Source organism: Giraffa tippelskirchi, chromosome 3 (assembly GCF_054371585.1).
Source record: "Giraffa tippelskirchi isolate mGirTip1 chromosome 3, T2T-mGirTip1v1.2.pri, whole genome shotgun sequence".
Classification (NCBI taxonomy): domain Eukaryota; kingdom Metazoa; phylum Chordata; class Mammalia; order Artiodactyla; family Giraffidae; genus Giraffa; species Giraffa tippelskirchi.
Window position 1 is genome coordinate 147,709,353 of NC_137277.1, and position 117,949 is coordinate 147,827,301.

General features: G+C 41.9%; 1 protein-coding gene and 2 pseudogenes across 2 annotated transcripts; 1 reads left to right on the top strand and 2 right to left on the bottom strand.

Moving 5' to 3' along the window:
- Positions 1 to 12,033: 12,033 nt before the first annotated feature.
- LOC145542513 (inositol polyphosphate 5-phosphatase K pseudogene) lies at positions 12,034 to 12,877 on the bottom strand (annotated as a pseudogene).
- A 20,440-nt stretch (positions 12,878 to 33,317) lies between these two features.
- On the top strand, positions 33,318 to 116,851 carry LOC145542617 (aldehyde oxidase 4-like). Of its 2 annotated transcripts, XM_081581800.1 has the most exons (39): positions 33,318 to 34,111; positions 41,505 to 41,835; positions 43,884 to 44,652; positions 47,013 to 47,560; positions 47,907 to 48,067; positions 50,218 to 50,275; positions 54,256 to 54,352; positions 56,809 to 56,917; positions 61,772 to 61,898; positions 65,063 to 65,124; positions 67,989 to 68,072; positions 68,881 to 68,961; positions 70,503 to 70,647; positions 70,895 to 70,987; positions 75,504 to 75,655; positions 76,090 to 76,183; positions 77,268 to 77,377; positions 79,953 to 80,137; positions 82,262 to 82,424; positions 83,034 to 83,126; positions 84,165 to 84,334; positions 84,661 to 84,775; positions 85,209 to 85,331; positions 87,338 to 87,434; positions 91,651 to 91,775; positions 94,225 to 94,358; positions 95,579 to 95,666; positions 95,983 to 96,069; positions 96,244 to 96,435; positions 97,442 to 97,669; positions 99,602 to 99,697; positions 100,074 to 100,202; positions 104,508 to 104,582; positions 105,754 to 105,806; positions 106,285 to 106,399; positions 106,561 to 106,626; positions 112,767 to 112,952; positions 115,225 to 115,392; positions 116,578 to 116,851. In XM_081581800.1, exons 5-39 carry the CDS (start codon positions 48,014 to 48,016, stop codon positions 116,629 to 116,631), a joined length of 4,008 nt encoding a protein of 1,335 aa, XP_081437926.1. In that variant the 5' UTR covers positions 33,318 to 34,111; positions 41,505 to 41,835; positions 43,884 to 44,652; positions 47,013 to 47,560; positions 47,907 to 48,013; the 3' UTR covers positions 116,632 to 116,851. The 2 variants fall into 2 exon arrangements, 1 of the variants encoding a protein (XP_081437926.1); XR_014079976.1 differs by lacking the exons at positions 33,318 to 34,111; positions 43,884 to 44,652; positions 47,013 to 47,560; ... (33 more) ...; positions 115,225 to 115,392; positions 116,578 to 116,851 and adding an exon at positions 41,281 to 41,383 and having other exon boundaries at positions 41,505 to 43,661.
- LOC145542621 (biogenesis of lysosome-related organelles complex 1 subunit 1 pseudogene) lies at positions 48,525 to 48,898 on the bottom strand (annotated as a pseudogene).
- Positions 116,852 to 117,949: the final 1,098 nt, after the last annotated feature.

A 117,949-nucleotide genomic window follows, 5' to 3' on the forward strand; every position in this document is an offset into this window, starting at 1 on the left:
ATAATTAAGACATATTGAAGAATCTTATTCCCCTTGGGACTCTCCTATTTTTGTTATAAAAAAGAAATCTGGCAAATGGCGTCTCTTGACAGACCTTAGAAAAATTAATGTATCTATGAAACCTATGGGTACATTACAACCAGGAATCCCAACACCTACTATTATTCCTCAGAACTGGTATATTATCATTATCAATTTACAAGATTGCTTTTTGAGTATACCTTTACATCCTCTAGACCAAGAGAGATTTGCTTTCTCTCTTCCTTATCCCAATCACACCGGGCCTCATAAATGATACCAATGGACTGTATTACCTCAAGATATGATGAATTCTCCCACCATGTGTCAATATTATGTAGCCAAAGCCCTAGAACCTATAAGAAAACAATTTCCTAATTTTCTTATTATTCATTATATGGATGATACATTATTCTCAGCTCCATCTATTTTAGAAACTCGACACATGTTCAATATAGCCCAACAATACTTAAAAGACTCTGGATTACTTGTTGCCCCTGAAAAAATTCAAACTTCAACACCTTATCATTATTTAGGATTTATTATCAAGAGACAATGTATTATTCCCCAACTAACACAGATTCGTATTGATAAATTACCAACTTTAAATGATTTTCAAAAACTTTTAGGAGATATTAATTGGATTAGATCTTCCTTAGACATTTGTAATTATCAACTGACTAATTTATTTAATACTTTGAAAGGAGATCCCAATTTAAATAGCCCCTGCTTATTATCCCAAGAAGCACAAGAAGAACTTTATTTAATACAAAATAAATTACAACAGCAATTTCTTACACGAATTAGACTTGATTTACTTCTAGGATTATTTGTACTCTCCTCTTTCCATCCCCCCACAGGCGTTCTTGCTCAAATAGAACACTCAATAGAATGGATTTATACCCATTTTAGAGGGACAAAATCACTTACACCCTGTCTTGATTTAATCGTTCTAATTGTTATCAATGGAAGAAATAGAACTAAAACATTAACTGGCTCCGATCCTCACAAAATTATTCTATTAATAAATCTCAATTCGAGAATGCATTATAAACTTCTACTGATTTCCAAATAGCCTTTTTAGAATATTTTAGAGAAATTTCATTTCATTATCCTTCTAATAAACTTTGGAATTTCTTCAAAAATACTGAATTTATTATTTCCCACGTCATCAACTCACAACCCATACCTCATGCTGATGTTTTCTATATAGATAGGACCAAAAACGCTAAAGCCTCATTCTGGTCTCTCAAAGAATATAAAATTTTTTATACTAAATTTCATTCTGCCCAACAAAACAAATTATATGCTCTCATTCAAGTTATTTACTTACATCCTTACCCCATTAATATAGTCTCTGATTCCTTATATTCAGTTTTTGCATTAAAAAATACAGAGACCTCCATTATAAACTCCAATCACCCTATAATTCAACAACTTTTTTTCGAATTACAATCTATTGTTAGAAAACGCACTTCAACAGAGTGAAGTAAGCCAGAAAGAAAAACAACAATACAGTATACTAATGCATATATATGGAATTTGAAAGATGGTAACGATAACCCTATATGCGAGACAGAATAAGAGACACAGATGCATGGAACAATTTTATGGACTCTGAGGGAGAAGGTGAGGGTGGGACGTTCTGGGAGAATAGCATTGAAACATGTATATTATCGTATGTGAAACAGAACACCATTCCATGTTCGATGCATGAGACAAGGGCTCAGGGCCGGGGCAATGGGATGACCCAGAGGGATGGGATGGGGAGGGAGGTGGGTGGGGGGTCCAGGAAGGGGAACACATGTAAACCCATGGCTGATTCATGTCAATGTATGGCAAAAACTATTACAATATTGTAAAGTAATTAGCCCCCAACTAAAATAAATAAATTTATAAAATTAAAAAAAAAAAAAAAAAACGCACTTCTCCTATCTATATTACTCATATTCAAACACATTCCTACCTTCCCAGCCCTATGGCTTACGGTAATGAAGAAACTGATAAAATCATTTCTTTTGCTACTCCTGAAGAACAACATGCCTTATTACATAATAATGCTGGCTCCTTACACCAAATATAGAAGTTTCCATACCACCAAGCTAAAGAAATCATTAATAAATGCTCTACTTGTAAACTCTTACACCTTCAACTCATTGCACAAAATACCAATCCTTGAGGATTACAACCTAACAAATTATAGCAAATGGATGTAACTCATTGCCCTGAACTTCCTCCATCTTCTTTTTTACATGTCTGCATTGATACAAACTCTTCTTTCATCTGGGCCACACCTCTTCGAGGTGAAACTACACATCACGTTATAACTCATCTATTAACTTGTTTTGCTATCATGGGTACTCCTAGTTCTATAAAAACAGATAATGGCCCTGCCTATATTTCTAAACACTTCAAACAATTTTTACAATCATTTTCTATCACACATATTACAAATATTCCTTATAATCCACAAACACAAGATAGAGTCAAATGAGCACATCACACACTAAAACTACAAATTAAAAAATTTAAAAAGGGGGAATATACAGGAATACTACTATCTTCCTTATCTAAAACAGACTTTACTAGAGTTGAACACAAGCCATTCTCTAAACCCGTAATTATTGTTAATACAGCTTTATTTGTTTTAAATTTTTTAAACTTACCACAGGAGATATCTTAACAAAAGCAGAAAAACATTTTGAGGAGTCACAGGATGCCTCCCTTCCTTTGCCTATTTGGTATCAAAACGGGCGAACCAAACAATGGAAGTCTGGGAAATTAATCTGACAGGGAAAAGGGTATGCTTGTATTTCTCCAGATGAATCCAATGAACTCATTTGGCTTCCCCTTCGGAGGATCCACCCCAGGGGAGCCACCGGCATTCAAGACAGAAAAGAAACTGCAAAATCCTCAGGAGGAGGAGATTTCTGTACAAGCCATGGTGGCATTAAAAATTTCCAAGAAATGCCACACTCAACGTCATTGACCTCATGATCTCCCTACCTGGGGACAAATTAAAGTCCTTACTAATCGAAAACCTAGTTTCTCAACAGGGAATGCCTCGGAATCCAGAAAATATTTTTGTCGCTATGCTTGCTTTGCTTGCTTCTGCTTCCCCTGCTCAAGCTGAATTAATGAATCATACTTACTGGGCTTATATACCCAATCCACCTTGACTACAGGTTGTAGAATGGACAGAAAGAGGACTAATCATATCTACCCATGACTCAATACATATGCCTCCTCCTTGGAGCCTGGAGGGGCCCTCACACCCTGAGGAAGAAGGGAAACTAATTTACATTTCTATAGGTTATGAAATCTTTCCTTTATGCATGGGCCCAGCAGAATTATGCATACACATTAGCCAACAAACCTGGGCTTTCGTTCTGGCTCCAAAAAAGGACTTTGGGGCATTGCTTGGATTATTTACTGCTCTTTTTTTTTCTGAGAACCATGTCAACACTACTGAAATTCTAGAGAAAAGACAAAAAACATTATGCTAAGGGTTTACTGATAAGAACTTTGAATATACTCCTGTTCATTGGGACAGTTCAGTTCAGCTCAGTCGTGTCCGACTCTTTGTGACCCCATGAATTGCAGTACGCTAGGCCTCTCTGTCCATCACCAACTCCCGGAGTCTACCCAAACCCATGTCCATCAAGTCAGTGATGCCATCCCACCATCTCATTCTCTGTCGTCCCCTTCTCCTCCTGCCCCCAATCCTACCCAGAATTAGGGTCTTTTCCAATGAGTCAACTCTTTGCATGAGGTGGCCAAAGTATTGGAGTTTCAGCTTCAACACGTCAAGCCAAATCAGGAAAATTAATATTTGTGGCCAATTACACCATTGTCGATTGCTGACCTCATGGCATGTGGTTATCTGACTGTTCAGATGGTATTAATAGCACTAAATGTGATTACGCTACTCAAGTAACATGGAAGATTCCCAATATTACAATGGAACATTACCATAACAAAGGACTTCTTGGCTGGCATGATGGTGGAATGCCACCCCCTCGCCCTCAAATCATCCTCAATAAACTGATTGGGCCTGAACAATGGGACATTTGGAAGCTTGCTGAAAGCACCAAAGAACTTGTAACTTGGACAGGATATTTCACAGGGACTAGTTGCAGTTCTAGTCATTATTTCTTTGATTATAATCAATCATATTTTATACAAGTTTGTGTTCCCCTTCCTGTTGTTGTAGCTATAGGAAACTTGCAATTTAATAAGACTTTACGTTCTATAACTTGTATTAACTGCAAACTATATACCTGTCTTAACTCCTCCATGTCTATAAAAAATGAACCCCTTCTGATTCTTTGATCTCGACGTAACCTATGGTTGCCAACACATCTCCAACTACCCTGGGAAGAAGGTCCCATGGCCAGACTAGCTTCCCAGTTACTTACCAAGTTACTCTGATAATCTAAACGATTCATTGGATGGCTAATTTTTAGCATTTTGGGATTAATAGCCATTTGCACTACTGCTGCTATTGCCAGCGTTGCCTTACAAACTTCAATTGAAACACACAATTTTATCCAAAATTGGACTAAAGATGCTCATACTATGTGGACCACTCAGGCTCAGATAAATGAAGAAGTTCAAGATGAAATACAGGAAATGAAAATAGCCCTCCAATGGTTCAGAGATCAATTAATAGATCTACAAAAACAGACTTTGCTAAAATGTGATTGGAATTCTACTCAGTTTTGTATTAACCCTGTTTGGTTCAACTATACTACCTACAATTGGGAACAAATCAAATTTCATTTGCAAGACTTACATGATAATGCTTCCTTAAATGTACAATTATTACAAAAAGAAATCTTTGAAGCCTTCTCTAAAGATCTACCTTCTTCCAATAACCTAGAAAATTCCGTTGAACAACTAGCTGGACAACGGTCCAGGCTGGACCCTCAAGGATGGCTGCAAAGTATTATACATAGTATTAGATCTGGAATTCGGAGAAGGCAATGGCACCCCACTCCAGTACTCTTGCCTGGAAAATCCCATGGACGGAGGAGCCTGGTAGGCTACAGTCCATGGGGTCGCTAAGAGTCAGACACGACTGAGCGACTTCACTTTCACTTTTCCCTTTCATGCACTGGAGAAGGAAATGGCAACCCACTCCAGTATTCTTGCCTGGAGAATGCCAGGGACGGCAGAGCCTGGTGGGCTGCCGTCTATGGGGTTGCACAGAGTCGGACACGACTGAAGCAACTTAGCAGCAGCAGCAGATCTGGAATTATAACGCTAATAATAGTCCTAATGATTATATATGTACTACCGATGCCATTCTACTAAGATTAATCAAACTAAACAAACTCATTCAGTCAGAGCCTTTTTCACTAAGGTATCTACAGTCACTGCCAATTATAAAAAATAATAAAAAAGGGAGAATTGTCAGGGAACGTTTAACTTTAAGGAATCCAATATGTTGCACTGTTCTTCCCTTGTGTGCCATTTCTCAACGATTCTCTGTTCCTTACCAGTTCCTATACCAGAACGAGTAGAGCTGAACGCAGTTCTCAGGACTGAGATCATGGGAAGGGGTAACCACTTGGATTCCTTTCAGTTACTCCCTTCCATGACTTCTTTCAGCATCAGCGACCTTGCATGTATTAGACTATCCACTTTGTTGCAATTCAATAGCATCCTATCCTCTGTAATAGCCGAATAATCCTTTTACCAAGGATATATAAGCCTGCATTCCTGCTAATAAAACACCCCTGTTGCACTAGAGACTTGGGTCCCCTGCGTCCTTCTTTCTGTTTCTTTTTGTCGACTCCGGTCCACCAGGTCCTGGTCTATAAAGAAGACCACAGAGTAACACGGTCCCATCTCCTGATCCATGAGAAACCCTCAGGGAAGGCCCTTGGCCTGAGTCACATTCACCAAACAGTTGTGGGTGAGTCAACAGGAGCAGTTCAGATTCAAAATGCTGTCATACGTGAGACATCTTCTATGACTAGAGCTTTCAGCAAAGTCCTTGCAGGTCCCCAGGCTCAGGGGGATTCCTATAAGCAAATAATGACTACCATGATATAAGAACTCAAGCAAAAAGGCAGAGAATAGTGCTGGTGAGGATATCGCTGAATGTATACCTTTCAAATAATGAAAATAATTACAAACATGTTTTGCACATACCTTCAGACCTACCACTTTCCTTGCTGTCACGGGATGTTTAACTTTAAGGTATCCAATATGCTGCACTTTTCTTCCCTTGTGTGCCATTTCTCAAGGATTCTCTGTTCCTTATCAGTTCCTATTCCAGGAACAAGTAGAGCTGCATGCAGTTCTCAGGACTGAGATCATGGGAAAGGGTACCTGCTTGGATTCCTTTCAGTCACTCCCTTCAGTGACTCTTTTCAGCATCAGCAACCTTGTATGTATTATACTATCCATTTTGTTGCTATTGATGGAATTTCATCCTGTGTAATAGCTGAGCAATCATTCTACTAAAGATATGTAAGCCTGCATTTCTGCTAATAAAATACCCTTGTTCCACTAGAGACTTGGGTGCCCGTGTCCTTCTTTTTCTCTCTCTCTCTCTCTCTTTAAGTTCTTTGGAGTGTGGAAACCTGCTGAGCTCACTTTCCTACCCGGGCTTTCAAGACCTCCTCGAGAGGACACCCTGTGCCTTTGTGAGCGGTACAAGCCCTGTTCTAGGGCTTTACTGATTTTCCGCATAACCCAGGGAATATTAGTTTCTTTCCCTCTTTCACTTTCTTATTGTCGACTCCAGACTCCCAGGTTCCGGTCCATTAAAGGACCGCAACACCTTGCTAGGAATTTTTTAATGCCTTATTGAAATATAATTCATATACATAGTGTCCACCCATTTAAAGTATACAATTCAATGGTTTGCAGTGTACTTGTACAGATATGCCACCATCACCATAATCTAATTTTAGAATATTTTAATCATCCCCTAAAAAGAAACCCTGAATCCACCGTTACTCATAGAAATTTAACTGAGAGGTACTCACAAAATTTTTTTGCCAAGCCTTTGACAAAATTCAACATCCATTTATGATAAAAACCCTCCAGAAAGCAGGAATAGAAGGAACATACCTCAACATAATAAAAGCTATACATGACAAACCTACAGCAAACATTATCCTCAATGGTGAAAAATTGAAAGCATTTCCCCTAATGTCAGGAACAAGGCAAGGGTGCCCACTCTCACCACTACTATTCAACATAGTTTTGGAAGTTTTGGCCACAGCAATCAGAGCAGAAAAAGAAATAAACGGAATCCAGATAGGAAAAGAAGAAGTAAAGCTCTCACTGTTTGCAGATGACATGATCCTCCACATAGAAAACCCTAAAGATTCTAGTAGAAAATTACTAGAGCTAATCAATGAATGTAGTAAAGTTGCAGGATATAAAATTAACGCACAGAAATCCCTTGCATTCCTATACATTAACAATGAGAAAACAGAAAGAGAAATTAAGGAAAAATACCATTCATCATTGCAATGAAAAGAATAAAATACTTAGAAATATATCTACCTAAAGAAACAAAAGATTTATATATAGAAAACTATAAAACACTGATGAAAGAAATCAAAGAGGACACAAACAGATGGAGAAATATACCGTGTTCATGGATTGGAAGAATTAATATAGTGAAAATGAGTATACTACCCAAAGCAATCTATAGATTCAATGCAATGCCTATCAAGCTACCAACAGTATTTTTCACAGAACTAGAACAAATAATTTCACAATTTGTATGGAAATATAAAAAACCTTGAATAGCCAAAGCAATCTTGAGAAAGAAGAATGGCACTGGAGGAATCAACCTGCCTGACTTCAGGCTCTACTACAAAGCCACAGTCATCAATACAGTATGGTACTGGCACAAAGACAGAAATATAGATCAATGGAACAAAATACAAAGCCCAGAAATAAATCCACACACCTATGGACACCTTATTTTTGACAAAGGAGGCAAGAATATACAATGGAAAAAAGACAATCTCTTTAACAAGTGGTGCTGGGAAAACTGGTCAACCACTTGTAAAAGAATGAAACTAGAACACTTCCTAACACCATACACAAAAATAAACTCAAAATGGATTAAACATATAAACATAAGACCAGAAACTATAAAACTCCCATAGGAAAACATAGGCAAAACACTTTCCGACATAAATCACAGCAGGATCCTCTATGACCCACCTCCCAGAATATTGGAAATAAAAGCAAAAATAAACAAATGGGACCCAATTAAACTTAAAAGCTTTTTCACAACAAAGGAAACTATAAGCAAGGTGAAAAGACAGCCTTCAGAATGGGAGAAAATAATAGTAAATGAAGCAACGGACAAACAATTAATCTCAGAAATATACAAGCAACTCCTACAGCTCAATTTCAGAAAAATAAACAACCCAATCAAAAAATGGGCCAAAGAACTGAACAGACATTTCTCCAAAGAAAACATACAGATGGCTAACAAACACAGGAAAAGATGCTCAACATCACTCATTATCAGAGATATGCAAATCAAAACCACAATGAGGTACCATTTCACGCCTGTTAGAATGGCTGCTATCGAAAAGTCTACAAGCAATAAATGCTGGAGAGGGTGTGAAGAAAAGGGAACCCTCTTACACTGTTGGTGGGAATGCAAACTAGTACAGCCACCATGGAGAACAGTGTGGAGATTCCTTAAAAAACTGGGAATAGAACTGCCATATGACCCAGCAATCCCACTGCTGGGCATACACACCGAGGAAACCAGAATTGAAAGAGACACGTGTACCCCAATATTCATCGCAGCACTATTTACAATAGCCAGGACATGGAAGCAACTGAGATGTCCATTAGCAGACGAATGGATAAGGAAGCTGTGGTACATATACACCATGGAATATTACTCAGCCATTAAAAAGAATATATTTGAATCAGTTCTATTGAGATGGATCAAACTGGAGCCTATTATACAGAGTGAAGTAAGCCAGAAAGAAAAACACCAATACAGTATATTAATGCATACATATGGAATTTGAAAGATAGTAATGATAACCCTATATGCAGACAGAATAAGAAACACAGAAGCACAGAACAGTCTTATGGACTCTGAGGGAGAAGATGAGGATGGGACGTTCTGAGAGAATAGCATTGAAACATGTATATTATCATATGTGAAACAGAACACTATTCCAGGTTCAATGCATGAGACAAATGCTCAGGGCTGGGGCAATGGGATGACCCAGAGGGATCGGATGGGGAGGGAGGTGGGAGTGGGGTTCAGGATGGGGAACACATGTAAACCCATGGCTGATTCATGTCAATGTATGGCAAAAACCACTACAATATTGTAAAGTAATTAGCCCCCAACTAAAATAAATAAATTAATTAAAACAAAAAAGATGTTCATTGTGGGAAGATATTCATCCAAAGTGCCCCTCCCCAAAACCCCTACATAAAGTGTTCCATATTTAATAAATTGTGTTGCATCCATATGATGGACTACTAGGCAGATACTAAAATAAATGGGGTAGAGCTTCATAGGCTGATACGGGAAAATAACCAAGAATGGTGTTTATAATGTTATACCTTTGGTAAAAATTATTCATAGAATTGTAGCATATCCATAAAAATAAATTCTAGAAGGAATTTCATGAAAATAATGAGAGTGGTTACTATTAGAAAGAGGGACAGGGCTGATGAATGGGCAGGGGAGATTTCATTCTTCATCTTGTACCTCCCTTCATTCCCTGATTTTTCTAACTGGGTAAATGAGCATGTTCATAACCCCTTCTATAAAACGCTTGAGGCCATATATATTTTGGGATTCCGAGCCCATATGTGGCACATGGGCTCAGTAGTTGCAGCTTATGGGCTCTAGAGCACAGGCTCAACGTTTGTGGTACACGGGCTTAACTGCTCTGTGGCATGAGGGATCTTCCTAGATCAGGGTTCAAACCCATGTCTCCTGCATTGGCAGGTGGACTCTTTACTACTGAGCCACCAGGGAAGCCCCCAAGAACTTTTTCTGGAGATTACAGGCACACCTCGGTTTATTGTGCTTTTCTTATACTAATACTTGACTGAGATTGTGATTTTTACAAATTGAACATTTGTGGCAAACCTGCATTGAGCAAGAGTACTTGGCACCAGTTTTCAAGTAGCATTTGTTCCCTTTGTGTCTCTGAGTCACATTTTATAGTTCAAGTTCTCTTATTATTACAACTGTGAGGTGATCTGTGATCTTTGATGTTACTATCACAAAAAAAGGATGACTTGCCAAAGGCTCCGAGACTGGTTAGCATTTTTTACCAATAAAGTATTTTAAAACTAAGGTCAGTACATTTTTTTAGACATAATGCTATTGTACACTCAATAGACTACAGAGCACTGTAAACATTACTTCTCTGTGCACCAGGAAACCAAAAAATTTGAGTGACTATTGTGATAGTTGCTTCACTGTGGTGGTCTGGAACCAATTCCACAGTATCTCTCAGGCATGCCTCTGATATGTCTTTGCTTTCTAAAAACTAAGACCAAGTAGCTCTGCAAGACTCTCCTGGCTTAAAAGCCTAGAAAGCTTGAGCCAATTACTGACCCTGAAGAAGTGATGTGTTCCATTTTTGGGTCTGAGAGCGTTTTCCTTTCGGCTCCCTATAGATGGCTTTTAAGTGTTCCACTGAACTCTGGACTTGAGTCTTGACTAGATTGATCATAACATCCTCTGCTCACTGCTGAGCAGGGAGGTGGACTAGGTTCCTGTCAACTGTAACAAAACCATATAGTAATCCTGACTTCAGTAGGATTTCCTGTCCTCAGCCCTTTCACCCTCCCCTGTAACGGAGCCAACATCATTTCTCATTACCTCTTGGCTCAGGGAGGTTGCCAAGCTGGGCAAAGCTGAGAACCATGCCCTGCACACAGCTCAGTCCCTCTGTAGAGTGGGGCAGCCCCACTCAAAGTGCCTCTCATCAGTGCTGCTGCTGACTGATCAGAATGCCCATCCTTCTTTCTCCCAAATCTGCTGCCTCTCTGACAGCAGTTCTCACTGACACCTCCTGGCTTCAGCTGCCCATCTCCTTACCATTCACTTTGCTCTCTTTCGCCACTTCCACACAGAGTTCTGGAACCTTCTATCGGCCAACTCCTGGACTTGAGAGTGTTTATCTGGCTCTCTCACTCTGGGTGGGTCGCTCTACTAGACTGGCTGCTCCTTAAATACTTTATCTTTTCCTTTTCTCCTCTCAGTCTCCCAGTTCAAACACATGCCAAGCACACTGTGCTCTATAACCAGGGACGGTCATAAATCAGATCCAGTCTCTGTGCTCCGGGCATTCATAGCACAGTAAGAAAGGCACGCGCTGTGTCTTAAAAGACACACTGAATGTGCGGTGTGCAAGGCTTGCAGGCTGCATAAGGGCAGGACTGAACTCTCAGCAAAACCAGCAAAGGTCAGGGAAGGTTTTCTAGTAGAGATGATGCCTCAATCAGGTCTTCAAGGATGAATAACAGAATGATCAGACAGGAATGTTTCTGTTCCCTATGTGAGGCTCCTGCCCACTGCAGGTGCTCCCAGCTGGGAATATTTCAGTTGTGATGCCCCCCATGATGCCCTTGTTCCTGTCCAGACATTCCTTCATTTTCCGGGCTCCAGGCAACGGGAAGCATGAGTCTAGATTCACACAGACTCCAGTTCAAATTCTTGCTCCATTACTAACTCTGTTACTACCTTACTTAGACCTTCTGAGATACAGTTTCCTTATTTGTAAAAAGTCAATATCAACACTGTCTACCTAATGAAGACAGAGTAGGAACTAAGTGAAGTGATGTGGGCAAAGCCCTCCACACAATGCCTGGCCCATGGTCAGCACTCAGTGATATCAGTCACAGTGTGGATTGTATCTATCATGTAGAAATAACATCTGCCTTCTCCTTAGCAAATGTTTTGCTATCCCAATCCTGACCTCCTTTTTGCTGCTAGCTGGCTAGACTGGCTGTGTGGGGACTTCCTTGATGGTCCAATGGTTAGGACTCCACACTTCCAATGCAAGGGGAGTGGGTTGGATCCCTGGTTGGGGAATTAAGATCCCACATGTGGGTGTCATAGTTGTTAGAGTTCTTACCAAACTTGTAGGTGGGAGGAAAGAGCAAAGGGCCCTCCTGGAACTCCCAGAGCCGCGGGTCATGTCTCTTGGCGATGCTGAGATGATCCTTCTCCCACAGGTTACTGTAGCACTGATATTTTTATGGATTCTGGAACAAAGTGCAACGTGAAGTCCTCGATCTGAAAGTTCATTAATCCAAATCAGAGAATGAGGTTTTGGTCCAGGATGTTGGGGATATCCTGTGCCTCAAAATTCTGCATCCCCAGGGTCCAGTCAAAGTGCTCCAGCCACTAGTCATTGTTGGCCATGTGGTGGGGCAGGTGGCAGTTGACGATATTGACATAGTAGCTGTAAAGCTTCAGGAAGATGTTGACACCCCGTTTGTTCCCCCAGTACCGGAAGAGGCCAGTGGGGGTGGATTTAGGAGAGAATCTAGATAAAGGGCAAATGCTGATACTTGGCAAAGATCAGGAAAAGGAGCCCCAGCATGCAGACACTGGAGACCTTGATGAAGCTCAGAGAACACACATCCATGAAGAAACTGCTTCATGGTCTTCAAAGGCAGTGTCAGAAAGGAGGCTCACGATCCCACAGTTCAGTTCCTACAAATCAATGATATGTATGCCCAGATTCAGTTTCAGGTTGTTCAGCTGAAGCAGATCACTGAAGTCTGGAGGAGGTGTCACAGAGGCCACGTTCCATGTCACAACATGTGTGCTAAGCATCCTGCTTCTCACCTTGGTCCGTGGATTCACGGCTGCCATCATCCCCATGCAGTGGCCCAGTTAGCTTGCGCCTCCTGGCCACAGTTGGTCCTGGCCTGAATGGCACTCTCTGGGGAGCAGTGCCAGCCAGTTCACACTCCCCCAAAACAACTTTTTTTCTTTCTATTTTGCTATATTTTATTCCTTGCTTCTCTGCATGCTTTTTACTCCCCAGAAGCTGTTGAGAGTAATATACTCAGAGGAACAAAAACACACTCACTAGGACAGAATGGCAATCCCTACCTGACAGCCAAGGGAAAACAGAGCCTGTAATTCAACATTTCATGCAAAGATGGGCTCAATAAAGAACAGAAATGGTATGGACCTAACAGAAGCAGAAGATATTAAGAAGAGGTGGCAAGAATACACAGAAGAACTGTACAAAAAAGATCTTCACAACCCAGATAATCATGATGGTGTGATAACTCACCTAGAGCCAGACATCCTGGAATGTGAAGTCAAGTGCATCTTAGAAAGCATGACTACAAACAAAACTAGTGGAGGTGATGGAATTCCACTTGAGTTATTACAAATCCTGAAAGACGATGCTCTGGAAGTGCTGCACTGAATATGCCAGCAAATTTGGAAAACTCAGCAGTGGCCACAGGACTGGAAAAGGTCAGTTTTCATTGCAATCCCAAAGAAAGGCAATGCCAAAGAATGCTCAAACTACTACACAATTGCACTCATCTAACATGCTAGTAAAGTGAAGTCGCTCAGTCGTGTCCGACTCTTAGCGACCCCATGGACTATAGCCTACCAGGCTCCTCCGTCCATGAGGTTTTCCAGGCAAGAGTACTGGAGTGGGGTGCCATTGCCTTCTCCAACACATGCTAGTAAAGTAATGCTCAAAATTCTCCAAGCCAGGCTTCAGCAATACGTGAACCGTGAACTTCCAGATGTTCAAGCTGGTTTTAGAAAAGGCAGAGGAACCAGACATTAAATTGCCAACATCTGCCGGATCATTGAGAAAGCAAGAGAGTTCCAGAAAAACATATATTTCTCCTTTATTGACTTTGCCAAAGCCTTTGACTGTGTGGATCACAATAAACTGTGGAAAATTCTGAAAGAGATGGGAATACCAGACCACCTGACCTGCATCTTGAGAAACCTGTATGCAGGTCAGGAAGCAACAGTTAGAACTGGACATGGAGCAACAGACTGGTTCCAAATAGGAAAAGGAGTATGTCAAGGCTGTATATTCTCACCCTGCTTATTTAACTTATATACAGAGTACATCATGAGAAACGCTGGCTGGATGAAGCACAAGCTGGAATCAAGATTGCCGGGAGAAATATCAATAACCTCAGATACGCAGATGACACCACCCTTATGGCAGAAAGTGAAGAAAAACTAAAAAGCCTCTTGATGAAAGTGAAAGAGGAAAGTTAAAAAGTTGGCTTAAGGCTCAACATTCAGAAAACTAAGATCGTGGCATATGGTCTCATCACTTCATGGGCAATAGATGGGGCAACAGAGGAAACAGTGTCAGACTTTATTTTGGGGGGCTCCAAAATCACTGCAGATGGTGATTGCAGCCATGAAATTAAAGGATGCTTCCTCTTTGGAAGGAAAGTTATGACCAACCTAGATAGTATATTAAAAAGCAGAGACATTACTTTGTCAACAAAGGTCCATCTAGTCAAGGCTATGGTTTTTCCAGTAGTCATGTATCGATGTGAGAGTTGGACGGTGAAGAAAGCTGAGCACCAAATAATTGATGCTGTTGAACTGTGGTGTTGGAGAAGACTCTTGAGAGTCCCTTGGACCACAAGGAGATCCAACCAGTCCATCCTAAAGGAGATCAGTCCTGGGTGTTCATTGGAGGGACTGATGTTGAAGCTGAAACTCCAATACTTTGGCCACCTCATTCGAAGAGTTGACTTATTGGAAAAGACCCTAATGCTGGGAAAGATTGGGGGCAGGAGGAGAAGGGGATGACAGAGGTTGAGATGGCTGGATGGCATCACCGACTCAATGTACATGAGTTTGGGTAAACTCCGGGCGTTGGTGATGGACAGGGAGTCCTGTTGTGCTGCGATTCATGGGGTCGCAAAGAGTCAGACATGACTGAGCGACTGAACTGAACTGAATCCAACATAGGACACAGAGCTCTAAATTCTGCTGGGTGTTAACAGTTGGGTCAGTTTGTTACTGCTTTGCAGAGTAGGGTGAGAGCATTCCCTGCTGAATTCAACCTCACACCAGGAGAGAGACAGATAGGAGAACAGCGCCCACCAGGCATTCAAACTATAACTATCAGAGTAGCTGAAAATGGCAAAGAAGACCAAGAGACGGCTCATGACAAAATTCTAACAATTAAGTGTACATGTAGGCTTTTCTTTACTTCGCAGTTTGCATGGAATGGCACCTTTGCTGTTCACAGGTGGCATACACTTTCTGATGAACCCACTGATCCTGTACATACATGAATGAACCTGACTTTATTTTAGGGTCTCTTGGTAACTTCATTTGTGACTGTCTCACTGTCAAAGATTCGTGTAGAGATGGCAGGAAGAACAAATTTCTAATTTTATTTCCAGGCTGCTATTTGGCTCATGTCTACACAGATGAGACCAGACTGAAGCTCATGATAGAGTTGAACTGGGACAAGGTATTAACATCAAAATGACACGTGTGAGAGAGATTGTTTCAGTTTTGCCATCAGCCAAGGTTAGACTTTATAAAATGTTCCCAGATGCTATTATATCACCTGTGGGGTTTGTGATGCAAGGACAAGAACTGTCCTCAAGTGTCACCAGGAGTTCATTCAAGATTATTTGCAAATGAGCAGTTGGGGTTTGGGAAGAGGCCTTCACCTCCCTTCTCTATGAGAGAAGCTGCACCAAAACTCAGTTTCCCAGGGATCGCTGGCTCTTTCCCTGTAGAGACTCTTATCATTTCTCAGGGGCTCCTAGGTCAAGGTTCTGGGCTTCCAGCATTCCTAGGCAGCTCTTATACATAATTAGCAACCCAAACTCAGACTTCCTGGTACCAGAAAACCTGGTCATTGCCTTACCAATGAGTTCACTTTCTCATGCTCATCCTATAAATGGGGGACCCATAGTAGAGTCATGGCCTTTCCTCCAGAATATGGACCCAAGCTGCATGTCCAGCAGGCATCTCCATGGGTCATGAAAGGATGGGGAATCTGTGATTTCTCTTGGCAAGCATCCCCTTTCCCCATGCCATGTGGCATTGTGGGATCTGTTTGACCTCTGGCACTTGACAGGTTTGGGGTATAGTGAAGCACTTCTCATTTAAAAGATTTAAAACTCTTAAAAATATTCAGTTGGTATGAATCTCTTTATCACTTTTCAAAAGATTAAAAAAAAAAACACTTTTCTATAGGTTTAAATTCAGCAGTAAAGAATCCACCTGCCACGCAGGAGATGCAGGTTCAATTCCTGGGTTGGGAAGATCCCCTGAAGAAGGAAATGAAACACACTCCCGTATTTTTGCCTGGAGAATCCCATGGACAGAGGAGCCTGGCGGGCTACAGTCGATGGGGTTGCAAAGAGTCAGATATGATTTAGCAACTAAACCACAGAGCACATTCTGTCTGCATGCTTTCCTGTGCAGGTGGCCAGCCATGAATTAAGGATACTGATGTCTTACATACATCTTGGCAAGATGAAGATCACGAGTATGCCCAACCTCAGTCTCCACTGAGGATATCCATTGAGGATATAAATGGAAAAGGTATGTGGATGATGATTTTACCAACACCCAATCTCCTCTTAAATCTCAAGCCCTTTTTCCAGGAACCCCTCTGCTCTAGTACAGAAAATTTCTCCTGATGCTTTCCTGGTGAGCACTGGACAGAAGTGGGTAAAACACCCTCTCATAGTATTTCTCCATACCACCTGAGATAGTGGGCACAGGATTGCAGTTTAGCAGCGTAAGTTCTATTTTTCCTTAATACATTTTACGAACACCACCCCAAGACCCTAACTTCACAAAGGCAGGACACATTGCCTTTCTTCCTGAAGTATTATTTGAAGTATAGAACATAATATGACCTAATCATGCCAGCCTGCCCATAGGAACCCACAGAAGGAAAGGGGCTCAAGGAGAACTCTCAGGTGGAGATGACTGGGTCTTGAGCCAGGAGATCATTTCTTTGAAGACTTGAAATGTAAATGGGTACCACTCCTGTACCCTTGTCATTTCACTCTCTATACCCAAGCAAAGCATAGTTATAACAAGTCCCTACACAAAATACCTCCTTTCGTGAGAACAAAGACCACCCCACATACTTCCCTCGTGGTACAGTGGAAAAATCTGCCTGACAATTCAGGGGAAACAGATTTGATCCCTGGTCTGGGGAGATTCCACATGCTGCAGAGCAAAGAAGCCTGTGTGACACACCTACTGAGCCCGCATGCTGCAACTACTGAAGCCCGTTTGCCTACAGCCTGTGCTCGCAACAAGAGAAGCTACCGCATTAAGTCCCATGCACTGCAACTAGAGAGTACACCCCACTCTCCACGAAGAGAGAAAGCCTGTGCAGCAACAAAGACCCAATGCAACCAGAAATAAATAAATAATTTTTAAAAAAGAAAGAAAAACAAAGACTAACCCAGACTGCCCTTCCAAAGGTTCAGAGAGCCAAAGGCCCTGGTAGCTAAGAAAGGGCCAATGCAACTCTCCACTTTGAAAGGGTATGGCCAGAGATCTCCTGGTTTGGTCAGCTGACCTTGAATACCAAGGTCAGGAGTAACCTGTTAGGGAGTTTGGGTTAGACATGTACACACTGCTGTATTTAAAATGGATAAACAAAAAGAACCTACTGTATAGCACATGGAACTCTGCTCAATATTATGGGGCAGCCGGGATGGGTGGGGAGTTTGGGGGAGAATGGATATATGTGTAGGTATGACTGAGTCCCCTCACTGTTCACCTGAAATTATCACATTGTTAATCGGCTATACCCCAATACAAAATTAAAAGTTTGATTTTTTTTTTTTAATAAGAGTAACCTACTCAATACTGGTAACTCTGTAACCATTCAAGTTATAAGAATATCTTCTTTAATAAGTGCACCTAGAGTAAAATCACTGAGATGACATCAAGCACTGTTATTACCTAATCTTATTCATGTCCACGGGGTCACAAAGAGTCAGACACAACTGAGCGACTGAACTGAACTGAATGCCTATGCCACTGGACTGCATTCTAAGTTGCAAGAGTGGAGGCAGCACACCTACAACCATATCAGATACGGATCAGCAACACACCTTGCAATCAGCTTTTACAGAACAGAAATATCTGGTTCATCTGATACCTTTTCATACCAGTTCAGAGGTGTCAAATGCTGTTCTCACTTAAATGTACTTTACTAGGTATAAGAGGAGTTCAGAGAAAAAGAGAGCGATCTGGGCAGTCAGGCAAAAGGGAAATTTAATAGATGGAAATGAGAGGGTAACTGGCCCTTAAGGAGAACCAGTGTCCTCCCTTTCTGATAGGGTCTTTCTTATATCCCGCCAATGAAAAATTCTCTGAAGGGACAGTTAATTTTTACCCTGTAGTTGAGTCCTGTGATATGTAGCCAGAGATCTGGAATCTGGTGGTCTCATAGCTTTGAGAAGGTAGGCACCAGTGAGAAAACAGAATGTTGTTTGGGCAATTTGGTCAGTCTCAAGGGTCACTGTGATTTTATTCTTTTTTTGCGGGGTCAACATAATGAGCCATGTCAACCATAAGCCCCCATGTAGGCCCTATCAGTGGATGTCTGATTAGTCGCAAAAGAAATTAGAGCTTATACCATCCAGTTCACTTCTGGAAATTTACAGGGAAAAGCAATACTTTTCCCTGTAGATTCTTTTTTTTAATTTATTCTTTAATTGGAGGATACAGGAAATTCTTGCATGAGAAGCTACTAAGCTGGATCATGTTTTGAAAACCATCCTCGACTAATTAACAAATATGTGTTGTTAGAGAGCATTTAACAGGAGGCTTCCTGTGTGCTGTTTTCGGTCTTGCATAAATCCTCTGTTTCTTATTAGCTCCTGAATGCAGGTGTGAGAGGAGCTGCAAGTGGCTCCTGGGAATAAGGAATTTATGCATCTCCTTCGTTAGCTTTTCCATATGGTGAAAAGTAACTATTTACAACGCTCTTCCTTTCTGATATGGAAAGTAACTATTTACAACCTCTTCTCTTTGAAATGGATTCTAGCCTCATGTTTCCTGGATGAATTTTGATCCCTATCTCTGCTGAAAAAGCTATCTTGTAAAACAGTATATATATGCCCACAATATGTTGAATAAATGCCCTTGTGCCATCAGAACATTGGTCCCCGTGTCTTTCTTCATTTCTCTCTCTCTCTCTCCTTCAGGCTGCTTCTATGGAGCACAGGGGTCTGCTGTGTCTACTTACTTGCCCGGGCTTTCAAGACCTCCTTGAGAGGGCACCCTGAGCCTACGTAGACGGTGCTAACTCTTTGTCTTAGAGTTATACTGACACTCTGTGTAAACCAGACAATATCAGCCTCTTTCCTTCTTTCCTTCCTTTACTTTCTTATCATCGATTCCATACCACCAGGTTCCGGTCCATTAAAGGACCCCAGCAATGTGTTACTTTCCACACACACACTTTACACTTTCATGGCAAAACGGGATAGGTATTCCCTGGGTGGTGGTTCTTGCTCTTCTTCCAGGAATAAAATTTTCAAATTCCAACATGATCCAGATTTGAAACTTGAGGGAGGCAGAGGTTCTACAAAGCCACATGAGTGCTTAATTAGTGCTGTTTCAAAGTGACTTTGATGCTTCATGTGAGGCCCTCAGGGAGCAGGGATGGATGGACACACTGGCAACAACACAAGTGATGTACCGAAGTTACCCCTTTTCATCACTTCGCTCCTTTGAATTTAGAATTATACTATGCACTTTCTAACTACAGCCCAGAATTATAGCTCCACCCTAGGCACAGGAATGGGGACAGGACAATTTTGCTTGGGGTTCCTGCATTTAAACATCCACTGGAGACTTTTACCTTCAGCACTTTAACAATTGTTTTCCGTCAGTTCACTGAAAAAGTGACTTTGTCTCCTCACTCACTGACTCACTGTCTCCTCGCTCTATTTTCTGTTGACTCAGCAAAATGATATTCCCATTAAGAAGGAAAAGGCTGTGAGCCAGCATGACTTTTCTAGCAGAGGAAGCGGAAGGTAAAGGTAGTGAGCTGGGCCATGCGCTGAGCTGGAGGGACCAGATGCTCTCTCTCAGGAGACACCACAGTGACCAAGGAGAAGAAAAGGAAAGGAAAGTGGGCAAAGAGAACCCAAGAAAAATGTCTTCTGCTCACTGCCCCAGGAGGCAAGAGGATTCTGTCCAAGGACCTCTGGGATTCGTCTACTGGAGGACCTGCCTATTGGGCATGGGGACACCCAAAGCCCCACATGCTAGGCTCTGCCATCACCTTTTGCTTTTTTTTTTAAATATACTTTTGTATCTCAGCAGTTAATTAGTTCTGGTAAGAGAAACCAAAAACTTGTGCTATACCACCACCTTCTGGAAAACAAAAGGAAGGTTCTTAACTATCAGTCTGTCATATGGTTGAAGTCAAAATAATCAAATCTCTGCCTAAATGAGAAATTTACTACTTCAAATGAAGCAACAGAGGCACATTTCATCAAACAGCATAAAAAATCAGGGTAATATGGCATCACAAAAAGGAAAAGGCAATTTTCTAGCAACTGAACCAAAGACATGGAATACTGTGATCCAACTGATAAAGAATTTTAACTAGCTGTTACGAAGAAATTCAATGAGCTACAAGAAAATTCAGGAAGACAATATGATGATCTCAGGAGTAATATTAGTGAACAGAAGAACTACTTTACCAAAGAAGTTGCAAATCTGAAAAAGAACCAAACAAAAATTTGGGAACCAATAAATAAGATGAAGAATGCATTATAATACGCTGGAGATAGAGCAGATCATATGGAAAAAAGGATTAGTGATCCTAAGACAGAAATATAGAAATGACTCAAGTGGAAGAGGAGAGAGAACTAAGATTTTTAAAAAGTGGAGAAACCTTATGAGAACAATCTGACTACATTAGAAAAGCCAACATAAGAATAACTGGCCGCCAAGAAAAAGAAAGACGAAGGAGCAAAAAACATATTTAAAGAAATAATAGCTGACAGCTTCTCAAACCTGGGGAAGGAATCAAATATACAAATCTACAAAGCTAACAGAACACCTTATTATTGCAACACAAAAAGACTTTCCCCAAGAGACATTATATTAAAATTGTCAAAAGTCAATGACTTTCAAAGGCAGACAGGGGAAAAATGCATTAACCTATAAATGTATCTTGATTAAGCTATCAGCAGATTTCTCAGTAGAAATTCTATAGGCCAGAGAGAATGGAATTAAATATTTTGAACAATGAAATACAGGGACACCTCTGGTGGTCCAGTGATTAACAATCTGCCTTCCAATGCAGGGGATGTGAGTTCAATCCCTGGTCAGGGAACTAAGATCATATGTGCTGCAGGGCAACTAAGGCCCAGGGTCACAATAATTGAGCCCATGCACTCTAGAGTCCATGCTCCACAAGAGAAGCCTGTGTGCCACAAGTAGAGAAGCCCCTGTGTGCTGCAACTAGAATGCCTGCCTGCTGCAACAAGGAACCTAAGTGCCACAACAAAGACCCAGAGCAGCCAAAAAAAATCCTAGTGAAAGACAAAAATTATCAGCCAAGAATACTCTTTGGCAGTTATTCTTCAGATATGAAGGAAAAGTAAAATCATTCCCAGACAAACAAAAGCTAAGAGAGGTCACCACCGCTGAACCTGCCAAGAAATGTTGAAAGGAGCTAATCAAGCTGAAACAAGAAGTACACAGAACTCTGATTAAGGTGATAAATAGAGCAGTGTAACCCAGTTTTAGAATACTATATTAGACTCTTACCTATAGCACAAAAATTAAAAATCACTAAAGATAACTTATAGCTACTACATTTTGGTAGTGAAATTACAGCCTAAACAGAGACAATTTGTGATATCAAGAATATAAAAAGGGAAAAGTTAAAGGATGAAGCTTTAATAGGAGCATGAAAGTAAAATTCTATTAGAAGAAAAAGGACTACTATGAGATGTTTTCTGTAAACCTCATGATAACTACAATACAAAAATCTAGAGTAGAGACATGAAATATTTTTTAAAAAGGAGACTGAGCAAATCATCATGGAAAACCACCAACTTCAAAGGGAAACAGAAACAGAAGGACAAAGAAACAGTGGAGAGACAGACTAATCATTCCTTGCCCATTCTGTCAATGCTGATGTTCCACAGGGGGGTGGCTGACAAATACTTATAAATAGTGATGACACGGAATCCTAAACTCCCTGACCCCTGCGTTTAAAGTCCGAGACACTGATGTACATATAAGTTCATTTTCCTTTCAATCTTTATTCCCAAGCCCTGAGGTAGAATGCTGAGAGCTACGTTGGCATACACAAGGAAATTCCTTTGCACTAACTGGAGGTAAAGTTTCTCCATTAAATCTAGAGTTTAATCCCCCACCCCAGGCCTTCTGGCATTTGGAGAGCTCCCTCAAGGGCAATGCCCCCAGTTCTCGTTCCTTAACCTAATAAGAGGAAAAGTCATGGTTGCAAAGAAGAACCAGAGAGGGAAAGAGAGCACACCCTTCCAGGAAAGGAGGGGATTAAGACCTGGGGCCCCTTTTTAATATGCAAGGATCTTAGGGACTTCCAGCCCCTGGAGAATGTAATCTTCACTTGATTTTTTATTTTTTTCTAAGTTTTAAAGACTGACATGGCAAGATCAACATCCTTACTTTGATCTCAGTTATAGCCCTGGATATAATTAGCCCAAAGAGGCTGAGTTTATCACCCTTTTAATAACACCTTTCAATCAAAGAATTGATCATTGTTTGTGATGTGACATCAGCCCATACATGGGCTGTTGGAATAGAAAATGTTGATAGAGCCAACATGATGTTTCTCAGAGCTTATCATTTCAACAGTCATCACCTCTGAATAGCATTTCACTGAAACTGATTTATGGGCTTCCCTTGTGGCTCAACTGGTAAAGAATCCACCTGTAGTACGGGAGACCTGGGCTTGATCCCTGGGTTGGGAAGATTCCCTGGAGAAGAGAAAGGCTACCCATACCAGTATTCTGGCCTGGAGAATTCCATGGACTGTACAGTCCATGGGTTCACAAAGAGTTGGACACGACTGAGAGACTTTCACATCACTTCAAAACTGATTTATACCCACTTTTCAACTCTATAATTTGGCCTCCACTCTCACCACGTTACTAAAATAGCTGTCCCCAAATTCCCCAATAACCTCTGTGCTACTTTAGCCCTTAACCTTGACCTCTTAGCAAATTCATCATGGTTGGACACTCCCACTCTTTCCTTCTTAAAACATTCTCCTGCCTTGGTTCCTGTGATGCCTCACCCTCCTGGTGTTCCTGTTCCTTCTCAGGCTCTTCCTTCTCTGTTCACTTTTTGTCTGTTTTTGCACATTCCCATTTCTCTGTGCATCCTGGTCAATGCTGATGTTCCTCAGGACTCCATCCTGGGCCTCTTCAGTTTCACTCTATGGGTGTTCCCTAGACAGCCTTATCCACTAGTCAGCAGCTATGGCATCTTAAGGCCAAGATCTATGTCATTCATTTATATCCTCAGTCCCAGACACTCTTCAGGCCTGTGAATATGACCCATGATTCTCAACTTCTACCTCCTCCAGAGGGCTTATGAGAGGAAAAATGAAGAACATATTCCAGGTCCTAAAAATAAAAGTGGAGAAGAATCTCCTTTCCAACGGTGGTGATCATTTGAAGTCCTGGAAGAGATATATCTGGTACATTGGGAGAGTGTCACTTGGTGCAGTTTCAGAACCACGAATGGAAAAGGCCATAATGAGGCATCACAATTCTCTTTCAGTGTTTTCCTTTAGTGTGCTTTTTCAACCATGACCTAAAGGTTATGAGAAGCCTCCTGACCCAACACAACAAACCCTGTTGTCTCCCAGTTTCCCCCTCCGCTCAACATCATACCCGTCTGGCCATATGTCAAACAGTAGGGAACCTCACTGGAGAGCTGGGACTCTCAACCTGATGTGAAGACCTTGCCTCCTGCCCTGGGGAACATGTGTATCTCTTCCCTGAGAGATCTTGACTCCTTGTGACTTTTCATTCAGGGATGAAGGTAGACTAGGCTTCATTATGTGTGTTAGGTGTTGAGTTTCTCCCCTAGTCCAGAACCCAGAGGGATAAACAACTAAATTATATAGCTGCCACATGACAATCAGGAGAAATGGGAAAGCCCTCTAAGGAAATAAGGAAAGCTCTGTGCAATAAGGGCAGTGGGCATCTGTAATATCGTTCAATGCAGAGTGCCAGAAAATGAGACGGGGGAATTCCCCACGTAACCTGGAAAACTCAGGCCTATCAGCAAACGTGACCCCCCTGCAGATGAAACAGTATTCCCATATCAAAGAAGAGTGTGTCCATAGAAGAGGAAAGGCATGATCAACTAGAGCAAAAGGGTTTCTAGAAGGAAAGACTGTAGATGCAGCCTTGTTGAGGGGAGAGTAAGGCCAGCTCACAGCTGCTGCTGCTGCTGCTGCTGCTGCTGCTGCTGCTGCTGCTGCTAAGTCGCTTCAGTCGTGTCCGACTCTGTGCGACCCCACAGACGGCAGCCCACCAGGCTCCTCCATCCCTGGGATTCTCCAGGCAAGAACACTGGAGTGGGTTGCCATTTCCTTCTCCAATGCATGAAAGTGAAAAGTGAAAGTGAAGTCACTCAATCGTGTCCAACTCTTAGCGACCCCATGGATTATAGCCTACCAGGCTCCTCTGTCCACGGGATTTTCCAGGCAAGAGTACTGGAGTAGGTTGCCATTTCCTTCTCCGTAGATCACAGCACTACACAACAAAGGTTCTGAAGTGCGACTGAACTGAGTCCACTCCTGGCTCCCTCACTTCCTAGCTCTGGGGCCTTGGGCAGTTAGTTACCTAACTGCTCTGAGTCCCAGTTTCCTCATTTAAAATGGGGACGATGGCAGTGCCTGCCCCACAGAACTATTGTGAGCATGAAGGTATGCAACCCACGCAAAGTGCTGGGCAGGTGCCTGCAAAAGGTCAACTGACAATAAGAGTTAGCTGCTGGTGTTATTTATATTATTGTTAATGCTAATAAGCCACTTGTCCTAGACAGGTGTTTAATAATATTTATTCATTCAATAAATATTTATATCAAGCATCTGTTATATGGGAGTTCAGGTCACAAACATGACCTGCATGGTCCCTATTTTTGACTGAGATGGTGCATTGTTCATCAAGCTTTTCAATGGCTAGAGTGAAATATCACTCAAATATTTCTGCCCCATGTTAAGTCCACCCAAAACTGTTTTGATCCAAGTTTGACTTCCCCTGTACATTTGTCTGCAGGAAGAGTGCCCTGGTCCAACACTGTCTGCACAGAATGGTTTCTCCTTAAAATTAGTGTAATGAGTCTGCATTCTAAAGCAATCCCTGGGGAGTCTGAGCAGACTTCTAGGGGCCAATCAACACTCTGGAGCTCTGATTCAGTTAGGTGTCTGGTGGGTTAAGCAACAGACCCCACGTTATAACGAATGCCACCCTCCAGGGTCCTTTTCCCCCCCATGTCTCTTCACCCAATGAAACCTCCCAGCCCTGGACACTCTGCCCAGTGAGCTGGCACCTGCCTGTTTTCATGTGTAGACAGCTGAGGCATGGGGGTGGGGGAGGCAAAAGCCCTAAGCTTGGACTCTGAAAGTGACAGTCACTCAGTCATGCCCAACTCTTTGCAACCCCATGGACTGTAGTCCACCAGGCTCCTCTCTGTCCATGGAATTCTCCAAGCAAGAATACTGGAGTGGGTAGCTATTCCCTCCTCCATGGGATCTTCCCAACCGAGGGATCGAAACGAGGTCTCCCTCATTGCAGGCTGATTCTTTACCATCTGAGCCGACAGAGAAGCCCAAGAATACTGGAGTGAGTAGCCTACCCCTTCTCCAGCGGATCTTCCCGACCCAGGAACTGAACTGCAGTCTCCTGCATTGCAGGCAGATTCTTTACCATCTGAGCCACCAGGGAAGCCCTGAGGAACTCCAACTGAGCCCAACGCCACCACACCTAGCTGCTTGACTCTGGGCAGGGCACTCAGATGCAGGGACCTCATTCCCCAGGGTGGTTGACAGGATTTGATAGTAGAATGTATGTGAAAAGGCACTGGTGGCATCATACAGAAGGCAAGTGGAAGAATCACAACCATGGGATCCCTGCCACCTCCCTGGAGCACTCTGGCTTACCCAGACAGAGGGAGGGGAGATCTGAGTCCCTCCAGCTTCAGGGAAGAGCTGACCACTGGTGAGGACAGAGCTGCTCCATGGTCACTGCTGCAGGACCCGACTGAACCAGTACTGGTGGAGTAGTGAGCCACCTGTTGATGTCATATGAAGGCCCTTGAAGCTTTCTTGAGCCAAAAGAACTCCCTCACCTGCCTGTTAACTCCCAGGGTTAGTCACTCTACTTGAGGGATATCTTAGGTGTATTGTATGAATTAAGGTATAACTGACCTGTTAGGCCACAGATTAGCTATAGAATACATGACCAGAGAGAAAGTCATGTAATTCACAATGGAAATCCTTTGATGGCTTCTATTGATAATCAACTACACAACTCTTAATGTGATTTCCAAAGCCTTGCATAGTCTGTCCTGCCAACAATTCCCAAGGATCTCTGTGCCACAATTACTGCACTAGGACCACATAGCCTTCTTCAACTCCTTGGACAGACCCAGTTTTTCCTCCCTCAAAGCCTTTGCACATGCCACCAGCATCAGTCAGGTTGATGATCAGTGTTTTATATATATATAAAACACACACGCATGCATACACATGTGCGTGCTGTGCTAAGTCATTTCAGTCATGTCTGACTCTTTGTGGCCCTATGGACTGTAGTCCGTCAGGCTTCTCTGTCTGTGGGATTCTCCAGACAAGAATACTGGAGTGGGTTGCCATTTCCTTCTCCAGAGGGTCTTCCGGACCCACGGATTAAAGCCAGGTCTCCTGCATTGTAGGTGGATTCTTTACCACTGCACCACATGGGAAGCCCACATGTGTATGTGTAGGTATGCATACACATCCACACATAAACATGCATACACAAACATACATAGATATGCCTATATACATATATACATACACCTATATACACATATTCATACATACAAACATACACACATATATGCACAAAAAATTTCTTTTAAGAGACTGGCTCATTCAGTTGTGCAGCCTGTGAAAAGTCCAAACTCTGTAGGGGAGCAACCTAGAAAAACAGGATTTCTGTTACAGTTTTGAGACAGAATTTCTTCCTCTTTGGGAAATCTCAGTTTCTGCTCTTAAAGCCTTCAGCTGATGTTGAGGCTCACACAGTGTCAAAGGCTCTCTCCTTTCCTTGAAGTCAGCCGATGTTAACCATATGTACAAAATACCTTCACAGCAACACCTAGACTAGTGTTGGACCGAACAATGGGCGCCATCACCTCGCCAAGCTGATACACATATGCAACCATCACACTGCCCCTCTGTATGGGATTGCACCTCCCTCCCTCACCTGACTGACACATTCTTGCCTCCTGGATGTCAGTGTAAGTATCACTTCTTCAGGAAACCAATTCTGCCCATCACCTTATGTCACAGTTGTTCTGTCTCTTAACACCTTTCATTTTAGTCCTCTGTTGCCCTGATCCAGTTCTAAGTAGACCTTTGAGTCTGCTTATTTCCTCACTGTATCTCCCCACCTGATCCTAGCTCCACTAGGGCAAGGCCACATAGGTTCTGGTCACCACTGAAGGCTGCTCTAGCCCACAGAGCTTTGTCAGGTCCCTTCAAAAAGGCTCCCTTCTTTCAGGTGGCTGTGCCCCTCACTGGTCAGGGCCTGGGGAGCAAACGGCTATCACTGCCTGAAAGCCCCTATGCAGGAGTCAAGCCGTGCAGCCAGGCAGAATGGAAGACAGTGCCTGCATGAGAAGACAGGATGAATGAGCGTCCCTGACACAGTTGAACAGGGCGCGTGTTCTGGGATGCTTAGATTTCAACTTGAGAAAAAGACTTGTAAAATCACAAGGAACTTGGAGGTGAGAGAGCAGGATTTAGGACTGTGTGTGCAAAGGGAGGTGGGATTCAGGCAGCAGGAGGGGCTTAGTGGGGGTAGACAGAAGACTAAAGGATGAGAGAAATACATCAAAGAGGAGGACTGCTAATAGGAGGAAGGGAGGACAGAGTGGGGGTGTCAGTGGCAACTGGCAATTGGAAAGGACACAGAAACATACCCCATCAAAATCAGAATAGATGCCAGGGGATACCTAATCCCAGAAACCCTCAGTGCCAGGCACTGTCCAACAAGAGGACACACTAGAATCACCAAGAAGGGGCATCTTACTTCATAAAAGCACTGACTCGTTATCATAGTATTCCAAGTTTATACTTTGAGGAAAGCTTTTAAAAACTTATTTTCTTAATTCAAAATACAAAGCATAAATCTTTACATGGGCCTTAGTGGGAGTATCACTGAAAGCCATGCTGACTTACTGGAAAAGGCTGCATGATACAGTGGCTTTAAAATCAGATTTTTGTTATTCAGTCGCTTCAGTCATGTCCGACTCTTTGCAATCCCATGGGCTGTAGACTGCCCATGGGGTTTTCCACACAAGAATACTGGAGTGGGTTGCCGCTTCCTTCTTCATTAAAATCAGACGACTGGGATCAAATCCCAGCTCTGCCACTTAAACTAACTGCAAGTGTTTGTTAGCCTTGGGTGAATTTTTGACGTATCGATGCCTCTGCTTCCGAATTTGTTATATAGAGAAAAAATGATGGCTACCCAGGAGAGGCCCTGCATTAAATGAGCTGAGCTGTAAAAGTGTTTAACAGAGTCTGACACCCATTAACAGCTAAATAAGTGCTAGCGATGGATATTATCAGGATGATTATAACTCCTACCCAACCAGTCCTTTATGTTTCCAGCCTTATGTTTTCTAATTTCTCTAGCCCCAAACATCATAATGGAGACGTGAGCAAAGAAAGATTTTTTTGAGTAGATCACAGAAAGGGAAGAATATTGATATCTGAGGTTTGGCAGGAATGCTATAAACACTAACCCATTATTCCAACTTAGTGTCAGTTGAAACTTCCTTTAGGCACCAGGGCATATCCAAACCTGACCTGATTAAACAACAATATATTTTTTAAATGCCTGTGAAAAAATGTAGCACATTTTGAGAGGGTAACAGGCAGGAAGGCCAGGGGTCTCCAAACGGTAGAAATAGGCTGCAAGTGTCAGACATTTTTTATCTCTCTCTTAAGCGGCAGGAGGAAACAAGCTAGTGACATATATTTTTTTCCTTTCTCTATACAAATTTAAAAAGAGGTTTCTCTTAAAATACTGTGTTGCTATAATGACACCTGATTCCACCTGAAGTTAACTATTCTCAGACCTTGAGTTAACCAATGCATTTTTCTTATGGAAATGTTTGTCTTAAGCTATGTGAATGTACTATGCATTTACCCCAGACTCTGTCTTCAAGTTGGTTTGGCCTAATGGCTCAGAACTGATTTGACAAACCAGTATGTTATACTCAGACATTGTTCCCCTAATCTATACAAACGAAACTATTTGTATGGTAATCTGCCTTCCTACAAGATTCAAGTCAATCATTTTATGGCCCGGGATAACTTGTCTGGTGCCAAGATTATCCCAAAATACATCTTATGGATGAGGGGCCTGGTGCCATTCTCTGAATTTTAAGACATTCCTTTCTTTAATTAACAGACTGCTAGTGACTATATAACATCCAGCTAAAAACTAGCAGGGGGGTATTCTTTCTGCCCCCTTCTGATGTCTATGTCAGAAGCTTTCTCTATCTCCTTTATACTTTAATAAAACTTGATTACACAAAAGCTCTGAGCGATCAAGCCTCGTCTCTAGCCCCAGACTGAATTCTTCTCTTCCGGAGGCCAAGAATCTCGGAATCTTTTCGCGGTTCAGCAACAACCTTTCAATTGCTACATGCAAAAGGCATCTGGCAACCAGTCAATAATTGTATTGCAGTATTTGTGGTTGAAATTGTTAGGCTCACTCCTCTTCAGGAGCTAAAGCAAAAGAGGGAGCAGAGAGCAGGCTGAGATGCATGATCATTCTTTTTATTTTTCAATAAGTTTTTATGAAGCCCCTAAAAAGTCATGGCCAAGTATGTCCAGAATGGAGAAAATAAATCAGAGATCTGACCTCTTGGACCTTATAATTTAACTACATGTGAGTCTATGATGAAATTAACAAAATAGTGGAAAACATGATACCAAATATGACCCAAATGAAGTTGCATGGAAAGGGAAGAAGAGGAATAATTGTTGGTAAGATCTAGACAAATGGCCTTAAAAGAAAAGGAATTCTAGGTGGATAAAAATGCAAAAGCAAAAGCATGAGGGTCAGAGAAGTATCAGGTACATATCAGAATACATAAAAATTGGTTTGACTGGAGGGAAATCTGGAGATAAACTTAGAAAACCAGTCTAGAACAAATCACAGAGATTCTAAATATAGGTTAAAGGTTCAGATTTTATTCTGTCAACAGTGCAGACCTTTGACATTTTTAAGAAAGTAATGGTATAAGGAAGGTTTGCTCTGACAGACTGTGTAACATTAATTAGCCTGGGAGACAATAGCTAGAATGCTACTACAGAGACCCTGATGCTGGGAAAGATTGAAGGCAGGAGGAGAAGGGGGCAACAGAAGATGAGATTGTTTGATGGCATCACTGACTCAATGGACATAAGTTTCAGCCAACTCAGAGAGATAGTGAAGGACAGGGAAACCTGGCCTATTGCAGTTCATGGGGTCGCAGAGACTTTGATATGACTTAGCGACTGAACAACAAGTCAGCCAAGGGATTTATCTAACAGGTAGTTAATTCAGGATTGGCAAGAGGTCTGGGCTGCAGACAGATTTATGAGTCAGTGCAATTAGTAACTGGATCCAGGAAACAGAACAAAACTCACTGGAAGGTGAAACTGCAGACAAGGAAGAAAGAAGAAAATGTAGAAGGGGAGGAGAGAGAGAGAGGAAAAGAAGTAAAACTGAAGGAGAAAGAGAAGAAAGGACAAACCAAGGATGGCTCCCCTGGGAAAGGTAGATCTAAGAGGCAGAAGTAGAGGGCAGGAAGTGCTGAACGCCTTGAAAGAAGTGGGGCATGCTGGAGTCTGGGCACACACTGGGAGTGTTACCAAATCACAAGTCTGTGTGCCTGACATACAATGAGGCCAATCAATACTAAAACATTAGAGTTTGGAACAGAGAAAGGTTTATTACAGATTGATACAAGGAGAAGGGTAGCTCATGCCCTAAATACCCTAAAATTACTGAAAGCTTTCAGCAAAGCCTCTTTAAAAGCAAAAGGTGAGGGAGGGGTGTGGTTAGCTGTTACAAACTTCTTAGTGTCAGATCCTCTGTTCTTAAGGTCAGGTCATGACCAGGTAGCAATGTTCCTATAAATCTCTACCAAACAAATGTTATTCTCTGTCTTGACAAGAAAGGACAAGGTCCCAAGACACAATTTCCACCCTTCAAGGTCCCAGTCCTGGCCCAGTGGAGGCAGATTTTGGTTGGCAGCTCTTTCAGGGCCAGGTTCCCACACTCTGCCCAGCTGTCAAGTCTGAAAGAGCCAGGCACTTTAACCCAACTGTGTTCTCAGGCCACAAAAATGGGAGAGACCAGATCTCACAGACTGCGACCCAGGCAGATGGCCACTGCTATTAGGATTCAGAGACAGGGAGAGGGGAGAGGTTCACCACTGCTTCAAGGACTGGGCCAAGGCTAGTGGAGGGCCTTAATGAGGGCTCTGGAATCCTGTAGGACATAGCCCCCAGTCTGTTCCCAGGGCTTTCTAGCTGACCCACTGGCCCAAGGCTGGGTGAGCTGGAGGGTCTCCAGGAGAAGGCCTGAATCTGCCTCTTACCTCACTCTCCACCTGATGACCACCACACCACTGACACTTGGCTGAATCACTTCCCTAATGGTCCCTCATTGACAGTTACTTGTGGGCAGGGCACACTGTGCTGCTGACCAATAGCTAAGCAGGACAACTAAAGGTGGCTCACTGACAGCTAAATGCTTGTGAGCAGGGCCCACTGAGGCACCTGAGCAATGGCTGAACAAGACCGGTTGGCCACCTGCTAAAGGCTGTGCTCATCCTGCTCTGTTATAGAAGCAGGAGCACACCCTTAGATAGAGCCAGTGCCTGCCACCTGCCCAGGGGAGGAGGTGACCACCAGACAGCAAGATTTTAGAGGCCCTGAAAGTCTGCCATTTGATGCCCCCTACACACCTACTTAAAACAAAGTAGTCTCCACTGGTCTGAAAAGCACAAGCTCATAACCCTGACATGGATGAAGGCACCCTAAACCCCAGAAAGCCTCGATTAATGTGTCCCTAAATCCAGGGGGTGGGCTGTGAAGGTCTCAAGACTTAGGTAAAGAGCCATGGACTCCGGTCTGCAGGCTGCTGCGCAAATGCCACCTGGTAGTGGTATGGATGAGGCCACCCAGGTGGGACCTCGTGCCGAAGTGGGACAGAGACTGCAGGGCAAGGTCTTTATGGGACATGAGGAAGGGGAGGTCATGGGAAATGATCCATGGGAACGTCTGGTGATTTGGAGGGAAAATGTGCACAGACTCAGATCATTTACAGCCTAGGAGGCATTTGGAGGTGTGCAGCTAACCCAGCCTGGGTCTGAAGTCACTGGCCCTTCTGACCAGCCTCTCCCGGTGCCCAAATACCCATGTCGCCATGAATCTGAGCCCTTAAAGGCCAGGGGACCTTACCTTGAAAGTTGTTCAGTCGTGTCTGACTCTTTGAGACCCCATAGACTGTAGCCCTCCAGGTTCCTCTGTCCATGGAATTCTCCAGGCAAGAATACTGGAGTGGGTAGCCGTTCCCTTCTCCAGGGGATCTTCGCAGCCCAGCAATCCAACCCAGGCCTCTCTCATTACAGGCAGATTCTTTACTGTCTGAGCCACCAGGGAAGCCCACAGGCCTGGCGAGGGCCCCGACAAAATGCGAAGCGCCTGGTGATGAGGAAGCGCTGAATCAAAGTTATCGATTCAACCGACACTTCCCCGCTTCCCGCGGTCACGAATGCTTTGCTTTTCCACATAAATGTCAATGGAGAGGATGATCCTACCCTCCCATCAGGCCCCGCGCGGCCAAGCTTCTGGGATGAAGAGACCCCGGTGGGGGCGGGGCTGGGTGGGGTCTCGATGCGCACGCGCGGTGGCCTGGCGTCGTCAAAGTCTGAACTGGGAGGCGTGGGGGCAGCGCCGCAGTTGAGCCGTTGAGCCGTTAACCCCCGGGTGCCGGGAGGACCAGGACCCAGACAAGCCAGTGAGCATCACCAGAACCCCGCTCGCAGGGACCTAGGAACAGCGACCAGGCCAGCAGCAGCCATCCTCAATTGTACATCCAGCACATCCTTGTAAAAAGCGCACCCGGGTGTCTTGAGGACCCTTGACCACAAGGCGACAGTGGTGGCGTTTATTGTTGTGCTCTGGAGCAAAGAGAATTTCAGGCAGAACATGTTGAGGCCAGTTTGGCTGTTGTCTGCAGTAGATTCAGTGGTTCTTGGAAAATACTTTGGTAGGAAACAGACTGAAAACCATACTTGACAAGGGCCGAAGGAAAACCGTTCTGGAAAGAGAAGTGCCTCAAATACTGATAGCTGCAGATATCTTGATGCTTCTGAAACCCACTTGTCAAGCTTTGCAAAAGCTAGGAGTAAATCTCACCAGACTATTCATCTGTGTTGTATCAATGCGAGTACAAATGGATGTATATTCTTTCAGGAAGTGGACTTTTTTTCACCTAGTGCCTTCTGCGTGCAGGGAAGAGTTTAATTGAAGCAGACACCTAGTTTCCTGAGTGTAAGGAAGATTTCCTTCCTTAAAACAGCAAGGACAAAAACGTGCCAGCGTTTATTTGAGGATTTTGTCACCAGTATAATGGCCTCCCTGAGAATACTAGGCAAAGTATTTCACTATTGCAGGAGGGTTGTCCTCTTTTTCAGAGAGTGGGCTTGCTATGCTCTGGAAAGAACCACGTAGTGGGCTGGACCTGGGAAATCAGTAAAGAACATGGAGGGAATAGCCTGCGATGTGGGAGGCCCAGGATGGTGAGTATAACTGGTGTACACTCAGTCAGTTCAGTTCAGTAAGCTCAGTTGTGTCCGACTCTTTGGGACCCCATGAAGAGCAGTACAGGCCTCCTTGTCAATCACCAACTCCCGGAGTCTACCCAAACCCATGTCCATTGAATCGGTGATGCCATCCAGCCATCTCATCCTCTGTCGTCCCCTTCTCCTCCTGCCCCCAATCCTTCCCAGCATTAGGGTCTTTTCCAATGAGTCAACACTTCGTATGAGGTGGCCAAAGTATTGGAGTTTCAACTTCAATATCAGTCCTTCCAATGAACACCCAGGACCGATCTCTTTTAGGATGGACTGGTTGGAACTTCTTGCAGTCCAAGGGACTCTCAAGAGTCTTCTCCAACACCACGGTTCAAAAGTATCAATTCTTCGGCACTCAGCTTTCTTCACCGTCCAACTCTCACATCCATACATGACCACTGGAAAAACCATAGCCTTGACTAGACGGACCTTTGTTGGCAAAGTAATGTCTCTGCTGTTAAATATGCTATCTAGGTTGGTCATAACTTTCCTTCCAAGGAGTAAGCGTCTTTTAATTTCATGGCTGCAAGCACCATCTGCAGTGATTTTGGAGCCCCCAAAAATAAAGTCTGACACTGGTTCCACTGTTTCCCCATCTATTTCCCATAAAGTGATGGGACCAGATGCCATGATCTTAGTTTTCTGAATGTTGAGCTTTAAGCCAACTTTTTCACTCTCCTCTTTCGCTTTCATCAAGAGGCTCTTTAGTTCTTCTTCACTTTCTGCCATAAGGGTGGTGTCATCCGCATATCTGAGGTTATTGATATTTCTCCCAGCAATCTTGATTCCAGCTTATGCTTCTTCCAGCCCAGCGTTTCTCATGATGTACTCTGCATATAAGTTAAATAAGCAGGGTGACAATATACAGCCTTGACGGACTCCTTTTCCTATTTGGAACCAGTCTGTTGTTCCATGTCCAGTTCTAACTGTTGCTTCCTGACCTGCATACAGGTTTCTCAAGAGACAGATCAGATGGTCTGGTATTCCCATCTCTTTAAGAATTTTCCACAGTTTATTGTGATCCACACAGGACACTGACCCGATTTGTTACTTAAATTATTAGCATTATTGTTCTAGCTGGAGACTCTGATGAGCCATTTGATACTTCTGTGTGCTTACCACCCTGAAGAAGCAACATTCAGTTATATTCACTCTTTTTCCATAGCAGCTGGTATTGAACTTAGCAAAATTCTGATCTTTGTGTGTCTGCTATAACTTCCTGTATAAGTCACCAGAAAAGAAAACTGCAAATGATTGTCAGCTACAAAATACAGAAAGCTGAATCTCATCAACTAGAACTTTACAAATTTGTTTTGCCTCCTTTATATTTTAAGGACCTCACTGAACTAATTAAAGCTAAAGTTACTAAGGGTGAAAAAGTTATCTCTGAATGCCTTCTCTTTATCATGCTCCTTTGCATATGTAAAAAGAAAAGATTTAAATCCAAGAAAATGTCTTTTAAAGTAATTATGTTATAAAGATGGTATCTTGTGCTTTTGGTTTATCATTAATAGACAGTTACTGAAGAATTTGGGAAATACTATACTGTGCAATAAACACTATACAAATTTTCATTTTAGATAAATTTTGACCCTACCAAATATTAGTGAATTCTAGTTATCCATATGTAAATGTAGTTATCTTTATGTAAATGTTCTCTTATTTAGATAAAACATTGTTAAAGAAAGAATTTTATAGTCTAAAGTTTGTTTTGCTTGGTGTGTTTAGCCTTTTGTTCTTACTACATACTGAATTGCCTCAGTTTTCCATATCCCTCCAGTAGGTTCTTGTTTTTAAAAATTACATAATTTCTTGGGGTTTTGTAAACATTTTAACTTTTTTTTTATCAATTTAAGATAGTTTTGTGCTTGTTTGACTTTTATTTTAGCTTTAGATGGCATTTCATTCTTTTTATGGCCGAGGGATGTTTTATTGTGTATATACACCACATCTTCTCGATCCAGTCATCTGTTGGTGGGCACTTGGGTTGCTTCTGTGTCTTGACTATTGTAAATAGTGCTATTGTGAACATTGGGGTATGTATATCTTTTCAAATTAGTGGTTTCATTTTTTCTGGATATATACCCAGTAGTAAAATCGCTAAATCATATGGTAGTTCTTATTTGTAGTTTTTTAAGGAACCTCCATACTGTTTTCCATAGTGGCTACACTAATTTACATTCCCACCAACAGTGTATGAAGGTTTCCTTTTCTCCACATTCTCCAACATTTGTTCTTGGTAGATTTTTTTGATGATAACCATCTGACAGGTGTGATACCTCATTGTGGTTTTGATTCACATTTCTCTAATAATTAGTCATGTTGAGCATCTTTTCATGTGCCTGTTATCCATCTATATATGTTCTAGAAGAATATTTTAAATAAGAATACTTGTCATTATTTGATATGTTGATTCCCTATGTACTGCTCTTTTGAAATAACAGTTTAGTTTCTTTTTAGCTAGAGTAAAGATTGTGGACATTTAGTTTCTGCTTTGGCATGTGAAAGAATTAAGGATCCTTTCAGTTTATCCACAAAAACAATGAAAGAGAGAAAACAAGCTTATACAAGTTAAAAAATTCTTGAAGAATAAATTAAATGTTCAAAAAAGAAACTATTTTGCAGCAAATTATAGTTAGTAGTAGCAGAGAAGGCAATGGCATCCCACTCCAGTACTTTTGCCTGGGAAACTCCATGGATGGAGGAGCCTGGTAGCTGCAGCCCATGAGGTCGAGAAGAGTCAGACATGACTGAGCGACTTCACTTTCACTTTTCACTTTCATGCACTGGAGGAGGAAATGGCAACCCACTCCAGTATTCTTGCCTAGAGAATCCCAAGGACACATGGTGGGCTGCTGTCTATGGGGTCCCACAGAGTCTGACACGACTGACACGACTTAGCAGCAGCAGCAGCAGCATAGTTAGTAGTTTTAAATTTTTTTACTGTTTTTAAATCATATTCCTTGTCTTCTGAATTTTCCTTTTAGATTCCATTTACTGATTCTAAATGCTGTTACCTAAAGTTTGGGGCTTGAGAACACGAGTTGATTTTCTGAATGATTTAAAGAATTGGCAGGTCATTAGCATACACATCTTCATCTAAAATACATAAGATGCTATCAGTTCAGTTCAGTCTCTCAGTCATGTCCCACTCTTTGCAACCCCATGGACTGCAGCATGCCAGGCTTCCCTGTCAATCACCAACCCCCGGAGCTTGCTCAAACTCATGTCCATCAAGTTGGTGATGCCATCCAACCATCTCATCCTCTGGCGTCCCCTTTTCCTCCTGCCTTCAGTCTTTCCCAGCATCAGGGTCTTTTTCAGTGAGTCAGTTCTTCACATCAAGTGGCCAGAGTATTGGAGTTTCAGCTTCAACATCAGCCCTTCCAATGAATGTTCAAGATTTCTTTTAGAATTGAATGGTTTGATCTCCTTGCAGTCCAAGGGACTCTCAGAGTCTTCTCCAACACCGCAGTTCAAAAGCATCAGTTCTTCAGCATTCAGCTTTCTTTATGGTCCAACTCTCACATCCGTACATGACTACTGGAAAAACCATAGCTTTGACTAGACAGACCTTTGTCAGCAAAGTAATGTCTCTGCTTTTTAATATGCTATCTAGGTTGGTCATAGCTTTTCTTCCAAGGAGCAAGCATCTTTTAATTTCATGTCTGTATTCACCATCTGCAGTGATTTTGGAGCCTAAGAAAATAAAGTGTCTCGCTGTTTCCATTGTTTCCTCATCTATTTGCCATGAAGTAATGGGACTGGATGCCATGATCTTAGTTTTTTGAATGTTGAGTTTTAAGCCAGATGTTTCACTCTCCTCTTTCACTTTCATCAAGACGCTTTTTAGTTCCTCTTTGCTTTCTGTGTCATCTGCATATCTGAGGTTATTGATATTTCTCCCGGCAATCTTGATTCCAGCTTGTACTTCATCCAGCCAGCGTTTCTCATTATGTACTCTGCATATAAGTTAAATAAGCAGGGTGACAATATACAACCTTTAAATACTCCCTTCCCAATTTGGAACCAGTCTGTTGCTACATGTCTGATTCTAACTGTTTCTTCTTGACCTGCATACAGATTTCTCAGGAGGCAGGTCAGATGGTCTGGTATTCCCATCTCTTGAAGAATTTTCCAGTTTATTATCCACACAGTCAAAGGATTTGGCATAGTCAATAAAGCAGAAGTAGATGTTTTTCTGGAACTCTGTTGCTTTTTCAATGACCCAACAGATGTTGGCAATTTGATCTCTGGTTCCTCGGCCTTTTCTAAATCCAGTTTGAACATCTGGAAGTTCTTGGTTCATGTACAAGATGCTATGCCTAAAAGTTATTTTTATTGAGCTATTATCATTAGTCCATATTAAATATGGCAGTATGATGAATGATAGTCCATAACGATTGTGAAAGCAAATACTCATTTATTTTAATGCACAAGTTTGTTGGCAACTTGCTTGACTTCTAAGGCTCTCAGTTATCAAAGAATTATTAATTCACTCAATAAAATGTGAGGTAAAGCAGAGTCACCTTCTAAAATGAAAGGGAATTCTAAAATGAAAGGGAATTTAAGAGAACTATAGAAATAATTCCATAAAACCTGTGGAAATATTTGCCACCATAACTTCAACAAAGTAATTCTATTCATTGACTCTTTTTCCCCTGTATGTGTGCTCAAAAATGAATATTGGTTGTATTCACTACTAAAACAGATCTACGGTGTTAAGATGAGAGTGGTCAAAATACTTGCAGCCAGTATTCTTATAGGTTAGGTTCAAAGGCATAAACACTCAATATTTTTAATAACCAAAGCATATTTAAAAATTCTCCGGTATGTGGTATTCTAACCTAAATGTTCAAATACTGAATAATGCCTAGTATCAAACATTATTCTGTAAAATTTCTGTAATTTATACAAACAAGCTGATTTTGCTCATGGCATCACCATAAATCCATTCAGCTCAATAAATCCTCTTTGAATTCTCATTTACTTTCACTTTTTTCTTTTGAGATGCTCTCTTTTGCATCCATCACTTTCAAAAACTAGAGCTGCAATCTGATGGTCATGTGAAGAGTGAAGAGGGTGGCAGGCTAAGCAGGAATTTGAAATGAGGGAGGCAATTTATATACAGTGCATGTAGTCAGGAGTTTTGTTGAAACTATTAGCAACGAAAATAATAACGACAATAATTATAGCCAATATCTGCGTGTTACTGTCGAATTTCCAGAGTGTGTTCACATGCCTCACCCACCTTAAGCTTCATAGTTTGCCTCTGGGTAGTTAATAAGACTCACTTTGTAATTTTTACTGAATCATTCATTATATCCAGCTGTCAGTTTGTGGGAAGTGACTATGTCTTATATTTCATAAACATACACACCCTCCGAAAATATGTGTTCTTAAGCAAGTGGTTAAGATTGATTAGCAAGTGGTTAAGAGCTTCATGTGGAAGATTTGCTGGATTTTGTGATGAAAGGATGTTAAAGACACCAGTGACATCATCAGAGAGAACTAACTGTAGGAAAATCTGTGGTGAGTGGGCCAAAGTAAATAGATTGGACACAGGGAGGCCAGGAAGAGGAGAGAAGACTCTAGGAATTCTTGAAAAGATAATCCTGGACCAAAGTCCTTCATTATTTTTAATGGCTAAATTGTTTTCCATAATATCTATATTTCATAATCAACTATTTTTTCCATTGAAGTGCATTTGTCCTACTACACTGAGGAACATGTACTAAATTTTTGATAACATAAGCAATGCAGATTTTTAGGCATGAAGCTGAATATAATGGCTATATCCTAGTTCTTATTCCTAATTCTGTTTATTTGAATCTTCTCATTTTTTCCCTTGTTAAATATTTAATTACTAGATTTTCACCAAAAAGTTTTTTATTGAAAAAAAAAAAAAAAAAAAAAAAAAAAGTTTTTTATTGATCATTTCAACACTTTTCACATTTTCTAAATATTTTTTTCTGTATTTATCTTTGTTATATCCCTCTTCCTGCTTTTTCTGGATTTATGTTTATTTTTCTACCTTCTTGAGTTGAAAGGTTAGTGCTTTTATTTTCAATCATTCTAGGTTAAAAATAAAACATTTCAAGTTATAGAATTTTCCCCCAATACAGTTTTAGTCACATCTCATTGGTTTTGACATATAACTTTTTCATTGTCATTTATTGTTATGTCTTTGTTTTCTGTTTTTAGTCCTTCTTTGAACCTAAGTATTAAGAATTTAACTTTAAAATTTATCTGTGGTTAGATGTCATTTATTTGTCTTTTTATCATTAATTTCCAATTTGATTGCATTGTGATCACTAATGACTGCTTACTGGGAAAATAAATAGAAAATGAAATAAGAAACAAACTGGAATGGGGAGGATGGGAAGCATATGCATGAGACATAGCATTAAAGAGTAAAGAAAAATAATGAAAACAAAGCACAAATAGAAAGAGGAAGTAAAAGGGCCCAAATGACTGGACAGATTAGAGGACTGAGTCTGTCAGTTACTACCTTGGCAGGAGGTTTGGATTGTTGAATAGGGTACATGATTCAAGTCAGTATTAGGAGAACAGAATGACATAGAGAGGGAGAGTAAATGCACAGGCAACACAGTCCTGCAAGAAAATCCAGCTACTCTTTGGTGGTGAAGCTTCTTTGAAGACTAGCAAGAAATGCCTTACTTGATCTGCTCTGATGATAATCTTTTTCTGCCATCATCCCTTGACATATTAGCTTCTTGGGTAGACTTACTATTTCTTTATCTTCCACTAAATTGGAGGAATGAATTTCAATATAGAAAACTGAGGAACCCATCCCACTCATACTATTTTCTTCACCCAACAGTCATTTTTGAGTTCCTATTATGACCAGTACTGTAAAGGGTTATCCACTTCTAAACATTTAACATTTACAGCCCATGTATGCATTCCAGTTCTCTTTTTGCCAAGCAAAGAGAAGCTGCTCCTTCTTGAGAAAGAGTGATTGGCCAAGATTGCAGATATTTCACAGCCAGAAGAAAATTGCATATACCCACTATCTACCTATAAGACCCAGTCACTGGGGGAGCAGGAGAGGAGACAGATTTCCCAAGCCACCCCCTAATTATTTCTTTCAGTGAAGAAATAATGAAGCTGCCCAGAAATGTCATGGTATCCACAAGCCCCTAGGGAGGAATTGGTACTTACTGGTGAATACTCCTGCCTCAGTTTTTCAGACCTGTAAGTGGAGATTATAATAATCCTTATCTAATTGGTTTGAGAATTAAATGAGCTAATGCTTTAGAACAGTGTCTGGCACATAGTGAGCACTCAGTAAAATGAACTCTTATTGTTATTCCAGAATGCAGGTACCCTCACCAGTGCAGAGTCATGAAGGTATTGCCAGTCCTGCAGAGAGAATGAAGCTACCAAAGAGAACACAGATAAGAGGATGCTGAAGTTAAACAAAGGCACAGCATCATGCAGGCCTTTTCATTAAAGAATTAAACAGCCATCCAGAAAGTTGTGAAGCAAACTGGAGAGAAGTCAAGACTTCAGTAGATATTGCTGAAAGGGATTTTATACTTAAAGACTCTTCTTTGAGCAAGTTAGGACCTGTCTGTGATGAGCACTGAGAGTCCTGAAATAAGACTCCTAGCAGGACAAGGACACCATAGATCATCCAGGAAAAGGTCCAGAAAGAACTTCAATTATTCTTTGAGCCACACTGCACAGGCTTATTATCAGTTGTTTAGTAAGAAAGAACAGGATAGTAGTCCACTCTAAAACCTTTAGCATAAAGCTCACTACAGTATGGATTTAGTTCTTCTTTTTACAAAAGTATCCTTTGTCTTTATAAAGTTATAGGTGAGCTAGGCTTTGTGCTAGACATTTGAAACACACGGTGAACAAGACAGACCCACATGGAGTTTATGATTCAATAGGAGAGACTGACGTTAACCAAGTAATCACACAAATGTCATTGCGGGCCTTGATAAGTGCCCAGAAGAAATATAAAGTAGTCAATGAAGGTAATATCTGGGACCTTGAGACTTGGGGGTCCAACAGCTTTCTGAGAGAGCAACAGCTTGCCACACCCTCAGGATAAGGGGGCATTGTCTGGGCAAGAACTGTAGCAGATGGTGCCAGGGAATAGAGAGTGTGCTTGAAGGCTCTGGGGTGGGGCTCTGGCTGTGCGCCAGCAACTGGAAGAAGGCTTGCGCAGGGAACATGTCAGCAGGGTAGAGAGCCTCCCAGTCAGGGCCAGGTTAGTTAGCATCTTTGCTTTCTTCCAAATACAGGGCAGGTCATTGAAGGGTTTAGGCACACACAGTTAATGCTGACATATTTAGATTTGTGTGTTCAATGGATTCTTCCAATTGCAGCGTGGAAAGGAGTTTGAGGGACTAGAATGGAAAAGAGAAGTCCATTTTGGGAGATTTTCAACCTGGCCATTAGAGCCAAGGTTATGGTGAGCACAACCAAACACAAAGACCCCTTTACTGAATCAGATCCCAAAAGACTCATACCTGTCTGGATGCTCCCTGTGCTGGAGAGACACCCAAACTGTAAGAGTCCAGGTGACCACAGTGAAACTATTATTTGGGTAATTTAGTTGAACCAGAAAGTGTCAAGAATAACACTTAGCCATCCAGAAGTTCATGAAAATAATGGATTTTACCCAGCAAAATAAGTAGTTGGGAATGTGAGACTGAAATGATTAGCCAACATCCTGGGGTTTTGAAGAGGCTGCCTGGATTCAGAACAGCTGAACAACAAGAAAAATTAGACAGATGAAAATCAAATTACTCTACCAGTTTTATTAAAAGCAGAGTTGAAGAATTTGGCTTAGGTTTGTGGGCAAGCCATGTTGCAAAATTTTCTCTTCTAAATTCAACCTGCCTCTCAGAGTGTGCCCTGTAACTGAGGGAGGAGGTGCAGGATGGAGCCTGTTTGGGGAACTTTTGTCTTTTGTGGGTTCCTTCCACAAGCAAACATTAGAAATTATATTTTACAGAATATAATTTTGGTACAAAACTATAAACCAGAGTGGTTTATATTCATTTTTTCTTCTGATTTTAAAAGGAAAAAACTTTTTTGTGGCCCTCTAAACTGGGATGCATCAGCCCAGCAGAGGGCAGAATCTTGGGGTTGCAGGTACATTGGTCCTGAGATGCAGGAAAGGGGACTTGAGCTGAAAGTACCCATGATGGACAGTGCTAACCCTCATGGGATCTGCCCACAGACCATGACTGGTTGTCCCTCAACAAACTACACTAGGATCCAAAGACATGTTCTGGCCCTGGGTGACCAAATTTGTGTACAAGCAGATTCCGGTTCCCTCAGTTCCACGTACCAAGTGGCATTAAATACAGTCTTGGGACTTCCCTGGCAGTCCAGTCATTAAGATCACACTTTCAATGCAGGTGGCACGAGTTTGATCCCCGGTAGGGGAGCTAAAATTCTACGTGTGGTGTGCTGTGTGGCCAAGAAATAAAAATAGTCTAGTAGCCAAAAATAATGTGTTTTCCAGTCTTTGTGTCTCTTGGAGAGTGTTAATTAAAATCTATAATTTGTCACAACACGTCCAGAAAGACTGTTTCTTCCTAATTCTGTCAAGCACTGCAACTGACTGCCCTTACAGCAGACCCACCAATCTGACCTTAATCTGGCTTATCGGTTTCTGTCTGGGTGTGTAAGTTGTTATACATGGACAAGTGACACATGTGTGTTTCTACAGCTGGTGCTTTCAAACTCCAGAGAGGGGTTCCATGATGAAGTTTCCAGGCCTGTGATGCAGCCCAGCTCCCAACATGACCTGCATTTCCAGGGAGGATAAGAAGGCTATAGTCTTACATCTCTGACTAAACAAGATCCACGCCTACTGATAAGGCAAGAGCTTAAGAAATAACTGACTACAAGGTGCAACTGCCTGTTTTCACATGGTGGGAGAAACCACATCTCTGTATTATTACAAGCTTAAATAGGCTCTGGGAGGAACTCTGTGGTTAAATCTTAAAGAAGAGTTGGTGTTCTATATATACACATTTCTACTCACCAGGCAGACACCGCAGCTCGGTTTGCTTGAAAAAGATGTCAGAATAGCCTGGACCTGGACTTGCCAATACATTCCAGGAGGCTGGGTCTGGATCTTCCTACCAAGCATGCTCCATCAGTGGTGAAACTAAGTCAACCCAGCCAGGGGCTGGAAGGCACCCACAGTCAGATGCCCTTACAGTTCTTCAAATTTTGATGGATAAAAGCTAGGGGGTAAATTGCCCTGGCATTTAAGAGCTGCAGTAGTTTCTATTTCACAGGCAGTGAAAACTTTATTACTCTGTTAGGGTAACGTGGTACCAGCCTTTCAGGGAAACCAAAACTTATTCTGTGTCTCACAGGAAGTTGAGGAAACAAGCATGTGAAATTATGAGGAGGAATTTCATAGGGCACAGACTCACTTGTACAAAGTGTGTTAACTGTCTTTCTCTGGGTGCCTCAGATCCTCATTTGTAAACTGGAGACTCTATTCCTACCTCAAAGTTTATCACAAAGATTAAATGAACTAATACAGTGAAGCTTTTCACTCAGCATATATTCGAATACTGAAGCTATTACACAACTGTAATATATTTTATATACTCATTTACTCAAAAAATACATATATATATATATATATATGTTTAAATTCTATCTCAAGCACTGTTCCAGCTGGCAGCAAAAACTCGGTCCCACAGAGAGGAAACCCAGCGGTACAAAGTCCCTGTAGGAGATTTGGGACAGTGGCGTTAGGAGGGGACACTTGCCTTGACATCCCTGTCTCTGTTCCTGGCATTTCTGCATTTGTCTTTGCTTCCTGATGTGAGAACCCCACTCTCAAGCCTGGGAGTGTGGCATGGCCTCCCCAACACCTGAAAGTGGGAAAAGGAGTGGCAAGGTGGAAGCACATCAGCTAATATTTCCTGCCGCAGTAGAAATACTCTACAGTTCCCACGTAGCTTGTGCTTATCATCTATGAGCTAATGGTCTCCAGTCTGGATGATTCCTCTGACTTCTAGGTTTCTGTACCCAACTGACACATGCACTTGGAAGTCAAATAAGCAGCTCACATTGAACAGATCCAAGAAAAGACCCTTGGCTCCCTTGCCCTCCTCCCCAGTGTTACAAACCCAGTCCTGCTATCTCAGCAAACAGCCCCATGGTTCACCCAGCTGCTCAAGCCAGAAACCTAGGACTGATCCTTAAGACCTCTCTTTCCTTTACCCACACCCATATCTCATCTATCCAGTGGATTCTGCCTCCAGAATTCATAGCAATTCTGTCCTTGTCTCTCCATCTCTGATGCCACCACCCTGCACCCTAGTCTGATCCTCCATCAGCCCCATCAATAGCTTCAGATCTGGTCTCCATGGTACCCTCTTAGCAGTAAAAACTCATTTCTCTATACAGTGGAATGATCTAATATAAACCATATTACATCCCAGCTCAAAACTCTCCATGGCATCCCTTCCCACATAGAAACGTGCAAACTCCTCCCCCTGGCCATGTCATCTTTCTGACTTCTCTCATGTCATCTTCCTCCTGCTCTCAGCACACACCCACGCTGGCCTTCTTTCTGCTTTCAACGTGACAAGTTCATTTCTTCCTTGAGGTCACTTGGGACTCTTCTCTTGTGCCTTCTCTCAGTGGGTTGGCTTTTTGGACTCAATTCGAGAAGGCACCCTAGCGCTAACTACCCAAAACTAAGCTAGTCTTTTAAGTCTGTTTGTATCATCCCCCCGTCTTTACCATTCATTTCTTGAAGTTAACTTATTTCTCTAGCTGTTTGTTATCCCATCATATTAGAAATACATGGCATTTTATCTAGTACTTTACAGTTCACACACACACATCTGAGATCCAGGAGAACAGTGATCTTTTCAGGCACACAAATGTTTTTGAATAAATGAATCGTCTTATTTTATACTCATATTCCTCTCACTCATTCTCATGCAATTCATACACAAGAATAAAATAAACTACTTGTAAATCTCTGAAACATAATAAACAATTTCAAACTTCCTTGCCTTTACACAGTGGTTCCCTCTGCTGAAATGGCCTTGGTTTGTTCTTCCGTTCATCCTTCAAATCCCTGTTTGATAAGCAGCATGCAGAGGTTTGTGAACAGGAACCATGGAGGTTACGAGGCAGGGGAGTAGGTAGCCTGCTGCCCAGTTAGTGAGGTCAGAACCTGGGGCTTGAAGGAAGACTGGAGTCTCTGTAGGGAAATTCTGCCCCAAACCTGGAGCCTTCCCTTTCCTCAAGACAGGAAGCAAGGGGGTGGGGGACTTTGAATAGTCAACAACCCAACCTACTCACCATCTCCATTTGCGTGTTTTTTAGGTTCCCAAACTTTTGCTATCCAAATAGAACTTGACATGTAAGATAGCCCCAGTCACCTGCTCAGCCTAAAAGCTGCAGAGACATTTTTGACTCCATCCCTCACACATACAATACACACACACACACACACACACACACACACACACACACACACACACACACACACACACACACACACACACACACACACCTCACATCCAATTTGTCAGCACATCTGGGCCCTTCTTACCGCTGCCCCCCGCTGGCACCCTAGTCCAAGCGTCGTCATCATCCCTTGGCTGAGCCACTATCATAACTTCTAATTATCTCTCTTCTCTCTCCCCTTGTCCCTACCCTTCATTCTCTACAAACAGCCTAGCCTAGAAAGATGACATGGCCAGGGGGAGGAGTTTGCACGTTTCTATGCCATGGAGAGTTTTCAGCTGGGATGTAATATGGTTTATATTAGATCATTCCACTGTATAGAGAAATGAGTTTTTACTGCTAAGAGGGTACCATGGAGACCAGATCTGAATCTTTTTAAAATCTAGACCCTGTCACCCCTACTAAAAGCCTTCCAGTGGCTTCCCATCATATTTAGACAACTCAGCAAAACCTTCATCATGCCTGCCAGGCCTCCCTCCATGCTCTGGCCCAGACTCTGGCCACTGGCCACCCTTCCAGCCTCATTTCCTACCATGTTTCCATCTTGAGCACAGGAAGGAGGTCAAAGACACGGACTCTGGAGCAACTCTGCCATCATTGCCTGTGTGACATTGCACAAATTACCTGATGTCTCTGTGCTGCGGTTTCTACATCTCTAAAGAGAAGATGACAACACTTTATCAAGCTACTGTAGGACTAGGGGAGTCCTGAAAAGGGTCTCCAGCCCATAGCAAGCTTCTGAACATGTTTCTGGTTTTAAGTAGTTCAATGTCTTAACTCTTAATTTCAGAGAAGCAAGTGAATATGAAAAAAAGATTAAGAGAATATACTTGCAGACTGCTTAATGCAGTTAAGGACACATTTTTATGAAGTCTCTATAAAGAAGTTATGAAGGTATGTGCATAGTGAAATCTCCCTTTGCCCTTTAACTGGAGAAAAACCTAAGAAAGTGTCATGAGTTTTAATAGCATTGAATTAATTGATGGCTTTTTGTTAGTTAAAAAAATAATAATAGTCTATTTAAAACTTGCTTTTATTTTTTTCATTCCTGATGTTAAACACCTTCCCCCAGTAAAACCAGTCTTGGATTCCAAAGGGGACTGGCAAGATCACTGACTTGACTGACATGGGAAGGGAGGAAAAGAGCATGCTTGCAGGCTGGGTGGGCCGGGAGCTCTGGTTGGTGTTTCAAGTCTGCCAGGGTGGCTATAAATCATCTCTTCTCTTCCTGCTTTGGCAGCTCGGGCTTCCCCAAGGCTGAGAAGCATCCAGGTTTTTGCCCTAACATATCTGCTTTCCAAGAAAAAAATAACGTTCTATCCTGGTGGAGGTATTTTTCCTGACATAATGCCTTCTCTTTCCAATTCTGATGAGTTGATTTTTTTTGTGAATGGAAGAAAGGTAAGTTTATGATATGATTAATATGAATTTTCATATGTCAGAGATAAAAACCAAGCTGATTTTCTTTCACTGATGCTGTTTCTTATTTATTTAAACTCCCTTTTCTGTCTTTTTCAAGTCATATGTAGTAGTATGAACTTGACCATGGGTCATTAGTTTAGGGTTTAGTTCAAAATTATTAAAGCTTGGGAGTGTTAGTTTGCTCTTTTCTTTTGGACTCAATAAGGAACTCTCATTTTTATTTGTTAAATTATAATGGTAGTGATTCTTACCCAGGCATTAAAAACTATGTCATCTTCCCATTACATGGATGTTAGCTCTGCTTGAGTTTAGCAATGCTATTTTATTTTATTTGTTTTTTTTATTTTGGAGGCTTGTGTTTTATTCATGGGCTATCAGCCTCCCTCCTGCCCACCTGGGGCAGGTAGGAGGAGTGAGGGAAGGGAGGGCAACTGGGCTAGGAGGGGGCTGACTGCCACTGCCCTTTGTAGATGTACTCCAGCGTGGTGGCGATGGTGCACCTGTCCAGCTCGATTTTCTGAGCCCTGTTCTCCACAACCCTGTTTCCTTGAGTGCCTGGTTGAAGTTCTCCACCATCCTGATCCACCGACCTGTCTGCTTGGCAGACTGGGCAGCCTGAATCTGTAGGGTCTTCACCTTGTGGTCCAGCTTTTTCTGGCTCCAGTTGGCCTGGGCCACACCCACATTGAGGTGATCCACCAAAACTTCTGTCAGGCAGGTGGCTGGAGTGATGACTTCTCACCTATTCTGTGGCAGCTCTTTGCGTTCATTCTGCTTGGCCTGGTGTTGTTTCAGCAGGTGGGACAGCATGGTCATGGTGGGCTGGGGGCAGGGCATATCCGGCCCCCTCCTAACAACACTGTTCTAATAGAAGGAGTATATGACATTGAGGATAATAATAGCAAAGGAGGATTTTATTTTGCCCTAATAAATACTTTCAGGCTGATCAATGAACACTAGAGGCTAAAGCATCCCTGGCTGCTACTTTGGGCCTGGAGCAATACTGTGATTGAAGACAGCACTAAATCAAGTGTAGCGGTGATCCAGCAATTAGAATGGTTGAGAAACATTTACCTAGAATGCTGCATCAGGAACATCGATGTCTTTATAGCACAGAATAGTGTCAGCAGGCTGTGTCCCCTCAATGTAGGGGCACACAGGAGGAAGGGACAGTGGTCCTGGCTTGCAGGCCATCACTCCCGACCCCGATCTTGCTTCCACCTTGGAAATAATTTCCGTAGCCACACCGTTAGGGTGTTAAAGCAGTCTAGGTGTAATGCTTTGCTTCTGTGATGACATTTTGCTCAGCCTGCTCTGCAAGCTGAGATTCCAAGTGGGGAGCACTGAGCTCATCTCTGGCTGAGTGAATCTTCTGAGGACTCAAAAGGAGACTTGAAAATAGGAGGTGGTTATGAAAAATAATGTGGTTTGTTACTTTTCCTGGGGTGATCAAAAACACTTTTAGTGGAATAAGGTCCTGTGTCTCTAGTTTCAGTGTTGCGCCACTTCCTGATGGGTTTTGCTCCAATTCTCCTGTCTAATCTTGCCTGACTGTACCCAGCAGAGATGCTGCCTGAGTCAGGGAGGACATATAACTTTATCTCATGTGCAGGCTTCGATCTATTGGGAGTAGCAGCCTGGAGCACCACATGACAGGCAGAGGGGAGATTCCTGCTCCCTTAAGCCCTTCCTTTACCCAGGCACCTCCGTTTCAGTGGGCAAGGGGTGCTGGTGGGGACAGAAGAGGCTCCCTTATAACATACTCTCCTATGACTCCCTTAGAGAATCTTCTCTGGCTAAGCTTTTTCATGACTTCATGTGGCTGAGTTATCTTGAGTCAGTTTTGGAATCTGTCTGTTTCCTCATCTGGATCCTTTCCGAGTAACTCTAAGGAAAAAATAATCCAGAATTTACAGTTGTCACATATATGAGAAAGTTCAGAGACATTGAAACAGTGTTCCATTATTTCTCCAGAATTCTAGTGCCAGTGTTAGAAAAGGCTTCTTTTGTCGTTTTTTGGTCCTTGTGAAGCCAGCACCTTTCAAAAACATGCCCCCAAAACAACAGATAGGATTGCCATAACATGTTGATATTATCCTCCTAAAATCCCTTCTTATTTCACAATGTAGGTCATAGAGAAGAATGCTGATCCTGAAGTAAACCTACTATTCTACTTGAGGAAAATCCGTATCCTTTTATTTTACTGTAATTAATCTGGCTTTCGTGGTAAAAAGAAAACATGCTAAGACTTCTAAAGGAAGTCATTCTTCCTTTTGTATTTGCTCTAGATAAATACCCTTGTGTTCAATTTGCACAGTCTAGTTGGAGTTCAGAGAATGCATTTAAAAGTGACAGATATGTGCTATATTCGTTGTATTTTTTGACAATGTGTGTACCTTCCCACAAGGGCATTTCATTGACTTGTCATCTATGCCTTTTGACAATCCTTATCAGAGAAAACAAGGTTTTATAAGCATATTTCAAACTCCCATTGTATAACTAATGCACTCCAGCTCTTCACTTCTGATCTGGACCCTTTTTCACATCTCACTCCTCCTGCACCTTCGGTAAATATTCAAAAAGAATTTCTTGGGCTTGAGTGTAACTAAAAAGGGGAACATGAGAGAGTGACCGTGGCAGTGGTTACACAGATCTATGAGATTCAATTGCATAGAGCTGAGTATACCACATGGTATAAGAGCATGCATAAATGGTAAAATCTGAAGAAACTCTAGCCTCTCGTTATCTGTTTTCGGCATGATACCTATGTCAGTTTCCTGGTTTTGGTGTTGCACTGTAGTTCTGTGGGATGTCAGCATTGGGGGAAACTAGGGAACAGGTCCATAGGGCAGTCTGTACCATTTTTGCAACTTCTTATGAGACTACAATTGTTTCAAAATAGTTTGGAGATTTTAGGGGGGAGTTTCCTAGTGCCTAGTGGTTAGGATTCCAGGCTTTCACTGACATAGCCTGGGTTCAATCCCTGGTCACGGAACTGAGATCCTGCAAGCCACATGGCCAATAAATAAATCAACAAATAGTAAGTTAAAAATAAGTATACTTATTCAGTGTCTAGTAAGAACCAGGCACTATATTAAGCTCTGAGGAATCAGTGGTGTGCCAGACAATCCTCGCTCCAGAATCTTCGTTTCCTTCTGCTTCTGGCTCTTGGCCTCCCAACATGAACACCTGAAAACATGAAGCGTGACTTCCTTTCTCCCTGTCCTTTCCTTGACAGACCTACCTAACAACTCTGTGTACCTAATGTCTCATTTCTCTGCTGACTCCATCTCTCACTATTTAACATTTCAATCTGGTTTCCTACCCCCATTATTCTACTACTCTAGCCAGTATTGCCCCTCAGTGTCCCCGTTGCACTCATTATTCAGGGAATTGGGATTACAGTTAAAATAACACAAAAAAACCAAACAGGCCAAATCCTTCCTCCTTGGTTTTGCCACCTCCCATTTACCCAGGTTTAAAATCTGTATTAGTCAGCATACCCTATCACTTCCCTTTTCTTACCTTCCTACATCTCTGCCACACTTTACCATGCTTTCCCTAGACTCCCAAAGTGAAGAAACTATATTAGGAACAAGCTGAAAATTCGTGGGCTCCCAGGTAAGCAAGGCTGGTAGAGCCCTAGACAGAATCAGCCCCAGCCACCCATTTCCCTGGTGGCTCACACAGTAAAGAGTCTGCCTGCAGTGCAGGAGACCTGGGTTTGATCCCTGGGTCGGGACGATCCCCTGCAGAAGGAAATGGCAACCCACCCACGCGGCCCAGACCTGCTGGGGTGCAACCTCATGGCACCTCTCCTTCTACATGACAGATCCTGGCCTGCTGTTAAGTAATCTGACCTGTAAAAACAAGATACTGCACCAGCAAGAGTTGCTGTCCCACAGCTACATGGGTTAAAGAGGACTAGAGAATTGCTTTAAGGCAACTGTGAGATCCTGGCTCTAGGATAAAACTGGAGAAACAGGATGGGTCAGAGACATCCTAAACACTTGTCCTCATCTTCCTACACCTTTCACATACCCAGCCCTAACACTTCTTGCAGTTCTCGAAACAACTCTTCATTCAGTATTTGAATTTTACCAAGCACCACGTGTGCAGAAGTAAGCTAGAAGACACAGCCTCTGCCCTCAATCTAGTGAATGAAGAGACAGACAGCAGGTGTGATGAGTGCCGTGTTGTGAGAACATGGACAGGGCACTCCCACCAGGCTTGAGGAAGGAAGGAAGAGAGAAGGGTTGTGTAGGAGTTACTGGGAAAGGGGAATTCTTGGGCGAAAGGGTATTCTTGTTGGTGGTGTGTGGGGGGTGGGGTGGTGCAGAGGCAAGAGAATATATTGCTTTAGAGGAACTGAAAGCAGTTTATTCCAATGGATGTAAAGCTTTGGGGGGTGGGGGTGGGAGGGTATAGCAAGAGATGAATGAGGAGTGAGATCCTTGAGGCAAAGAGTCAAGTTTGGCATGCAAGACACAATCACTCACTGATGAATGGCCAGAAGTCAGTGGAAATTCCAGGGTCAGCTGCACACACTGGCCATGAGCATTTAGTCTCAGGGTAACTTCTGTGTATGCCCATAGTGTTGTGTATCTTGGGGCCCTGAGAAAGCTCTTTTCTTAAAGGACCGAAAAATAAACTTCTGATATATTATTGTTTGTATTTGACTTATGTGGGGTTGTCAGCTTTAGCATATAGAAATACAGTATGGCCAGGTAAATTTGAATTTGAATGCATGGGACATACCTACACTAAAATATAATTCATTTTTTTATCTGAAATTCAGATTTAACTGGGTGTTCTATATTTTGTCTGGTCACCCTACCTAGCGAAGAGCTTTAGGATGAGTCAACAGAACATGGAAGAAACTGCCTGAATCAGGCACTTCTGGTGGGACTGGAGGAAGGAGGCATCAAACTACTTGTCTGGTAACCAGAGGGCAAAGCAGCTGGTTGAATCAACCTTTCACTTTTCACTCAAGGCAATGTTAAAACAAGAAGCACAGAGCTGCTTTAAGGTCTGACAGAGTGAAAAGTTAAAAATTTGCCTCTTCTTTGAGTCAGACGGCTTCTGGATTCCTTTGCTTGAAAATGTCAGGTCACCAAAGGCAAATAGAAGGGGTTTCTCTGCCTTTTCCCTTCAGGTCAATGGCACACTCTCACTAAGGCATCAACCACATGACTCTGCCTGAAGACAGAAAGCTTGACTTGCCTGAGTGGGCTCAGACAAGGGAACAGAGGAAGCGGGGTGCCACCCCCTCTGAACCTCTGTAGAGAATCTCAGCTTCCTACTCTGTGGTGTCCCGACCTGGTATTATCTCTTCATGGGCAGTAATTTCTAAGATGAAATTCTCAGCCTCCACCCAAGCCAATTATAATCTGCACCCATGAAATCTTTCTTAAACCTCACCCAGAGAGTTCCCAAGCAAATTCTAGTAGACTCTAATAGCACCTGAAGCAAAGGGATTACATATATTATTTGTTCTTTCTTTGTGGAAACATGCCAGTGTCTTACAGGGAAGAGGTATGCAAGAGTTTGTTGATATTACTGGTTCAGGAACCAAGTTATCAATCCATATTCTCTAATCCTGTAATCCTATAAAAAAAATAAAAGCATTACATTGCTGAACTAGGATAAGTTAAACTTCCTGGTGGAGGTTTCTAAGTTTTACATATGCACCTCCTCCCAGCACCTCCACAACAATAACATAACACGAGTGCAGAATCCATTTCCCCAACCCTGAATTCAACAGGCTTTTCCCTATTCATTTGGATGCAGACTCTGATCTAACTGGCATGAGGCTCTTTGTAGACTTCACGTGTCCCACTCAGTGTGAATATCCAGAGGACTCACTGTAGAAGCATGAGCTTTTGATTACAAGGTGCTGCCCTCGCCCCACTGGAGAGCACCATACTGTCTTTCTAAAATCCAGAAAATGCCGCATTCACAAATGCATCGGCGATTTGGGTGTGTAGGAATATCTTCTCACCTTTCATCAATTAGCTCACTATGTGAAAAAAGTGGAACAGCTCTCTTAAGCAGGAAATCTTAGGAGATTCCAGAAAATGACTCACTTGTTATCAGTATCTGAGGAAGAACAGTATAGAAAGCAGAGCAGCCTGGGTCCCTCTTTTCCTTGACCCCCTTCCTTCCAGTCCACCTCACCGGCACCAAGTACGGCTGTGGGAGTGGAGGCTGCGGTGCCTGCACTGTCATGGTGTCCAGATACGACCCCAAGACCAAGAAGATCCAGTATCCTTTGCATTGGCCCAAGCACTTCTGGAAAGAATGTAGAACCTCCACTTCCTGTCCCTGTGTCCCCTCTCCTCTCTCCAGGTGTCCATTGCACTCACATCGCCTCTGGACCTGCTCTCCTGTGGCTTCCCATCCTCCAGATCTTTCCTATGGACTTTCTTCCCATCAGGGTATATCTGTCCTGCATTCCAGTCTCTCAGGGGCACTCTGTCTCTCGCTGTATAGATATTTGCTTTGCTTTTGAGCAGATCTCAGACTGAGGGCCAGGCAAGAATGGTTTACACACAAAGAAGTGATGCATTGTCCTTGCAGAAGGTTAAGGTCAACATATACTAGAAGAGTTATTCTCCTGAAGGGCTGAGTGAGACCTCCCATCATGCTATGTGACTGAGCCAATGTCACCTTGACCTAAAATGTAAATTTGCTCACTGATCGCATGTGGTAGGAGAGTCGGTTTTTGTCTTAAGTCTCTGGGTTATGCTGTTCACAAATTAGGAAGAGGAGAAGCAAAGGAAAGGAAAGGGGTGAGTTTAGCTTTGGACGAATCGCATTGTAGTTACTATGGGACGTGCAAGAGGGATTGTCCACAAGTATCTTCATAGACAGGTCTATTACTCAGAGGAGAAGTCTCATCTGGAACTAGTTTATTGGAAGTTATCAACATAGATACTAACAATGACAATAGAAATAGCTAATGTCTATTGAATGCTGGGCACTGTTCAAAATAGTTTACATATGTTATTCAATCCCCAAAACAATTTTGAAATAGGCTCGACTATCACTCATATTGAAAAAAGAGGAAATGGAGGCAAAGAGGGTTAGCTAACTTGTCAAGGTTATGAGGGCCAGTTAGTGGTAAAAGCAAGTTTTCAACCCTGGTCATTTAGAATGTAGTGGGAATCACAGGAGAGCTTCCAAGCTCAGGACACTGCAGAACAAGAGACAGGGAGATGGGCAAAGAAAGACACCCTCCAAAGGAGACCAAGAGGGAGTAGCCAGGGATGAATGAGGAGCATCCAGAAGAGAAAGTTCCAAGGTGGCAGAAGTGCAATAGTATGAAACACCAGGACATGGCTCAGAGCCATTAGATTGCTCCCAGAGCACTGTCAGCAGACTTGTGGGGCTGGAAAACGAGGTACAGATACACAGGAGTGACTGGAGGGCCAGGAAGGCATGGATAGCTTTTGAAGAAACTTGACTAAGAAGGGGAGAAAGATGGGCTGGAGAGAGACATTGGCCTGGGGATTTATTTTTAGCACAAAAAGACACTTCAACTTCTAAATTCAAGGGAATTTAGAGAAATGAGACCCTAGAAAGGAAGAGGTTAGAAGGGCAATTGATAATGAAGCAAGTCCATGGGGAGACAAGAATAGACAGGATTCAGAGCACAGGGGAGGAGGTGGGGTGGGGTGTCCTCGCCCTCCAGGCCTGGACTTGGGGTGAGGCTGACTGCAGCTAGAGATGAGTAGAGGTGGGCTGGGCGGTGACAGGAGAATATGCCTCTATTTCCTGGATGACGCATAAGGCTAAGACAGGAGAGCAATGAGCCCTGGAAAAGGAAGAGGGAGATAACTTTAAGAGAAAGTAAACTTAATGGAGGAGGGCAGCTGGAGGACAAAAAAAAAAAATGCAAAAATGCACAATAACCCAGGGTTCACTCTTGCTCTGTATACTAAGCACTCTTCCGAGAGACTAAACTGGACTAATGAAGCCTGGACCCCATTCCCAACCAGTGAGATGAGAATCTGATGTAGCCACATCTGCTGTGTCAATAATACAGACTCTAGTGTGAGAGAGATGGTCAAGACAGTGGCATGAATCCATGGCTTACATACTTGCCCATACACTGGAATCAGCTGAGGAGCTTTGAAAACTGATGGAGTGACTGCATCCCAAAGATTCTGGTTTAATTAGGCTAGCCTTGGACTTCCCTGGAAGTCCAGTGGTTAAGACTCTATGCTTCCAAGGTAGGGGGCTCAGGTTCAATCCCTAGCCAGGGAACTAAGATCCCACATACTGTGTGTCATGACCAAAAATCAATAATAATAATTAGGCTAGTATGCAATCAGAGTTTTTGTACTTTTAGAAACTTCCCACAGCTGAAAATCACTGGGGTAAATTATCCCATGATGGTTTACATGAGTCAATATATCATTTTATGATGAGAAAAAGCCTTTTTTCTCTGAGTGAAAAAAATAAACAGAGAATGAGGGTCTCTTGGAGGTTCTACACAAAACTCATTTTTCTTTTTCTCCATTTCTCTCTACCATTCTACTCCAGCCATATGTTAAGTCCTTTCTTGAACACTTCCAAAAAGTTACGGTTTTTAATCTAGTATTCTCTGTGTTCTCAGGGAAATATAGTCTCAAGACCCTTTCTAGAAATAACTCCCTGAATTATGTTACCCACTCCATGTGATTCCAATGTATTCTCTTTACAAAATCCCATCACAGCCATTATCCAGTTACAGCGTGCCTGGTGCCCATCTGTTCTCTGCATGGGGCTGCTATCACCACTGTGGAAGGTGTAGGAAGCATCAAAACCAGGATTCACCCCGTGCAGGTAAGAGTACAATGTGGTGGGGACCCAGTGCTGGTATCGGCACTGTCCACAATCTAATGGACTCCGGTTAGGTCATCAATTTTGAGATTTTTTTTGTGCTTTTAAATTCTCATTTTGTGGGATTTAGTGCTTCATAGCTAGGGATCTTTTCAGAGCTTGGTGTATAGGGACTTCCCTGGTGGGCCATTGGTTAAGATTCTGCACTTCTCCACTGCAGGGGGCACAGGTTCCATCCCTGGTGGGGGAACTAAGATCCCACATGCTGAAAATAAAATAAAATTTTTTAAAAAAGAGAGAGAGATTTGTGTATAAACCAAGATTTCTTCATCTTCATAATTTTAATATATCTTAACTTCTCAGTCTCATCCTTGCCCTAAACTAAAACAGTCTGATAAGAGAAGAAAATGAGATAGGAAACTAGAAGTTTATAGAAGATACTACTTGTCTACCACATTTCAAAATTACTGAACTGTGAATAAGAAGCTAATCTTGTATATAAATACTCCCCAAATACCCCCCAAATGTCTCATGAGAAGCTGAACACCATGCTACAATAAAGCACAACTAAAATGACAAAATATTTATTGATATTAATGTTCAGAGGACTTTTTAAAAGAAATTGCAATATTACTTTTATGTACTATTGAACAAGAGTTTCTTTGGAGGTTAAGTTTTAAAAGTAGGGTGTAGAAATAAAATTATGGATTGCCATAATCTCCTTGGACATTTCTTCCCCTAGAAGGCTGTATTAGAACATGGAGGCTCAGAGCTTCCTCTGTTGATGTGTTGCATTCATGAGCACTTTTGGTAGTGCTTGTCTTTCAACTGTAAACTTAATGACTTTTTGATGTTATTAAGCTCTTACTCCACACTTGGCTCACCACCTTAACAGTTATGGAAGCAACCTAATGCTGCAGCTTATCAGATTTCTTCCTCCCAAATTCTGACAATACTTGATAGTTCAGTAGTGTCCTGAACAGGCTTTTACCAGCATGTGAGAGCCGCTTCTCTTGTGTTGTTGGAAGAGGGTGTTTGCTATGACCAGTGAGTTCTCTTGGCAAAACTCTATTAGCCTTTGCCCTGCTTCATTCTGTACTCCAAGGCCAAATTTGCCTGTTACTCCAGGTGTTTCTCAGAGAAGGCAAGGGCACCCCACTCCAGTATTCTTACCTGGAAAATCCCATGGACGGAGGAGCCTGGCAGGCTGCAGTCCATATGGTCGTGACGAGTCGGACACGACTGAGCCACTTCACTTTCACTTTTCACTTTCATGCATTGGAGAAGGAAATAGCAACCCACTCCAGTGTTCTTGCCTGGAGAATCCCAGGGACGGCAGAGACTGGTGGGCTGCCGTCTATAGGGTCGCACAGAGTTGGACACGACTGAAGCGACTTAGCAGCAGCAGCAGCAGCCAGGTGTTTCTTGACTTCTGACTTTTGCATTCCAGTCCCCTATAATGAAAAGGACATCTTTTTTGGGTGTTAGTTCTAAAAGGTCTTGTAGGTCTTCATAGAACCGTTCAACTTCAGCTTCTTCAGCGTTACTGATCAGGGCATAGACTTGGATTACTGCTGGGAAAGATTGAGGGCAGGAGGAGAAGGGGATGACAGAGGATGAGATGATTGGATGGCATCACCGACTCAATGGACATGGGTTTGGGTGGACTCCAGGAGTTGGTGATGGACAAGGAGGCCTGGAGTGCTGCGGTTCATGGGATCACAAAGAGTCGGACACAACTGAGCGACTGAACTGAACTGAACAGAGAGCTACTTGTTAAATGTTAGGGATTTTGTGAGCCAGGCTTTAAGCACAGCTGTTACTAAAAACCAAACTATACAAACTTAAAAGTAGGTAAATGATATTAAAAACAAAGTTCAGTTCAGTTCAGTCACTCAGTCGTGTCTGACTCTTTGCGACCCTATGAATCGCAGCACGCCAGGCCTCCCTGTCCATCACCAACTCCTGGAGTTTACCCAAACCCATGTCCATCAAGTCAGTGATGCCATCCAATCATCTCATCCTCTGTCGTCCCCTTCTCCTCCTGCCCCCAATCCTTCCCAGCATTAGGGTCTTTTCCAATGAGTCAACTCTTCGAATGAGGTGGCCAAAGTATTGGAGTTTCAGCTTCAACATCAGTCCTTCCAATGAACACCCAGGACTGATCTCCTTTAGGATGGACTGACTGGATCTCCTTGCAGTCCAAGGGACTCTCAAGAGTCTTCTCCAACACCACAGTTCAAAAGCATCAATTCTGCGGCACTCAGCTTTCTTCACCGTCCAACTCTCACATCCATACATGACCACTGGAAAAACCATAGCCTTGACTAGACAGACCTTCGTTGGCAAAGTAATGTCTCTGCTTTTAAATATGCTATCTAGGTTGGTCATAACCTTCCTCACAAGGAGTAAGTGTCTTTTAATTTCATGGCTGCAATCACCATCAGCAGTGATTAATAGCAACATTTATTGTATCCTAATTATTTTACTACATTTTTCTATCACCTATGTTTTTGAGGCCATTTATGGACATGAGTTTGGATAAACTCTGGGAGTTGGTGATGGACAGGGAGGCCTGGCGTGCTGCGGTTCATGGGGTCGCAAAGAGTCGGACACGACTGAATGACTGGACTGAACTGAACTGATGTCTATTGTACCTACACAGTGGAAGTACCTTGTAAATGTATCCACATTCAATGACATCACATCAGAACTTTAACCTCAGCCTCTATGGAAATATTTATATTATGAAAAATAGTAGAAGCTACAAATAAGGACTGTCTTCCCAGAGATCCAGTTGTTAAATATTTACCAGCCCATGTGCTGTGTCTGTCTATATGACACATCTGAAACAACTTGCCTTCTAGCAGTAAACCCAACACAGCCATATTTTCCTCTAGCACTAGAACAATGTCTTTCCTTTCAGTTGAACCATAGATGAAGTATTTGGCTTCCATCTTAAGGGTCATGCTGTTTGAAAAATGTTTATTTAAAAACATTTGAATCACATTCAGGGCAGCGAACTGAGCATCCTCAACTCACTGAGAAAGACATAGGACAGAGAAACACAGTGGGACCCACAGAGTCATATTTCCCATCCGTTCGTGGATTGGGTCTTTGTATAGAATCGACAAAGTAAATTGTCATTTCTCATTCTATCTCACTCTCTTTTTTTATTGTTTTGTTGTACTTAAATGCATAAAGTTGAAAGTGCATAAAGTAAGTATGTAAATGGCACAACACTACGAAATTATGCTTCACAATTTTCAAAGCATTTATATAGATTGTCATTTAACCCATAAAACATTACAGAATATAAATGAAGAAGAAGATAAAATTTACTTGCCAGAGACTATTAAATGATTTGTATATACTCATTCATTTATTCTCAGTTATCTTGTGCCATAGATACCATTATTATTCTAATTTTAAAGATGGGACGAACTTGTGGGCACAGGGTGGGAAGGAGAGGGTAGGATGAATTGAGAGAGTATTATTGACATATATACACTACTATGTGTAAAGTGGAGCTTCCTGGGTGGCTCAGCAGTAAAGAATCTACCTGCAATGCAGGAGACACAGGTTCGATCCTTGGGTCAGGAAGATCCCCTGGAAAAGGAAATGGCAACCCACTTCAGTGTTCTTGCCTGGGAAATCTCATGGACAGAGGAGCCTGGCAGGCTACAATCCATAGGGTCACAAAAGAGCTGGACATGACTTAGCAACTAAAACGAGAATAATGTGTAAAGTAGATAGCTAGTGGGAAGCTGCTGTATAACACAAGGAGCTCAGCTGGGTCTCTGTGGTGATCTAGAGTGGTGGGATGCGGGGTAGGTTGAGAGAGAGGCTCAAGAGGGAGGGGACATATGTATACTGATTCATGTTGCTGCACAGCAAGAACTATTAATAACACAACATTGTAAAGCAGTATATTGTTGTTATTTAATCACTAAGCCATGTCCAACTCTTTTGCTACCCCATGGACTGCAGTGCCCCAGGCTCCTCTGTCCATGGGATTTCCCAGCCAAGGATACTGGAGTGGGTTGCCATTTCTTTCTCCAGGGAATCTTCCTGACCCAAGGATCAAAATGCATCTCCTGAATTGACAGGCAGATTCTTTATGAGCCACCAAGGAAGCCCCAAAAGCAATTATACTCCAATTAAACAAAAAAAAAATTTTTTTAAAGGAAGTAAAAAAGATGAAGAAAGGAAGAAAGTCAAGTAAACCATCCAGGGACCCACAATTAATGAATACAGGAAGGACCAAAACTAACATGAACATGACTTCAAAGCATTTTACTCGTTACTTAAACTATATTCTGATTTCACAGGTAAAGAAACCAGAGAGTCTAGAGAGTAAAGTGACTTAATACATGCCAACAGGCTTTTCTTGAGTGGGTAGGGCGAAACACATGATTTCAAGAAATAGAAATATTCTTCCAGAACGACATTTTTCACCCTACAGTTACCTCTACTGCTGCTGCCGCTGCTAAGTCGTTTCAGTCATGTCTGACTCTGTGTGACCCCAGAGACGGCAGCCCACCAGGCTCCGCCATCCCTGGGATTCTCCAGGCAAGAACACTGGAGTGGGTTGCCATTTCCTTCTCCAGTGCATGAAAGGGAAAAGTGAAAGTGAAGTCGCTCAGTCGTGTCCAACTCTTAGTGACCCCATGCACTGCAGCCCACCAGGCTCCTCAGTCCATGGGATTTTCCAGGCAAGAGGACTGGAGTGGGGTGCCGTTGCTTTCTCCAACAGTTATCTCTAGAAAGTTAAATATATAAGCTTTGCTCTTATCTGGTATACAAGGGAGAGAAATGAGACGTTTAAAGTAGAAGTAATGTACCATTTTCCCCCAGGAAAGACTTGCCAAGTGTCATGGGACACAATGTGGCTTCTGCAGCCCAGGAATGGTGATGTCCATCTACACACTGCTGAGGAACCACCCGGAGCCCACCTCTGAGCAGATAACCGAAGCTCTTGGAGGTGAGGCTTCTCAGCCCTCTGCAGGCAGGACTTCCGGTGGGAGGTGCCCAAGGAAAGAAGGAAGAAGGCGTCAGCTGGTGGAGAGAAGCTGTAGTGCAGCTTTGGAGTTCCAGGCACCTGGTCAACAAGTAGGCCTCCTTAGCCCTCACCTTGACCTCAGTCCTCTCTAGGAAGGGCCGCCCTCATTGGTCAACATTGGTGCCAAGAATTGGGGCAATATTGTTTCATTACAAACCTTTCTCCCTTAATGGAGCCTGTAGTCACTCTGCAAAAGCATTCAAATAGGCTGTTTTTCTAACATTTTTAATACAATAGTTTCCAAATGTGGAAATCTGGGTAGTGTACAAGAATGAGATTTTTTGGTTTATTTTTAAATCAATCTGTTAGAATCATTCATTAACTCTACTTACTAATTTTACAAAGAGAATAGATTTCAGAAACTTTACCTTTTTCTGTTCTGGTTGGGTTCATTACAAGATCAAGAAGCCCATAAGCAGGAATTAGTTATCACAGATAAACTTGGTGAGCAACTCAATCTCCTATGACAAAATAGCTATCTATCTAATTTAAGTGAACAAACATGACTTACTACCAAAAAAAAGCATTTTATCAAATGTAGTTTTCTTCAACAAACATGCTAGGTTCAAGGTAACCAGTTACTAGTGCTTTAAAGAAAGCTGTGAAAGCAAACCTCTAATCATTATAAGAAAACTCTTTGTCCCTTTCAGTAAACAAACCTATACAAAAATTCAGTTTTGTGATGAAAAGATACAGACTAAAGCAAAGTAAAATTTCAACTTAAGTTGTATGGTAACTAGAATATGAATATTCACTAATATTTTCCCTTATCTCTCATCAACTTCTACATTCAACATTTTTCAGTTTCTCATTAAGTATAATAAGAATTTTGGCCAATGGTTTCAATTATAATTTTAACTAAACCTGAATAAATTTGAATAACAGATAATCTTTGTTTTATAAAATAACCCACACTAATAAGATATTTAGAGCTTTGAAAAGTAAAGGTCTTGTGATTTGCCTTACTTTTTGTATATTTCTTTGAATATGCACAGACAGTCTTATAAACATGAGTTATTTCCTCCCAGATTCTATGCCTGTAACTCACTTAACCACCAGGAGATGGCATTGTAAAGTTTGGCTAAATTATAAAGATAACTATTCTAGGTATGGATAACTTCAAGAGTATATTTTGTTTCATACTTCATTTACTTGATCTTTCTAGAATTATAAATGCTAGGCACACTGATAACCTTTATGTTCATATTTTAAGAAAACTGATCAAATAAAAACTCAAAAGGAATGCAATTAGACATGACACATACCTTCTATAATGATCAGCTGATACAAATGACCACTTCATTTAATCTTGTTTTTTTCAAGACTAAGAAAAGAAAAATTTTGAATTTCCATATTTTTCTCCCTTAGAATCAGAAAAATTTCTGTAATGGGTGCTATTAGTTTCCCTTGGTGGGCTTTTACTAGTGCTTCTATTATGTGGCAAACAAAACTGAAAGCTTTGATATAGTTCTCTCTAGCTTTTAATGCTTTCTCACTGTTTATCAATGAGAAATTGTCCTTTGCCTCTTAAGTAGTTCAATTTCATGCCCTGTAGCTATGTTCTAGGTATTTCAACTCCTTTTTTCTACTCCAAAGAGAGGTTTGTAATTCACAAACTTCTGTATTCTTTCTTCTTAGCAAAAGGAAAGATAAAATATGGAATCTAAAGCCATCCTTGTGCATGTAGTTTCTTTCTAAACAATTCTTGCTCAAATAAAAAAAGAGGAGTAAACCTATTATCCAGTTTTTCCACATGTTTCACTGGCAACAAGTTTCCACACAACACTTTGCTTCTAGCTAACTAAACCTTCCCAGTTCACATATATACATTGCTTCTGAAATTTTTAAACTGTGTTTGAACATAATAATCTTAAATTTATTTTTAACATAAAAATGATGTATTTCTATTATGGAAAATGAAAATATAAGGGAAAAGCTCATTCATATTTCTGCTACTAGAAGACAACCACAGTTAAGATGCTTCTCTTTCAGTCTCTTTTTTGCATAGTTTTTGTAGGCTTATTTTAAATACTTGTGACTATTATGTATGCAATTGCATATTACATATACAATTTTTAACTATACAACATAAGAATTTTCCCATATTACTAAAACCTCTTCATAAATATCATTTATAATGGCTTCAAATTTTGAATATACTTTTTTAAAGGACAGTGGTTTCATCACCGTTTCTACCATATTTTGAAATGTTGACTAATTAAAACAATACCAAGTACTTATCGAACACATACTTTGCTGTACTGGGAGGATTCGAGAACATCTAAGACTGTCTTTGCTTTCTGCATGAGCCTAAGAGCCAACGAAGGAAATGAAGCATCCACACAAATGACCCTACTCCAACATGGTCAGCGGTAGACCTGGGGAAGGATCCAGACAATGAGTGTACGGCTCTGGTTGGGGTATTAGAGGAGACTCCATGGAGGAGGGGGGCTGTGGCCCTGATAAATGGACACACTCTCCCCAAGAGCACATTTGAGGCAGGAGAGACTACAGGAGAGAAGCTTAACAAGGCGGCCATGGGAGATGTTATGGGGGACGGTGGTCACATGTTACATGAGTTAGGGCAGGGGTGGAAAATAAGGTAGGAAAGGTTGACTGGGAAAAAACTATAGAGATCTCTGTGATATTTCAGGATAAAACTGTAATCACAAGTATAGTCTATTTTTGAAGAGCATCTCTGTTTCAAAGGGCCATTTTGTTGGTTTGAGAAACAAAAAGTAAAAACTGAAAAACTACTAATATAGCTGTTGCTGCTGCTGCTGCTAAGTCGCTTCAGTCATGTCTGACTCTGTGCGACCCTATAGACGGTAGCCCACCGGGCTCCTCCGTCCCTGGGATTCTCCAGGCAAGAATACTGGAGTGGTTGCCATTTCTTTCTCCAGTGCATGAAAGTGAAAAGTGAAAATGAAAGTGAAGTCGTGTCCGACTCTTCACGACCCCATGGACTGTAACCTACCAGGCTCCTGCGTCCATGGGATTTCCCAGGCAAGAGTACTGGAGTGGGGTGCCATTGCCTTCTCCGCAATATATCTCTATCATTCCTTAAACATCAATTTCTTCTTCAGGTAATTTGTGCCGCTGTACTGGATACCGACCAATTGTAGAAAGTGGAAAAACTTTCTGTGCGGTAAGTTATTATAAAAAATATTTTTTCAGTTGATTTAACGTGTTAAGAAACCTTTGTGTAAAACTGTCTATTGCATTTAGTTATCTCTAAAATGCTGTGCTTTCTATCCACTGAAAGTTATTAAATGCCACTTTTGTTGTTTTTAAAAATGAACCTTTAATATCTATCTTGTTTACAGCCCTAGATTAGGCACTGTCTTTAGAAGTAAAGTATGTGGTCCATGACTTCAAGAAATGCAAAGCCTATAGAAAAAAATGAAATATATAGATTAAAAAACAATAAACACATAGTTGAAAAGCAAGGTGTTAAAACCTCAATATATCCTCTCTAGCGGGCTTCCCAGGTGGCACAGTGGTAAAGCATCTGCCTATCAATGCAGGAGATTTAGGAGACTTGGGCTCCATCCCTAGGTTAGGAAGGCCCCCCTGGAGTAGAAAAATGGCTACTAACTGCAGTGTTCTTGCCAGGAAAATCCCATGGACAGAGGAGCCTGGTGTGCTATAGTCCATTGAGTCACAAAGGGTCAGACATGACTGAGCACAGCAGAGCACAACAGCATAGCCTCTCTACCTTGTAAATAAGTTTTAGAGTAATACGGATTAAACAGAATCAATGAATAGGGAGGGAAGATACAGAGGAGACTTACTGGAGAAGGAGAGTTTTGAGCCAGGTCTTGAAGGAGTGATATTAATGGATGGGTAAAGAGAGGCCATTAGAAAATTTGCAGTGAGAAAATGTATGGAAGTAGAAAAAAGAAAGATGTCCAAAGTTCAATTAAGAAATTGATGTGGCTGAAGCATTAAGGAATTTAGGCTCAAAGCTGATACCTACTATATAGTCATTGTTTAGTCTCAAGCTAGAAGTCACACAAGAACAATATTTCAAAATTCTTGGCACCTGTCTATAAGAAGAATAAGCCTGGAAAGGGAGGATGGGGATGAGGGCATGGACTAGTGCAATAGCCCATGCATGAGGGAATGAGGACCTAAACCAGTGTGGTAGATATGGGCCCAAAACGATAACTTTTAGGAAGAGGATTGCCAGAATCATGACCTCTAGATGATAAAGGAGGCAGTGAGAAAGAAATCCAAATCAGCTTCCAAACTGAGAGATCAAGGAATCAAATAGGTTGAAGGAAGTTGTAAAAGAATGATTTAGTATATGGCCTGGAGGGGGGTGATGTCTTGAGATAGATTTAGTTTTCATAAAATTAAATATCAAGACTAGACATCATCATGGCAAGTATTCAGTTGTGTTTTTCATCACCCATTTTTATGGTAAAAAATATTTTTATATAATTTTGATTGACCAAAACCAATGCAAAGGGTGCAAGTTCATTCCAAATACTAAAACATCTGAAAGAAATCTTTGTTGAGACCAGAAATGAAGAATTGCAAAAAGATTTCCAAACTACAGGCTAGTTTATTTTAAACCCTGAGTAAGATATTTTTTATGTTGTGCTATATGTGTGGCCATTTTGACTCATGAGAACAGAAATTTCATATGATTCACTCTATTACTATTTTCCTGGAGGCAAAATACATACAAAGGTAGACATTTTGTCACACTGACTCAGGGTCCCCACATTCAACCACTAGTTGGTCCCTTTATCGTGCGTGATGTTGTCACAAAGTCCAAATCCCTTCTTAACTCTGGACAGTTACCTTATGAGTGAAAATACCCACCACCGTTCCTGCGGTGCTTCCTATGTGTCAGATGCTGTGCACACCTGTCACATATTTAAATCTGACAGACCTTTTGGGATGGGTTTTATTTTCCTAATTTAACAAACTCAATCCAGGTAGTATGTGTTAAAGCAGGAACTAGAACCCAGGTCTCTTTGACTCCACATAAAGTCAAACCATAGGTCTCCAGACCACCACAGATCCTTAGGCTGTGTCTGCACGTGAAAAGGGCAAACAGGAATGATGATTTGTCTGCAAGTTGCAGGAACTGACCAGTGAATTCAGGCCAAAAACACTACTTTGAGTTTACATGAAATGTCCAGAAAATTAAGGTGAAATGTTTTGGGACTTGCATTCTCCAAATACTTTGGAATAGCTCCAAAAACATTCAAAGAAACTCAGGTTTTTCAGTCTATTTATATTTGTATACAGGACATCTTAAAGGCAGTTTGTCCTCCCAGGACTTCATTAAAAATTACACATGCATCACCCTTCTAATGAAAAGCCAGCTGTTTGTCTTTCTAATTACCACCTTATAACTATACTCCTTTGACCTCACTTCCATAGGAAGCCTTAGCTGACTGACCCACCTTCCTCTAACCACCTTCATCTTCCCCTGAGACTCAAGCAGAACCATTTACAAGACCCTATCAGGAACATGGTTGCACACTCCCTGCATTTTCTCTGATCCTTCAGTGATGGAATAGCTTATACTCTGTCCCACCCCATTACAGAGTCCCTGAGCTTCCCTGGTAGCTAAGCTGGTAAAGAATCTGCCTACAATGTAGTAGACCTCAGTTCAATTCCTGGGTTGGGGAGATCCCCTGGAGAAGGGATAGGCTACCTACTCCAGTATTCTTGGGCTTCCCTTGTGGCTCAGCTGTTAAAAAATCTGCCTGCGATGTGGAAGACCTGGGTTCAATCCCTGGGTTAGGAAGAGCCCCTGAAGAAGGGAAGAGATACCCACTCCAATATTCTGGCCTGGAGAATTCTGTGGACTACAGTCCATAGGTTCACAAAGAGTCGGACACGACTGAGTGACTTTCGCTTCACTGAGGGCCAGGATGAGCTCTGTTACTTCTTCCATAGCTCCTGTGGGGCCTGGGCACTGCTGGGTGCTCAGGTTGGTGTTTAAAAAGTCAACCAGTGGACTTGTTATAAACTGTATTACTTCCTAAGGAATCAACTGTTTGTCAAATGAAAGGATCAGGAAAATGTTGCATGGATCAAGAAGAGAAGTCTTTCACAAGTAGACAGGAAAAAGTAAGTATCTATTTTTCTACCTAAGTTGGAATTGACTGAAAAATGCCCACATCAATCCAAATTTATTATTCTGTTCTTTTCAACGAATAAAATGTAAAGTTAGTGAATTCAAAGCATAAATAGCCTTTAAAAGCCTCCCAGAGCAGCAAGCACACGACTTTCATGAGGGACTTCCCAGGTGGCACAGTGGTAAAAGAATCCGCCTGCAATGCAAGAGATGTAAGAGATGTGGGTTCAATCCCTGGGTCAGGAAGATCCCCTGCAGGAGGAAATGGCAACCCATTCCAGTATTTTTGCCTAGAAAATTCCATGGACAGAGGAACCTGGTGGGATACAGTCTATGGGGTCGCACAGAGTCAAACATGACTGAGCACATGTGCACAGACTTTCATGAGGCTAGTCACCAAAGACTATTTTCCTTCAGAAGCACTACAAATTTCTGTGCCTTAATATGGGTTTACCTCCTGTCTCACCCCTCAACAAGCACTACAAGGGATGAAAGCAGGGACACATTTTCATGCCTATGGCAAATAAACACCTGCCAGTGATACCTGAGACCCAGACAGAAGCTTAAAATCCAATTCCTGACACCAAAAGAGGAAGCCCAGGGCCCAGAAGATCTGCCAGGGAAACCATCAGTGTCCTCTGAGGGTGGGAATAATTCTGCCAGGGCTGCCCTGTGGCTCTGGTGCTTCTATTTTATATCCAGAATGTCAGATGCAGGTTCTGACTCTGAAGTTTCACGCTGAGAGACTCCTGTACATCTCTCAGCATCTCTGAAGTTTCATTTGTGTTTTGTTTTGTTGAGATGTGTACCAGCCTGTACAATGAAGATGAATTCCAGCCCTTCGATCCAAGCCAGGAGCCTATATTCCCTCCTGAACTGATAGTAAGATACATTACTTTTGTTGTCCTATAACATGATGTGGTTTAAGCATTTTGCCTTACACTATGAGACTACTGAGTTTTAGATCCTAAAAGTTGAGAGTGTGTCCAACACGATAACCCATTTTTAGAAACGTGTTCAGTTCCACTGTGAATAGTATAAAACAGACAGCTTAGGTGAGCGGTGCTGCCAGGACCACAGGGATGCTTGGGTCTACCCCTCCATTGAAGATCCTGAGCTCAGAGAGTGTAGGTGACTTAACCAAGATCACACAGCTACACAGTGAGATGCGTCAAAGGCATTTTGTAAAACTAGTAAAGCAAAAATCAGATGACACTTATTATAATGGAATTTCATTATTCCTACTCTTCACCTCTGTGTTCTCAGCTCAGTGAGGAGAAAGAGAGAATAACACAAATAGTGTGGTATGCCCACCATCCTATTCCATGGCTCTGTCCTGGAGAGAGCATGAGGTGAGGGCTATGATTCTACTGGCTTCTCAGAAGGCTTCAGTCTGTATGTTAACAACCAGGGTTCTTGGCCTCCTTAATCAGTAGAAATCTATCAGAGGCCAGACAAGAAGTTCAGGTAAACCTTTACTAGGGCCCCTGTTGCAGCATGGGGGAGTTAAAACACACAATGGGTTCCCTCTCTGCTTGCTTGCTCCCTGAGGTGGGGGGAGAGCTTGTTCCTTATATGGGGTGAGGGTAGGGGTGTGTCCAGGGGTCAACCCGAAGGGATGACTTAAATGATTTGCCCACCCCTTAGGTGATGTCGTGTGCAGGGGGGTGTGCACAGTACCCTGCTTTTTCTCTGGGCTCTTCAAAAGCGGCAACTGGGTTTTTTGGTCTCTTTGTATTATTTGTTCAGAATGTTGCCTCAGGTGCATATGCACGCAGTTATTTTTTCACCCATACAGTTTCCTTGTATTTTGTTACTCAAGGACACACCCCTCAGAGCTTGAGAACTTGGACACATCTAGTATTTAAGGATTATTTGTAGATGTAGATAAAGATATATATATGTTTTAAATATATTAGTATATTTGATATATATTTTAATATTATATATATGTAAAAAGTTGTAAAAATATTCATTTATACTCTACCAGATGAATGATTTAAGGGATTTTTTTTTCCCAAGGATAATATTGCTTATAAGCAATTTCTGTCCTACTGAAGAATCTAATCTCCAAAGGAGGGGCCCCTCTGAGTAACCATTACGGCAGAATTAGAGCAAGAAGCCTAGACCTTAAATTCCAGGCTAAGATACCTTCAAGCTGCCATGCTGCCTCCTCTCTGTGTAGTCACTTCACAAATGTAGAGTTTGCTCTACTCTATATGCAGCTGTTGATGGACAGACACCTATTATGAGAGTTATTCAGTGGTGCTAATACAGATCTTATCAATCTAGGTAGCTTCAAACAAGGCCACCCTCCTCTGATAACCTAGACGTTAGGTTGTCTCAAAAAGCTAAACTGACCAGCAGGCTACTTAGACCCCCAGAGCATTACTTGGAAGTCTATTGGCTTTGCTTCCTTATAGAGAATGGCAGAAGACCCGAACAAAAGAAGGCTGACATTCCGAGGGAACAGGACCACCTGGATCACTCCTGTAAACTTGAATGACCTCCTTGAGCTGAAAACCAATTTCCCTGAAGCCCCCATCATCATGGGGAACACTGCAGTGGGTAGGTGGTCTAGGGGCATGTTTTTACTCTAGATTGGGGGTAACTCAAACATCTGTGTCTCTTTTAAAACTCTGCATAAATGCAATTCACTTTTATTAGTGAGTACCTATGATCCTTTAGAATGTTGTGTTGTTTTCTTTTGAGAGTGAGTTGCCGTGTAATTTTCACTCTGAATTATCAGCAAGCCACATATATTAGTATCCACTGTCTTTCTTTTCTAATTGCTTTACATGTTTCTCTCCTTAAGGACCCAGCATTAAATTCAAAGATGAATTCCATCCAGTTTTTATATCTCCACTTGGGCTTCAAGAACTATATTTCATGGATAGCACAGATGATGGTACGTACCTTTTTTTTTCAAATAAGATGTAACCACTGGCTGCTAGTGGGCTATTAATCAATTACAAAAACTGGACTAATTTGAGATCCTCATAGAAGAGCTGACCTCATTCACTCATTAAGAAATATTTATTGAGCACCTATGTGAGTCTTCTCATGAGTCACCCCGCTGTGTCACTATGGACTACATTGTCATTGAAGCCATAATGGCAGGAAGACGGCACACAGCTCAGCCAAGTATAGAGAGAGTGACTGAATAAGAAGACTTAAGACATTATTTGGCCAGTAGGAAAGGTTCTTGCCTGATATTATTCCCTGATGCACAAATTTGCTTGAGGCTTATCCTATACACATGCACACACCAAAAAGAGAAAAGATCTAGGCCATAAGACTTGAAAATTTAACTGTAAACAACAACCTTATTTATTTTTACAGTCTTTTCACAATTTATCAAGGGTTCTCACATCTCTTACTTGTTTTGATCCTCTCGACAACCCTGGGAGGTAGACATAGCAGGTAGTCTTGAAATCCCCATTCTCCTAAAGAACATACAGGATCAAAAGTAACTGCTGAACTTCACACAGCTAACACATGGTCAAGTCAGGACTAACTCCTAAGTGTTCTTACTCCAAGTCAAGTATTCCTTCTTCATCATGCACCAAATAAGGCTATCTGAGACACGTATACCACTGTCTACTACCCAAACTCAGCATGTGAATGGGTAAAAATCCTACATCTGAGTAAATCTTAGATACATAAACAGAAATCAAATGGAGAATTATCTGCTTTCCCCTCTGACCTTCCCATCTTAGTCTGCTCATTTTTTCTTATTTTTTTGCTTGTTGGAAAGTCCATATTAATGGACCCTCAGAAAGAGATAGAGCAAGGAAAGGTCAGCCTGTATGGGGAAGGGCTAGAAGGAAGGGACGTGGTTAGGGTAGGACAGAGATAGAGGGACTGGGTGGTAGAACCTGTAGAACTAGGTCAGTATTTCTCAACGTTTTCATCATTTCTAACTCTAAGGAGTGATAGACATTTTTCTCTCATCATCCTCCATGAAATTTTAACATCACAGATAGACCATATATCTGTATGGATATCAGGGCTTTATAAATAAAAAGAATAAGATTTTTTTCACTGCCTTAGTGGCAGTATTGCCCTCATTGAGGATGCATGAACTAGAGGGCATCACTACTCAAAACACTCCCTGTAGGCTCACAGGCAAATAGAACTAACCCAAGTTTCAGACAGGTATCTCTTCTTATTATGATAAAGGAACAACAGGAACAGATGGCTTGGAAAAAGGGCAAATGGGCAATGCAGATTTGGAAGTCAACTTCCACTCAAGCATAATGATCTTTTAAAAGTCTTATAGGATCTTTGTTGAAAATTTCACATTTGATCCATTTATTCAGTTCAGTTCAGTTCAGTCGCTCAGTCGTGTCCGACTCTTTGCGACCCCATGAATTGCAGCACGCCAGGCCTCTCTGTCCATCACCAACTCCCGGAGTCTACCCAAACCCATGTCCATCGAGTTGGTGATGCCATCCAACCATCTCATCCTCTGTCGTCCCCTTCTCCTCCCGCCCCCAATCCTTCCCAGCATTAGGGTCTTTTCCAATGAGTCAACTCTTCGCATGAGGTGGCCAAATATTGGAGTTTCAGCTTCAACATCAGACCTTCCAATGAACACCCAGGATTGATCTCTTTTAGGATGGATTGATTGGATCTCTTTGCAGTCCAAGGGACTCTCAAGAGTCTTCTCCAACACCACAGTTCAAAAGCATCAATTCTGCGGCACTCAGCTTTCTTCACCGTCCAACTCTCACATCCATACATGACCACTGGAAAAACCATAGCCTTGACTAGACGGACTTTTGTTGGCAAAGTAACGTCTCTGCTTTTAAATATGCTATCTAGGTTGGCCATAACCTTCCTTCCAAGGAGTAAGCATCTTTTAATTTCATGGCTGCAGTCACCATCAGCAGTGATTTTGGAGCCCAAAAAAATAAAGTCTGACACTGTTTCCACTGTTTCCCCATCTATTTCCCATGGAGTGATGGGACCAGATGCCATGATCTTAGTTTTCTGAATGTTGAGCTTTAAGCCAACTTTTTCACTCTCCTCCTTCACCTTCATCAAGAGGCTCTTTAGTTCTTCTTCACCTTCTGCCATAAGGGTGGTGTCATCCGCATATCTGAGGTTATTGATATTTCTCCCGGCAATCTTGATTCCAGCTTGTGTTTCTCCCAGCCCAGCGTTTCTCATGATGTACTCTGCATATAGGTTAAATAAGCAGGGTGACAATATACAGCCTTGACGGACTCCTTTTCCTATTTGGAACCAGTCTGTTGTTCCATGTCCAGTTCTAACTGTTGCTTCCTGACCTGCATACAGGTTTCTCAAGAGACAGGTCAGATGGTCTGGTATTCCCATCTCTTTCAGAATTTTCCACAGTTTATTGTGATCCACACAGTCAAAGGCTTTGGCATAGTCAATAAAGCAGAAATAGATGTTTTTCTGGAACTCTCTTGCTTTTTTGATGATCCAGTGGATATTGGCAATTTGATCTCTGGTTCCTCTGCCTTTTCTAAAACCAGCTTGAACATCTAGAAGTTCACGGATCACGTATTGCTGAAGCCTGGCTTGGAGAATTTTGAGCATTACTTTACTAGCATGTGAGATGAGGGCAATTGTGTGGTAGTTTGAGCATTCTTTGGCATTGCCTTTCTTTGGGATTGGAACGAAAACTGACCTTTTCCAGTCCTGTGGCCACTGCTGAGTTGTCCAAATTTGCTGGCATATTGAGTGCAGCACTTTCACAGCATCACCTTTGAGGATTTGAAATAGCTCAACTGGAATTCCATCACCTCCACTAGCTTTGTTCATAGTGATGCTTTCTAAGGCCCACTTGACTTCACATTCCAGGATGTCTGGCTCTAGGTGAGTGATCACACCATCGTGATTATCTGGGTCGTGAAGATCTTCTTTGTACAGTTCTTCTGTGTATTCTTGCCACCTCTTCTTAATATCTTCTGCTTCTGTTAGGTCCATACCATTTCTGTCCTTTATTGAGCCTATCTTTGCATGAAATGTTCCTTTGGTATCTCTAATTTTCTTGAAGAGATCTCTAGTCTTTCCCAATCTGTTGTTTTCCTCTATTTCTTTGCACTGATCGCTGAGGAAGGCTTTCTTATCTCTCCTTGCTATTCTTTGGAACTCTGCATTCAGGTGGGAATATCTTTCCTTTTCTCCTTTGCTTTTCACTTCTCTTCTCTTCCCAGCTATCTGTAAGGCCTCCTCAGACAGCCATTTTGCTTTTTTGCATTTCTTTTCCGTAGGGATTTTCTTGATCCCTGTCCCCTGTACAATGTCACGAACCTCTGTCCATAGTTCATCAGGCACTCTGTCTATCAGGTCTAGTCCCTTAAATCTATTTGTCACTTCCACTGTATACTCATAAGGGATTTGATCTAGGTCATACCTGAATGGACTAGTGGTTTTCCCTACTTGCTTCAATTTAAGTCTGAATTTGGCAATAAGCGGTTCATGATCTGAGCCACAGTCTGCTCCTGGTCTTGTTTTTGCTGACTGGATAGAGCTTCTCCATCTTTGGCTGCAAAGAATGTAATCAGTCTGATTTCGGTGTTGACCATCTGGTGATATCCATGTGTAGAGTCTTCTCTTGTGTTGTTGGAATAGGGTGTTTGCTATTACCAGTGCGTTCTCGTGGCAAAACTCTATTAGCCTTTGCCCTGCTTCATTCTGTACTCCAAGGCCAAACTTGCCTGTTACGCCAGGTGTTTCTTGACTTCCTACTTTTGCATTCCAGTCCCCTATAATGAAAAGGACATCTTTTTTGGGTGTTAGTTCTAGAAGGTCTTGTAGGTCTTCATAGAACCGTTCAACTTCAGCTTCTTCGGCGTTACTGGTCGGGGCATAGACTTGGATTACCGTGATATTGAATGGTTTGCCTTGGAAACGAACAGAGATCATTCTATCGTTTTTGAGATTGCATCCAAGTACTGCATTTTGGACTCTTTTGTTGACCATGATGGCTACTCCATTTCTTCTAAGGGATTTGTCCATTTATTCAGGACAGCACTATACTGGGAATGAGCAAAGTAATGAACTTCAGATATCTATGGTTGCTGCTACTGCTAAGTCGCTTCAGTCATATCCGACTCAGTGTGACCCCATAGACGGCAGCCCACCAGGCTCCCCCATCCCTGGGATTCTCCAGGCAAGAATACTGGAGTGGGTTGCATTTCCTTCTCCAATATCTATGGTTGAGGTGTCCTAAAATGTAAGGCAGATATAACTGTGTACATGAATGAGAAAAATCTTTGGTACTTAATATTTGAGAATAAAGCAAATTGCCAAAAATATCTTTATCTTTGTTTCTATCCTTCTAAGTTTATATGAAAAGAGAAGATTTATTTGAAAGAGTGTTTCGAAGCAGCCGATGCATCTTGTTACCTTCCACTTTAAGTTTAAATTCCATACCTTACTTTCAGGGGTGACGATAGGCGCAGGATACAGCCTGGCCCAGTTGAATGATGCCTTAGGTTTTATTGTTTCTGAACAACCAAAGGAGAAGACCAAGACCTACCATGCTCTCCTGAAGCACCTGAGAACACTTGCTGGAGCCCAGATTAGGAACATGGCGGTAAATTCTCTAGTGTCATATGAAATAAGACTATGTCAGAGCAGCTTTAGAGATGGTTTTGGGACAATGAGAATTGTATTGACAGCAGCACAGCACATATCTGAATTTAGAGTTTCCTCAGGCTCCAGTTCCTCACTTCCCCATGTTATTGAACACGTGCTAGGGTCAGTTCTGAAAGAGGTTATTTTCCTCGCTGCACATGGAAAAGCAGTGTTTTCTCAAGCTGTAAGTTCGAATTGGCATCAGAGGGGTGGGAATCTTGCACACTGTGTTGTCTGACTATATTTAGCTGCCCCCCCCCAAGTTTGCCAGATCTTTCTATGAAAAAAGAAGAAAATTTTTAAAGCTTACACAAGATCCCTATATACATGATTCCTTATTTGTTAAATGACTGAGTGTATCGTTAAAAATGCCATCTTTTCTTTTTTATCTAGACTTTAGGAGGACATGTGGTGAGCAGGCCTAACTATTCTGACCTGAATCCCATTTTAGCAGCAGGAAATGCTACCATCAATCTGATATCTAAAGGTAAGAGACCAAGCTTTAGGCGTTTGATTTTATAATTACCACATCAGCTATGTAGCTCCTTTGCAAACTATGAACAAGGAACCCAAATATATCTCACTTAGACTCACTAAATATATCTGGCTGTATCTACATTACCTCAAACATAAGGACGTAACTGAGATCAATCACCCTGCTTTCCATATGTTCTATATCTTGTGGATCACATAAGCTACTGCACCTGACAGTTTTTCTGAACTAGTTGGCTGTATTTATGCATAGTCCAAATTGTAGTATCAAGGCAGATAAAGGAAAATTTAATGAGGTGTATATATGTGATTTTAAAGTTTCATGGCATATTTTATTTCAGAGTTTCATAAAGTTGAAATTTTTCCTTATAGTACTTTTCATTTTAAACAAAATCAAATTTGTGGGGCATATTACTCATTACTTCTCTCTTTAGTCAAAGATAGCTTAAACTTTGCCAAGGGAAAACGATTTAAACTTAAAGAAATAAAAATAAAGACAAATGTGTGTTATTCACAGGTCTATTGATATAAGATACCCTCTCTTTGATTAAAATCAGATTTTTAAAACTATGGTGGAGCAAAATAGAAAGTATGGTAAATTGTTTAAGGGGGAAAAAATATATATCAGGCATTCCTGATATCAGGCACCCCTGCCATTCATCCCATCTCTATCTCTTTGGACAGGTCGTCTATCCTCTCTTGATTCGGGGCCTCAGTTTTCCCATCTATGAAATACACTGTAACCAGTGTACCCATTACCCATTTGTGAAACTCCTTTGTACTAGGTAGTTTCCAAATAGCTTTAAAGTTCTTCAAAGCCCAAATGTTGTGAGTGGTGTATAATGAGCAATAAACAAGAAAGGACGTGTTAGTGTATTGGGTCCAACCCTGCCATTATGCATGAGAAACCAGAAGCCCAAGGTTCCAGGACCTGCCTCAGCCAACCCAGCCTGGGAGCTGGACAAAGAACCCACATCTCTGGCTCCCAGCTTCACTCTCTCTTTCTACCAGTGCTGTCCCTTCGGGCATATTTTCCAATTTGATAACTTCATCCTAATCAAGGTCATTTTCTCTAATAGAAGGAAAACGGCAGATTCCTTTAGATGGCCGTTTCCTCAAGAAGTCACCTGAAGCCAACCTCAAGTCAGAAGAGATTGTGTTATCTGTATATATTCCGCACTCTACTCAGGTAAGGGTTCCCTGTCCCGCCGCCCATCCCAGGGAAGCCCAGCTTCACCCTGAGCAGCAGGCCACATATGGGCTTCCGAGGGAGGGGTGTCCTCTCCTTTCCAACCAGCTGCTGCAGGGCGCCTTTGAGGCTGCTCACAGGAGGGGTAGGTTCCCAGGTGACCATCGGATTTGCTTTCTTATCAGAGCCACAGTATGAACTCAGGGGCCCTGGGTGCTTTGCCTTCTGTCAGTCCTTTCCTCCGTAAAAGATAAAGTAAAAAATATACATGACTGTGTCAGTATAAAGATAAATATGATCCAGGCTGCCTTCAGTGTTATATATTCATTATCATTATATTCATTTTTCCTTTCGATTTTAAAAGAAATGAAAACATTTCCATGAGCCTTATCTCTCTGCCTACAGGCAACATTAGGCCTGTAAAAAGGAGAGCCCTTTGTGTGAAGAGTTGAATTGGGAGTTTCAGACAAAGATGTAATTTAGCCAAGATTGAGTAAAACTATAGTCTGTTGACTACAGCAAGTTTCTGGTAAACTGAAAGTTCATTAAACCGTAAATGTACTACCAAGTCAACCAGATATTTATTAACCAGATACTTTAAGTACAATTTTCTACTATATAACTACCTACTACTCTACATGGAGAAGGCAATGGCACCCCACTCCAGTACTCTTGCCTGGAAAATCCCATGGATGGAAGAGCCTGGTAGGCTACAGTCCATGGGGTTGCTAAGAGTTGGACACGACTGAGCGACTTCACTTTCACTTTTCCCTTTCATGCTCTGGAGAAGGAAATGGCAACCCACTCCAGTATTCTTGCCTGGAGAATCCCAGGGACGGTGGAGCCTGGTGGGCTGCCATCTATGGGGTCGCACAGAGTCGGACACGACTGAAGCGACTTAGCAGCAGCAGCAGCACTCTACATGCCTGGCACAGTGCTAAACTCCGAAGACTACAAGACACAGCGTTCAGTCTCTAAAGGTCTCTATACCTATGAGGAAGGGCTTGAAATGGAAAAAGCTAATCTCAAACAGGAAATGAGTGGACAAAGAATTGGGGTAGTTCTGATGATGGGGAAAGCCCTGCCCTGGTGTTGTTAACCATGAAGGATGGCAGTTGAGATTGGCATAGATTAGTGTAGAGAAAGGGGTGGTTTTTCCAGGATTTTCATTAAATTTAAAATTTTTTTTAAATTTTGTACTGGGGTATAACCAATTAACAATGTTGTGATAGTTTCATGTGAACAGTAAAGGGACTTAGCCATACATAAACACATATCCACTCCCCCAAACTCTCTTCCCATCCAGGCTGCCACATAATCATTCAATTTTTTTTATTCTATAAAACAAATAGTCAAAGAGTTAATAGTCTCACGGGGATGGGGGCTGGAGGGCATGGTAGGCTAAAGGCCAGATGGCAGGGCAAGGTGTATGGAGCAGCCTGTGAGATGAGTCTGGAAGGGAGGTTGGGGCTCCATCACCAAGCATATCTATTGCTCTGTCAAGGAGTCTGTATGGGTTCTAGCAAACAGCCACCTCAGAAGGCTTTACAGAAGATCCAGTCTTAACGAAAGTGGTATTTTAGAAATATTGATCAGTAGAAAGATAGAGGATAAGTTGGTTGGAGGATAGCCTAAAAGTCAAATGACCAGTTAGGAGGCTGATCCAATAGTTCAGGCAAGGGAAGGTGATAAGGAATGAGAGCAAAGTCCCCACCAGTCAGTGTGGTACAGCAGGAACAACCAGTGCGTCTCAAACACTTCTTTATCACCTTGCTTTCTAGATCAAAAATGTTTGCTCCTTGTCAGGGTCCATGATGGTAGGGTCTAATCTCTCCCCTGCCCCCTACCAAGATGCTGGCCACGCAAAGAGGCTTTCGCACTTTGTGGCTCCAATGTTTCAAACTAGGAATGAAACTCAATGTGGAATGACAGATTTAAACTTGGCAAGCACTTTGGAGACCATTTGTCCTGTGGTTTCCAAGGTTTTTTTCAATGGTAGAATTCTTGATTCAGATGAGATTTACATAGAACAACACCAAACTAAAACTGCTACAAGTGGAAGTGAGGAAGTTCTCTGTGAGAGGCACCCCACCTCCTCATCTTCTGCTCAACCCTCTCACCAAGGTGCCATCTGATCAAATTAAACCTTATCATTTTAAAGAAAATTAAAACTGGAACAGTTTAAGTCCCCTGCGCAAGGCCACACATGGATTCACAGTGGAGGCTAGATGAGCACAGACCCCAGAGCCGGCACTGCCACTTCCTGTGTGACCTTGTGCAGGAGACTCAGCCTCTCAGTTTCCTCATCAGGAAACTGGGCATGAGCAGAGTTGTTGTGAGGATTAAATATTAACACAATATAATACATAATCATTAATACATAATGTAATACATAATAATAGATACAAAGCACACGGACAGTATATACTCCACAGTCAGTTCTATACTCCATAACCACGCCTGTGTGAGAACTTATATCATTCACAAGATCTTTTTCATTATCAATACCAAATGTCGTTGTTGCTGTACATCAGACAGTGAAGATAAGCACTACATATTGTTTTTCTATTTCTAGTGGCACTTTGTGTCAGGACTCCGGATAGCCCAGCGTCAGGAGAACGCCTTTGCCATTGTCAATGCTGGGATGAGTGTGAAGTTTGAGGATGGCACAGACACCATCAAGGAACTTCAGATGTTCTACGGAAGTGTTGGCCCCACTGTTGTCTCTGCAAGCAAAACCTGCCAGCAGCTCATTGGGAGGTAGGTCATAACACATCTGAAACATGAAACCCAGGCCTTGCCATTTTAATATTTTAATGAAAATAGCACTTGGAAATTTTTTTCTGATTATTATATATATATATATATATATATATATATATATATATATATATACACATGCATATAATGTGTTGAAAATTTAATCACTGCAGAAAAGTACAAAGAAAATAAAAATCACCCAAAAACCAACCATCTTCAAGATACAATGATTCTTTTGTTGTAGTTTCTATAATAATAATTCACAAATTAATCTAAGATAATCTAAGTAGATAGTATCTTCAAAATTCCACTTCGAATTAACCTGAAAAATAAGTAGATGTTTCTAGTACTGTGTCCTAAGACAACTGAAAATGTCCTTAAAGAGCTTAAAGAAGATGAAATAGTCCATAAGGTGAATTGGCCTTCCTCCTGTCATTATTTCTAACATTTGGGCAGTAAGTTTTTGAAGTTCTTCTAACCAGTAATTTTACAGTAATTTTCATCCACCCATCATGTTTTTTGTCAACAATTAGAACTTAATGCAAGTTTTTTCTGATACTGAAATAACTGAAGTGTTCTCAAAGCATTTATATAGAAACTTTCAGTCATGAAAAATGTTGCAAGTATCATCAATAATTCAGTCATTTACTAGTCTTTAGTCGGGAAGATCCCCTAGAAGAGGAAACGGCAACCCACTCCAGTATTCTTGCCTGGAAAATTCCGTGGACAGAGGAGCTTGTGGGCTACAGTCCACGGCGTCACAAAGAGTCAAACACGACTGAGCAACTGAGCATGCATGCACCTGTGCAGGTGTGGTGTAGTTGTTGGAGACACGGCCATGAACAAAACAAAGTCCCGGATCCTGGGAAGCTTGATTTGAGTACTTTTTTCATTCAAGCTATTTGAGGTAAATCAATATTCCAGGCCATGATGTTAAAAATAATAAAACAATCTGATTAAAAAATAGGCAGAGGATTTGAATTGACATTTTTCCAAAGAAGACATACAGATGGCCAACAAGCGTATGAAAAGATACTCAACATCACTAATCACAATGCAAGTCAAAACCACCATGAGCTATCATCTCACATGTTAGAATGAGTATTATATGAAAGACAAGAAATAACATGAGTGGAGAATAGGAAACCTTTAGGCACTGTTGGTGGGAATACAAATTGGTGCAGCCACTGTAGAAAACAGTATAGAGGTTCCTCAAAAAATTAAAAATAGGACCACCATATGATCCTACAAAGAAGATGGAAATATCTACTCAAAAGACATAGGCAATTTTGTGTGGTTTGCAGCATTATTTACAATAGCCAAGATAATGGCAGCAACCTAAGTAGTCATTGATGATCAATGTATAAAGGAATATATATATATATTGGAATATTATATACATATATATATGTATTATATACGATATACATATATATATATATATATAATGGAATATTATTCAACCATAATAAAAAAAGGAAACCTTGCCATCTGTGGCAACATAGATGGACCTTGAGGGCATTATGTTAAGTATGATGCAGAGAAAAACAAATACTGTACGATCTTAAATGTGGAATCTAAAACAAAGCAAAAACTGAGCTTGTAGATACAGAGAACAGATTGGTGGCCACATAGATGGGGTGGGGGGAGGATGGAGCGCAAAGTGGATGGAGGGGGTTAAAAAAGTACACACTTCTAGCTATAAAATAAATGTCATTGGGATGTAATGTACAGCATGGTGACTATACTTAATAATACTATATTGTATATTCAAAAATTGGTAAAAACAAAACTAGATCTTACAAGTTCTCGTCCCAAGAAAAAAAATTTGTAATGTATGGTGACGAATATTAACTAAACTTGTTGTGGTGATAATTTCACAATATATACAAGTATCGAATCATTACATTGTACTCCTGAAACTAACATAATGTCATGTCAATTATACCTCAATTAAAAATTAAAATTTTTTTCAATAATATTTTTGATAGGAGGACTTTGTAAGAAAATGGGAGCCGCTGCCTTGGATTGTAAAGAAAGCTAGTGAGGTATTTGAGGGTATTTTGTGTAGACTTCAGTCTGTCTCTGCCTCTTGTGTGAAATGTTCACACTCCTTTCTGCTAGGCAATGGAATGACGAGATGCTGAGTGATGCTTGCCGACTGGTCCTGGATGAGATTTATATCCCTCCAGATGCTGAGGGTGGCATGGTAGAGTATAGGCGAACCCTCATCATCAGCTTACTCTTCAAATTCTACCTCAAAGTGAGGCGACGGCTGAATAAAATGGTAAGGACTACTTCTCTGGGTCTCTGGGCCCCTTGGCCTTCTGGACATGAGCCTGCACATGAAGGGCCTCCCTGGCCTGGTTTTAATAATACACAGAGGGTGTCGAGGGTGGGGCCTTCAGGTGGCACTTCCCAGCCTCCAACAGCTTCCTCCTGGCCCTCTTGTTTCTCTTCTTCCCTTGCCCTCCTTCACTCCTGAGCTGAGAAGGGGATGGATGACCTTGTTATCCATTTGCCTTATAATTTGTATGACAGATGCTAATATGCAGTGTCAAGTTGATTTATAGTAGTGAAGAGGCTTCAGTGAGTAAATTATAATCTTTTCCTTAAGATAAGACCTATTTAAATATTTTAAAAATGTGAATAAGACAAAAACAAAGAGAAAATCATCTGTAATCCCATAGCCTATATATAATCATTATTAGTATTTTATTATGTACTTCTTCAAACACCAGTGCTAGCCCAGGGAACTCAAAGCTCAGGGCTCTCTCCCAGCAGAACTGGTATCTGATGTCTGGAAGAATAAATAGGATAACCTATTTCTGACATGTGTTTTTCCAAGCTAGTCACTCAGACTGTAAAATTAAATGTGAAATAATCTTCTTTTCAGGACCCCCACAAGTTTCCTGACATCCCAGAAAAGTTCGTGAGTGCGCTAGAAGATTTCCCTATAGAAACACCCCAAGGAATTCAGATGTTCCAGGTTGGTGGCTGGGGTTTTTTGCTTTTTAATCTGTCTGCCCATGTAAGTGTATGCCATTATGCACATAGCTTCCTTCTTTTCAAGAACTTATTTTTATTACTTGTACAGACCAAGTCTGCTAAAGCTAGTTGATGTTACCATTGTCACCCACGCATGGCTTTCTTGGTTTAGCGTCTATGCTTTTACTAAAGGTTATACAAAAAATTAGATTCTGTATCTCCTTTCCCTACTATTTTCAATTTTGCTGCTTAAAATTTCCTCCCTTTCTTGGCCAATGTCTGTCCTTTCTTTAAAATCTGACTTAACATTTACTGCTTCTATAGAGACTTCCCAGATTTCTTATAAGCGAAAGTCGCTCAGTCCTGTCTGACTCTTTGTGACCCCATGGACTATACAGTCCATGGAATTCTCCAGGCCAGAGTACTGGAGTGGGTAGCCTTTCCCTTCTCCAGAGGATCTTCCCAACCCAGGGATCGAACCCAGGTCTCCTGCAATCCAGGCGGATTCTTTATCAGCTGAGCCACACAGGAAGCCCAAGAATACTGGAGTGGGTAGCCTATGCCTTCTCCAGAGGATCTTCCCATCCCAGGAATCGAACTGGGGTCTCCTGCACTGTAGGTGGATTCTTTACCAACTGAGTTATGAGGGAAGCCCCTGCTTTCTTATAATCACCCTAAATCTCCCAGAAACTTGTGTATATTTCTTGCACCAAATTAGTTGATGTCAACTATTCTTTATTGCTATACAAAGTTGGTCACATTATGTTAATGTGTTACTGTGTATTCTGATACTTCAACAAGGTTGTAGAGTCTTTGAGGGCAAATAAGAAAACGTCTTCCTTTTTTAGGGTGAGGGAGAGTGGTTGTAATCAGAATTTATCCTTTACCATATGGATCTTTATTAATGTTGACTCACAGATATGGATACCCAATTGCCTATAGTTTTTCTTGACTTTGGGGTAAGCCAAGATATATCAGACCCAAGTTTCAGTGCTTGAAGACGTCTGATAATAAAATAACTTGCTTTGTTCTTGAACAGTGCGTGGATCCCTACCAACCCCTACAAGATCCAGTTGGCCACCCAGTCATGCACCAGTCAGCAATTAAACATACCACAGGGGAAGCTGTGTTTGTTGATGACATGCCCCCCATCTCCCAAGAACTCTTCCTGGCTGTAGTCACCAGCACCAGAGCTCATGCAAAGATCATGTAAGAAAATAAAACATTCCTATATGTTACTGGAATGCATTCACAATTTCATATTCGAATTGAGAATTTATTATATATTTGGGTCAATTAAGAATAATTTCCTCTTCTGGATGAGAATCAGTCATTTTTTAAACATAGTTAATAAAAAAAAAAAAATCTATGGCCAAAAGTAAGAACACCTACTAACTGCTGGCACTTTTCATGTGGAATACTGCCCATGACTTGTTATGAGGTCACCAATTTTTCCTGGTGTTTGAGGAATCACTTATATTACCCTGAACTTACCTCTGTAACTTTAGTGTGTGCTTTCAAAATTTCCTTCCTAGATTAATTGATACTTCAGAAGCCCTGGCCCTTCCTGGTGTTGTTGATGTGATAACAGCAGAGGATGTTCCAGGAGATAATAACTATCAGGGAGAGATTTTCTATGCACAAAATGAGGTGTGTGATTTGTGCGCCGCTTATCATTCAAATGCTTTGCTGGAAATGCCAAAATGATTATTGGTCATGGGTCCATGTTCACATCACAAAGACCTGCAGGGAACCAGTGACTCCCCCTCAAATTCTCTCTTGAATGATGGACCCTTTTGAGATTCTGTTAAAAGCCATGAGCCTTCTCAGGGAAGGCTTCTAAAAACCCATGAAGTGGTAGAAGCAATACAGAACATAGGACATTAAAAGAACCAACATTATTTCAGGACAACTGAATTGCTGGCTGTGATATGGGAGTGGGAAGGAATGTGGCTGAAGACAGTCACAGGCCAGGTCCTTAAATTCTGCCTCCAACCTATGTATCCCCTGAACCCCACTCAAGTTACTGTTTTAGATTTATTCTCATAGGTTGAAAATAATACAACGTGTGGCTTTTCGGCAGGTAATTTGCGTGGGTCAGATCGTCTGCACTGTGGCTGCTGATACCTATGCTCATGCAAAAGAAGCTGCTAAAAAAGTGAGGATTGCTTATGAAGACCTAGAGCCCAGGATTATAACAATAGAGGTATGCAGGCCACTCCATGTCTTCTAGAATGACTAGGGTGGTATAATTTTGACAGAATCAAACCCATGGGGTCACAAAACAGTATAGGGCTCACCTATACTGGGTTTAGAGTTGTCCATGGTTTTAGAGAGAAGGCTCCAGCAAACTGCACCTCGAAACATAATACTGAGAATTTTCTTGCCTGGAGCTCCCTCCCTTCTTGTGTCCATTTCTCCTCCCTTGATCTCTTGCTAAGGCATTGCCACAGAATACAGATAAGGGATACCAGGGGGATGTTCTATGACCTCACATACAAAACTAATCAGTGGGGAAATCCAGAGTATGTGAAACTCAGAACAGTAGTAACATTTACTGAATTACAGCTTGGGTCCTCTGTCTCCCTGCCCACTTCCTGGAGATAGTACTCTGACTCACAGTCTGACTCTGTTGTCTAGTGGGACCTTAATAGCAATGAAAGCTTTGACAAGTTGTTTCAACTCCTCATACCTCAGTTTCCTCGACTGTAAAATGGGAACCATGAAAGTACCTATGCCAAAAGGTCACTGTGAGGTTTAAATGAAAGAATTCAAATGCTTGGAACAGCACTTCGGACATGGAACCCATTCAATAAATGTTAGCTGTCATTTTGTTTTAGTTGTTTTTGTTAATGAGGACAAGAACATATTCTCAGTGCTTTATAACCCCAGTACCTAGTAAAGCACTAAACCCATAGTAGGTGCTCAATAAATATGTGTGATGGAAGGACAGATGAGTCCATAAGCAATGTGAATTCTAGCCAGTGGGAAGCAGTCTTCATCATTCTCTGATTCTCCTCTGTTCTTCCCAATGGTTACCAAGGTCAAGTTTTTCCCAGTTATCCTCTGAATGCCTCTTAATTCTGTCCCTATCTTTCTATTCTCATTTTGCCCCCCATCTCACCGTTTGGCCAGATCCTCATCACCTGTTGTCAGATTAATTATCATAACTGCTTTAAAAGGCTCTTGTACTCCATTTCAACCTATCTGTCCATCACATTAACTTTCTAAGCCTCAAAGTTCATCAGATCACTTCTTCCACACAGCAACATCCCCTTAGATGAGGTTCTTAGTATGGAACTCAGGACCTTTTGGGGGGGCTCTTCGGGTCTTCATTGCTGTGCACAAACTTTCTCTAGTTGTGGTGAACAGGGGCTACTCTTGTTGCAGAGCACGGGCTCTAGGGCATGCAGGCTTCTGTAGTTGCAGTGCATGGGCTCAGTCGTTGTGGCCTGTGGGCTCAGTAGTTGAGGTGCGTGGGCTCAGTTGCCCTGTGGCATGTGGAATCTGCCCAGATCAGGGATTGAATCCATGTCCCCTACATTGGCAGGCAGTCTCCCAATCACTGGACCACCAGGTAAGTCCTCAGGATCTTTCTTAATCCAACCTCAAGGCACCTTTCAAGCCCAGCCTACTGTTTCTTGATAGAAAACCTCCACCCTTCCAGTTGGCTTGTTGTCATTTTGGCCCCTCAGCTTGGTTTCAACCTCAAACTATTGCTTTATGAGGCACTCTTAATCGTAAACAATTCTCCCTCTCTTCTCCAGCTGTCCTAATCCCATTCAATTCAACACCTAACTTTTATCACCTACACAAGGTCACCCTTGAGCATTCCTGGCCCCACCAACCTCCTCCTCTTGTCCTCTTTTTACTCTGTTATTTGCCCCCCTCACCACAAAGTTGGCACCTTAACACCAAACTGCCTCAGGCCCTCACTCAGCTGTCTAGAGTAGGACGTATTGTATACATCTATCCTTGTCTCCTCCTCAGCTCTTCCTCAGAGTCCTGAACAAAACTAAGGCAATACCAATGCCTGTAATCCATTTCAACCCAGCATCTGTTGTCTCTCCTTACTGCTTGGATTGTCTTGGTGTGTGAAGATCTGATTGAGCAGGAGCTTGGGGTTTTGATGGCAGGTGAATGGCTTATTAGAATGCTTTTAAAGAAACAATACCTTTTTCTTGTTTGTTTTTTTTGTTATTTCCCCTGCAGCAAGCCCTAGAGCACAATTCATTTCTTTCTGCTGAGAAAAAAATTGAGCAAGGAGATGTAGAGCAAGCCTTTAAACACGTTGACCAAATCATTGAAGGTAAGCGATCTTGAGCCAAAAAGGCAAAGCCTCTGCAGTTGAAGACTTAATTCAGTCATCTGGCTTGAGAAATACTAGAGCTCTCAAGCAGAGTTTCTCAACCCTAGTGTGATTTTTGAATCACAATTTTAAATGCACAAATAATAAATTTACTAAGCTTGATGAAATTTTACATATGTATAAGTCTATGGATGGGATGGTTAAATAACATCACCAACTCAATGGACATGAATCTGAGCAAACTCCGGGAGATAGTGAAGGACAGGGAAGCCTGGAGTGCTGCAGTCCATGGTGTCGCAAAGAATTGGACACGACTTAGTGACCAAATAAGAACAACAATAGGTCTATGTAAATACTACCCACACCAAGATATAGAATATTCCAGCACCCTGAAAGCTTCCTTGTGCCCCTTCTCAGTCAGTAAACTTCCCAAAGATTTTTGTTTTAATTTTACTTATTTGGCTGTGCTGAGTCTTTGTTGCTGTGCAAGGGCTTTCTCTAGTTGGAGTGTGCAGGCTTCTCCTATCGAAGAGCATGGGTCTAGGGTTCTCAACCTTCAGTAGTTGTGGCATATGGGCTTAGCTGCCCCTAGGCAGGTGGAATCTTCCCAAACTAGGGATCAAACCAGTGCCGCCTGAATTGGCAGGTAGACTCTTAACCACTGGACTACCAAGAAACTCCCCAAAGATTTTATTCTAACCTTTACCACTGTGGATTAGTTTTATCTCTTTTGAGCTTCATATAAATGGAACCTTATAGTATAACATCTTTTGTGCCTACTTCTTTTATTCAATATTGTGTATGGAGGGCTCATCCATGTTGTTGCGTAGATCCATAATTCTTTTTCATTGTTTAGCAGTATTTCATGGTATAAATATTTCTATATCCATTATATCTGGAATTATGCCCATAATTTATTTATCCATTCTACCATTGATATGCATTTGAATTTTTTCAACTTGGGGCTTTTATGAATAGTTCCTGTAAACACTGTTATTATACGTGTCTTGTGGTGAACGTAAGCACTCATTTTCAATAGAATACACTCAGTAGTAGAAATGCCAAATGATAGTGTTTTAATATGTTTTACTTTAAGTTAATGCCAAACGTTGAAAAATGTTTTTCCTATTTTACTCCTAATAACAATTGCAAAAGTTCCATTGTTTGTTTATTATCATCAGTCTTTTTAATTTAGTTCTTGTACACCCTTCTTAATATTTCTTTCTAGTACTTGATACTTTATAATGCTATTGTAAATTATATTTTAATTTAATTTTTTACTTATTTATGTCTAATATATAAAGACAGTTGGTTTATGTATACTGATCTTATAGCCAGGAGTTTCACTAAATTCCCTCACTATTTTCCACACTCTTACAGAGTCTCTTGAATTTTCTGTGTATAAAGTTGTATCTTAACAGTTTTATTTATCTTTCCTAATCTTGATACTATATTGTTTGCTTGCTTGTTTGTTTTGAATTGCTGCACTGGGTAAGACTTAGCACAGTTTTTTAAAATACAAATATCCAGATCGCACCTCAGACTTGTGAAATCAGAACCTTGGAGTATAAGGTCAGAGCATCAGTATTTTTTAAAAGATCTCCATGTGGGTGAGTCTAATTTGTGGCCAGAGTTGAAAGCTGCAGTTGTCTTAGTAAGAGAATTGCTATAGGTCTTAGTAAGAGAAAATAGTGATTTTTGCAATAATTTTTACCATCTGTTATCTACTTCTAAGTAAGTGGAATGGCAAGTGCTATATTTTTTACTGAAATGCCTTTAGAATAGTTATTTCCCAGCATCATTCTGTTTAAGCAGAAAATGTAGATTGATTCCCAATCATAAAAACAATTTACTACCTCAGAAGAATAGTTAAATACAAGCAGGAAAGCTAAGAAAGATACTCAGAGATTTGAGAGCATTTACTCTTGTGTCAAACATTCATTACTCCATAATAGATTTTATAGAAGAAACTAAATGAGATTTTACAAAGACTATAAATTTGGGCTAAAGGTTATTTAGTTATGATAATATCAGTTAACATTTATCAGGTACTCATTGTGCCAGGCACCATGCCAAGCATTTTACATGTTTTATGTTGCTTAATCCTGACAACAAACCTAAGAAATAAGTATTATTATTATTAAGTCTATTTTAAGTTCCTAAGTATTACTGCCTATTATTTAATATGTAAGCAGAACACCGCTAAGAAAGAACATATCAGTAGTTGCATTTTACAGATGATGAAACTGAGGCTTTGGAAAGTTAAGTAACTGGTTGAGGTCTCATATCCGGTTAGCGGTAGAACCAGGACTGGAGCCCAGAACTGGCTGAGCCCTAGGCCCTTGCTGTTAACCATAGTAGTATATTTTCTTTAAATTTCTGTTCTCACTGAGGGTAACAGAATGACAAGATGCTAGCTAGCTATTTGTCATTCAGGATTCTGGCCATTGTGGGAGTTCAAATGAGAAGTTTGAAATACAAAGGGAATTTAAAGTTTGGGCAGAATTGACCAAGAGTTGGAGAAGACTCTTGAGAGTCCCTTGGACTGCAAGGAGATCAAACCAGTCCATCCTAAAGGAAGTCAACCCTGACTATTCATTGGAAGGACTGATGCTGAAGGTGACGCTCCCATACTTTGACCACCTGATGCGAAGAGCCGACACACTGGAAAAGACCCTGATGCTGGGAAAGATTGAGGGCAAGAGGAGAAGGGGGCGACAGAAGATGAGATGGTTGGATGGCTTCACCAATTCAATAGACATGAATTTGAGCAAACTCCAGGAGATAGTGAAGGAAGGGAAGCCTGGCCTGCTGCAGTCCATGGGGTCACAAAGTGTCGGACACAACTGAGCAACTGAACAACAACACAACTAGGAGTTATTGAGAATATAGTGTCTTGTAATAGTTAAGAGCAGGGATCCTGAGGTCAGGCTGCCTGGATTTGGATCCCAGCTCTGCTCTTTACTGGCTGTGGGACCTTGGGAAGCTTACTTAACCTTTCTATGTCTCAAATTCCTAATAATACCTGCTTCATAGGATTGGTATGGAGATTGCATAAATTATTATCTATAATATTATCTATTATCTATTATCTAGGCCTCAGAGTAATATCTATCATATATAAAAACTAATGATTAAATAAATTTGAATTTAGATTAAAATCAGTATATACTTGCTGAAAGCAAACTTTTTTTGTAGGGGAAAGGGTGCCTTTTTACATGACTCACATTCTATCATCCCAAGAAGTAATTCAAGAAATCCTTTGTTTTCTGGCAAAGCAATTCACTTATTTTTAACAGCATGGGATTCTTTTGGTTAGTTTTAAAGTAAAAATACTACCTTTCAAATACTTAAATAAGGACTAAATGTGTCTCTAGTACAACCTACAAAATAATAAGGATGAGGAACTTATTTACAAAACAGATACAGATTCACAAACTTAGAAAACAAACATGGTTGCCAGGAGGGAAGGATGGGGAAAAGGGATAGTTAGGGAGTTTGAGATGGACATGTACACAGTGCTATATTTAAAATGGACAACCAACAAGGACCTACCGTATAGCACAGAAAAGTCTCCTCAATGTTATGTGGCAGCCTGGGTGGGAGGGGAGTTTAGGGGAGAATGGATACGTGTATATGTATGACTGAGTCCCTTTGCTGTTCACCTGAAACCATCACAACATTGTTAATTGGCTATACTCCAATATGAAATAAAAGGTTTAAAATAATAATAATAAAGATGTACTGAACAAGCCAAAAATCTCAGCTAAATCAACAAGAGCAGGCTGGTTTTAAGGTAGGGATCAACCTACTTACCCTCTGTGACCCAGTAATCCTGACATCACCTAATTAAGGTACATACTATTATTATCTCCAATTTTCCAGATGAGGAAATGAGGATTTACTAACTTGGCCAAACTCACTGAGCAAGGATATAACAGAGCTAGGATATGCGGTCATGTTGGCCTGTGTACTCAAGTCCAACACATCACAGATCTCACCACCCACTGGACAGGCCAAGAGAGGAGAGTGAGCCAGCCAGGGTCAGGCAGCTGGTGAGGCACAATGAAGATTAATGAGAAAATGTGGTTTAACCAAATGATGCAAAGTCAAACTCTATAAACTGAAGCAACTTGCTCCTTACAAAGTAAACACCAGCAAGGGTCCCCAAGTTGGAACTTTCAAATAAACCTTGTCCTATGTTTATGCTTTATAGGTGAGGTCCACGTGGAAGGACAGGAACATTTTTACATGGAAACACAAACTATCCTGGCTATCCCCCAAGAGGAAGATAAAGAAATGGTGTTACACCTTGGAACACAGTTTCAGACCCATGTGCAGGTAACAGAGTATTTTTGGAAAATGAGACTCCAAATGGCTGTGTGACAGAGGCCCTTACAACCAGGCTTTCCACTCTAAGGGCCTTTTGATGCCTGCACTCCCTGCGCACTTGCCATTAGCTGAAGTCCAGAATGAAGGAAATGGGGCAGATATTTCCCTAAAAGGGCAGACCTTTCAGAGATCTGAAAATTGTGCTGCCTTCCCAAAACAGAGAGCAGAGTCCATCTTTCCCTTCTAATAACTGATAGTGTAAAACTTAAATCTCGGGGAGGTCAAAGCCTTAATTTTGCATTTACATTTCCCTTTGTGATTCTTCTGAGTTGCATCTCTGTGTGAATGTTTTTATAAATTGGTGGTATACATGTAAAGTGATGATTGCATCTTCAAGACATTTTCAGCCCAGCGCAGCAGCATGTGAATTCCAGTCCTATTCTGGTGGTTGAGATTTAACCTCACCGAGGCAAGTAAAGAAAATCCTCTGACATTCCCCTCTTCTGAAACGTGGAGCTGTAGGTCCTAAAATAGTGGCAGGCACAGGCGATACTTGGCCAGTTCTTCTGGGAGGGGGAGTAATGACAACCTCACTGAAGAAAAGAGCTGGGGGCTTCCTGGTGGAGCACAGTGAGTTGGTAGCTTGAAGTCCTGAAGGATGGTGAGCCTCAGTAGCTAGAGGAAGCCCCAGCTGCCATTCAAAGAAATAAACACGTATAACAGATATAAATAAACAGCCTATCAGCAGATATTTAATCCAGAGCCCTTGAGAAGATGCTGATGCTGAGCTGGGATGTAGCTGTGGCCTGCACTGTTGCAAATTTTGGAGTGGACAGAGATGGAAATATAGGCTTTGATGCTAAGCAGCTACATGATCTCTGACAAGCAGCTGGACATCAATATCTTCTGTAAATTGAGGAATTTGATAAAGATCACCCCTGAGATCTCTTTTGGCGGTAATATGCGGCTCTGGGGTCCAGAGGAATAATATGTATGTCCCAAGGTCCATAGTTATTTCCTATCAACACCTTCTGAGGTGCAATCAGTCATGACAGCAGGCATTTCCCAGGGATAATGGGGGCACTGGGTACTCACAGCCCAAAGCCCATAACCTGGGGCAGCATCAAAAGCAGGCCCAGTAAAGAATCTGAATAGATATTTCTCCAAAGAAAGTCTATGAATGACTAATAAGCACATGAAAAGATGCTCATACGTGCCTGAATATTAAGTCACTTCAGTCATGTCTGACTCTGTGCAACCCTATGGACTGCAACCCACCAGGCTCCTTAGGTTCAGTTCCTGGTTGGGAAACTAAGATCCCACAAGCCTTGTGTGTGTGTGTGTGTGTGTGTGTGTGTAAGTCACTTCAGTCATCTCCAACTCTTTTCGAACCTATGGACTGGAACTCACAAGGCTTCTCTGTCCATGAGATTCTCCAGGCAAGAATACTAGAATGGGTTGCCATACCCTTCTCCAGGGGATCTTCCTGACCCAGGGCTTGAACCCGCATCTCTTAACATCTCCTGCATTGGCAGGCTGGTTTTTTCTTTTACCACTGGTGCCACCTGGGAAGTTCAGCATCATTAAATCACGGTGTGTGTGTGCATAGTCGCTCAGTCGTGTCCGACTCTTTGCGACCCCATGGACTGTAGCCCACCAGGCTCCTCTGTCCATGGGGATTCTCCAGGCTAGAATACTAGAGTGAGTAGCCATGCCCTTCTCCAGGGGATCTTCCCAACCCAAGGATTGAACCCAGGTCTTCTGCATTACAGGCAAATTCTTTACTGTCTGAGCCACCAGGGAAGCCCACTAGAAAAATGCAAATGAAAAGCACAATAATAGCAGTTCACTAGACAAAGGACAAACAGTAACAATTGAGAATGTGGAGAAATTAGAACATTTATTCCCAACAACAGAGCATGAAAAATGGCAGAGCCACTTTGGAAACAGCTTGGCAGTTTCTCAAGATGTTAAAGATAGAGTGATCATATAACCCAGCAATTTCACAGCTGGGTATCTGTCCAAGGTGGACTTTCCAGGTGGCTTAGTGATGAAGAACCCACCTGCCAATGCAGGAGATGCAGGTTTGATCCCTGGGTCAGGAAGATCCCCTGGAGAAGGAAATGGCAATCCACTCCAGTATGCTTGCCTGGAAAATTTTCCAGGGACAGAGGTGCCTGGCTGGCTATAATCAATGAGGTCGCAAAAGAGTCAGACATGACTTAGCAACTAAATAACAACAAATATTTTCATTAGGAGTGACTGCTTAATAGATATGTGTTCTTTGGAGATGCCTAAAATATTCTAAAATTAGATTACAAAGATGGTTGCATAATTATGTGAATGTTGTTTTTGCCCAATTACCAAATTTCTCTTAGTAGGTAGAGAGGAAGTACATGAGTGAGGAAATAAACCAGTAAGTTGCACTTATGTGACTTTGGGGACTTCCCTCTTTCAGGAATACGTGGCTGCAGCGCTAAACATCCCAAGGAACAGAATCGCCTGTCACACAAAAAGAGCTGGAGGAGCATTTGGGGGGAAAGTGAGCAAGCCTGCTCTGCTAGGAGCTGTCAGTGCCGTGGCTGCCAACAAGTAAGAGCTACAGTGGCCACAGGGCAGATGCCACCTATGTCCCCCCAGCCCCGCACCCCAATTTTCATCCCACTGATCATAGCCCTTCATTTCCGAAGGGTATGGTTAGCACGTGGGTGAAGAAACACTGGACCTAGAGCCAGAGGGCCTGGGTGTAAGCCCTGCTCTGCGCACTCATTCACAGGGTCACCTTGGGCAAGTCACCCTGGTTTCCTCACCAGTAAAGTGGCGAAAGTAATAGCTACCTGTTTCCCAAAGTGGTTGTGTGAAATAAATGTAGTCACTATAAATTTTGACTCACTGCACAGATGTAACTAAGGGTTACTTTTATGAGTTGCATTGACTTTCACTCGTTTAAATGTTTATGTTTCAAATTATTAAAATAAATCAAGCTGAGGTTGGCTGAGTGGAGGGAGGGTCAAAATCCCAACCTTATGAGGGGCATGTTTTTTCATGAAATAAATCAGGTCTGTTGCTGCCTGGGAATGTTCTCTTAGCCTCTGCATGATCTGAATGGAATAACCAGACCCCAGGAATAACCACGACTTCTGTGAATTAACCTTGTAACTACTAAATTTCACTAAGTATATTCAGGACAAACCTAACTTACCCCTGGTTACTGCTCCGAAAAGAAAGACTATGAATGTTCCAGCTCGTTGGCACTTTCCTACAATAGAGGAGACTATCCAGTAAGTACAGGTGTGTAGGCCTTGGGAGCACTCCCGCAGAAGTGGGAGGAGTGTTCACTAGGCACTCTAAGAAGGAAGTCTTAATGCAGCCAGGGGAGGGTGACGAACGATTGGTTCTCAACCCTTTCACCCTCCACATCCCACTTATAACAAATATATTATCCCTCTTTTAATGTCCCCAGATGAAATTCATAATAGTATAACCTGCTTACACATATAATTGCAAAATAATCATACAATTCCTTGACGTAATATAAAAAGAAATAAAAAGGAAGGAAACTTAACCAAATAATATGTTATTTCAATATCTGAATTCTCAGATGTGACTAAACCAAAATGATTACAATAATAGGGGTTCTTTTCCCACATTTTAATACCCCCACAAATTTTCAAAATGTTAAGGCCTGCAACTATCCCCAACTCCGCATTGAGAAACCATGAAACTGGATTATCTTAAGCCTTCTTTCCTTATTTTGATGCATCTCCCCCATCATGAAGCATCCAGCAGGTTAACAGAATCATCTCCTACAGGACTGGCCGCCCAATACGGTTCATTCTGGAACGTGGTGATGACATGTTGATAACTGCTGGCCGCCACCCACTGCTCGGAAAATACAAGGTGAGTGACAGCAACTGTTTCAGGAAACTGCTTAAAACACTGACCAGTGATAACCAATCTATAGTACGGACAATTTACTAAGTTCTGTGCCACTTGAAATGAACATTGGGATGCTGCCTAAAATGAATCAGAACTTCCTGTTGAGTTCATGGTCTACTTGGACACCATTCTCAGTGTTCCTCCAGTGACTGTCACATCAAACATGTGCATAAGCTGGGTATAGACCGACAGCTGTGATCAGACGTGTTTGTGTATAGCATGGTCTGGTTGTAAAGGATTATTGAGAAAACAGTTTACTTGTTCTATCACTTTGCAGATTGGATTCATGAACAATGGTGTGATCAAAGCTGCTGATATTGAATATTATATCAATGGCGGATGCACTCCTGATGAATCTGAGTTGGTAAATAAGAAATACACCTTTCCCATAAGTTACCATTGCACTGTTCTTCGTATGAATAATCACCATACAAATTAGACAAATTCTGTGAAGCATTTGAGTTAGAGATAACATTTGGATAAGTGGTTTTGAATACTTGATAGATATGAAGTTTTGTGTTGTTCTGCTTTAACTCAGGTGATAGAGTTCATCGTGCTGAGATGTGAAAATGCATATTATATTCCTAATTTCCGGTGTCGGGGTAGACCTTGCAAAACAAATTTGCCATCCAACACTGCTTTCCGAGGATTTGGCTTCCCCCAGGGCATAGTGGTCGGTGAAGCTTATATAACTGCTGTGGCTTCTCAGTGTAACTTAACCCCTGAACAGGTAAGTCATCAGTCAGAACACCCTAACAAAATTCTGACATCATTGGTTCAAATATATGTTGAATATCTATGTATATTAATAGACGAGGTCAGCTTCTAGTCTTGGGGTGTCTGGTGCTAGTGGTAAAGAACCCACCTGCCAATGCAGAAGATGTGGTTTCATTCCTGTGTACCAAGTCAATCATAAAACTTATTAACTAAAACAACAAATAGCGCTTCTGATTTTGTGGATCAGTTGGGTAGCTTTTCCGGCCTAGACCAGCTCAACTCGAGTTTTACAGTCTAAAAGACAGTCTAAGATGGCATGTCTGGTGGTCCTTGGGCTGATTAGTCTAGGAGATGTCTCAGCTGGGAAGGCTGCCTCTGCTTCATGCAGTTTCTCACCCTTGATGAGGCTAGCCCAGATCAGTTCTCAAGATGGCTCAGAAAATGAGTAGCAAGAATGTAGCAAAAGCCTTAACGCACAAACACTTTTCAAGTATCTGTCTATATTGTCCCATTGGCCAAACAAGTCTCAGGGCCAATCCCAGAGTTGGTATGAAGCACCCAGGGGCATGAATAGAGAAAGTGGAATATTATGGCCATGTGTACAAGCATTCTAGCACAGTTCAAGATTTTGAGGAATTAATCTGAGAATGATTAAGAATAAGGAAAACCTGTGTATGAGTAAAAGGCTGTGGGATCAGGAGAATTTTGTCTCAGTACTAACAAATCTTGGGACAGAGTTCATAATAACAGTACCTACTATTGCTCAGGGTGGTAAAGTTAACTGAGGAGATGCACTTAACCTACAACCTGAAGTATATGAAGTGTTCAATAGTGATTTCTATTGTTATTATCATTAAGTTTATACATGTATGTTTGTACTTACATATCCATAGCCATTTCAATAATTGTTTTGTTTTTCAGAAAGGCTTTCTTCATATCAGGTATATAGCAAAAATGCTTGCTTCACATTGACAGTAAACATATAGCCTTGAAATTCACTTTATTTCCTTGTCTTTCAGGTTAAAGAAATAAACATGTATAAGAGAATTAGCAGAACAGCCCATAAGCAGACATTTAACCCAGAGCCCTTGAGAAGATGCTGGAAAGAATGTCTGGAGAAATCTTCCTTCTCTGCTAGGAAACTGGCTGCCGAAGAATTTAACAAAAAGAACTACTGGAAGAAGAGGGGGCTTGCCGTGGTCCCCATGAAATTTACAGTTGGGATGCCTACAACCTTCTACAATCAGGTGAGTTTAAGACGGGTGTCTCTGGCAGAGAGACACGATTGTCTCTCGCAAGCATGTGAGAGGAGGGATGGTCCCCTACAGGGAGAACAAGAAACGGGGCGCTTTCCTATAGTAGGAAACACAGTGGATTTAGGCAAGCGTTGGAAACCATAGGTATCAGAGCAGACCTGGGGCAACACAGTCCCAGGGACCTTAGAAACAATCAACAGATACAGTCCAGCTCAGGGGGTTAGGCCTTGGACTGGGCCCCAAAAGTGAGTATTCGAGTATGGCATCGAATTTCAAATCCATGAGAGAACTGGGGGAAATAAGGATCCCTTCCTTTCTTTTCTAATTTCTCAGTGACCATAGTCATTTGAAAGTAAGAGATTTCAAAAATGCATGAGAATAGAGCTATCCTATGCATACAGATGGAGAAGGCGATGGCACCCCACTCCAGAACTCTCACCCAGAGAATCCCATGGACAGAGGAGCCTGGTAGGCTGCAATCCATGCGGTCGCTAGGAGTCAGACACGACTGAGCAACTTCACTTTCACTTTTCACTTTCATGCATTGGAGAAGGAAATGGCAACCCACTCCAGTGTTCTTGCCTGGAGAATCCCAGGGACAGAGGAGCCTGGTGGGCTGCCGTCTATGGGGTCCCACAGAGTCAGAAACTACTGAAGCGACCTAGCAGCAGCAGCAGCATGCATACAGAACTTGGAATTCCTATATTGAGGCTCAGTGACTACTATGCCTCCTTTTTAATTCCATCTTAAACAGTTTTTCGTATAGTTTTTATTTCTGATTTTTTTTTTTTTTTTTGCTTCTATTCCCATCAATCTCTGAAATATTCTCATAACCAAACCCATACAAACACAGGCACCCTTACTGGTGTGAATGAGTTTTGGCCAAGCTGTCTTTTGTTAAAGCTACCTTTAATATATGCTCTTGCTCAGAGTCTACTAACAAGGTAGAAAGGCAAGTAAGAAGGAGGGATGGAAGGTCAGGAGGGTTTGGAGCAGATGTTCAGTCTTTCCCCCAGGTAGTATTTCTCAAGCCAGAATAACAGATCTCCTTTAAAGGCAAACAAAAGTATTCTTGTGGACTCTCAATGGTTGCTTATTTTTTTTAATATTTTTAACTGTGTGTAACCACAGAACAAAGAATAAGCTTCTTATAGCTCTTATGCCTTTATAAAACACAAATTTGGAAAATTAATAAAAATAGTACTGATAAATGCCAATAATAGAATAGTTCAGAGCAGTAACATTAACTTAATATGGTAAATTATGTTGCTTTTCTAAATTAAATCCTCACTTACAAAATGATGATGGCTCTGCTGCCACTGCACGAGGCGTTTTGTATCCCAAACATAGCCAATCATCCAAATCACCTGGGAGTTTTTTTAAAAATGGGTATTTGAACTCCAAATTCAACCTTCTACTGAATTGGAATTTCCATAATGGGGCCCACACCCCTCCCCCACCATGATTCTTAAGGTCAGCAGCATTTGGAAATTACTACAACATCCCGACTTTCTTCCAGCTCCTCTGGTATCCAGGGCAGGTTGTGCCTGGAAATTGACTTATCCAAGTTCCATTTGTTTTAAAATTAATCTTCGTGTTTAGGGAGGAACAAACAACAGAGTTTTGTGCAGGTTGGGGCTTTGGAGAGGCAACACGCAAGCCGACCACACAATGCCTCCAGTGGGCAGGACACATGTGGGAATGTGGCTGAGCCACATTTCATGCCTCGGCACTAGTGTTTGCAAGTCTGGGGCTTATTGACAGGGCTTGTCTGTAGCTATCTGTAAAGGCTTTCCTCTCCAGTATAAACAACGAGAGGTTGGCTCATTGAAGCAAAACCATTCATCGGGTAACCTCAGCTAAACTCATGGCAACATTTGGCCACATCAGTGTCCAAACTGGTGTTATAATTATTATCCCTAGGCTGCTGCTCTTGTCCACATCTATCTCGATGGCTCTGTCTTGGTGAGTCACGGTGGCTGTGAACTGGGACAAGGCCTTCACACCAAAATGATCCAGGTGAGATATGTATTCCTTTTCTCCTTTGTGGAAGAGTATTGCTGGACCTCAACCTTGTCTGCATGTGTTGTCCTAAACTAGATGTCCCAGAGTGACTGTACTGCTGCATAGCTACTATGAAAGAGGTATAAAAGAAAACACAAAAAGATTCTTCGGTTGGTCACAAAGAAAACAGTGTATGCTTCACAGTGCCATTTAAAATCTTCTGAATTATATAATCAACACATAAAATCCCCAATATTCCCTTAAATGTTGGTCAGTACAGGGTAGCCAGTTTTTATACTCAATTCAAAAAAGAATTAAAAAGTTTTTAACTTGTGGGGAGGGAGAATTAAAGTCAATGAAATAAACAGTATTTTTCTTCTGCTCCTGGCAGGTGGCGAGTCGTGAACTGAACATCCCTGAGTCGTATATACACCTGTCTGAGACGAACACGACCACAGCTCCCAATGCGACTTTCACAGCTGGCTCAATGGGGGCAGACATCAACGGGAAGGCTGTGCAGGTGACCGTGCTGGAGGGGACCTTGTCCCATCCCTTCTTTTATGGAACATGAAACTGAGGCCAAGAGGGGTCAAGCAGGTGGTTCTAGATCTCTCAGCTAATCACTGGCAGAACCAAGACTCCAAGTGGTTCCAGCTCCCTGTGTGGGCTTCTCTCCTCTCCCTTGAATAAAGTCTACCTCTAATTGTTCTAATAACTCTAAGATCACTTAAAATCCATTTTGAGGGGCCTTGCCACATGGCATGCAAGATCTTAGTTCAACTAGGGATTGAACCCATACACCCTGCAGTGGAAGCGCAGAGTCCTAACCACTGGACCACCAGGAAAGTCCCCCAGCGGTCTCTTTTATTAGCAGAAACGATCTCATTTCAGTAATTTAAAAGTCCAATCCAAAATTCCAAAATGTACTTCAAATTCCACTGTCTTTGCTACTTCCCAGCTTGGGCCTGCAGGCGGAAAGCGGCAAGCATGGCTTCTCTCCATTTCTCTCCCTACCCTTTCTCCTCCTGCCACCATCCTCCTCACCTACATTTCAGACCCTTACAAAGTCCAAGGAAGAGTGAGCATAGAGGTGAGAGGCAGAACGGGTCTTACTTGGGTGGCATCAGTGTAATCTGACTGTGCTATGTCTGATTCCTCCCCTTGTGGGTGCCATCATGAGCTCCCTAGAGGGCCCCTTCCAGGCAGCTTTGACCTAGGCCGTGCCTCTCTATGGCTTTAGCCACTTGTGACCTGTCCCAGCCCCACCCTGAGCCCCAGGCCAGCTGCCTCCTCTTTCTATTGAGGGACCTCCCCACTTTCAGGAAGCTCTGATACAGGAAAGTAAAAGTGAAAGTCACTCAGTCCTGTCGGACTCTTTGCAACCCTATGGCCTATACAGTCCATGGAATTCTCCAGGCCAGAATACTGTAATGGGTAACCTTCCCCTTCTCCAGGGGATCTTCCCAACCCAGGGATTGAACCCAGGTCTCCCACGCTGCAGATGGATTCTTTACCAGCTGAGCCACAAGGGAAGCTCTGATACAGAGGGTCCTTTTAAATCTAGAGATTAGAGATTAGCCAGAGCTGGGAGGCAAGGCAACAGAAATTATTTCATAACAGTTATAGAGTCACCAAAAAATACATACAAGAATAAGGTTGCTTTCAAAAATCAGTGAGTAAAGTACAGCTTACAACATGAAAACTTCATTTATTACTAAAATTATGTGGATATTGCTGGGCCACCTTTGAGACAAAATAATATCCTTCATCTGAAGTCTAAAAATGTAGGAGATCTCAAACCGAAGCCTTCCCACACACTGGCTTCCACTCTCTGGTTCGGACAGAGCTGTGTCCAGCAGATCCAGAGAGGGCTACTTGGGAGGAAAGGAGGGGCAGTTTGTCACCCAGTTGCCATCAGACCTCCTACAGCTCTGCAGTGGGCTTCCATGGTGGGTTGATTATGAAGAGCTTTCAAGGTTCACAGCTTCCCATGGCTCTAGACTCTTTGTCAGCCAATCATCATGCCGGATTTTCAAAAGAACCACATGGAGCGGAAGCTGGGGCTTCATTGGCTGCAAAGGAGACAGTGGCTCTAGCCCTGGTGTAAATAGGCTGTCCATTGGCTGAGGAAAGTGAAGTTGTTAATTTCAGTACCCCAGAATTCTTTTTTAAATCTCAAGTCATTTATATAGGAGTAAAGTATAGGAAATAGCTATAAAAAAGAAAAAATGCCTTGCAGAAAAGTCCTGAATAATTTCAAATTAAAAGCAACAATAAGAGGATGAGGTAAATCAATACACATTAGTACATTTAGGCCTACAGAAGTAGAGATTGACTAGGTATTAAATACCACAAAACATAGAAAGCAGCAAGCAGAGAAGATTGCTTTCATTTTGGTTTTGCCTTCTGAATTTTGTCTTAAAATGGAATGGTTAAATACAGAGAATTCCATTAATTAGAAAAAATATCACCCAGAGCGGCATCCACAACACAGACATCACCCAGAACACCTGTACCTCTGGGGACTGTTGGTGAATAGAAGAATGGCACTTCCCAGAGAAGGCCCTCCAGGGCCCCAGCCTGCGGCAGGCAGCCTTGCACCTGCAGACTTGATTCAGGAGCAGACTCTGGTCTGCAGGGACCCCAGCTCTGGGGAATGCATGTCAAAGTCTTGGAGTAACTCTGACACACCTCTCCCTGGGCTCAGCATGGGGAAAGCTCTGCCTGCCCCTTCTCCTTGAAGAGATGGAGACCCCAGAGCACCAACATCCTTCTCCTTGTGACACCCTCTCCCTCATTACAAGTTTCTAGTCTCCTGGCTTCGGCCCTCTGAGCCCACTGAGATGGGTGAGGGAGCGTGTGTGCAGCCACCCTTTCTCTGCATGGCCTGCATAGGAGGTAGAGCACCTTGATTTGGAATGAGGGGCTGTTTGTCAGCTACCGGTCTCATTCTTATGGGTCCTTAGCCTAAAATGCGTTAGCAAAGACTTTTAACATCCTGTCAGTAAACAACAAATAATTAAATAATAATAAAGAAAGAAAGAAAAAAGAAATGCAATATCAGATGTCATGAATTAACGGAAGTTAAAGAAAAGAGCAAGTGGAAGTGTTGAAGGTGCCATCTTAGGCGGCAGCGAAATCAAGCAGGTGCTGACCCTGAGCCTGGTACCTGAACAGCCAGGAGGGAAGCAGAGTAGGAGGCAGGCAGGAGAGGTGAGACAGAACTGAGGGCTGAGGCGGGCTGTACGTGCTCACTGTCAAAGCTGGATAAGGCTATAAGTGGAGAATATTGTACTACCCTCCTCACTTTGGTGTATTTCAAAATTTTCTATAATGCAAAGGAAGCCAGAAACATTAGTATCTGGCATTTGGAGCTTCAATAGGAGGAGGTGACCTTATCGGAGAACATCAAGTGAGAGAATTCTACGTAGGAAGAAAAGGCATTCAGGAGGTTATGAAAGAATGGCAAAATTCTCTACAACATCTCACTTTCTTAAGGGAAAACTCACCTCAGGAGCCCCTCGCACTGTTGAGTGTAAAGCTTTGTGCAGGAGCATGTGGTCAGGGTGCCAGTAAGGGGAAGAACAGCTGAGCTTCAGACAGGCGGGAACTCTGTGACCCAAGTTTGTCTTGAATGTGGCACTCTCGTAGAAGGTATCCATTGGTAATGAGGTCAGTATTGAAAACTGAATGAGCCAGCAAAGGCGGATTTATGAAAACAGGGCTCCCCCTGATGCACGAGAGGCCAGAGGCCATTTCCCAAAGACGAGATGACAGAACAGAAGGAATAGAAACCAAGAGAGGGTGTGAGGGGGGCTCTGAGTCTGAGAGGAGTAACTAAGGGCAGACAAGTAAATAGATTTGCATTTGAATTGAGTGGAAGTCAAGCCGAGGCCCACCGACACCTGGGAATCAGTAGGGGTAATCTTAAGGGTCTGAGATTTCACCTCAATAATTTTTATTTTCATTTCAACGATAATCTTTGAAAAATTAAAGCAGGCACGTTTTGCATCATCAGAATGACCGCTTTCTAAGTGGAGTATTGCCATGAGATCTCTTTGTCCACATTTGGGACCAAGAAGTATACTTTGTGTCAAGGTAACAATGGCAGAGATGGACTTGATACATGAATGATGTTTTCTTGCCCAGTGAATAGCGAATGGCGACAACGTATGAAGTGCAGAATAAAAATCCATGGCAATTTAAATAAGACAGAAAATTGATCCGTCAACTGGCACACAGTAGGCACATGAACGCTGGAGTGTGTGTGCCTCAGCACTCCTCAGCACTTTTTTCACTCTAAGCAGCAGTTTAGCTTCAGAAAAACAACATCAGCAACCCACTAAATTAATGTTATTCTGAATTTTATTGGTCTATAAATTGGTTTGCACGCTTTGTCGTTTTATTTTTGCTTTAGAGTTATCAAAGAGCTATAACTGTAAAGAGAACTCTATCTAAATTTATGTTAACGCATAGTTAAACAAGATGATAATAAAAATAATTTCAGTCAACACCTCAGGAGCCACAAGGATGTCTGTCTCCCTCAGAGGGGTTCCATCCATGACTCACGTTTAAGAAGCCCTGCCCAGAGGACTAGGAAGCAGGTTCACAAAACTGATCGTCTACATTTGAATTGATTTAAGTATTTTGCTGTTCCCTGAGGCCTTCATTAACCCACTCCAGTGTTCTTGCCTGGAGAATCCCAGGGACAGCGGAGCCTGGTGGGCTTCCGTCTATGGGGTCGCACAGAGTCGGACACGACTGAAGCGACGCAGCAGCAGCAGCAGAGGCCTTCATTTCTGATATTTCAAATATTTCTTTTTAGAATGCCTGCCAAATTCTTAAGGCCCGTCTTCAGCCCGTCATCAGGAAAAACCCTAAGGGAACATGGGAGGAGTGGGTGAGTGTTCTCTTTATCACCCTTGCCCGGAAAAGGGCAAATACACCCAGGTGGGCCGAATTCTGTACGCACGGACCAATTGGTGGTGCCCTTTCAAGAACAAAACATTTCTTAACATTACTTCTGCTTTTCCAAAAGAGTAAGAGAGATGTCTGTGTTCACTGCAGTGTGACTTTATTTCAGAGCCCAGTCTCTCACAGAGCATGATGACAGCATAAGTACTGTTAGTCACTCAGTTGTGTCTAACTCTTTGTGACCCCGTGGACTGTAGCCCACCAATTTCCTCTGTCCGTGGAATTCTCTAGGCCAGAATACTGGAGTGAGTTGCCATTTCCCTTTCCAAGGGATCTTCCCTACCCAGAGATCGAACCCAGGTTTCCTGCCTTGCAGTCAGATTCTTTACCATCTGAGCCACCAAGGAAGCCCTGATGACAGCATAGGGTCTAAAGTGAACACACTCAGAATTGCTGCCCTGCCCTGTCACTGCCCAGGCCCCCTGAGCCTGTCCCCAGGTGCCTCAGGGCCTTGGTTTTCTCACCAGAGCAACATGGATAATAGCAGTCCTAATATCAAAAGATTACTCTATTTTAATAACTTTATAATAATTATTTAATAAAATTATATTAAATATAATAAGCTATATTCAATTAATATAATGATTAATTATTTTGTTTTTATTATTATAGCCATTAGTAGTATTATTCCCAGCCCTACCCAGTTTATTCCAGCAGGGAAGCTGACATAATACACTGAGACAGCCATTCAAATTATTTGGGAAAAAGTCAGGGTAAGAATACATACATGCATATACACATATACATATATGTGTGTATAAATATAGATATACATACCTGTGTGCATACCTAATGTACATAAGTGCATGAATGCGGCCTAGCCCGTTTTCTAGTTTAAAAAGCCAGAAAGGGTGAAAAAATAATAAACTTCACACTACAATCTCAAAAAATAGAGAGTCCCGGAGTACAGCCAGCAGCTGCCTTTAAGCGCCTCCCTTGGAAAGCCTGACCTGTGGCTTGTATGGGCGTGAGTCTCACTCCAGGGGAACACAGATACAGAGCTCCCTGCAAACTAGAGGAAGCAAGCCCCTCATGGAAGGCCTTTCTCATTGCTTTCCCCAAACTTTTATTTCTTTGTAACCAATCATCTCTTGCAGATTTCGGAAGCCTACAAAGAATCCATCAGTCTCTCCACTACTGGATATTTCAAGTAAAGGACATTCTTGTTTTGGCTTAGATTACACTTAGGCAAGGATGGTGTGCACTCAGCTATCTGACCAAGTGCCCTGAGAGCCCTGGAGCTCTTCTAGGCCCCTTGTCAACCCTCAGCCCTGGGTCATGGGTTGCGAAGGGAGGTGGGGGAGGGCCAAGGACTCCCAGGGGCCGCCATGCTATTAACCAACCAGAAGGGACACCATAGCTCCCTTCGTACTCCCTTCGTACCGCTCTGACCATCCCAGCAACTGTGCACTAGAGAGCAGGGGTGGGACACCCATGGGCCTTCTCCCCACATCTGCAGTGGTTCTCTAGCAACTCTGATCACTACCAGCCCGCTCTCAGGAAGCGGGAAGAGAGGCATCAGCCACGGGGTGGGTGCTCTCTTCATCTCCAGGACCCAGAGCTCAGTGGCATTCAGTCCTCTAGTGGGGAAAATGCCTTTTCTTTTCATTCCTGACTTCTCTTCTCAGAGGCTACCAGACAAATATGGACTGGGAGAAGGGGGAAGGCGACGCTTTCCCATATTTTGTTTATGGAGCATCCTGTTCCGAGGTTGAAGTCGACTGTCTCACAGGGGCTCATAAGGTAAAGAGTGACATTTGTGTTCACCAGCTTCACAAACATTGTTTTCTGTGCTGTAAAGATTCTCCCAGTAGGAGAACCAGGGACAGATATATAATTTGAGTCCAGATCTATTTTAAGTAAACAGTATTTCCCATTGTGCCTTTTCTCTCATGTGTTTTCAGCTCCTTAGGACTGACATCTTCATGGATGCTGCTTTCAGCATAAACCCAGCTGTGGACATTGGACAGGTGCGTGATACCAGAACCGCCGCCACAGGGGCTTTTGGTCGGTTCCCTTTAGAAAATTCTTTTCCAGAGTCCTCTAATGTTGTTTATGCCTGATACAAGTATTCTACAATATATCTTATACACTGCACACACAAATATATAAGATATTAGAAAAATATTCAAGAAAAAGTTGTCTTTTCTTCAGTGGTTGCCTTTATGGCAGGAATATGTATGATTTCTAATTTAGCTTTCTAATTTAGCCTCACTTCCATTCAGTTCAGTTGCTAGGTTGTGTCCGACTCTTTGTGACCCCATGGACTGCAGCACACCAGGCTTCCCTGTCCATCACCAACTCCCGGAGCTTGCTCAAACTCATGTCCATCAAGTTGGTGATGCCATCCAACCATCTCATCCTTTGTCATCCCCTTCTCCTCCTGTCTTCAATCTTTCCCAGCATCAGGGTCTTTTCAAATGAGCCAGTTTTTCGCATCAGGTGGCCGGTGTATTGGAGTTTCAGCTTCGGCATCAGTCCTTCAAATGAACATTCAGGACTGATTTCCTTTAGGGTAGACTGTCTTGATCTCCTTGCAGTCCAAGGGACTCTCAAGAGTCTTCACCATCATCACAGTTCAAAAGAATCAATTCTTCGGCACTCAGCTTTCTTTATGGTCCAACTCTCAAGTCCATACATGACTACTGGAAAAACCGTAGCTTTGACTATATGGACCTTTGTCAGCAAAGTAGTATCTCTGCTTTTTAATATGCTGTCTAGGTTGGTCATAGCTTTTCTTCCAAGAGGAAAGCATCTTTTAATTTCATGGCTGCAGTCACCATCTGCAATGATTTTGGAGCCCAAGAAAAGAGTCTGTCACTGTTTCCATTGTTTCCATGAAGTGATGGGACCAGATGCCATGATCTTTGTCTTTTGAATGTTGAGTTTTAAGCCAGCTTTTTCACTCTCCTCTTTCACTTTCATCAAGAGGCTCTTTAGTTCCTCTTCACTTTCTGTCCTAAAGGTGGTGTCATCTGCATATCTGAGGTTATTCATATTTCTCCCAGCAGTCTTGATTCCAGCTTGTGCTTCATCCAGCCTGTAATTTCACATGATGTAGTCTGCATATAAGTTAAATAAGCAAGGTACAGTATACAGCCTTAACATACTTCTTTCCCAATTTGGAACCAGTCCATTGTTCCATGTCCAATTTTAACTGTTGCTTCTTGATCTGCATACATATTTCTCAAGGCAAGTAAGGTGGTGTGGTATTCCCATCTCTTGAAGAATTTTCCAGTTTGTTTTGATCCACACAGTCCAAGGCTTTAGCATAGTCAATGAAGCAGAAGTAAATGTTTTTCCGGAATTCTCTTGCTTTTTCGATGATCCAGTGGATGGTGGCAATTTGATCTCTGGTTCTCTGCCTTTTCTAAATCCAGCTTGAACATCTAGAAATTTTTGGTTCATGTACCGTTGCAGCCTTGCTTGAAGAATTTTGAGCATTACTATATGAGATGAGTGCAACTGTGTGGTATTTTAAACATTCTTTGTCGTTGCCTTTCTTTGGAATTGGAATGAATACTGACCTTTTCCAGTCCTGTGGCCACTGCTGAGGTCTCCAAATTTGCTGGCATATTGAGTGCAGCACTTTCACAGCATCATCTTTTAGGATTTGAAACAGCTCAGTTGGAATTCCATTACCTCCACTAGCTTTGTTCGTAGTGATGCTTCCTAAGGCCCACTTGACTTCGCACTCCAGGATGTCTGGTTCTAGGTGAGTGATCACACCATCATGGTTATCTGGGTCATTAAGATCTTTTTTGTATAGTTCTTCTGTATATTCTTGCCACCTCTTCTTAATATCTTCTGCTTCTGTTAGGTCCACACTGTTTCCATCCTTAATTGTGCCCATCTTTGCATGAAATGTTCCCTTGGTAACTCTAATTTTCTTGAAGAGATCTCTGCTGCTGCTGCTAAGTCACTTCAGTCATGTCCAACTCTGTGCAACCCCATAGATGGCAGCCCACCAGGCTCCTCTGTCCCTGGGATTCTCCAGGCAAGAATACTGGAGTGGGTTGCCATTTCCTTCTCCCTGAAGAGATCTCTAGTCTTTCCCATTCTGTTATTTTCCTCTATTTCTTTGCATTGATCACTTAAGAAGACTTTCTTATCTCTCCTTGCTATTCTTTGGAAGTCTGCATTCAGATGGGTATTATCTTTTCTTTTCTCCTTTGCCTTTAGCTTCTCTTCTTTTCTCAGCTATTTGTAAGGCCTCCTCAAACAACCATTTTGCCTTTGCATTTCTTTTTCTTGGGGATAGTTTTGATCACTGTCTCCTGTACAATTTTATGAACCTCCATCTGTAGTTCTTCAGGCACTCTATCATATCTAATCCCTTGAATCTATTTGTCCCTTTCACTGTATAATTGTAAGGGATTTGATTTAGGTCACACCTGAATGGTCTAATGGTTTTCCCTACTTTCTTCAATTTAAGTCTGAATTTTGCAATAAGGAGTTCATGATCTGAGTCATGGTCCTCAGTGGACATTAATATGTTCATAATTAGGGAACATTATATAAATACCTAATAGAACGTTATAGCAGTATTCATATTAATATTGGTTTTAAGTAGACCACAATGTAGCAAAATGTAAGAGAAAAAGAAATGCTTAAAGTTTTCCCCTCTTGCTGAATTTCTGATTTTTATCTCACAAATAAAATGAACATGCCCAAAGGCTTTTTAAATTTAGAGTTAAAACCTTTCCAGCTGTTGGCATAACTTTGCTTTTTTTCTAGCCTGTTACTCACAGTGGGTTCCCACAAACCAGCAGCATCAGCCCACTGGAAACCTACCGACCAGCCCCAGGTGATAGGGAGTTGGCTAGTGCCATTCCACACCCGAGGAACCGTCTACATAGGCTGAGCGGCTTTGCTTCACACCCGACAGACCTGTGGTGCTTTCATATGCAAACAGCTTCCCACTGTCCTAAGTCCTAGAAAACTGGTTTGTCTAGATCAATGTACTTTATAAGGAACAAATGGGCCACTTGGTATTTCTCAAAATGTGATCCTCAGAGTCTGCAACAGAAGACCTGTAGAGTTTATTGGAAATGAGAATCCCTGACCCACTCAGACCCAGACTAGCTCCATCATAACCTTGCTAGGCTGGGACTGGATTCCCCACTTTTTTTTTTAATTATTTATTATAACTGGAGGCTAATTACTTTACAATATTGTGGTACTTTTTGCCATACATTGACATGAATCAGCCACTTCTGTACATGTGTCCACCATCCCAACCCCCCCTCCCACCTCCCTCCCCATCCCATCCCTCTGGGTTGTCCCAGTGCATCGGCTTTGAGTGCCCTGTTTCATGCATCGAACTTAGACTGGTCATCTATTTCACATATGGTAATATACATGTTTCAATGCTATTCTCTCAAATCATCCCACCCTCACCTTCTTCCACAGAGTCCAAAAGTCTGTTCTTTATATCTGTGTCTTTTTTGCTGTCTCACATATAGGGTTGTCGTTACCATCTTTCTAAATTCCTTGTATATGTGTTAATATACTATATCGGTGTGTCTCTTTCTGACTTCCTTCACTCTGTATAATAGGCTCCAGTTTCATCCACCTCATTAGAACTGATTCAAATGTGTACTTTTTAATAGCTAAGTAATATTCCATTGTGTATATGTACCACAGCTTCCTTATCCATTCATTTGTTGATGGACATCTAGGTTGCTTCCATGTCCTAGCTATTGTAAACAGTGCTGCAGTGAACATTGGGGTACATGTGACTCTTAATTCTGGTTTGTTCAGTGTGTATGCCCAGCAGTGGGATTGCTGGGTCATATGGCAGTTCTATTTCCAATTTTTTAAGGAATCTCCACACTGTTCTCCATAGTGGCTGTACTAGTTTGCCTTCCCACCAACAGTGTAAGAGGGTTCCCTTTTCTCCACACCCCGTCCAGCATTTATTGTTTATAGACTTTTTGATAGCAGCCATTCTGACCGGCATGAGATGGTATCTCGTTGTGGTTTTGATTTGCATTTCTCTGATAATGTGTGATGTTGAGCATCTTTTCATGTGTTTGTTAGCCATCTGTATGTCTTCTTTGGAGAAATGTCTGTTTAGTTCTTTGTCCCATTTTTTGATTGGGTCGTTTATTTTTCTGGAATTGAGCTGAATGAGCTCTTTGTATATCTTTGAGATTAAGTCTTTGTCAGTTGCTTCATTTACTATTATTTTCTCCCATTCTGAAGGCTGTCTTTTCACCTGGCTTATAGTTTCCTTTGTTGTGCAAAAGCACTTTTAACCTGAAATTCACTGCAAGAGGGTAAGGCTTAGGAACCATAAGCCCCACCTCCCATTCCCTTTTCTTCCCCTTCCTCCCAGCTCATTCCTGCCTCTTGATTGCTTAAGCAGAGGCAGAAAGGAAGAGGTCATGATCAGAAAAATCCTACATTTTTCCCATTGGAAAAGGAAAGAAAACCACAAATGGGTTAGACTGCAACTCTTGGAATTTGATCTTTTCCTGAGGGACAAGCATTTGGAATTACTCAAATTTAGTGTTTACATTTGTTTACCTTATTCTGTAATTTTACGTTTCAATAAAATGCAAATTCTACTTCAATTTTTAACCTCCAGGAAGACACTCCTCTTAAACAAGGCCTTCCTTTTCCCTAAGAACACAATCATTTGTGAATAGGACACAGTATGGCTTTAATCTTAAAATATTTAATTTAATAAAAATATTTCTTCCAACCCACCTTGTTTAACACTGATCTACTCTCCATAGTAATATATAAAGGGAAATAATGAAATGCAGAAATTATAATAAATACAGTGTCATAGTTCCATTTATTCTAGTTCATGTTCCTTTAATGTTAGCTTCTTTATATTTTTTTAAATTGCTTTTAATTGCTTTTTCTAATTGGAGGATAATTGCTCTACAATGCTGTGTTGGTTTCTGCCATACAACAAGATGAATCAGCCATAAGTATACATACGGCCCCCTCCCTCTGGAGCCTCCCTTTCACCCCCACCCCACCCCACCCCACCCCTCTAGGTTGTCAGAGTATCAGGTTGGGTGTTCTGTGTCATACAACAACTTCCCCTTAGCTATCTATTTTACATATGGTAATGTCTGTTTCAATGCTACTCTCTCAATTCGTTGAACCTAGAGTAGTCTTATACAGAGTGAAGTAAGTCAGAAAGAGAAAAACAAATATCATATATTCACCCATAAATATGGAATCTAGAAAAACAGTACTGATGAACCTCTTTGCAGGGCAGGAATAGAGAGGCAGACATACAGAAAAGACTTGTGAACACAACAGGTGAAGGAGAAGATGGGACAAATTAAGAGAGTAGCTTCTTTTACAACTAATTCAACAGACATTTATTGAGAATCCACATGAGTAAGAACAGAATACAGGAAGGTCAGGCCTCAGTGTACTTACAAGCTAGTGAGAGTGAAGCAAGAGCAAGAACAGAGAGTACACAGGGAAAATGCCCTCTGATGCCACCGTGATAGGGTAACTTGTTCAAGATGCTGTGAACCTGGAGGAGGCAGTTCCTAAGTCCACCCAGGATGGACTTGGATGGTTGGAGGACCCAAAAGTCTCCAAAGAGGCAGTTATTCTTTGATTGGACTTAGAGGATGAATAGGCATTTGCCAGGTGGACAAGCTGAGTGGTAAACAATGGAGAGAGTAAACTGCTTTACAAAGACTTGGAGGTCCTGGGAATTCCTAATGGTCCAGTGGTTAGGACTCGGTGCTTTCACTGCCTTGACCTGGGTTCAATTCCTGGTTGGGAAACTATGATCCTGCAAGCCTCATGGGCATGGCCAAAAAAATACAAAAAAAAAAACAAACCAACAACCATGAAGACTTGGAGATCTGAATGAATCTGTTGGGTTTGGCACATTACCCAGAATTTGACAAGTGTCAGGTCCCTAGAGGGTGGGGTCTCTGGTGAGAAGAGCTGGGGATGAGACCAGGCTACCTCTGGATGGCAGGCTCCAGATCCTGGGGACCATTCATAAAGTCACCACAGTGCCTTCAAGAGTGGCTTATTATAGTGCAGAGCTCCATTTTCAGTCACATTGGAACACTTATTCAACCAATATCACATACTTATGAACTGGAATTTTTGCCGGTAGATTGAAGGAGCATTTGTCCAAGGCATGGGATTCTACACCATAGAAGAGCTGAAATATTCCCCAGAAGGCGTGCTTTACTCTCGGAGTCCAGATGACTACAAAATCCCCACCGTCACTGAAATACCCGAAGAGTTAAATGTCACTTTGGTGCGTTCCCAAAATCCCATCGCCATCTACTCATCCAAGGTAAGAACCCGAGACCTCCATGTGAGTTTGTTAGGGCTGCCATAACAAAACACTACAGACTGGGTTGCTTAAACAATGGAGATACATTTTCTCACAGTTCCGGACGTTGGGGTCCAAGATGAAGATGTGATTTCTTTTGAAGCTTCTCTTTGGCTGGCAGTTGTACACTTTCTTCCCATGCCTTTATATGATCATGTGTTTATCATATACTTAATGTGTCTCTGTGTCCTAACATTTTTTTTCTTAAAAGTACACCAGTCATACTGGATTGGGGTCTACCCTAAAAACCTCATTCTTTAATTATCTTAAACCTAATTATCTTAAATTTAATTATCTTAAACTTAATTATCTCTCTAAAGACCTTATCTCCAAATATGGTCACAGTCTGTGGTAGTCAGGGTTAAGACTTCAGCATCTGAATTTGAGGAGGCACAGTTCATCCCATAACAACCTACTCTGTCAATAAATAGTAAAACAGGGACTTCCCTGGTGGTCCAGTGGCTAAGACTCTGTGCTCCCAATGGGGGGGGCGGTCAGTGTTTGACCCCTGGTCAGGGAACCAGATCCCCCATGCAGCAACTGGGAGGACTCACATGCTACAACTAAATGTCTTATGTACCACGACTAAGGTCCAGCACAGCCAAATAAATAAAAATAATTTTTTTAGAAAAAGAAATATAAGCAGTCCCGTGAATTCACTTAACCCTTGCAATTGCAAATCCCAAAAGAAGAAGGAAAAAAAAGCAAACATTCACTGACTTCAGAAGCCCAAATAGAGTCTTCACTCTTGGGTTGTTGTTCAGTTGATCTCAGGAGAGATTATGAAATGAGTTTGAATCAAACAAGAAGGGCCAAGGAGTAAACAGATATCTTGGGTCATTAAGCTAAGTGCCACCATGAGATTAAACTGAAGTAGACATATTTCACTGGCCATGAACCTTCTTTTCTGCAACCTTCCCATGCCCTCCAGACTCAAGTCTTTCTTATCTACACTGCCTCTCCCCACACTCTCCCCAAGTCAGGATAAACTTTCACACAAGCTTCTCACTGACATTTTACTCTGAAGTGTTAATGCCACAAATACAGGAGGTGTTGACCCCAGACTCCATAGAGCCAATGAGCTCTCACTGGCTCATAAAGACTTAGGACAAGGTCCTCAAACAAGTGTGGAAAACACACAACTTCTCCAACTGAAGTTCTGTTCTAGGCCCACATCTGGCCAAACAGATGGCAACTTCAACCTCAGGTTTTCAGAGAATTCCCTCTCTTTATTAGGAGTAGGTCAGGTTGGGAGGAAGGTGAGACTTCTTGTCCAAATGGTCTCTACCTCCACTTCACCAGACCTTGACCAGGGACATCGCTAAAGACCATCCTGACACAGGGCACAGCCCTGGCCCTCAGGACCTAGCCACTTCTCTGCCAGGTCTACTCCCTGCTCTCCCCGCCTCCCCTCTCCTCAGAGGAAAACCCTCCTTCTGCCAGCTCTTCTTCTCCCCCTCTCCCCGACATTTGCTTCAGAAAGAACACCACAGACTGGGATAGCCTTTATCTGCTTGGGCCCATCTCTCTACTAAGGCCCTGGACACAGACCAAGGACCAGAACACGTTGAAGAAAGAAAGGAGAAAAATCGGTAAAAAGAAGCATTTCTGAATTGTTCAGCATGTAATGCCACCGCATTATTCATTCTAAAGCACCCAACACACAGTCAAGGAAGTTCACACATACAAAGACTTCCACAGTCCACCCTCCAGTCCACCCTCCAGGGGCAACCACTGTTAACACAGACAAAGACTTCAACAGTCCACCCTCCAGGGCCAACCATCTCACTGTCTTTCAAGCTCAGCTACAAAGATTATTGTTGTTTTGTTGTGGTCTTGAGTTCAATGAAAAGAGTCTGGAGCTGCAGTTGGAGTATCCTAGAGGGCCCTGAGGGCTTCTGTCTCCAGAACTTTACTTGGGTTGGGGGAGGTGTGGTGGTGAGGCAGGGAGAGACAGGAGATTTTAGCTGCCCACTGTCCTGGGATGGGGACATTTCCATGAGCCACTCTGAGGAGGACCCCCCACACACAAATAGCAGGCGGGGGAGTGATGGGGGCAGTGGGGAGGGTGAGAAACAAAGGGGTAGGGTTGGAATTCCATTCTGGTAATTCTGATGCAATCCATTCAGAGGGTTGTAAAGTCAGGAGGAGTGAGTGTGTGTGTGTGTGCACGCGCACAAATTAGTCCTAAAAGAACCATGCAATTCTGACAGTCTTTTGCCCTCCTTCTCAGGGGTTGGGTGAGGCTGGAATGTTCCTGGGATCATCCGTGTTGTTCGCCATATATGATGCTGTGGCTGCTGCCCGCAGAGAGAGGGGGCTGACCAAGCCTTTCACCCTGAGTAGCCCAGCAACCCCTGAGCTGATTAGAATGACTTGTGTGGATCAGTTCACTGGCATGGTAAGGGTGGTGAGGAGAGCTCCCTATTAGAATCACCCCTTATGTGAACTTTCAGGTTCTTGGTATGGATCTGACAACCATGAAAAAATTACAGAGCAAGTTCATCTTTTCCATTGAAAATTCTCATTCTGGCTTCACTTACTACTTCTTATATGCTTCCAACTGCAAATACAGCTGCAAAGTGAGTGACCCTGTTCAAATGATGGTTTGAAGTTTCAGACCCCAAATAAAAGCACACAACTGACCCAGTGCTCATATCAAGTGGACATGCTAGGTTACCTTAAACATTCTGTAAGATGAAGTTGACGTGCTATTTTCATTACCTCAATAACTAAATTAGATTAAATAGAAATCAGATCTGGTCAATTATTCTGAAAATATTTGTTAAGCAAGCTAATAAAAGTAATTTAAATGAAACTATCAAGTCACAGGACTTCCCAGGTGGCACTAGTAGTGAAGAACCTGCTTGCCAGTGCAAGAGATGCAAGAGACACGGGTTCAGTCCCTGGATTTGGAAGATCCCCTGGAGGAGGGCATGGCAACCCACTCCAGTATTCTTGCCTGGAGAATCCCATGGACAGAGGAGACTAGTGGGTTACAGTCCATAGGGTCGCAGAGTCAGACATGACTGAAGTGACTTAGCATGTACACAAGCACATCAAGTCACTGAGTACACTTTGATATGCCCTGTAATCACACACTAATAGATCATAGGTCCATTTTCCAGCTGCTAAAAATACATCTAGAACTATCATCAGAGACTGTTTCTATACTGAACTGCTTACTGCAGCCCTAAATGAGTCTCTGGAATTAAATTAGATTGCCTCAAGAGGGAGGAGATACATGCATACTGATAGCTGATTCATGTTGCTATACAGCAGAAACCAACACAACTTTGTAAAGCAACTGTCCGCCAATTAAAAACTTTTTAAGAATTAGATTGCACTTCATGCCTTTGAAATTACAAGGCTTCTGAATAAGATGCATCTTATCCCAAACATAAGAAGTATATGAGAATAAAGAGATTTAAAACTCAAGGATTGAAAGAAATATGAAAATTATCTAATTTTGATAAGAATAAAATGGATATTGACTTTTCTTTTTTAAAAAAATTTGTCTTCTGAATTACAACTTATTTCATATAACAAGATTTTATTAATAATTTTTTCTTTTGATCTTCTTTAGATTCCCAGAGATGATCCATCAACATTTACACCTTGGTCCATCCATGTGTCTTAATCCTCAGAAAACGCGATTTCCTCAAAAAATGCAAGAATGCATGTTTGACCTTAAAATTTTCAAACCCAAGCAAAATGTAGGTTGGCCCCCAATTGTCGAGGGTAATTTTAGCATCTTTTCATTATTCTCTGTGGTTTAGGCCACTGTGTGATTATGTTTTAGGATTCACATTTTCACCAAAATGTATAAGGAAGTTTAGAATAAAAAATTCTTCTTTTCATTTGTATTATCATGAATATCTACAGCATCAGAATTTTCAACAGTGGTGGAGTTTTCATTACCCAACAACTCAACAGAGACTGCTCATACTTTGTTCTACACAAATCTTCTCACCCCCAAAATCATTCACCCCCAAAACTCTTGGGATTCCCCCAAGCCAATGGTGTGCTAGTAGTAGCCAGTTCCCCTAGAAAAATCAATGATTTGTATTATTTGCCAATTTCCACATTGTAAATACCCCACATTGGCCAACTCCAAACCACAGACAAGAGGTCTCTGAAGGCAGAGTTGGAAGAGATGCTTGAAACCTGCTCATGATCTCCAACTTGAAAGGCCACCACAATCCTTGGTTCCTGCCATTCCTCCCATGCAGCCCATTTAGACGGGGCTTAGAGAGGTAAACTGTCTAGAGCCTCCAGCTGGTCCTCATCTGCCATAAGCCATGCACATGGTACCATGACTTCCTTACCTAGGAAACAACACAGAGGAAAACGGCTGTCTCAGAGCACCCTGGTGTCCCTTCTTTCGGCTTAGTGTCTAAAAGGTGAAATCAGAGCCACCTTTCTTTTTCCATCAAAGGGCCACAAAATCCTCAGGGTTCTCTTTCAGTTATTTCTTGGCTGTTTTACACTGCGTTTTCCTAAGGAAATGTAGTCTTATGCCAGAGAAGATGTTCAGTCTCCTGTGACGTTTGAAAACAAGGATAAACTAAATCATTTGTTGGGATCTGTGTGCTAGGTATTAAAGCTCTGCATTTACATAGAGAATGGACATGGAGGGAAGGAGAAGGTGGGATGAACTGAGAGAGTAGCATCGACATATATACAATACCATGTGTAAAACAGCTAGCTAGTGGGAAGCTGCTGTATAGCACAGGGAGCTCAACTCAGTGCTCTATGGTGACCTAGAGGGATGGGATGGGGGTGGTGGGAGAGAGGCTCAAGAAGGATATTTGTATACATATAGCTGATTCACCTTGTTGTACAACAGAAACCAACACAACATTGTAAAGCAATTATATTCCAATTAAAAAAAAAAACAAACTCTGCGTTTATTAATAGTAATTTTGTGGTGGAAGAATAAGCTTGTAGCAATTGTT

Coding starts and splice junctions, on each gene's coding strand:
- LOC145542617 (XM_081581800.1), top strand. CDS start 48,014: ATGCCTTCTCTTTCCAATTCTGATGAGTTGATTTTTTTTGTGAATGGA. Junction 82,425..83,033: donor GGCGACGGCTGAATAAAATG/GTAAGGACTACT, acceptor TCTTCTTTTCAG/GACCCCCACAAGTTTCCTGA. Junction 85,332..87,337: donor CCAGGATTATAACAATAGAG/GTATGCAGGCCA, acceptor TTTCCCCTGCAG/CAAGCCCTAGAGCACAATTC.